At 45.1% G+C, this 144,179-nt stretch overlaps 1 protein-coding gene across 1 annotated transcript; it reads right to left on the reverse strand.

Annotated features, from left to right (window-relative positions):
- Positions 1-34,788: 34,788 nt before the first annotated feature.
- Positions 34,789-107,651, reverse strand: rfx6 (regulatory factor X, 6). Its single transcript, XM_085998213.1, has 19 exons — positions 107,417-107,651; positions 106,504-106,717; positions 106,032-106,155; positions 105,655-105,716; positions 105,167-105,244; positions 102,699-102,726; positions 97,229-97,336; positions 93,357-93,434; positions 93,127-93,240; positions 89,228-89,277; positions 83,628-83,787; positions 83,384-83,528; positions 67,962-68,071; positions 67,745-67,862; positions 64,472-64,594; positions 55,632-55,838; positions 51,252-51,758; positions 47,046-47,258; positions 34,789-37,026 (listed from the first exon to the last, which is right to left on the reverse strand). Exons 1-19 carry the CDS (start codon positions 107,649-107,651, stop codon positions 36,845-36,847), a joined length of 2,856 nt encoding a protein of 951 aa, XP_085854339.1. The 3' UTR covers positions 34,789-36,844.
- Positions 107,652-144,179: the final 36,528 nt, after the last annotated feature.

A 144,179-nucleotide genomic window follows, 5' to 3' on the forward strand; every position in this document is an offset into this window, starting at 1 on the left:
CAGTGACCACACCTGTATATAGCACTGAGTAGTAATCTGTACAGTTCAGTTCCAGAGTGAGCCACGTTGAGTAAACACCTGTTGTACCGTTCTCCTGCAGTCTTGTGTCTTACTACCGACGGACACAACATTGGCGACGAGGCAAGTTCGATCCTACCTGCAACTCTGCATCACCTCCCAGGGATTCGTTCCTGGAGACCAGTAGATTGGAGGTCAAGGCCAGAGACATGGGCGTCGACCACGGGCAACCGCCCAGTCATCCAGCAGAGACTCGAGAATTGCGGGGGAGGCTGTTCAGAGCCAGGCTTGGCTTTCCAGTCGCAGTGGTCCAGCGAAATGGGCTGGCAACAGGTAGTGCGCAGACCCTTCCCGGACAGCGGCGGGCTAGAGCCCGACCGAGAGGCACAGCAAAAGGGCCGAGCAGCGTCGACGGGAGAGAGGGCAGAGCGCACAGGGCGCAGCCGGTGTTCAGGGGCCGAGCAGCGTCGAGGAGAGGGAGAGAGACGCGCAGAAACCCGCGAGGCGCCACCATTGCCACGAGGACCGCCGAGAGCGGTGTTGGCAGCAGCGGGGGAGGAAGGAAAGCGCGGGAGACGTCATTTTAAGCTATTTTAAACCACACCCAAAATGCCGAAGAGTAGCAGTATCACCGCATTTGACAATGAAGTCGAAGATTGGACTACATATGTCGAACGAATAGAGGTATACTGCAAGGCAAATGAGGTGTCAGATGACAAGAAAGCGCCGGTATTGTTAAATTTAATGGGTGCAAAGACGTATGGCTTATTACGAAATCTAGTAACCCCAGCGAAGCCAGTGGAAAAGAGTTTTGGAGACATAGTGACGATACTACAGGAACATTTAAACCCCACACCGCTGCTGATAGCAGAAAGATTCAAGTTTCACAAACGGAACCAGCATAAGGATGAAAGCAATGCTGAATATTTAACAGAACTGCGCAAACTATCGAAACACTGCCAGTTTGGAACGGGACTGGCAGATACCTTAAGGGACAAGTTTGTGTGTGGGCTTCAAAGTGAAGGAACCCAGAAACGGCTTTTATCTGAAAAGGACCTTACGCTGGACAAGGCTTTCAGCATTGCGGTATCATATGAAGCAGCAGCACGGGGCGCTGCAGAGATACAACAGAGACCGCACGAATATGGCACAAACAAAACGTCATACAGAACAGAGAAGTGCTATCGCTGCGGCAGAACAACACACGACCACAATGATTGCTGGTTCAAAGACAAAGTGTGCAGACAGTGTGGAAAAGTAGGACACATAGCACGAGTCTGCAGGTCGGGAAAGAAAACCAGCAATAAGAAATCTCCAAAAGAAAAGTACAAGAAGGTACATAAGGTGACGGAGAATAGTTCAGACGAACAAAAGAGTGATACCGACTCCGAAAGCAGGGAGCTGAGTTGTCTGAAACTACATAATGTGATCAAAACGGAGGATCACCGAACCATTTGGGTCACTCTCAAGATAGCAGGAGTCCAGGTAAAAATGGAATTGGACACAGGATCAGCCCTAACAGTCATCAACCGACGGGACTACGAGCGGCTATTCTCACACATACACTTGAGAGACACAAAAATTATTTTGAAGATGTACACGGGGTAAAAAGTCTACCCCAAAGGAAAAATAAGGGTGACCGTTATATATAACGGTAAGGAACCACCAAAACTAGACCTGTATGTATTGCAAGATGGAGGACCACCATTACTGGGACGTGAATGGATCCGGAAAATACAGCTGGATTGGCATTCCATACAAGCACTGACTGTGGCTGCCAAAAAGGATGACGACGTCACACCTGGGCAACTGTCAAAGATCCTAACCGACGCGCAAGAAGTGTTCCAGCAAGGACTCGGAACACTAAAGGCATGACAGCAACAATTAAAATCGAAGAAAACGCAAGCCCAAAATTTTTTAAGGCCAGACCGGTACCTTATGCGATCCGCCCAGCCGTCGAAGCCGAGCTGGAGAGTTTGGAACGTTCAGGTGTACTGTCCAAGGTAGACTGGAGCGAGTGGGCTACACCCATCGTCCCTGTGATGAAAAAGTCATTGAGCAGCACGCCTGGGGAACCAAGGAAGGTTCGCATCTGTGGGGACTTTAAGGTAACAGTGAACCCAGTCCTTCACACCGTGCAATATCCACTTCCGCGGATTGAAGATATTTTCGCCTCGCTATCTGGAGGGAAACCCTTCACTAAGATTGATCAGGCCCAGGCGTATCTGCAAATGGAGGTAGAAGAAGCATCAAAAAAAACCTCACAATCAACACCCATAAAGGTCTCTACCAATACAACCGGCTGGTATTCGGGGTAGCATCAGCTCCAGCTATTTAGCAAAGGGCAATGGAACAAGTCCTGCAAAGGATCCCAGGGACCCAGTGTTATTTGGACGACATCCTGGTCACGGGCGAAAATGACAGTGATCACCTTGCCAACCTGGAGCAGGTGCTCACTAGATTGAAGGAATATGGGCTCCGAGCTAACCGCCCCAAATGCGAGTTTTTTAACAAACAGATCTCGTATTGTGGCCACGTTATCGATAAAGAGGGGTTACATAAGTCCCCTGAAAAGATTGAGGCAGTAGTCAAGGCTCCAGCACCGGAAAACGTGTCACAACTGAGGTCGTTCCTCGGGCTGGTAAACTACTACCATAAGTTCTTGCCAAATTTGTCTACAATACTACACCCACTGAACACCCTACTGCAAACTGGAGTGCCATGGAAGTGGAGTGACGAATGTAAATGAGCTTTCCAGAAGAGCAAAACACTAATCACATCGAAAGAGGTATTGGCCCATTTCAACCCAGCACTACCAATTTGGTTGGCGTGTGATGCGTCACCCTACGGCATTGGAGCGGAGCTGTCGCACAAATTCTCGGACGGCTCAAAAAGGCCAATAGCCTTTGCGTCACGATCACTAACCTCAGCCGAGCGTAACTACGCCCAGATTGACAGGGAGGCCCTCAGCCTAGTGTGGGGAGTGAAAAAGCTCAATCACTATCTGCACGGGCAGAAGTTCACCTTGCTGACTGACCACCAGCCTCTTGTCTCCATTTTTAATCTGAAGAAGGGCGTTCCGGTGATGACTGCACAACGACTACAAAGATGGTCACTCTTTCTAGGGGCGCACCATTATGAGATTGAATATAAGGGCACGAAACAGCATGGAAATGCTGATGGGCTGTCACGCCTGCCACTGCCTACTGTGGAGGAAGCACCAGCAGTGGATCCTGTCGAAATATTTCATTCGACTATAGTTGAATACCTACCGGTAACTAACGCTCGTATAGAAAAGGAGACCCGAAATGACCCGACACTGTCTCGGGTATATGATTTGACGGTGAAGGGATGGCCAGCACATGGCGACTCACTGTTGCCAGCATTCTCGACAAGGAGAGAACAGCTGTCAGTGTGCCGGGGGACCTTGATGTGTGGATCCCGAGTGGTAATTCCACCCAAGTTAAGGGATAGAGTGCTCAATGAGCTTCATGAGGGTCATCTGGGAGGGGTAAAAATGAAAAGCCTTGCCAGGGCTTATGTGTGGTGGCCGGGAATCGATAAACAAATCGAGGACCTGACCAAGAGCTGCTCAGGATGCCAGAAAGTCCAAAATGCACCACCACATGCCCCTCTACACCCATGGGAATGGCCCTCATCTCCATGGCAACGGGTGCATATTGATTTTGCTGGTCCATTCATGGACTCAATGTTTTTAATAGCCGTGGATGCGCACTCGAAATGGCCTGAGGTCATCAAAATGTCCTCCACCACCACGGAGAATACTATTGCAGTCCTACGGACCATTTTTGCCACGAACGGCTTGCCAGAACAGATTTGCTCCGATAATGGACCACAGTTTGTGTCCGAAGAGTTCCAGAGGTTTATGAAAAAGAATGGGGTAAGGCATTACACATCCGCCCCGTATCATCCAGCCACAAATGAATTGGCTGAGAGGTTTGTTCAAACCTTTAATAAGGCAATAAAGGCTATGTACAATGACAACATTCCGCTGCAGCATAAGGTGGACAATTTCCTGTTCACCTACCGGAATGCGACACATGCAGTCACCAACCAGGCCCCGGCCATGATGTTCTTTAACCGAAGGTTAAGATCTCGCCTGGATTTGCTCAGACCAAACGTACGAAGAGATGTTGAGAGTAAGCAATTCCAGCACATCCATGAGAAGCCAACAAGGAGCTTCAATGTAGGGCAACCAGTCTTGGCCCACGACTACCAAACAGAAAAATGGCAGCCAGGAACGATATGCATACGGCAGGGCCCACTAATGTACACAGTGGACGTTGGGGAGAACATCATGAGACGCCATGCTGACCAGATCCTAGAGTCACAGGAAGTCAACCCCATGCCTCGCCCATACGTACCTGGTGAGGAACCCAACGTACAGGTCGCATCTACCCCAGAAACAGTAGCACCGGAAGCTGATGACCCAACCAACGACAGGGTGCCAGAATCGCCTCCGCACCAAGAGCGAGACACTCGGGAAAGGCGCTATCCAGAAAGGATCAGGAAGCCTCCCCAAAGACTGAATATATAAATGGACTATTTTCAGCTAACGTTGTATGTTAAAAGTGTTAATTGTAATTAGTTTGATATTTAATTGTTAAATGAGTGTTATGGTACTGTTAATCTAAAAGGGGAGGAATTGTAATGTATATACCTTTAAGGGGGGAACTACTTTTTACAGCTCATGTATACTGCAGTACCGGCAGTGACCACACCTGTATATAGCACTGAGTAGTAATCTGTACAGTTCAGTTCCAGAGTGAGCCACGTTGAGTAAACACCTGTTGTACCATTCTCCTGCAGTTTTGTGTCTTACTACTGACGGACACAACAACCACCACCCTCAACTTCTTTGCCTCAGACTCCTTCCAGGGACTTTTTTTTATTCATTCATGGGATGTGGGCATCACTGGAAAGGCCAGCATTTATTGCACATCCCTAATTGCCCTTGAGAAGGTGGCGGTGAGCTGCCTTCTTGAACCGCTGCAGTCCGTGTGGTGAAGGTACCCCCAGAACAAAGCAGCCCGCTTGATTGGCATCCCATCCACCACCTTAAACATTCACTCCCTTCACCACCGGCATACCGTGGCTGCAGTGTGTACCATCTACAAGATGCACTGTAGCAACTCGCCAAGGCTTCTTCAGCAGCACCTCCCAAACCCGCGACATCTTCCACCTAGAAGGACAAGGGCAGCAGGGGCATGGGAACACCACCACCTCTAAGTTCCCCTCCAAGTCACACACCATCCTGATTTGGCAATATATCGCTGTTCCTTCATCGTCGTTGGGTCAAAATCCTGGAACTCCTTCCGTAACAGCACTGTGGGAATACCTTCACCACACGGACTGCAGAGGTTCAAGAAAGCGGCTCACCACCACCTTCTCAAGGGCAATTAGGGATGGGCAATAAATGCTGGTTTTGCCAGCAATGCCCACATTCCATGAACGAATAATAAAAAAACAGTGACTTTGTCATAGCGGTTTGGTACAACTTGCTACGGCATTTCAGAGGACAGTTAAGAGTCAACCACATTGTTGTGTGTCTGGAGTCAGATATAGGCCAGGATGGTAGATTTCCTTCCCTAAAGGCCATTAGTGAACCGGGTGGGTTTTTATGACAATCCAGTAGTATTCATGGTCACCATTACTGGTGGTCGCTTTTATATTCCAGATTTATTTAATTAACTGAATTTAAATTCCCCAGTTGCCGTGGTGGGATTATGAACTCATGTCGCCAGATCATTAGTCCAGGCCTACTGGATTACTAGTCCCGTAACATAGCCACTATGCTACCGTTCCCGGTAAGAAGACATTTGCAGGATTTCACAGTTGGCCGCCCACAAGTGCATCACTCGGGTGACTGAAGCCATGTTTCACAAATAATCCACTTATGTACATTTTGCCACTGATGAAGCCAGTTAGACTGAGCGGGCGCTCGGCTTTGCGGCTCTGGCTGGCTTCCCACAGATGCAGGGCATCATCAACTGTACACATGTGGCCATCAGGGCACCCCCAGATCACCCAGGAGTCTTGTGAACCTTAAGGGCTTCCACCCCATCAATGTGCAGCTGGTCTGCAACCACAAAAACATCATCATGCATGTGTGTGCCAGATTCCCAGTGAGCTGTCATGATTCATTCATCTTGCACCAGTCCACCCGCCCTCAGCTCTTCGCATCTCCGACCAGAATTACCGGCTGGCTGGTTGGAGACAAGGGCTATCCACTGAAAACGTGGCTAATGACACCCTTGAGGAGGCCAAGCAATGAGGCTGAAGAGCACTACAATCAAAGCGAGATGACAATGTGATGTGTACTAGAGCAAGCAATCGGGATGCTGAAGATGCACTTCAGATGCCTGGACAGACCTGGAGGAGCCCTTCAATATGCACCAGCCAGGTACTCCAGAATGACTGTCGGTTTGCTGTGCTCTGCACAACATAGCGCAGCAGTGAGGATTGGAGCTGCAGGAGGAGCAAGGTGCAGAGTGCAGAGCCTCTTCAGAGGAGGATGAGGAGGAGGAGCAGGAAGAACACGAGGAGGAGGAGGAGGAACCTGAAGCGGACGTGGCACCAGCAGCGGCGCACATTGCTGTGCCGGAGGCCCGGGATGGCCTCATAATGGCACAATGTAGGGGGTTTCTCTTGCTCGTTCTGGTCTCCTGCCAGGCTTCGTGCAATAATTACCCTTGAGTGGTTCGACCCACTCCCCCTACGGTTCTAGACCTTGGACTTAGATGCAGAGAACAGTAGTGCAGAGAAAGGACTCAATAGACCAGGTTGAATAGCACGAAATGGATGCTTTTATGTTTAAAGTTTGAAGCATTACAAAATACATGTCATAGGCACAGATTAAAGTAACTACAATCATGCACAAATTTATGAACTTGACTCTATGGAAATGGGGAACACACGGCACATCGTAAAAGGGAAAACACATTACGATTACCCTTAACTCCCTCCCCTATACCTAAACTAAGTTTCGACCTGGGGAACTTGGGATCATGCTCACCACTCTCAAAATCGCAAAAAAGGGGGTTCGCAGCCTTTTGGCACCGCTTTCCGTCGTCACGTGGATTTGGAAACTTCTGGCGCAGTTGATATTCTCTCTCTCTCTCTCGAGGCGGCGGGGTAGACACAGCCTCGATGAGCGCTCGTCAAGGTTGAAGATCCCTAAGTCTGTTGTCGATTTTGGTTCATGGAGCAGACCAACAACCAGATGGGATGTTGAGACACGGAAGTGTCAGGCCCGGAATGTCCTTTTTCTCCGGCCTGGATTGTCGCTTTTCCAGAGGGTTTCTTCTCCTTTGGCCTGGGTCGTCGATGATCTCCCGACCCCAGTACCCGGGCCACCCTCGTCGTCTTCTCGTCGTGGCCGAGCCTTGTCTGGCTGAACACCGACCACGTTGTCTTGTCACCGAAATTGTCCGTCCGAAGCGTCTTTAAAAAAAAAGACGAAGCGTCTTCATCGATTCCGAAGCTACCGAGGTAGAAGAGGCGCCGATCCTGGCACCGTCCGTCTTTCGTTCCTCCGTTTGTTCCGTCGATGTTGTTGTCCAAGAAGAAGCGAAGTAGAAGTAGAAGTCCTCCCCTAGATGGACTTTCAATCCATAGTTATACTCTTTTGGGACAGTCTTATCTCCCGCCAAATCATAGTCCTGTCTTTGTATTAATTTTGGCGGGCAGAAATCTCTGCAGGGGCGCTTTGTCTTGTAGCGGGAGCCGGTGATAACTTAACTGGCCTTCCTGGCCGATAATGTCTTTTAATGTCTTTTTCATTGTCACCGCGACTCGGTTCGCATATTGATCGGTCCGGAGATTTTCCTTGATGGCTGTTAAACGGTTTCTCCTTTGTACAATAAATGGGTATAAGTGTTTTTGCATTGTCCGCCCATATCTTGATGGGCCCCATCCTGTACTCAGAATCCATTGAATATGTATGCTGTTTCCCTGAGTTTCGGTTCCCAGATACTGGCTTTCGCGGGCTTACTGTCTTCAATCCACAAGCCTGTCTGGCTTGCAGTAACAGAAATAAAATGGTCCAGAAAACTGATCACGAGGCCCGGCGGCCATTTTGTATGCCCTTTTATCAAAGGTTTTTCTGTGCAAGCTTACTTTGGTCAATAAACAGTCTTATTTTATCCGGTTTTCTTGCGTGATTATTGCTGAAAATTTCGAATCTTACAACAATTTAGTTAATTTGCACCAGTGTACTCATATGACACCCAGATACTGAACCAACTTCCCCCCCACCACCACAAAGCAGTCCTACAATGACCAAACCATTCCTGTCAGACACACACCCATTGCTTGAGGTTAAGTAATGTCTTACCATTCACTTCAACTGACAAGGCCACTTGCCAGGCAGCAGGCAAAAATGGACAAGACGGGAAAGTGGTGCAAAGAAATAATTTTATGCGGCTCATGACTTCAACAGAAACTTAACCCTCTAACATTTTATAACACACCCATGTGCATCTATAATTGTGTTTTCTTTCTCTTTCTGCAACTCCTATGTCATGCAACCCTGTGGCTTCAGCAGAGGTAGAGGCAGGCTGCTCACTTTCCTTCTCTGACTGCTTAGACACATTTGGCGGACGTCCTCTGGAACCTATTTGGAACCTGTGAGGGCCCCACCAAAGACTGCTCCTCCTGCACCTGTGCAGAGGCAGCCTCGGCCATCGGGATACAGGCATCATGCGGGGCTCTGACTGTGGGTGGCAATGGGGGAGAAATGGGTGTGCTTTGAGCAGGGCCCCCACTTCCATGTCCTCACTCACCATCGTCCCTCTCATGGCCACCCGCACTTCCATGCTAGCAAGGAGTTGGAGAGCACTTTGCTGCACATCAGTGAGGCGATTAACGGCCAACTCTAGGTTCCTATCCATCCTAGATATGGTTGCAATCAGAGTCTGCAAGTTGTTGTTCACAGCAACCATGCATTCATTCGACTGGCGCATTTGATGCTCCATGCAGCTGGCCACCCTTTCCATAGCCGAACACATCATAGCTATGGCCTGCGACATTGTGCCGGTCATGCTGGAGATGGACTCCTCCATTCTCCCTACAATCGAGCACATCGCGGCTGGCAAAGCTTCCAGAGCCTCCCGCATTTTCTGTTGCTCCTCAAGAATCATCCGCTTTGTCGACAGCCCCTGAGGTTCAGCATCTTCGTCCAGCTGAACATTGCTTGGAGCATCCTGTGCCCTCTTATGAGGACTCGGCACTGCTGTCCCTTTCTCCACCATCTGCTCTTGCTCACATGTGCTGTGTGAGACACCAGGTGACAACATTACTTTCTCTCTTACTGGACCCACCAACGTCCAGTAAGGGAGTTGGTGCTGGGTGTGCATGGGTCGTGTGACGGTGCACCCTCAGAGACTGCGACCTCCTCTGAGGAGTCGCCTTCCTCCTCTGGCTGAACAGTGGGGGGGGGCGGGGGGGGCTTGAAGAGCTTGTGGGAGAGTAAAGACATAATTTAGAACTGTTATGATAAGAATGTAGTAAGTTACCATTATGCACATGATCATATTTCACTGGCTGTTGACATCAAGTCAACATGAGTGACTCTTGTATGCCATGATATTTAATTCTGGTAGCTGGGAGATCCCCCTCTCTCCATTTCCTAGTAGCTCCACAACACGGTTTAGTTCCAGGGCCTCCTCCTCTGCTGAAGTCAGCGGTGTGGTTACAGGTGGGCCACTACTGGTTCGCTGCCTCTCCTGGGTGTTCTATGCTCTCTTCTCCTGCAAGCAGGGAAACAAGAGACCTTTTAGTGAGAGTGATGAAAAGAGTGTAAGGGATGGATGGGCAACATCTGCCGAGAGTGACTATGAGGGAGAGGCGTAACATTGCATTAAGACGCGGATGAGTGCCAGTGGTGGACAGTCAGATGGGGATGTGAGTAAGTGCATAGACAGTGAGGGATGGGTGCACCTGCAAGGTAGGTTGGTGTGAGGAGTGATGTGCAGGAGTAGGATTGGGAAGGCAGGGTGAGGGGGTTGAGGTGACATGCACATCAGGATATAGGGCAATGTGGCATTGTACCCACCTTCCCTGACCTCATGAGGTCATTAAAACGCTTCCTGCACTGGATCCATGTCCTTTGAATAACACTCCTGCTGCTCACTTCCTCTGCTATCTCCAGCCATGCAGTTCTGGTCAGGAGGCATCACTGAACCTGGGGGCTGCTTTCTGCCTTTGACTCTGCATAATTCAGGATGTAGTATTCTCAAAGTGTTCTACTGCCAACAATTCCCCTCTGTAACAATCAGGCTTCCACCTCCAACCAGCCTTCAAGTGACATCTGTCCATTGCTCCTTTAAATAGCTGAGCTGAAGTCAAGTCATCTGTGAGGAGTCATCAGACCCATTCCAGTTAATTCATCGGGAAACCCAGGAGTCTGATTCAATTGCAGTGGCTTCAAAACGCGCCTCTCCAACTTCCGGGTTCCCGGCGCGATCCACCACCGCTGCCCCCTCCCCGCACCCACCGTGAGTCGAAGGTAAAAATTCAGCCCATCCGGCACACTCCTGGAATCCCCCCATTAAATAACACAATCCTTTTACAACTATTCTTAAGTGCATCCGTCAAAAAAAAAATCAAGATAAAGATGACAGGCCCCTGCTTTAGTCAAAAGGATACATCGACTTTCAGGTTCCTTTGGCAAACCTTTTGTCAAACATTTTTGACTATAAGTAGCAGCTGAGAAAAAGTCAAACAAACCGGAGCTCTCAGTATAACCAACATAAAGAAGACGCGTATTTCCTCTTACATTAATCATGCCTGCCATCGTTTCTACCACCACACCCAGGATTAATTTGCCCCAGAATACATTGCACATTATTTCTTCTGCACATACTGTACATCAAAACATTGTACGTGCACAAAAGAGACAACGCACAACGTATTATGGACCATTTAAACTCTCTCAATCGGTGAGCTATGGAGCCTCAGCATGAGGAAGGGCTGGAAATGCTTACTCTCTGTGCAAAATATGAAAAATTAGCAACTATGACATCAAGGTTTTAATAGTGGCTGTGAAACAAATGTTGATCTGGTTCTGATGTGTAGGTCTGTATGTCTCTTGGCACAGAGAAGGTATTTGATAGGATTGCTTATTTGTTCCAAGCCCAAGTATATTTAGTTTTAAAATTTAAGGATGCCTTTATAGGATAAATCTGGAGACCACATTCCAGCTTGAAGACAATTAGCACTGCATGCTTGCCTGTTACAAGGCAGGAGTTCCTTTTATTTACCCTATATTCTTTGCCCTCACATTGAAACTATGGAGTATCCATTGTTATTGTTAAACAGGACTACCTTCAGCATTCACCTGCCTCTGACAGAACCGGTCATGAAATCTATAAGCTGTGCGTCAACACATTGTGAGTTATCTCTTCTGTACACATGCGGTGTGATACATGCAATGAAGGGTTAACTTACGATGTTTTATGGGCGATTTTGAAGTCTTGAGAATTGCAAACATGGGGAGCACCACACAAGTAGCGTGAACAAGGGCCGAGATGCTGGTGCTCGCTCAGAAAGTGAGTAGTTAGCAACTACGACAGTAATACTTAGAAACAAGTTGCAAGGTAGCAAAATAATTTAGAACTCGGATGTAATTTCAGCAGCAAGGCTGGGTTATAGCTTCCTTCCAAGTACTGATTTTTTAATGGTCTTTATGAAATGTATACCAGTTTTGAAAGGTAAAGCAAGCAAATTGCTATGTTGTCCATTTTTCTTTGTGTAATTTTATTATTATTTGTCATTTATTTAAATTCTCAAAAGCAATTTCATTACAGGATAGAAGCTGGAAGTCATGTAAGGTTGTGTATATTATTCACAGTAGTGCAGCATATTATGGCTCTTTGTGATATAAGCATTTAGGATTGGAGCACAATTCATACATACGACCTCAATATTTTTGCAATGTTAATATCTATGGTTTTTGCTTTTAATCTGCAAGCAGATTTGTAAATATCAGGTAATTTGATTGGATAAGGAGATCTAATCTATTCAGTTAGATAATATGATTATCTGTTGTTAATTGCCAGTTTATAATTAGCTGACAAGAGGCAGGAACACTTAGGGGTCGATTTTCGTTCAGGTGCGGGGAATTGGCGGTTTCCCCGAATTCAGTGATTCTGACACGATTGTAAATGGGTCTGTGAGATTGATGCAAATTTAACACAATTGGCCAATTGATTTCCAGCGTGTGGGAAGCCTTGGCAATTGAGTATTTCCAGTCAGAAAGCCGCAGAATATGACATCATCATTGCTGCTGCTTTTAAGGTCCACAGCAAGCCTTGCTTCCTCTGCAGGCTTCCAACCTTCAACATTAAGATGGCACAGGAGCCTGCAGGAGGAATGGCCAGCGGGAGGGCCAGATCTGCGCCCAAATTTGATGAGGCTTCACTACAGGCATTATTGGATGGTGCTAGGGCCCACAGGGAGGACCTCTTCCCTTCTTCAGGGAGGAAGAGGCCTCCCAGCCAGACCAAGGCTGTGTGGCTAGAGGTGGCAGGTCAAGTCAACTCCTTGGGGCTAACACGAAGAATGTGGTTGCAGTGCAGGAAAAAATTCCATGACCTTCTTCGCACTGGAAAAGTAAGTACTGTATGATGTTTCCATCACCCTCAATCTGATCCCCATTGCCTTTCCTCACCAGCACTCAGCTTTAGCAATCTCTTCCTGCACATCCCACTAGACACTCATATCCATGCACCCTTACCCATTCCCTCTCTCTCTATGCTCACATTCACAGAACTATGCCACCATGCAGCCCTCACACTCCCTCTCACTCTGATGCTTTGAACACAACTGACAACACACAGGGAGGGCCCTTGGTATTGCAACCTCACTCCATCTTTGTCTCCTTCTAAGTATCTATGCTATGCAATCTCTGCACTCACTCCTTCATTCTCACTCAACCTCCACTTGTCTCCCTCATTGCAGGAAAAGAGAGCTCACAACAGGAGAGAGCGAGCCAGGACAGGAGGCAGGCCGCCCTCATTAGCCCACCTCACCCCCTGGGAGGAAGGCGTCCTGGAGATTTCCGGGGCTGACCGAGATGTGGACGTTGGCGAAGGACAGGCAGGAGCATCTCCGCAAGCTGGTGACAGAATAGTTTTCCATCTCTCTCACTGGCATTGCATGAGTCGCTGATAATGATTCTGAAGCTACATCATATGGATCATCTGCAAAATGCAATGTGCATGTAACCTTGCCATCACATCTCTAACTTTTTCCTTGATTCCCCCACAGGACCATCGAGAGCCCCCGTCCCCACTCTGCAGGAGGAAGAGCCTGAGCAGCCGGACTCCTCAGAGGAATCTGCAACCTCTGAGGGCGCAGCGTCATCAGAAATAAGCGCACCCAGCACCAGCGCAGACACTCACACCTCGGTGGGACCTTCGGGACATAGAGTAGAGTTGTCACCTGGTGTATCACAGCTCACAAGTGAGCATCAGCAGATTGTGGAGGCAGGGACAGCAGTGGAGAGTCCTCGTCGGAGGGCGCAGGACTCTGCCAGCTCGGCTCAGCTGCATGTCGGCCCTATGCCACTGGGTCCATCTGTAAGATCAGAGGTGATGGAACTCCAGGCACAGATGCAGAAGTCTCTGGCAGGTTTTGTCTCTAGGGTCGCTGTGAGTGTGGAGCGAATGGAGGAGTCCATTGCGAACATGAGCAGAGCCTTTGTGGAGTCATTGGCGCATGAACGCATCAACACGGAAAGGATGGCTACCTATGTGGAAATGATTGCTGCCTCCGTGGTAAGGCTGGCTATGATAGAGGAGAGGAGGGCTACGGCCATGGAGGAGGTTAGTCGCCAGGGTATGGAAAACATGGTGAGTGTTCAGAATAGAATGACATCTCTTGAGGAGCGATGGGCATCTATTGAACAGAGAAACCAAACCTTCATGGAAGTCCTTCTGAGTAGGACTGCCATTGTAGATACGGGTCCCCATGGCCCCCCTGATGTGCAGCAAGCTGCTCTCAAGCCACTTGCAGGCACTGAGGCGGACCTGACCCATGAGAGGGAGGTTGGTGGCAGCCCTCAAGGAAGTGAGGGCTCCTCTCCAAGCGCTCACACTTCCATGCCACTGCAGAGCCCTCGGTCAGAGCCCTGCCGGAGTACACACCCAACGGAGATAGAGGTCTCAACCCCTGCACAGCTGCAGGAGCAACAGACTGCTGGCGAGCCCTCACAGGCTCACCATCCCAGAGGACGCCCGCCAAAGGTGTCGAGACAGGAGCAGCAGGAAAATGAGCAAGGGGCCTCCATATCTGCTGAAGCCACAGGGGAAGCACTACGTAGGAGCACGCGTAAGAGGAAAATAAAGCACAAATAGTCACAAGCGTAGTCACTTGAGTGAAATGTTGGGTCTATTTTAAAAATGCCATCAGTTAGTTATTGTAAATAAAATTTCTGATGGCAACTTCTGCAGTTGTGGCATGTGTCATTTCGCGAATGGGGTTGGAGGTCCTCTAATGCCAAGAGGGGAAGGAAAAAAAGGACTCCCATGCTTCTGGTAGGTGCCTCAGTTGAGGAAGCGCTGAGTGAGGGTGGCGAGAGGGGTCTCGCAGGAGGTCACACTGGAGATGGGTGTCAGGCTCCAAACTTCCACAGCTGTGGTTATGCCTTCTCAAAGTTCCCCCAGACCTGAGACAACAAAGTCCTGCCACCTGCAAATGATGACTGATCAAATATCCTCTTTAATGTTGGACCTGCAGCTGATAGTCAGCAAGCCAATAGTGTTCACGCCAGGTTTCACAGGCGTCATCCCCACCAGGCGCGTTTTACATGGGAAAAGGGTTAAACAGGTAAGGGCCTGTTAAAATGGGATTATAAAGGCCAATCAGTGCTGTTTAAGGGCCCTTGATTCGGGTCAATCAGACACACCTAGGTTAAAATGGCGTGGAGGCGGGAACCAGGCCCGGGGGGGGTCGCGACCACTAGGTTTTGTGATTTTAACCCCCCGCACGCCTAAAAGTCCGCCTCACGGCCCAATGAAAATCTCGAGGCCTTAATGTATGGACACAGCTCCATATAATTATTTTCTCCCCTAAGTTGGACTGATTCATTGGCCCCGATTTTCGGCTTGTGTGGGGAATGGTCGGATTTCCCCGAATGTGGGGTTTCTGACACACGTAAAAAAGTGTCAGCCAGCTCCACGCAATTTTCCCTCAATTGGCCAATTAATTCCCAGCATGTGGGAAGCCTTGCTAATTGTCTAAATCGAGTCAGAAATCCCCACAGCATGATGTCATCATTCGTGGTGCTTTCAAGGTCCATGGCAAGCACTGCATCCTCTGAAGGCTTCCAAATGAACCATACAGGATGGCAGAGGAGCCTGCAGCAGCTGTGGACAGTGCCAGACCCCGAGCTGCCTTCAAATTCGACGAGGCTTCACTGCAGGCATTATTGGATGGGGTTAGGGCCCACAGGGAGGTCCTCTTCCCTAGGTCAGGGAGGAAGAGGCCTCCCACTGAGACCAATGCTGCATGGATGCAGGTGTCAGCAGATGCCAACTCGCTGGGAGTCACCAGAGGAACCTTGGCATTACATCTGTAACTCCTTCCTTTACTCCCCCACAGTACCATCCAGAGTCCCCGTCCTCACTGTGGAGGAGGAAGAGGCTGTGTAGCCAGACTCCTCAGAGGAAGCTCCAACCTCTGAGGGTGCAGCGTCAGCAGAAGTAAGCGCACCCAGCACCAGCGCAGACACTCACACCTCGGGGGGACCTTCGGGGCATAGAGTAGTGTTGTCACCTGGTGTTTCACAGCTGACAAGTGAGCCTCAGCAGATTCTGGAGACAGAGACAGCAGTGGAGAGTCCTCGTCGGAGGGCGCAGGGCTCTGCCAGCTCAGCTCAGCTGCGCTGCATCTCGACCCTCTGCCTCTGGGTCCATCCGCAAGAGAAGAGGTGATGGATCTCCATGCACAGATGCAGGAGTCTCTGGCAGGTTTTGTCTCCAGGGTCGCTGCGAGTGTGGAGCGAATGGAGGAGTCCATAGCGACCATGAGCAGAGCCTTTGTGGAGTCATTGGCGCAGGAACGCATCACCATGGAAAGGTTGGCAACCTCCATGGAGGAGATAACTCGCCAGGGTACGGAAAACATGGTGAGTGCTCATAAGAGAATGACATCTCTTGAGGAGCGTTGGCCATCTGTTGAACAGAGAAACCAGATCTTCATGGAAGTCCTTCTGAGTAGGACTGCCAGTGCAGAAACAGGTCCCACTGGCCCCCTAAAGTGCAGCAAGGTGCTCTCAAGCCACTTCCAAGCGCTGGCCCCTTCTGGCTTGTGCAGCTTCAGGTGAGTGAGCAGCAGCCTGGTGCTCCTGGTAATCATCCTGCTGTTCCTGGTTCTGCTGCTGCCACCTCTGCTGTTGGAGATCCTCTAATGCCAGGAAGGGAAGGTGCCAAAGGCCTCCATGCTTCTAGCAGATGCCTCGGTTGAGGAGGTCCTGAGTTAAGGTGGTGAGAGGGGCTTCCCAGGAGCTCACACTGAAGAAGTGTGTGAAGCTCCAACTTTCTGCAGCTGCTCCTAAGGCTTCAAATAGTTCCCCCAAGCCTTGATCAACAAGGTCCTGCAACCTGCAAATGCTGCCTCTTTAAATCTCTTCAGCCCTCAGCGACCTGCTGCTGCAAGCAAGCAAGCCAGCTGTTTTCATGCCAGCTCTCATCGGTGGGGTTCCCCGCAGGCGGGTTTCAGGTGGGGAAAGCCCCAAAGTCGCAACGGCATGGGAAAATCGTCCTTAACAAGGTGATCATTGGTGATTAGTGCTCTGACGAGCAGTCCCGCCAGCGGCGGGTGGGACTGAAGCGGGTCACGTGGAAACGGCGGTCCGAAAGTCGGACAGGGCGGGGAATCAGGCGGGGGGGGTCCCGACCCGCTTTTTCCGCGATTTTCGGACCATGGCCGCATGAAAAGCCGCCCGACAGCTGCCCGAAAATCGGGGCCATTAAGTTTCCGCAACTGACAACTTGACTAAAACCAGCACCACTTGCCCAATTAGACCTAAAATTGAGTATTGATTGAGGCTGCTATTATGCTCTTCTTTGTCACTTTAACTAGTGAGCAATTCATATTTATGTTTTAAAACGTTGTTGAAATATCTTATGAATCGGATCTGTTTTACATTAGTTTGCCCAGAGTATCACAATGAGGAGATGTTTTACTGAGTATACGAAGGGAACCAATATGTGGCTCTTCACCACCCAGGCAGTGCTTTGCTCAGTGCTTGACCTGCCAACTTGGAAGTTTCATCACATGACCTCCTGCGTTCACTCGCTCCTCCCAGTTATACTGCCTTTTCCCCCCATAGAACCATAGAATGGTTACAGCACGGAAGAAGGCCATTTGGCCCGTCGAACCCATGCAGGTTCTCTGCAATCATCTCCAGTATTTTTATAACTAGTAAAAAAAGTGTACAAAGAAAATGGAACAAAATGCACAATTTAATTTAATTCCCTTCTGATTTTTCATAGCAGTGTCCAAGAGATTAATCTTTAATTCTCACATCAGATTTCAGTGAATGTCAAGTCTGCTTCTACCAACAGTTGACATAAACTAAGTCATAGAAATAGTACTGATAAGTTAGTTATTCATGTGTTAGGTTTTTATGGAGGACATTTTATTCCAAAACCAAATCTAATCCAAATTCACAACTAGTTAAAATGCAATGTAACAGCTAAGGTTTCAGCCTAGTCACACTATTCTTCTGGCCACCAGATTTTCCACTCAATCATAGTCTTTGGGTAAAAGATCTAGTATATCAGCAACATTGATTGCCATTTCTACCAAGATCGAAAAAACATTCTTATGCAACATTTTACAATTTCAACAGAAAAAAACATCAGAAATCGTCCCACTAGATTGACCAAAAATTAGTTTGCACCATTAGCAGCCACACGCTTAATGCACTTGTATAACATCCCTCTGTCCATTATTTCAAAGCAGGATTTAACTCGTTTAAAATAAATAGATTAGCGTCTCCATCAATATAGCAGACAGAGGAATGTCATATTAGTGCATTACAAGACCAGGATTTTCTGCTTCTGCATTCAACAGCCCATGATTTTCCACCCATTCGAGCTGATGAGCGCAGTCGTGAAACGTAATGGCCTAAGTGCTCATCTGCCATTATTGATAACAGTAATTTCCAGGTTAATATCTCTAATACATCGCAACCAGAGGAAATCTACAGACTTTACTGTGAAGCCTCAGTTTCTTTTTCAAATTGTACAATGTCACTGTTCTTACAGCATATCATCACCGTTTTACAGGATTTTACTGCAAGGTTGCAAAACCTATCATACTTTTGAATTATCATGCAACATTATTGTTGGATGTCATTGAAAAGTGAAAATTCAGGGACTGAATTACTCTAGGACATTATTAACTTACTGTGGGAGTTACTGATTTTACTGGACTTCTGAGGCTAAATGGAAGACATTGTGGCCTTTATTGCAGGACTTAATTTACTTACTTGTGGATTTGTTATTTTACAGCTTCATTAACTTACTGTTACTATTATTGTGTTTTGCTCTTTGCACAGAATGAAATCATAGATACTTGCAATGATTTCTTTCACTTTACTATAAGACATCGCTCCCTCACTGTATTTCATTGACACTTTAGGATCTCGCTCATTTTTTTTATTTCTCTGACTTCTGCAAGGCTTTATTGAGGTACTTCAGAAAACGGTCAAGAAATCCCAGCATAGAGTCATAGGGCTCGAATTTCCAAGCCCAGTGGAGGCGGGTTTGGAGGCGGGAGTGGGGGGAAAATTGCAGAATCGGGGGGCACGAATCCTTCCCACCCCCAACCCGCCTCCATGCCTGTTTCCCAGGAGGTGGGTACCCGAACTGTGCTGGGAGCCACCTCCCCGAGGCGGGAAGGGGATTAGTGACAATTAACTGCCTGTTAACAGGCAGTTTTTGGCCTAATCCCTATTTTTAGCCCTGAAGTGTGGGCTGCCCGACGGCTCCAAACCACGCCAAGTTAGCGAGGCGGACTGTCGGGCTGAAGGGTTTGGAGGGTTCGAGCTGTCCGGTGTTCAGGTGAGTGATGGGTGCATGAGTGCAGAGGTAAGTGTGTTTGGTGTGTGTAAAGTGTTTAAATAAGTTTTACTTACCTTTACTTACTAATGCAGGCTTCCTTCCTTCAGGTCTCGGGAGTCCCTCATCTCACCGGCACAGAAAGCAGAATGGCCGTGAGCTGTCAAAAATTGCAGCATTCTGCTTTCTGTTCTGGAGAGATTTCTAACTGAGTCAGCGTAGAAGGACTCAAGTTAGAAGTCAGATTGTCAGTGTTTGACAGCTTCACAGAGCTGGTGCTTTTGAAGGTCACATCTGCCAAATACCACTCATGACCAGTGGCAATCAATTATTGGTCTTAAAATAGGGCCCCAGTTCCACAGTTCCACACATTTTAATGGTCCAGAATTTGCGGTCAGCGATGAAGCAACAGCGCTCGCCATTGACCTCGAAGAAAGCTGCCCACAAAGATCTAGCAATCTCTGTGGCGTGGATTTCAGCTCTCCCGACCTTTGTTTGAATCTGGTGCCAAATCGCCAGCGTCCAGCAACAGTGATGTCATCAAGCAGGCTAAGCAGCCAATCGCATTGAAGAATTTTCACAGACAGCAAACCAGGAACTAAAATACACAGGGGGAAAAATTCAGTTGGTTTGCGCTTCCCGTTAGCACCTTAAGAGGGCGCTAATGGGGCGCAAATCAACTAGCGCCCGAGCGCAGCGATGTTTGCACCACTCGTGAAATTAACTAGACATTTTACGGTGGCGCTAAACACTACCGCCACCGGCAGATCGTGACGTCAGTCAAGGGCACAATGCCCCGGTAGCACTCCGGACCGGATATTGAGTGGCGCCCCCTGCCTTACCGCCTGGCGCTAGCAACGACAGGTTGAGGGGGGCATTTTGCAGTCAGGAAGGGACTGGGGGAGCACTATTTAAAGGCGACCGCTTCCTGCCTTTTTTTGTTGGTGACATTTTTGCACCATGCATTCTGAGAGAGAGAGAGAGACTTCTGGAGAGATTCAACGCTGTGTGAAGGAGTTTTGGGTACTGAGCAGCACATTGCCGGTTCATTTTGATTTACCCTTCCTTGTATCGATTTAGAAGAGACTGTGGGGGCTGCACTCTGAGCTCTTTCCCTGGGTCTCTCCATTGTCTTTCCAGCAGATTTGATGTACAGGTCTATCCAGGCCGAGATTCAAGGCTGCAATGAGCAGGATGTGGATGGAGAGCAAAATCAACCTTCCCCTTTAAGATAAAAACAGAAAATGCTGGAGAAACTCAGCAGGTCAAGCAGCATCTGTGAAGAGAGAAACAGAGTTAACGTTTCAGGTCGGTGACCTTTCGTCAGAACTCACCTTTAAGAACTGGCCGGCGCCACTGTGTCTGTGTTCCATTGCTGACTGACATCACCTGCGCTGCGCCTGCGCTCTGAGGTAGCGCCTCGCTCCTTGGCCTTTGCGCCTTAAGACAGGTGTGAAGCACCTGATTTAGCACTCCAGCACCTCCAGGGGCAATAAAAGCCAAGTTTGCCGTCGGAGGCAATAATTAGCACCACAGATTATAATTTATTTTTTAAATAAATTTTACAGGGAGCGAAATAAAGATTGGAACATACACACAGGATTAAGATAGAAGCTGAAATGTCATAAACAAACTTTAAAAATATATTATTTTTAAAACCATGTAATTTTTAACCATATTAATGGTCAGAAATGGGGATGTTCACTGATGACTGCACAGTGCTCAGCGCCATTCACAACTCCTCAGATAATGAAGCAGTCCATGCCCGCATGCAACAAGACCTGGACGACATTTAGGCTTGGGCTGTTAAGTGGCAGGTAACATTCACGCCACAGAAGTGCCAGGCAATGACTATCTCCAACAAGCGAGAGTCTAACCACCTCCCCTTGACATTCAATGGCATTACCATCGCCGAATCCCCCACTATCAACATCCTGGGGGTCGTCACCATTAACCAGAAACTTAACTGGACCAGCCACATAACTACTGTGGCAACAAGAGCCGGTCAGAGGCTAGGTATTCTGCAGCGAGTGTCTCACCTCCTGACTCCCTAAAGCCTTTCCACCATCTACAAGGCACAAGTAAGGAGTGTGATGGAATACTCTCCACTTGCCTGGATGCGTGCAGCTCCAACAACACTCAAGAAGCTTGACACCATCCAGGACAAAGCAGCCCACTTGATTGGCACCCCATCCACCATTTTAATCATTCACTCCCTCCACCATGGCTGCAGTGTGTACCATCTACAAGATGCACTGCAGCAACTCATCAAGGCTTCTTCAGCAGCACCTCCCAAACCCGCGACCTCTTCCACCTAGAAGGACAAGGGCAGCAGGCACATGGGAACACCACCAGCTCCAAGTATCCCTCCAAGTCACACGCCATCCTGACTTGGAAGTATATCGCCGATCCTTCATCGTCGCTGGGTCAAAATCCTGGAATGCCCTACCTAACAGCACTGTGGGAGTACCTTCACCACACGGACTGCAGCGGTTCAAGAAGGCGGCTCACCACCACCTTGTCAAGGGCAACTAGGAATGGCCAATAAATGCTGGCCTTGCCAGCGACGCCCAGATCCCATAAACAAATAAAAGAAAAATGGAAAAATTTGACATTCCACAAATATAAAATTAATTTTTCAGGGCCAGAACGGTTGTTCAGCAATCAATATGCCATTAAAAACCCAGTTACACCTCTTTCAACAAGGCTTAATTTTTTTGGGCGGGTGGGGTGTTTAGCATAATAGGGGAAGTTTTCCTCCTTCAGTGTGATTTCAATTGATTGCTTACTCTTGGGGTGTCCACACCACAACCTGTGGCGGAGCAGGGAATGACTTATCGCAACTACTGGATTTCTGAGTTTATCTGCACATGCACTAAATCCTGAAGTGGCTGTCAGTTTCAGAGAGGTAATGACGACAAATGCTGACAGTTTCACCGTCATTACCACCGCAAAATCTGGGCCATTGGGTTTACAATCTGTGTCACTCTCAATGATGATAAATATCACTCCCAGCATTTCCCTGATAAAAGCTTCACTCTCTTTGTGGGAAATATGGGAAAACTTTCCCTCAAGACTATTTTGGAAGAAAGAAAAATAACGTTTTTTTGCAAAATAAGGTGAAGTGTCATAAGAAGCTGAACAGCAGCAGTGTATGAGAAAATAGAACCCAGCAATACAAAAGAACCATCCCATCTGATTCATATCAACTTTTGCCTTCCTGAGGTGTGCATCTTTATCAAACCAAAGTTCTATTGTTTTCATTCTACTTGCATTTTGGTGCCATATTTGCACCAACACCCCATAAACTTTGTGTGAAAGTCTGAGTAGAAAGCAGCTAAATTACACCCCCTTCCAGGTACTCCACTGGTACTTCTGATATTGTAGGCTTCACAATTCTGATAATACGAATTTCACACGTTTGAAGTACTTAACAACTAGTCCTTAATTTTCCTCAGTCTTTGCGGCAAGAGATATGCGTAACCGAGGCACAAATTGGATGTAAGTGAGTAACTTGCATAACTAAAATACGCACAAATTTCCTCGCGCTTTTACGGCCGTCTATCGAACACTCTGCCTGAACACCTCTCCGTCCATAAAACTGGCTGATTTAGTTACAGAGCCATATAAAGGAGTTTCCTGCAATCACGTTTGCTCAGAGGCACGGTTCAAATTACAAACAGATTTTAAGGCACAGCAGGAAACATTCTGCTGTTTTATTGTAATTTGAGTGTTTTTTGTTGAATTTATCCTCACTGAGAACTGCACTGCATTTTCTGTTTCTTTGACTGCATTTTTATGTCATAAGCATAAGTCAGATTTAAAATTGAAAAGCTTCCACGATTGCGGGTTCTTAAATATGCCGTGCCTGTTTATAAATGATGGTTGAAATGAGCTGAAATTTTAATTTTCATATGTCAAGAGAAATATATGGTGTGAGTTTGATGCTTTCCTTGGGCCCTGATCATTTACATTGACACACACCCATTTTAAATTCAGGCATATTCTAAAGTGATTTGCAGGAAATGTGAGCGTAACTTGACATTGTTGGAATGGTCGCAGGAATGGGCACATTTTTGGGTCTAATGTTCAGGTTGCTCCCATGGAGGAAATTCCAGGCTCCAATATCTATGGCACACTTGCTAACATTAAGCCTGCTGCAAAGAGGGCAATTCCAGTGCTGCCGTGTCTCAGCTACACACAAAAAAAACTCAAGACAAGACTCTGTCCAAAATTGTCGATGCAGTCCTGAAAAAGAGAGAGGTTTGTTTTGGTTCAGGTATTAACAGTATGAAGACCATGGCCCAGATTTAGCTGCCAAAGTAATGGTGAGTTTAATGGTGCTCGCTGTTATTAATGTGTAAATCAGCCAGCAACTTGTGGCGAGGAAGAGATACACCATGAATTACAATTCTGTGCATTTGAAGTGCTTTGGGATATTCTTGAACGACGTGATCAAGTGCTAGGCTTCTCTTTTCTTTAACTCTTGTTTTGGCATTGTTTACTACACTTTGGGTTGACAAACTGAAAGTGACAGTAGCTTACCACATTGCAGCATTCTGTTCACCATAATGCTATTCATTATATATTGTGAAAGGAACTAGTATTCATATACTTCAGGCATCAAATAAACTCAAATTACAGAATCTAAAATGCTTTTTGTGCATGTTCAAATGCAGAATTAGCTGTCTCTTTATTGGAGCGTGCATTGGTCTGGGTGTTTACACCAAATCGTATTCTGATAATGGTTATTGCAGTATTTATTACCTGTGCCCAAAGACATGGTACTTCTATAAAGTAATTTGTGCAGCTTCGATGTAGCATTTGCAAAGGGAGCTAGAGCATTCTGTGGGTTGACAACCTTGTGGTGTGGGATAGAGACCTATTTAACCTTTTTAATCTCATAGTTTAGCAAATTTGGGTAAATTCACCAGTCCAATCCTGTACACCCAGCAGGTTGTGTCAATCAAAGGAAGTGTGGATTGGAGATAGGACTTCAACACTGTAGCACATTTTTTCTGTGACTCGCTCCCCCTTTGAGTACAGCTCCCAACTGGGAGTGTAGGATCACTGACTTAAACATGCAGGTTTCAGTATGTTTTTACCGTATCAGAAGTTAAGCACCTGAGTAAATATTCATTACTACACTTAAGTGATTAAAATGGATTGGCCTTTAATATTTGAAATATAGTGGCTACAGCTTATATTTTTGTAGCTTAAAGGTTGACAAACCTTTGCTAATTCCTATTCCTTTATTTGTACACATACTAAAGTCCCAATTGACAAAAGTATAAGAATAATAAATACCACATTATATTGATTTATTGTAGGTAAATCCAAATGTAAAAAAGATAGTAGAATCATTTGAATTCAAAATTAAAATGAACAATTTGTTGTAGCTAAGGATATTCAGCAATGTGGAACCTGGGCTATTAGAACAGCTAGTTAAATTAAACAAGAGATCTTTGTTGCAAAACGATGTGAATTTGTTTAATTCTTTTCAAGCAAAGAAGATACATTGTAGTCTGGGTATTTACATCAAATCCTTTGCAAATATCTCTCCTTGTCTCAAGTATGTGAAGCAGTGTTTGCTGAACTGATTTGGGCTGCCATGTAGATTTTGGGTCAGGTGTGCAGCATGTGCCTGGAGCCAGATGAATTATAAATCTTCCTTCTTATCATGCACTGACAGTGAGAGGTAACAGCTTTATCTCTAGCTAATTCTGACAATGGTTATTACAGTATTTATTACCTGTGCCCAAACAGATGGCGCTTTTGTAAGGTAATTTGTTCAGCCCAGATGTAACATTTGCAAAGGGAGTTAGAGTGTTCAGCCTGGTTGACAGCCTTGTGGTAATGTAAAAGGAATACACCCTTTTCTACTGGAGGCCCATGAGCTCCTGCAGTGCTAGCGTATGAGTTACTTTATGGCCTAAGTCCGTGCCAGTGGTGGGGAGCCTCACCTGCAACTAGCACACGTTGGAAATTCAAAAGTGCGCTTAGAAAATGACTCCCCACTTTCTTTCACAAAGAGTTCGGTACAAGACTGTAAAACTAACATTAGTAGTAAAGCTATTGTAAAGATATCATCGGGATACTTTTAGTTTTTCATCTGACGTCCATAGGTTTCCCTGAGCACTAGAAGTGGCACACAAGTTGACTTGCAGTAAATGCCATCTTACCCTCCTTCCCTATGCCTGTCTCTGCTCAGCATCTCAAGCTTAGAACATCGATGTATTTTGGAATTGAAGTCTTCATAATTCACAGAAGGGATGTTTTAAAATAATTTTATTCACATTAAAATATATTATAACATTTAAAATGCTCCAATATTTCAGACCTAATCACTATCTGTAGTTTGAATGTATACATTCTGCTGCCAAAGTATAAAATATATACACAAGAAGCTTGGAACTGTCTTTCCTAAGTATAGGGCAATGTGAAATGTTCATCTTAAATAGATCAATGCTTAAATACAACAATTCAGGTGGCAAATCTTCAATTATCCCTGATTGTGAAGGCTTATTCATGCTTCTTGGAGCTCCAAATATTTCAAATATTGGAATCATTCTTCTTGTTCTTTTCTGAACTATCTCCAATGTTTTAATGTGCTATTAAAGCTAAGGCAACCAGAATTGAATGCAATATTCTGAATGTGCTCAATAAATAATTGTGGCCACAATTTTACTTACCTCGGCGGGACCCGACCCCGCTGCTGGCTCCATCCCGGCCTCTGAAATGAGTTTCCCCTGATTGGGCTTGTTAAGCTTGCCCAGCGCGTTTCCCGGCCAATTAGAGGAAGCGGGTCTGGTGACATCATTTGATGACCTGTCGTCAGCCAGTTTCCTTAAAGGGACCATGGCCAAATTTATTTTGACATTTGCGCTGTCAGTGTTCTACAGCATTGAGGTGCTGCAAACACTGATAATGACTGTACAGAGGTGCACGGCTGCACCCAGGCGCTCCCATAACTCCCTAAATATGCTTATTGAGGGACTCATAGCACACAGGGAGGTACTCTTCCCTTCCCATGGGCAGAAAGACCTCCCAAGGAGATCAACATAGCCTGGTTGCACATTGCAGAGGAGGGCACAAGAATGTGGTCAGGGGCACCTGGGTGCAATGCCACAAACGTTTTAATGATCTCAGTAGATCACGAAATGTTAGTACAAAGCCACACTCAACCTCATCCTGCTGTGCCTCTCATCACATCCCCATCACTCTGCCTTCCCTACCCTACTCCTGCACATCCTTACTCACACCCACTCAACTCGACCCATCCCTCTCTATCTACATTATCACATCCTCATCTCACTAGCCACCCCTCACACTCACGCTCATCCTAGTTCAATACCAACTAACAACACACATGGTTAGGCACTTGGGGTGTTTTATGCAATGTTCATATAAAGTTTCTATTAATGTGGTGTCAAACATTGAAACCTTTATTTTCAACACTTTGTGTTCTTGGACAGATTTGTGTGCACCTTTGGAAGTGGCTTAGTGAGTTGCAGTGAATGGTGAGACATAACGGTACCCCCCGCAATGGTCATGAGTGTGAAAGGAATAGCTTGGGCATTGTAGAGATGTGGGGTGGTGTCAACCTGGTGCATCATGTAGCAACCAGGGTGTACAGCGTCAAGTGAAGTAAATCTGGCTATGGTGAGGCCATCCCTGGCCTCCCAGGCAGCAATGTGGTCAGGTGCTGATGCCCTATGTCCTGTGCAGCATCAGTTGATTGCGGAGAAGGTTGGTGTTATTGTTGGTGCTGCTGGTGTGCCTGGTGATGCTGATTTTGGTGGGATTCTGAGGACCAATGTCAGAGAGTATAATGGGCAGCCATGCTGATAGAATAGATGGCAGGTGAAGTAGAGATGACAGAGGTGATCTCTCAATGGTGAGAGAGGTAATGAGGCCAAACTGGATGGAGACTTGTGTAAAGATTTGCAGCATGCTGAATCTGTAGTGGAAATGCAGTTTAGAGAAGCTAGTGGTTAAGGGAACATGTCTCAATCAGCTGGGAGCTTTGATTTGACATTTTAAGCTGTCAGCTGATTCAATGTCCACTGACCTCCCGCCTCAGCTTCACAGACGAGGTCTAGGCACAACGGGAAACCGATGGGCGACCTGTCAAATCCAAAAAGCTGGGAAAAAAACATTGATAAGTGGCTGTAAACAAGCCACTAATGATTTTAATTGCCTCCCCCGTCGCTGCCTGTCGGGTCTGCTTAGCACTGACAGACCCGACATTTGGTAAAGGTGCATGGCGGCGGGTTCACAGCGGGTTCCTGACCCGCTGGGGAACAAAAAACGTTCCCACCCGACCCACCACCGATTGTGCCCACTGTACCCCTGCAAAATCCAACCCAATGTGTTAAAAAGAGTTGTTCCAGCTTGGAATAAAAGGCAGTGATTCCACAATCTAGCACTCCCAGGGAGGAGCGAGCACATCTTGAGAAACCACAGGCACACAACCCAGGACTATATGTCATTCTGCACAGAAAATCTTGGGCTGTGCATCTATGATTAGGGACCTAGGCACAAGAGTAGGCCATTCAGCCCCTCAAGCCTGTTCAGCTATTCAATGAGATCATGACTGATCCACACTGTTTCACACTTCTATCACCCTTTGTGTGAAAAAGGGTTCCCTAAACTCTCTCCTGACTAGCCTGGCTCTGATTTGAATGTTATGCCTCCTTGACCTAGACTCTCCCACCGGCTGAAAAAAATTCTCTCTATCTACCCTATCGATTCTTTTCAAAATCCTAAAAACCTCAATTAAATCACGTGTTAACCTTTTATGTTCCAGGGAATGCAAGCCTGGTTTACGTAATTTCTCCTCATAATTTAACCCCTGAAGCTCTGGTAAGATTCTGGTGAATCTGTGCTGCACTCCTTCCAAGGCCAATATATCCTATCTAAAGTGCGGTGCCCAGTACTGTACACAGTATTCCAGATGTGTTCTAACCAAGGCTTTGTATTGCTGTAGTAAAACTTCTTCCCCTTTATATTCTAGCCTCTAGATATAAAGTTAATACGGTTGGTAACCAGAGAACACAGATTTAAGGTAATTGACAAAAGAACCAGAGCCAACATGAGGAAAACATTTTTTACACAGCGAGTTGTTATGATCTGGAATGCACTGCCTGAAAGAGCGGTGAAAGCAAATTCAATAATAAATTTCAAAAGGGAATTGGATAAATACTTGAAGTGGAGAAATTTGCAGTGCTATGGGGAAAGAGCAGGGGAGTGGGACTAATTGGATAGCTCTTTAGACGAGCTGTGTAGTCATGATGTGCTGAATGACCTCCTTCTGTGCTGTATCATCCCATGATTCTATGATTCCATTAGCCTTTTTGATTATTTTTTGTACCTGACCACTACATTTTAGTGATCTGTGTACATGGACCACTAAATCTCTTGGGACCTCCATTGTTCCTAGCATAAGAACATAAGAATTAGGAGCAGGAGTAGGACATACACCCCTTCGAGCCTATTCCACCATTCATTAAGATCATGGCTGATCTTTGACCTCAACTCCACTTTCCTGCCTGATCCCCATATCCCTTGATTCCTCTAGAGTTCAGAAATCTTCTATCTCAGACTTGAATATGCTCAATGACTCAGCATCCACAGTCCTTTGGGGCAGAGAATTCCAAAGATTTACAACCCTCTAAGTGAAGAAATTCTTCCTCATCTCAGTCTTAAATGGCCAACCTCTTATCCTGACACTATGCCCCCTAGTTCTAGCCTCTCCAGCCCGGGGAAACAACCTCTCAGCATCTACCCTGTCAAATCCCCTCAGAATCTTATGGGGGCAAAATTGGGTCGCGCCCCCTTTGGGGCGCTAACTTTGCCAGGGCGCTACTTTTAGCAACCCGAAAAAGTTAGCGCCCCTGCGCCCGAAATTCACTGGTAGCGCCCCAAGAGGGAGGCGGGATGCTACTGGAAGTGCCCCGCCTCCCTCTTGGGGCACTGCGAGTGAATATTGCGGTGCTATGTGCAGCAGCGCCATGCACTGCGGCACATCGCACCGTGGTACTGAAGGCCTTCCTCCACTTATTAAAGAAGAGGGGCCTAGCGCAGCATGACCCACGGGCAAGCTGGGCCACCAGGGTTGGAGTGTCGGCAAAAGAGCCCGGAACTCAAGAGAAGTGCCGGGCTCACGGAGCGTAGCCGACACTCCGTGGGGGGGCTGCACAGGAGGCCAGGAACAGTAACAGGGGCAGGTGCTGGCAGGCAGCCAGCCACAAAAATGGCTGCCCGGCACCTCCCCTTTAATTTACGCTGCCCTGGCCGTAGGTTGGCCCCCTTGATCCTGTCGGACATAGCGTCCGGCAGTACTTCGGGGGCGCTACCGAAGATCGCGGCCGGGGCACGAGCGGGGCACTGCGCACGGTGATGATGTCATCGCCGGAGGCGCAGCGCTGCAAGGCGCTAATAGTTACCGCCGCCACTAACCTCCCGCTGAATTTCCGGGAGGCATTAGCGGCGCCACGCCCAGGCGCTAGTTGCTTTGTGCCCCGTTCGCTAATGGGAGGCGCAAATCAACCAAATTTTTCCCCCATATATATGTTTCAATGCGATCACTTTTCATTTTTCTAAACCCCAGAGAGTATAGGCCCAATCTACTCAATCTCTCCTAAAAGGACAACCCTCTCATCCCAGGGATCAATCTAGTGAACCTTCATTGCACCGTCCCTAAGGCAAATATGTCCTTCCTCAGATAAGGAGACCAAAACTGTAAACAGTATGCCAGGTGTGGTCTCACCAAAGCCCTGTATATTTATAGTAAGACTTCCTTGCTCTTGTACTCCAACCCCCCTGCAATAAAGGCCAATTTTCACCATTTAAAAAATATTCTGATCTATCCTTTGTTGGTCCAAAATGGATGACCTCACAGTTATCTGCATTGAAATCCATCTGCCACAGTTTTGCCCACTTACTTAATCTATCTGCCAGTTTAGTGCCCAGGAGGTGAAGACCAAAATCTAGCCCTCAGACTGAGTTACTTTTTAAGCATTATGTTTCAACAGTGCGCCTTGATCTCAATGGCATACCTCCCAGTGCATCAGTCTGAACTTGATAGCCTCTCAGACTGAGATTACCAATTTTTGTCAAATTATGGTTGCCCTGTGCTGCAAGCCTACAGTTCCTAAGAACAACAACAACTTACATTTATATAGCACCTTTAATGTAGTAAATCCATCTTTCGGATGAAATATTAAACGGAGGCCTCACCTGCTCTCTCAGGTGGATATAAAAGATCCCATGGCACTATTTTGAAGAAGAGCAGGGGAGTTCTCTCCAGTATCCTGGCCAGTATTTATCCCTCAATCAACATCACTGAAACAGATTACAGTATCTGGTCATTATCACATTGCTGTTTGTGGGAGTTTGCAGTGCAGAAATTGGCTGCCACGTTCCCTACATTACAACAGTGACTACACTTCAAAAGTACGTCATTGGCTGTAAAGCACCTTGGGTTGCCTGGTGGTCGTGAAAGGCACTATATAAATGCAAGTCTTTTTTTTTCTTTTTAAAATCATCCCAAGGCGCTTCACAGGAGCGTTATCAAACAAAATTTGACACCGAGCCATATAATAAATATTAGGGCAGATGACCAAAAGCTTGCGCAGAGGTAGGTTTTAAAGAACATCTTAAAGGAGGAAAGAAAGGTAGAGAGGTGGAGAAATTTAGGGAGGGAATTCCCGCTTACGGCCTGGGAAGCTGAAGGCAAGGAAGCCAATGATGGAGCGATTAAAATCGGGGCTGTGCAAGAGGTCAGAATTGGAGGAGCACAGAGATCTTGGAGGGGTTGTAGGGTTGGAGGAGGTTATGGAGATAGGGAGGGGCGAGGCAGTGGAGGGATTTGAAAACAAGAATGAGGATTTGAAATTTGAGGAAGTGCTGGATCGGGAGCCACTGTAGGTCAGCGAGCACAGGGGTGATGGGTGAACAAGACTTGGTGCGAGTTAGGATACGGGCAGCAGTATTTTGGATGAGCTCAGGTTTATGGAGGGTGGAAGATGGGAGGCCGGCCAGGAGACCAATGGAATAGTCAAATCTAAAACTGAGTTGAGAACTGATGAAACTCATTTTGTGTGGAGCCAGCAGAGCCAGGAGACTCACCCTGGCCTGGGTGAAAGAATATTGTCCCCACCAGCATGAGTTAAAAGCACTTTAAACAGCATCACTTGTATATCTGGCATTATTCAAACTTTGGATTAAAGAAGAACACTCAGAGTTTATCAATGGAGGCGAGTAGGAGGCGGGACTTCCACTTTTGGGGTTGTAGTCCCACCTCCATCGAGTTGTGGCCAATCCACTCGATTTTCACTTGATTGACCTTGTTGAGCCCGCCCAGCAGGCTCAGCAGGCCAATTAAGGGCCACCCGGCAACAGGTGATGTCACAGATTGACATTTCATCTGTCAAGAGCTTTTGACAGATGAAATATCAGCGTTTGACAGCTCTTTGAAGCTGTAAAACACTGACAATCTGTACTCTAAGTTAATTCCTTCCTCTCAGGCTGATTTAGAGATCTCTCCAGAACAGAAAGCAGAATGCTGCAATTTTTGACAGCTCACGGCCATTCTGCTTTCTGTGCCGGTGAGATGAGGGACTCCCGAGACCTGAAGGAAGGAAGCCTGCATTAGTAAGTAAAGATAAGTAAAACTTATTTAAACACTTTACACACACCAAACACACTTACCTCTGCACTCATGCACCCATCACTCATCTGAACACCGGACATCTCGAACCCTCCAAGTCCTTCAGCCCGACGGTCCACCTCGCTAACTTGGCGTAGTTTGGAGCCGTTGGGCAGCCCACACTTCAGGAATAAAAATAGGGATTAGGCTAAAAACTGCCTGTTAACTACCTGTTAACAGGCAGTTAGTTAATTGACAGTAATCCCCTTCCCGCCTCGGGGAGGCGGCTCCCAGCACAGGTCGGGTACCCGCCTCCTGGGAAACAGGCATCGAGGCGGGTTGGGGGCGGGGTCGGTTTGTGCCCCCTGATTTCGCGATTTTAACACCCCACACGCCTCCATTCCTGCCTCCATGGCCCTGGGAAATTCTAGCCCTCCTTCTGTGAAACTTACCTGCCACACATGCATTTAACTTAGTTACATATACAACTGTAGCGGTCCAAAGGGAACTGACCCACACCAGTAGTGAAGTGAGGTCATGAAAAATGCTATATAAATGCAAATCTTTCTTTAACAGCTTTTCTACCTGTAGAGGGAGTAGCAGATGGGCTTCAGTCACTCAAATTAGACAGGTCCATGCTATTTACACTCCTGATTTTCATGTACATACTGATTGTGTCTATAGTGCTCTGATATCTGAGGCAGTACTGTACTCTTCTGTGAATCTCCAAAATTTGGAGACCAGCTGCTCAGGTAGATTGCCCCAGAAATGAAGGACAACGACGCTACAGCATTTACAATGCAAATTTGTCATGCACTTCAGTAGTTGTGTCAGGCACAGATCCACACAATAAATGGGGCATTAGAACCTGAGAAAACAGATAAATCTGGCTTAAAGGATTTGTCAGAAGTTACTGGAACAATTCCTCAGCACATGAAAATGGACAATCACTCTTTCTGCATTCATGTAACTGCAAGGTAACAACAGCTTGTCGCCAGCTTGAAGCAAAATCTAACTTGATTGAATTTTTTGATGAGATAACACAGAGGGTTGAAGAGGGCAATGCAGTTGATGTGGTGTACATGGACTTCCGAAAGGCATTTGATAAAGTGCCACATAATAGGCTTGCCAGCAAAGTTGAAGCCCATGGAATAAAAGGGACAGTGGCAGCATGGATACGAAATTAGCTGAGTGACAGGAAACAGAGAGTAGTGGTGAATGGTTATTTTCTCAGACTGGAGGAAGGTATACAGTGGTGTGCCCCAGAGGTCAGTACTAGGACCATTGTTATTCTTGATATATATTAATGACTTGTACTTGGGTGTACAGGGCACAATTTCTGGTGAAATGGGCGAACACTTGGCAGATGAAATTTAACATAGAAAAGTGCGAAGTGATACATTTTGGTAGGAAGAACGAGGAGAGGCAATATAAACTAAAGGGACCTGGGAATATATGTGCACAAATTGTTGATGGTGGCAGGGCAGGTTGAGAAAGCGGTTAAAAAATCATACGGGATCCTGGGCTTCATAAATAAAGGCATAGAGTACAAAAGCAAGGAAGTTATGATGAACCTTTATAAAACACGGGTTTGGCCACAACTGGAGTATTGTGTCCAATTCTGGGCACCACACTTTAGGAAGGATGTGAAGGCTTTAGAGAGGGTACAGAAAAGATTTATGAGAATGATTCTAGGGATGAGGGACTTCAGTTGCATGGATAGACTAGAGAAGCTGGGGTTGTTCTCCTTAGAGCAGAGAAGGTTGAGAGATTTGATAAAGATGTTCAAAATCATGAGGGGTCTAGACAGAGTAGATAGAGAGCAACTGATCCCATTGGCAAGAAGGGTTGAGAACCAGATGACACAGATTTAAGGAGATTGGCAAAAGAACCAAAGATGACATGAGGAAAAACTTTTTTACACAGCGAGTGGTTGCGATCTGGAATGCACTGCCTGAAAGGGTGGTGGAAGCAGACTCAATCGTGGCTTTCAAAAGGGAATTGGATAAGTACCTGAAGGAAAAAAATTGCAGGACTACGGGGAAAGGGCGGGGAAGTGGGACTAGCTGAAGTGCTCTTGGAGAGCTGGCACGGGTTCATCGGGCCGAATGGCCTCCTTCTGTGCTGTAACCATTTAAAATTGAGGAAGCTCTGTGCTGTAGTGCCTCTGTCAATCTATTTGGATTTATGAACATTGAGTGCACAAATATGTACGTACAGTATGTGGAAATACATTGGCCCTAAATTTCCAATTGGAGGCTTCCTGCGGGCGGATGTCTCCGATCGGAAAAAATCTATGAACTTACCTGCTAGTTCAGTAGATCCCGAAGCTTGCGATCCTGGGCCTCTCCTCTTCGAAATGGGCAGAGGCCCACGTATCCCAGGGGCGCATACGGTTTGCAAGTGCCCCTGGGATCACATGGGCCAGGTGAACCAATGAAAGAAGAGAATCCCCATTTATACTTTTGACAGTTATGTACGCACAGAACTGTCAAAAGTATGAATGGGGATCACATTTAAAAACACACTAAAACATTAAGTAAATTTTAAAAAATTACATATTTAAAATGAATTAAAATGACATTTAATTAAATATTTTAAACAAAAATGTAATTTTTTGAAAAAAAATTAAATATTTTTACGGGGCTAAAAATAAACTTACCTTTTTGAAGAGTATTTTTAATTTATAAATGAGTTATGAAGTTTTATTTTTCTATTTTTTTAAACTCTTAAGCTGGCAAAAAGGTATAAGAACTTGACAGGCTTTCAGCGGGCGGAAGAAGCGCAACTCTCCACCCGTAGAGGCACTTTTCTTGTGCATGCGGATGATGGATTGCAAGTGCCAGTTTTCAGCGCATGCGCTTCGCATGCCTGAAACTGGCACTTGCGCGGCCCCTACGGGCGCGTACGCACCCTTGGGGGTCAGAAAATATGGGCCATTAATTGCAAAGCGAATTCATAATTGGGATGAAATATTAAAATGTTAGTAATCAGAACAATTAGATTTATAGCACTATGATTTTAATAAGAGGCAAAGGAAATATTTTCTCCATTAACTTACATTGTTCTCTATTGTGGGCAAACTTTAAGCACTCAGATTGTATATAAATGACACAGGTAGAATTTTTGTGTTTAAATTCCACCCCATCTGTGTGAGAATTGCATTGTCTTGGAACCAACAGGCTGGACTGATCAAATGGCCTTTTCTCATTCCATGATTTCTTATGTTCTTACAGTGTAGTGATATTGTATAAACATCGACCCCATATCTATGTCATAGGGCCCGGGTGACGACGCAAAAGAAGTAGCTTAAGTCTGATACCATTACTTACGCCATAATTTCCTGGGATTTTTGTGCCGTTCTGCTGTTACTCTCGCCAGTATTTGTTAATTATCATAGCTCTGTTCCACACTAAAATCCATGCCGATCACAGATTTCCTGGATTAACACCAGTTTTCACGACACTACCATTTGGACTGAAAAATAATGGTGCTAGTGACCTGGCAGTGGTGTGATTTATTGCTCCAAGATCGGTTTCCCTTAAACCTGATTTCCAGTTGGCATGAGCTTAGTTCCCCGTAATTTACAAAAGAGTCTGATCTATTTCAAAGCACTCAGTCAATATTAACTGTGATAAATTATTTTATTATAATTTGCTTATTAAATCAAATGAGAGATTTATTTATAATTCCAAATGTAAACATTGTAATTGGATTAGCATCAAGGTGAAAATCTTAATGCCAACAATATATCTTGAACTTGGGCTGGCAGGGTGGAATTGGGTAAGGATGATGAAATCTGATTGAATCCGACTTTGACTGCAGGAGCTGCTCGCACCCAACATGGTTTTATTTCCATGGGTTAATGCAAGGAGCTTGGAGATTCTTTCATTATCCCTGAACTTCAGTTAAAATATGTGCAGCAAGATACTGGGGCATCAGCAGGTGACGTGTCGGCGTCAACCTGATGCCATCTTAGTCATTGGCGAAGGATCTCAGATGGAAATCAGCCAGTATCAATTTCAGTTTCGATACAGCTGGTGAAACTGCTCTGCATTCAGGGAAAGAAATGTCTTTGACAAGGAGCTCAGAGTGGGTATGTTAGCAAAGCGGACAACACAACTTGCATTTTCTGTCACTTCCAATCTGTCACAATGCTAAATATACAATGTTCAACACATAGCAGGATATTTTGTGCCAAATTTGCAGCCATGAATCCTCACATGAAGCTCTAGTATTCATGTTCCAATATTTGGTCAATTTCAGGTTAATTTCAAGTTACTAGCGAGTACTAAAAGCTGATAAACATTGTCCATTAGCTGTGCCACTTCCGATTAGCTGATATGCTTGTTGCGGCATATTCTAATTAGAAAACCAGGAAATTTTGGAGTAAGTTAGCAACAGAGAGATTGGCACGCAAAATGGCAAAATTTACAGCGTAAAATGCCGATATCGCCGTTGCAGGAAATTCTACTCCACTGAAAATAACTCAATGGCAACTTCATTTACTGAGATTCTCGTTAATGTGTCAGTGCATAAACATGCTGAAAGGAGGTAAAGTCATTGAAATTAAAGGGACAAACTTAATTGAACTTTACAGAAAATAAACAGCAGTACTCCAGACAGAATAAATACACAACAGCAAATGAACATCAGATAACAAGCAACATTGCATCATTAACTAATAATTAGACACAGAAATGATTGCAGCATATAACAGCTAATTATAAATAATTATAAACTGAATTTTACAATTTTACTATTTCAAAATTAATATCTGTATAATTTTATTTTTTTATTTTCAGAAATAAACATTACGTTATCACTCTAAACAACTTTCTTTAGTCTTGATATTGGTAATGTCCACCATGAGTATATCCCACGAGTATATTATGTCGTCATTTGTTTGGCAGTGCCAAACAAATAGAAAAGCGTGTAATGAAGACATGCCACAGTTCTTGGATTTACTGACCGGAGTCAAACTCCTGAAATATTGTTCAGATGATCCCACTAATGTGTAATTGTTTGAGATACATTGCATATTTGATAGGAGTTTAAAACTTTGAATGCTTAGTCAAGCACTTTACGTTCCTCCAGCTGTGGCCCCCATGAACACTGTGTTGATTGGGGGTAGAGATGATACCATGTTCGTCACCTCCCCAGGTTGTCTGTGAGCATCCATTGTATCCTGAGAATTATATTGACCTGAGTTGCTGTACATGCATTGGGAAGAAGGTGAAGAAATCACACTTTGCATATGTGAAGCTGTAAAAAGAAAAACATAAAAATTAGAATTTAACAGCATGCTATGGTGTGGATTCTAGAAAGTCATTCCTTCTCAAAACCAATTTTTTTTCATAGAACTGTGAAAATATACACTGAAAATGTTATCAGAACATACTTTCTTTGAAAAGTGATCTACAGTTTACTGTTAATCTGAAGTTGCTTAATTCAAATTAACTTGAATTTTTTGCACTAAATTCCCACTTAGCTGTATTATTTGTGATATTGAATAATTCAAATTTTTAGAAAAGGACTGAATTGCCAGTAACTAAATTTAATTGAAATATGACATTATTTCAACTGGAGGTTATGGGGCATTATTATATCATACAAGCACACTTATATGATATAAACTGCATCAAACAAGCTTTGTGGAATGAACTTCATTGAAGTACAGTAGACTGACTCATTTTGCAGTACACTAGCCACAAGATTAATGATTCTTCATTTTTATTGCTGCTCTTCAGGACTGTCATGAACAATAACATACAGTATTTAAAGATTCAACCCACAAAATATATTTTATTAATAAAATTCACCCAGACTAAGTAATCATTTCTGCACCCCTTTCATTTTTATTGCCGCAGGAAATCTTAGTTAAACTTGAAAATTTGCTTACAGTGGAATCCTTCACAACAGCAACTGGCAAACGTAAGAAGGTACACAAAGCAAAAAGTATAACACAGGTCAGCACAACATTGATGTTTCTAATTGCTGTTGTCCTTTTATAACAACATCCTAACCCTGTTAAATGTTTATGAGATAGGATGCTGGTTGTAATCGACAGGAAAAAAATGTATAATATGCCCACATACTGTACATGAAATAAACTCTTGCACAGAATATTGCTTAGTTTCTTGATTGCATTTTATACACTCTCTTGTTGGCAGTTGATGTAGGTAACTACAAACATAAAGTATCTAGAGTCAATGGGTAAAATCTCTTTTAGTAACATAATAACATTAGGAACAGGAGTAGGCCATTTGAAGAGAAAGAGTTTCTCGATGTGCCAGAGCAGCAGTAGAGGCACTACAATTTGACTCAGTGCATTTGGCCATGGAGCGGAAAACTAGTCAGAATTTCTGCTTCTTACTGCTATCCTTTGACCCCTGCTGGAAAACACATTTGTGTGGACATTGGGTCAAGACAGAATCTAGCTCTGCTGAGCTGCTGTTTAGATTCATGAAGAATGATCACTTGGGCAAGAAACCAGAGGGCCGTCAAGAAGTGATGTCCAGCCAGAGTCACTACCTCCGAGAGGAAAAGAGCAAATGAGAGAAACCTGCAATTAAAAGGTGTAATTTGAATATTCAAGAGTTGGTTGACAGTCCTACTTCAAATTTATTTGTAATTGGACTATCACCAAATATTTTGGAAATCAACAATCAGTTACAAAAATTATACTTACTTGAGCTTCCAGAGCAAAATAATTGCCAACAGACAGAAAATTGGATGTTGTCTGAAATGTATTTCAGTTGAGCTTCAGTGACATTCTTGACCTCTAAAGTCAGAATTTAGTGCTTTGGTGCATGTCAAAAATGTTAACAGCTCTTACGTATGCTTCATGGCATAAATTAGACTACCTATGATCATATGATAGTAGGGAAGATAATGAGATGGGAAAACAGTAGCAAACATATCAGAAGGTCAATTTATCTAAGATAACTAATTTTGGCATCAGAAGTTGGTTCATCAGTTCTACTCTGTAGCTCCTAAAGTAATACAAATAATTATTTATTGTGTCTTTCTTGTCTATTTAATAATTAAATTGTATTTTAATACATTTACTATTGACCAAAATGATAAAATCACCAGAATTAAAATATAGTGATACGGGAATATTTATTTCCTAAACTCAAAGCAACAAAACAAAACAAAAACTAGAAAAGAAAATTAAATAACAGCCTTCACTGTTTAGATAGTAGAATCACAATCTACCAGTTAACAATCAAATTTTAATTACTAAGGTCTCTTAAATGATGACATACAGGGGCCAATAATGCAATGGCAGTTGTGCATTGGGTGTCCGCTTCCCATATTATTGGACGTGAAGGCCTGAGATCATCAATTCACCTAATGGGGTCAGCATAGCCCAATCCGTTCAGTCAGTGCACGGCTCATTAGGGCTATGAAAAATGTCCAAATTACAAGGCCTGGCCATGATGCAACTGGAGTGCCTGGCCTGCACTGCACTGCAGTCACACGGTGTCTATTTGGAATAGGTGTTCAATGGAATAACCTGGTGACCATTTAAAAAAATTCTCCTGGTTGCCCTTAACCCCCTCCCCATTTTATCCAATCTTAACCCCGTTTTTTTACACCAGTCCACCTGTTTCTCTTCCCTCTCCTGCTACCCAACCACCACCCTAGAAAACTTGCCAGTAAGATTATTATGGGTGTGATGTACCAAATTAATCTAATTACAAAGATGAAGTAATCAAGTGGGCTTCCTATTTTATTGCTCTTCCACTACATATGACAGTTCTCTTTTGTTTGACATTAAACATTGATAAATGTCTTTATCTTTATATTGATTGTATTTGAATTATAAAAGAGATGTCAAATTAATTTCCTGAAGCATATTTATTGATTTATAATTAGTAATTTTTAGAATCTTTGCCTATTAAACATAACATTGGACAAACATTTGTTTTGAAAGTAAGGCTTAATAAAATTAGAAAATTAACTCATACAGGCACCATCTTTACTTGCACTTTATAAGTAAGGTGGGAATTCCACTATTTTGTGGGATGGAGTTCTGGACTATGCTTAGCAGAGGAACGGAAAGTTGGCGTAGAACCAGATTGTTGCTCCTTCAGAGATTCACCAGCAAATTGAATCCAGTTTGCAGTTTCAGGACATGTCTGGGGACACTCCCAGGATACCCCAGGAATCCCAGCAGATTAACCACTAATAAGCCCAGCAACACCTATGTCAGCAGAGAGAAGGTATACGTACCATACTGATCTGCAAGTGGGCCCCACCAGCACTAAAAGTCTCTCACTTTGCTCGCCGTCTGGCCAGGTAAAGTGCAAGAATAGAAGGTTTGGATGACTATATTCTAGCATTGCAGCCTAATTATGCAACTTGGAAAACCTTTTGTCTTTGGTCTGAGAGGCCTATGGCTCCCTGTGGCAGGAGTGGTGCAGTAGGTGGAAGTTCCACCACACCGCATGTTCAATGACTGCTAGCATTTTTACCCTTGTATCGCCTATTGCAAGTTAAGTATGACAATGCTGGAACACTGGATCTAGCTACATGAGCCAGGTTCAATTGAATGTCATTGCTCCAGAAGTAAAGTACACGGTGAGTTTCACCGGACTCATGCAAGTCACCTGAGAAAAGGAAGAACATTGTCGTGAGTTTTTCACCAAACACTCAAGTATGACTCTCGGTGGGAGTAACATTAATTGCACCTGTGGAGGTTGGTTCATGCTGCCGTCCTGAATAAGGAAGATATCATGAATGCACAGATGGTTTTCAGGGCTGGAGATAAAATGAGAAATTTGGAATTGTCTAAGAGAAATGGCATCCTATGTTTGGAACAGTTGGGAGAGAATAAATGACAAATTATTGTCTATGAAGAACAATTTAATTGTTCAGTCAATTTATTATATTCTATTCTTTTGTATTCTCCCTTCCAAATGCTATCTCTATGTTTATATGTTTCAGATGACATTGGTTACAATTTGAAATCCTGAAAAATGATGTCAGCACTTTTGGTGAAAATCAGTATTCTCTCAATGGCGAAGATTTCTTCTGTTTGTTAGCTGCAGAATAAATTATAAACCCATTTATAAAGAAATGACTTCTGATGTCATTGCATCTAGTGCTCATTCTCATATTTTCATGTCCACAGATTCTAAAATCTAGCAGACAACTGATCATCTGAGTATGCATTTTGGTGCCTCAAATGATCAAGAGGTGCACTACAGTAGACTCAGCAGAAGGTTGCCACATTTTCTGGTATACATTGTCATTCCCTGTGGGATTATAGTAGAAATTCAACCAGATAAAGTAAAATCTCTGAAGTAAATTAGTAGCTGTGCTATATTTTGAGATGCTGATAAATCCTGGTTGTTCAGATAGGATTCATCTTGTTCTGTTTACCCTGATGGTTATGCCTGAGCATCCATCCTTGGAGATCTTGCGGTGTTGTGTCAATTGCCCTTGCCAGTGTTGATGTACTGATCAGTGTCCATATCTGATTTCTGACAATGAGAATCTTTGGCTGCTTTCAGTACAGTATAGTGTTTTGGCAGTCGTTTTGACAAATTTGTGTGCCAATAATGGGAATTTGATCATTAGGTTTGACTTTGTGAATAGAGTAACCTTAGATATCCGAAATGATACCCAGTTCCTGAATAATATCACAAAAATTGCTATTATTTAGTTATTAATGACTACTAATAAGGACCAATCTAATTCAAATGCACAATTCCTAAAATTGAGATCTTGTTGGTTCCTTCTATTCACTCTGATTTCATGTAGTTACTTGTACAATTATTTTATCTTCCATATAATACATTTTGCACTAAATATTTTTGGATTAGTATATTCTCTTTGTAGGCAACTAGTCATGTAAGGGTACTTAGAAATGGATACCAACTACAGAGCAAAAATGCAAGAGCCTTTTCAAGTCACAAGCAAATTACTTTATTTATTGTCTTTACATAGTTAATTCTGAACAACTACAATTTTAGATATTTTATTTTAAATGTTTTGCAATTTTAATGGTATTGGATGAGAAAGACTGCCCAATCCCAGTCTTTATATCTCCTTCTCAGTGCCTTGCATGAGGCAGAGAATGTGAGCTGCTTGTAGAAAAAGTGAGAAAATTGATGGCAACTATTTATTGGATGACAATCCATTTATCCTTTTAGAGGGCGTGGAGTTGGATCACCAGTCTGAGCAGATGATCTCTCTGTCCCCTTCAGCCTTGCAACCCTTGAAACTAGTTTTACATCTCAGCAGATTAAGTGAGATTGATCTGAATGTTGTCTGAAGCAGCAACATGATTGTCCACTCACTTGTGACAATTCCAACCCAGTCTGGATGGAGTCCTGAAACTTCAGAAAGCCAAACTGACTTGATTATGCAAATTAATTTAGTTCTGAATGTGCAGGATTTTTTTTAGAAGCAAGGGATAAATCACCTGGACGTTAAAAGGACTTGTATGAAAGACCCAACCCAACCAAGCACATTGATAAAAAGAGTTTTGGTAGTAATGCCCTCTTCTTTCTTCTTTTCCAGATCCTCCTTTTGCAGAGGTCCTGCTTCTTGTGACTCACCCTTCATTGGCTAATGCTTTCTACCACTGAAGACATTGGAGCACTGCTTACCCTTGAGGATTCTGGTATAGTGGTGACCATCTATAATGGGAGAAAAAGGACATTACCATTCATTCTCATATTTACAATTCCTAAAAGAAGATTTTCTCATCATGTGTGTAATTTGGAATCTGAAAAGATTCTACCTTGGACATCTCTTTAATAAATCATTAGCACTAATAAATGGTTTAAAAACTAGGGGGTTGAATTTCCACAGAGGTTCTCCTGATCGTCCACTGTAACTTGGGTGGAGGATCCGCAGAAACCACAGAGAAAAGACGAAGATGCTGTTTATGCTGTTTTTCCGGGGTATCCGTGGGTTTTCTGTCAAAGTTATAGCAAATGACCTGGAGAATCCCAGTGAAAATTAGTGGCATATGATGAAAAATAGGAGTACATAGAGAATTTAGGCAAAAAAATTGTTTAACATAAAGGGTCATCAAAATATGAAATAAATCACCATAGAAGGATATTGAATAAAATAGTATAATGAGTTCAAGAAATAACAAATTATTTTTCTGGAGAAATAAAGGATTAAGGGATATAATGAGAAGGCCAATATCAACCACAAGGAGTGGGCTTGATAAGCTAAACAGCCACATTGTAACATTTCCTGCATTTCTATAAATACTGATTCTCTTACAAAACTTAGAATCTACTTTCAAATGAGGATTTATTTTGGCAACATATATCAATTGTTAATGCATCTCTCTAGTTACAGTACTGATTTACATGATCAAGCATTAAAAAGCATTCATTTACCATTCTCTTATACAGGTATAGTATATCAATCTAATTGGTCGGTGTTAAGTAATGTAGATTTAATACTAAATTTTTGTTGCTCAATTGCCTTCAGGGTCAGAAGGTTCAAAGACATAATTTCTTGGAAGTTTTAATGGTGGTCATTGATGTTTTTCTGAGTAAAGTAAACAAGATAGGGAACATTTGTAACAATGCAAATTGTACAGGGCTGGTGGTCTTGATGGCATAAATGGACTCTTCTCATTCCATACTTGTATCCTTATTAGCCATAATTTTTTAATTGCCATGTCAACTAATCTGTATTTAAAAGTACCAAACTGAAACAAATTTCAAAATATCATGTGTGTATATTTTGGTTGAATGCATTAACAGAGAGAACTTACCATCTTGTTAGTCCGAATCAGGTTACAAGTTCTCCTCCTCCTCCTCCTAAACTATAGATCATCGCTTGAAGGATCAGCTGTGAGTTTTATTCATCACCCAGATGGATCTTTCGGATGGGAGTAAATTACCTCATTGTGCCTTCAAGAACCATTTGATCATTAGTTTGTTTATGGAAATAACTTCTGGAAGTCCTCCTATGAGCTTTTGGCCTTTTCTACGTTAAAGGCACTATATGAAAGCCAGTTGTTGTTGAGACATGGAAGCAGCATTTAGCTGGGCAGCTATTTTTTCCAAGTTCTTCTTTTTCTCCGTCAGGTATAAGATACCAAAAATAAGTTTAGTTGTTATTGCTCAACAGTTTTTGTATTAGGATGTCCACTTCAGAATCCAGGAAATGTTCTGTGCACTGCATACTGATTATGCTTGCTTTCCACCATTTTAAGCACCATTCAAAAAAAAGTGGCAGAAGATTCAGTTCAAAATTTCTCTATGTTTAAATAATTTCCACAAGAGTGGATCCAGAATGGCCCAGAACAATGATTGTTAATGAATAAGAACATCAACTCCTTTTGGTCGAAGGTCCGTTGTCCCTGCAGATTATCAGTGTAAATAGATTCCTTGCCTTGGTTTTCATTGCCTATTCTGTGAAGTGCCTTGGAACATTTTTTAAGTTAAAGGCACTATATAAATAGACACTGTTGCTGTTGTTGGTATGTCAATGCTTAAACTGAGAAGATTCTATTGATTACAGTATGTGGGGATTCCTTTAAGTGCAAAAGTACTACGATAGGGTATATTTGGTGAGACAAATTTGGCACTACACTATCAAATGATTCTCCCTTCCACAAAAAGGAGAGAAACAAAGCTCAGTTGATTCTTAGTAGCCTGTTGCATTAATAAATTTCAATGTAAAAAGAAAATAAAATGATCTCAATTTTGTTCCACCTCCTGTCTTGATGCTCGTTAGGCAGAGTGCATCCGAAGTGCACTCTATCTGATCTGACATGAGCACGCGTGTATTTGCATTTTCAGGTCATTTAAATTGGCTTGAGGTAGGCCTGCCCATTGTCAGGGCCTTGTGCCCGGAAACGGAAGTGGAAATCCTGCTGCTGTTGCAGACCTTTCAGACCTGCTCAACGATTTTGCCGCCAACATTGGAACCTTCTGGCTACAGTTCCTCCTGGCTCTTTAGAAAGAACACACCTAACTTCTGGCTGGGCCATAAGTTTTCCCCAGGCCTCGCTCAGATCCTCCAATCTGAGCAGGGCTGGACACAGAGCCTAAGGCCCATTTCTCCTGAGGCGGGAGGCACAGTTAAGCCTCTCCTGCCTCATTACAAAGAAGCACCATGTTTGCCCCTGCTCCAAGCACAAGCACTCCGTCTCCTCTCCGTGCCTCCTGCCTCATTTTCCTACCTCAAAGTGTCAGATAGACACTTCAGAGGAAACCTCAAAATTCCAGGGCAATGCAAAAGGAGTGGAGAATGTCGTGAGTCCCCACCAGTTGTGCCCAGGAACTAAACAACCCCCAGGCATATAGCTGAGGAAAATCTCCCCCCATATTCAGGAGATGGGTTACAGGCAATGATTCTATTTCTTTCAGACACCCACATTAAAAATGAATCCTCATTGTAACACAATTGAAATCTTTGCATTGTGGAGCTCTAGTTAGTGGCATGAACAAGTCTAAAGTGCAGTTTCTGTATGAGGCCGCAAAGCATCACAATCAACATTTTGCAGCAGCTGAAAATAAGTTTAATAAGTTGAGCCTATTATTCTTTAACAGCTACGGAATTGTTACATGGAAGTTTTGGCCCCAAATTTCCATGGGGCCAGAGGCACACTTCTGATGTAAATCAGCCTGGAGTACAGCCTTGCCCCGGGGCAATCGGGCAGAACTTGGATATACTGGGTCGCCGCCTAGGCTGCTAACTTCTGATCGGGCTTGGTTAGGCAGAACCTCCGTCCACTACAAACATGGTCAATGACATCAAGGGGGTGTGACAGGGTCAGGGAGGGGGACCTCCCACACCAGGAATCTCCTCAACCCCAGGCTCTCTACTACCTAGTGACCTGGATGTCAAGATGAACGCAGCATACAGGTTGTTTGAGTGGCACAGGTGGCGCTCACCTGGGAATCCAGGCCTTAACCGCTCATCGGATATCAGCAAACAGAAATGTTGCCCGGTGACTCAAAAAGTAGATTTCCTGTGTTACTTTTCCTGTTACCCTGGCAGGTACCCAAGAAGTACCCAATAGTAGAACAGGTGCCTTCTGTTTCAACACAAATTAGGTGACTCTGACATCAGATATTCTAGCATGGTCAAGAAAGGAGGTGATCAGAGCCCACTCCATTGCACATCTGCAAGCAGAGTAAATGTGTGTATATATTTATATGTGTGTGGGTATTATGCGTGTATTCAATAAGGTTGGTTAAACATGACCGTCTTTATAGAAATCCACACTAATTGAGGTGTCCCAGCTTATGATTTGCAGAAGTGGGCCCTGAGCATGGAGCAAGGGGGGAAAAATTCAGTTGTTTGCGTTTCCCGTTAATGCCTTAAGAGGGCGCTAATGGGGCGCAAAGCAACAAGTGCCCGGGCTCGGCGATGTTTGCGCTGCTCGCGAAATTAACTAGACATTTTGCGGCAGCGCTAAACACAACTGCCACGATCTCCTGCGCTGGCAGATCATGACGTCAGTCAAGTGCGCAACGCCCCGGTAGCGCCCCCGACCGGATATTGAGTGGCGCCCCCTGCCTTACCGTCTGCCGCTAGCAACGACAGGTTGAGGGGAGCGTTTTGCAGTCAGAAAGGGTCTAGGGGAGCCCTATTTAAAGGTGACCGCTTCCTGCCTTTTTTTGTTAGTGACGTCTTTGCACCACGCATTCTGAGAGAGAGAGAGACTTCTGGAGAGATTCAACGCTGTGTGAAGGAGTTTTGGGTACTGAGCAGCACTATGCAGGTTCATTTTGATTTGCCCTTCCTTGCTTCGCCAGCGCTCTGACGTAGCGCCTCGCTCCTCGGCCTTTGTGCCTTAAGATAGGTGTGAAGCGCCTGATTTACCTCTAGGGGCGATAAAAGCCTAGTTTGCCTTCGGAGGCGATAATTAGCGCCAGGCGCTAAACTTTTGCGCACGGCCGATAATGGCGCCCCAAAAGGGGCGATACTGAATTTTTCCCCCAAGGAATCCAGTTTAGGTAAGCAGCTTGGCCCCCAAAAAAAGGTAATTTTAAAAATACATATTTTGATAAGTCACCTTACACCGGTGGGGGGGGGCAAAGAGGATTTGGCTTAGGACCGGGGGAGGTCTGAGCATGTCTCCTGCCCCCAGTGGTGAGCAGGCACTGGATTTTCCAATTGAGTTAGCCTTGGAGAGCATTGGTGGGCACAATCCTACTGTAAATATCGGGTTTGCAGCCCATGGTTTTTTGGTGCCAATATCTATATACAGATCTTTATGAATGCTTATTGTGAACAGAAACATAGAAATGGTTAAATGTATGATCCTTATCTCATCAACTCACCTACAGGAGTTCGGCAGGCTAATGGGGCTGAGTCTGCATAGAATGATCCTGCCTGTTTCCTTCCGTTGTCATCCAGAATGTTGAGTGGATCATGGATGTCATTGTAACCAGCTACTGAGCGAATGCTGCTAACACTACTAATAACAGATACGTGTTGGTCAATCATGGACCCCAGTCTGTGGGATTCTGGGTAGTTATTGTTGCCATAGTATCCTGCAATTTAAAAAACAGACGCAATGAAATAAACATTGGCCCCAAGAGTCCACGATATTTTGGGTACATCTAGGGCGCTGGGCGGATTTCAATGCAGGACCCGATCCGGTAATGCCAGATCTCTGCCGCCTTTCCAGCATTGAGGTTTCTGCCAGAAGTGGAGGCAGGCCTTTCTTCCACCCATCATCTCTTCAGTGCGGACATCATTAAAAGAGGCAAGACTAGCAGGATGACATCATCTGCCCAAATTGCAGCTAGTCCTGTCTCAGTTGCTCCAATGCAGTGTAAGCCTGCATGGTTACCTCCCAATAGAAGTGCGGCCAACAATCATTTTACAGGCAGTTGTCCTATGGCAGCCAATTGCAGGTACCAGCTAATAAAATGCTTTAAAATCTTCTGCTGGCACACCAGCCTCTTCCTCCCTAGTCAGTGGATGCCCCAAATTGTGCTGCAAATTGGCTTTGACCCAATTTAAGCAGTGGTTCAAGAAACAAGGTGGAGATGAGGTCCACCTGGTGGACCAGATCTGGATCATGGCCTCAATCCCCAAAGGAGAGACATATTTTTGATAGACATTGTGGCCTCTTTACAAAGGGTACCGAGGGGGAACCCAATAAATCTGCCGCACCGCGCCTTCCCCCCCCCCCCCCCAGAACTAATGTGTTGGTATTCAAAGAAGGAAACGTCGACCTGACCTCAGAAAGTCTGCTGGGGTCAGTGGCAGAGGTTTCCAGTGGGCATATCCTGGCACTTTTGGGGATTTGCAGCCCCATAAGATTAAAGATGCAATATCCCAAAAGGTATTTGGGAGTTTTAAATCATATTGTTAACCAAAAAAAACACAAACTAGATACATATTTTTAGATAAGGCTAAGATGTTGAGTGCTTCTTGTTCATTGCTCCACAATTTACCCGAACTAACCTATCATTCAGCCTGTAATCACTTAGAAAAATTAATACTGTAACATCAAAAATATAACAATTAAAAATATAATTTGAATGTTGCAGTGATGCTGAGTTTTAGAAGACTAACACTCAGCGATGCTCACTGTTGTGGAGTGGGAGGCTGCAGGTTTGTAACCTGCTGCACTCAGTTCTCACTTTGAGCTGTGCCACAGAAGGAGGGCATGGAGCAATGACCATGATACCTTCCTGCAGGTAAAGGGAAAATTGAATAGGGGTTGGAGAAATATGGCACTATTTTGCTGTCATGTTGTTCATATCAAGTGGTCAAAGTTGGCACTGGTGAAGATATGGAAGCAAGCTATGACCTGGCCTCTTGGCAGCAAAGATCTGGGACTCAGGAAGGACCTTCAAGCATCAGGAAGACAACTGAAGGTAGGTACCCTCTACTGGAGGGAAAAGCAGTAAAAATGTTGGATGGGATTTTCCATCAGAGTTACTCCAGGAAACTAGGGAGTTGGAATAAATCCAGAAGGAAATCTTGACCAACCTTGACCAATAAAGGACATGCACTTTCAGTTTTCTTCTTGGAATTACAGCCTGTAGTGACAGTTCCTGCCAATTATGGAGCAACAGGCAAGATGCAATCAGGATCTTGGTCTTATCTAGTTGCATTTCAATTTTTTTTTAAACGAACAACATGCTTTAAAACTACCAAGCTCCAGAAGACAGGGCAAGAAATCATTCAGGGATCTGCTTCACTTACTCTCTGCATACTCACCACTTCCAGGATTCCCCACAAGAAATAACAGGGGACATGGAATCCATCCTAATAATACTCTAATATCATTCAAATTAGACCCAAATGACAGGAATACATCGCACAATATATATTCCGTGATTTGCATTTTACAAACTATACAGCCTCTTGTGATCTCTTGTTTTTTGTCTTTCATTTTGCTCAACCTTTACAAGGGATGTGGAAACAGCAACTTGTAGCAGTCATTCTCATATTAAATCACAATCAAACATTGTGTTACCAAGTGCTTGCTGAGAAAAGCTGCAAACAATTTGGACTTGGTGAGTCATTTTCTGACTTCACGCTTGCAGAGAGAAGATTAATGGTTGGAAAGTTGCGCACAGAGTAAGCCAGAATTTTCAGTATGTGCTTGGTTGGGTAAGTCTCCCCATCAAGAGCACAGAGTCAGAAAATTACCCTTTTAGTCTATTCTTATTTATAAACAGACAGACCAGTTCATATATATTGTGCATGTTTGGTTCTTCTACTGGATCAGCATCTTTCTATATCATTCACCTATAAATAAATCTGACCCAGTAGCCTTAGTGCATGCAGAATGATCTGGTAGTGTGCTATTTTCCGCCTTCTGAGGTGACATAAGGATGTGATGGACATTTCTAGTGTTCTCCAGTAAATAATTTACCACAGTTAAGGTTAATTGTTAAATCTGCCCACATTAATACAAAGGTAATGGTGAATAAAGATGTAGGTTTTGGTTCTTATGGGATTCATTGCCTGTGGAAACTGCAGCCTAGCAGGAAAATGTTGCTAAAGAGTCTGAACTATTGTCTTTTCTCTTTTAGATGCAGACAGACATGATTGTATTTCTAGCATTTTCTGTTTCTATTTTACATATTCTATATTAGCCGATACCAGCTCACAATGGTGGAGACTCTAATTTTACTGCTTAGTTACTCAGTTAATGGGCTCGACTAACAAAGGGGAACAAGTTAATCAATAGATTTATCTGGATTCCTTGTATTTCCCCAGTACTTGCTATATTGGCAGGGGTTTCACTACAGGCAGACTAGACTTGCCTTAACTGCTACCGGAAAGGTGTCTCTTAAGCTGAGGAAGTCAGGATTACAAGCTGTAATACAAGCTCGAGGAAGTGGCCATCACCAAACAAACACTGCACTGGGAAGATATGTCTAAATGATTGTCTTCTCTGTCATTGAGGCATTTTTAAAAATTGGACTGTAATAAATTTAAAGCTAGTAGAACATTTTACAACCTTTCCCATACAGCAAAATGTGTTAAATGTGCTGAATATGAATCCAAATTTTAACTTCTGTTTCTCCTAATCCTTAGCCAATCCTTCAGATAAGGATTAAAAATGGTGGTTTGCCCATTAATTTCAGCCCTACAGGGCTTGATTTTCAGCTCGGAGGTTTGAGTTCAAATCCACTCTTGACTGAAAGTGGAATATCGCTTCTCTTGCACATATTTACAATCACAGGCATTCTCTGAAGGAAAGAAGCTCTCATAGCATCATAGAATCATAGAAAGTTACAGCACGGAAAGAGGCCATTTCGGCCCATCATGTCCGCACCGGCCAACATAAGAGCTATCCAGCCTAATCCCACTTCCCAGCTCTTGGCCCGTAGCCCTGCAGGTTACAGCATCCCAAGTGCACATTCAAGTACTTTTTAGGGTTTCTGCCTCTACCACCCTTTCAGGCAGTGAATTCCAGACCCCCACAACCCTCTGGGTGAAGAAATTTCCCCTCAAATCCCCTCTAAACCTTCCCCCAATTACTTTAAATCTATGCCCCCTGGTTTTTGACCCCTCTGCTAAGGGAAATAGGTCCTTTCTATCCACTTTATCTAGGCCCTCATAATTTTATACACCTCAATAAGGTTTCCCCTCAGCCTCCTCTGTTCTAAGGAAAACAAACCCAGCCTATCCAGTCTTTCCTCATAGCTAAGATTCTCTACTCCGGGCAACATCCTTGTAAATCTCCTCTGTACCCTCTCTAGTGCAATCACATCTTTCCTGTAATGTGGTGACCAGAACTGCACACAGTATTCTAGCTGAGGCCTAACTCGTGTTTTATACAGTTGAAGCATAACCCCCCTGCTCTTGTATTCTATGCCACAGCTAATAAAGGCAAGCATTCCGTATGCCTTCTTAACCACCTTATCTACCTGGCCTGCTACCTTCAGGGATCTTAGTTCCTCTACACTACTTAGTGTCCTACCATTTAATGTGTATTCCCTTTCCTTGTTAGCCCTCCCCAAATGCACTCTCTACATGAATAAATGCTATTGACTTTATCTATTGATATTTACCATTAGAGCCGGTGGAAGGAAATGATGCTCCTTGACATGCAACCGAATTCCCCAAAAAGTTAAAGGTGCCTGCGTTCAGCAACTGCATGTTGTGTGCTTCCTGTGGATTTGAGGATGACCCAAAGTTAGATGGCGGTCTGGAGTTATAGGGTGACACGGCACAGCTACTGCTGAAGTAGTCCCTTGAAACAGGTTGATCATTGAAAGAAGTGAAACGACTGGGATCCGCTCTGTGGTGGTAGACTGCGGAAGAGGCATGTGTCTGATTCCTGAACATGGTTTGATAGTTGGAGCTAGTGCCATAGTAGTTTTGATTGGGCTGGGACAATGTCTGGTAGAGGGAGTCTGGGTACGTGTGACAGTGCGTATGGACAGATAATGCTGAGCTGCCATTCTGAGACCTTACAGCCATTGGTCCTTGGTTGATTACACTTCCTCTGTTGCCCAAAGCAGGAGACAGAGGTGGGGTGATCACATGACCGTTATTGTGAGAAAGTTCCATAGGATCTGTAAACAAAGGACAAAAACAGTATTTACAGGAAATGTAGCTTTCATGACCTAGCACAGTGGACTGCGTATTCATGACCTAAACATTTGTCCTCGAGTTTTCCTTTGTCTGGCACACCTGCCAGTTCTACATAAGAACATAAGAAATAGGAGCACGAGTAGGCCATTTGGCCCCTCGAGCCTGCTCCGCCATTCAATAAGATCATGGCTGATCTGATCTTGGCCTCAACTCCACTTTCCTGCCCGCTCTCCATAACCCTTGACTCCCCTGTTTTTCAAAAATCTGTCTATCTCCACCTTGAATATATTCAATGACTCAGCCTCCACAGCTCTCTGAGGTAGAGAATTCCAAAGATTCACTACCCTCTGAGAGAAGATAGTCCTCCTCATCTCTGTTTTAAATGATGCAAACTCAGCCATACCTGCAGCAATATGTTTCCATGCTCATTTTCTTTCTTTCCCATTAGCCAGTGCACAAAAAAAATCAATGGTATGTTAACATTTGAAAGAGATGCACAAGCATTTCATCTCTTCAGTGAACATGTTATCCTCCTAGAAAGTGAATAAAGGACCATCTCATTTAGGGTTGGTCTTAATAGTCACAGCCTTCAGACCAAGTTGGACATTGATGTTTTTCACAGATATAGCCCCCCTGCATAGATGGAGCTTTAGCTTAACACCTGGGGAAATGAGCAGAAACTTCAAAACTGGGCACAAGGATGTTCTTTTACTTGACCTGAGCCTATTGTAATTTGCTTTAATATAAGCGGTATGCTTTTGCCTTTGTGGTTTGCCACACTTGCATTATTTGGAACCTGTATAGTTTCTCCAGACCTACTCTAGTTTAGTAATATATCATTGCTTAAGCACAATGGAACATACTATTATTCATCGGAATATGCATCAGCTTTCCACTATCAATGAAATTAGGAAAAATCTTTTCACTCAAAAATGTTAAGAATCACTCTTTTTATTTGTCATCGAGTTGAAACTTTAAAAAGGCTATGTTTTTCAATTATTTTTAGAGCTCATTAATTAACACAATGACAAGTACATCTGACAATGACAAGAAGCAATGAAGATTCAGTCCTAGTTATGTAAAGCTATAAGGAATCAATACAAGGAATCAATACAAAGAACAAAGGAAACATTATGTTGTTTCAATATCTTACACAAGGTTTTGTCCTGTGAAAATTCTAATTTTGACAGATAACCAAGATGGCAATTGAAGTGTTCTTAAATGGAAGTTCCCCTGCATTCTTTAATGGAAGAAATGTCTTGCGATCAGAAAGTTATTTTTGCACGTGCCATACCCAAAACCTAACTCACACGGGTATTAAATGGCTACAGTGTCAGTAAAGTGAGGCAGAGCTTAGTGTTATCATAAGAACTGATAACTGGTGATGACTGTAAAAATAATTGCTTTTGACCCCAAGGAAAGGTTTGTAAGTGGACATAGGAAATTTGTTCAAAGGTTGTAAATGTAATCCTGAATATTGCTTGCATCATGTCTGTCAAAATAAATCTGCCACTCAGTCTGTCATGTGTAAACTCTTGTGCAATTTCTACTTCAGGGTGTGGCAAGATTATGAATAAAGTACATTTTAGTCAACGTATAACAGTTTTACTACACTAATATATTTGTCAATGCTAACCACAAAGAATTGGTATAAGCCTTGTTTTTGCAAGACCCAGCCAGCAGTATGGAGACTTGCAGGTGTGAGTCTGAATATATCTCCTGTGACCAATTTGTCAGGAACCTGCTTTTCCAAATGGCGATTTGGGAGCAAATAATGAGGCTGCATTATCAGCATATGCTATCGTAGTTAGCATAGCAGTAGTCCTAATCCCATCTGCCTGCCTTGTTCCCATATCCCTTTATTCCTTTTTCCTTCAACTACCTATCTAACCTATTGCTAAATGTTGATGTGGTCTCTACTTCAATCACTAACTCTGGTAATGCATTCCACAGCCTCACAACCCCTGTATAATAAAGTTTCTGTTGCCCTTTCTCCTAAATCTGCTATATTTAATCTTATATCCACGTCCCTTTGTTCCAGGCCCCCTGTATAGCACAAGAGGGCTCATCTCAATTCAGCAGCTCATTATAATGACAAAGATTCCCGTTCGATCCTTGGCCAACACTACATTACTAGATATTGGGCCGTATTTTGCGACCCCCACGGGTGTGTACGAGGTGAGTATGCACCCGTAGGGGCCACGCAAGTTCCGGGTTTAGGCATGCGAAACACCTGCGTGAAGCCCCGGAACTTGCGATCTGTCAAGGATTCTCTTGACAGATGATCCACATCCCCAGGAAAAGAGCCTCCGCAGGTGGAGAGTTGCGATATTTGCCCAACTTCCGCTCACTGAATGCTTGTGAAACTCAGGCCTGCTTTTACCATCATAAGAGTTTAAAAAAATAGAAAAATAAAATTTTATCACTCATTTATACTTTAAAAACCCTGTCCAATAAGATAAGTTTATTTTTAGCCCCATTAAAACATATAAACACTTCTTTCAAAACATTTAATTTTTGTTAAAAATATTTAATTCAATGGCATTTTAACTAATTTTAAATATGTATTTTTTTAACATTTATTTCACATGTTTGTGTATTTAAGTGATCCCCATTCATATTTATGGGGATTCCATTTGTACAGAACTTCCATAAGTATGAATGGGGATTCCCTTCTTTTATTGGTTGAGCCGGCCCACATGATCCTAGGGGTGCTTGCTCGCGCGTACCCGGAGAGGCCCAGGAGCGCGAAGCTCCGTACCTCCCGGACCTCCAGGTAAATTTGTAGATTTTTTACAGGTCGGAGGCATCCGCCCACGGGAAGCCTTCGACTGCAAATTTTGGTTATTGTGTATACAAAACCACACTCTGGTTCATAAGGAGTGAGGTTTCCTTATAGGAATGGTCTTTGGTGCTGAGCGTAATAAAAATATCCGGTGATGCCCTAAAACATAATATAATTCCATTTAGCTAGACAGGAAAGAATATTATTAGTCTCTCCGTGAAATAAACTGAGGTAATCGTTTCTGACATTGAAGGGGAAGTTGGAAAGAGATGTTGAAGGAAAGTCCTGAATATTCCTCTTGATTAAGGAATAAAGACCAATGGGACAATTCTTTGCATGGAGTCAGATAAGGTAGTGATCCTTGTCTTAATATAAATGGAATAGAATAATGTAGTAAATGGAGGAAATGATTTGTATGTAAAGAGTTAGAAAAAAATCATTACTTTCTTCAGTGGAGCTTAAGGAGATCTAGATTTTCTTTATCAAAAATCTAGCCAACCCCATCAAACAGGTCGTCGCTCCGGTTAGCCCGGTAGCGAGTAAGATCAGTCAGAGAAACTGTCTTCATCCTGATAGAGTAGTTAATCGGTATGGCCTGCAGTTGAGTTACTTTCAGTACCTACTGATCTAGTTTGGATACAGAATTAATTTATTAATCTAAGTTTTCTAAGTGAAAAGATAAGAAAGAATTTGGGTAATAGACAGAATTATCAAGGAAAGCTACTCTTTCAGAGCCATAGAAGTGTGTTTTCAAAAGAATAAAAACAGAAATTGCTGGAAATATACAGCAGGTCCATAGGCATCTGTAAAGAAAAAACACAGGCTACTCTTTACAGATAATGATACTCTGCCATTACATTTATAGTATTTTGTGTTTTTATTTCAGATTTCTACCACTGGAAGTTTTTTCTCCTTTTTATTCCTACTCGGTTTTGAAGGGTTTATTTTATGTGGATCATTTGGAACTAACCACAGAAACTGATTTGAATGCAGATCAGTGTGTCAGTCATAAAGAAGTTTAATATAATCACCCTGCAGTGTTGATAAAATTACATGACTATGTTCTTACCTGTCATTTGAAGAGTGTCGTTTTCAGCATTTGGGAATGGAGTCACACTGGTAGCTAAGTTGTGTTGGCTTGCTGATAGAGATGTATATGGCTGCTCTGCCAGAGATTCATTTTTTACCATGGCATCATTAGAGAGCAACGTGCTTTTATTGCGGTTTGCAAGAAAACAGGAGCTGGGGGATGCTGTGAATGTTGCTTTACTAGCATCTGTAGAGGCAAGCAGAAAAACACTTAATAATGGCATGAATCAGCAGGGACCACTTAATCACACTGCAGAGCGGTTATCATGAAAACTGTTTACTTATGTCAGTTATGGAAAAGAGAAAACAGAGAAAATATCATGAATTAGCACAAAAATAAAGGAACGTGTTAGAATGTTTTAGGAAATTTCTAGATAAAATTTAGAATCTAGTTAACTATAAGATTGAGTTTTCTTATTATGTGTGACACTGCAATTATAGTACAGTATATCTCATATTTCTGTTGGATACAAGGTCATTTGAGTATAATTATATTTCATCCAATAATCTAACTGCTTTCAGGTTATTTCGTGCAAAAGCCCTGCCCACCCACCACACTGAAAGTGGGTGCCCATTCTACAGCTAATGAGGAATTTCTGAGAATTGTGAAAACAACTTCTAAAAGGTATTACCTAGAGGTCAGGTATGGGTAAATACTATCGCCGAATCCTTCACTATCAACATCCTGGGGGTCACCATTGACCAGAAACTTAGCTGGACCAGCCACATAAATACTGTGGCAACAAGAGCAGGTCAGAGGCTAGGTATTCTACGGCGAGTGTTTCACCTCCTGACTCCCCAATGCCTTTCCACCATCTAAGGCACAAGTCAGGAGTGTGATGGACCTGCGACCTCTACCACCTAAAAGGACAAGGACAGCAGGCACATGGGAACACCATACCTGCAAGTTTCCCTCCAAGTCACACACCATCCTGACTTGGAAATATATCACTAGTCCTTCATCGCCTCTGGGTCAAAATCCTGGAACTCTGTCCCTAACAGCACTGTGGGAGTACCATCACCGCACGGACTGCAGCGGTTCAAGAAGGCGGCTCACCACCACCTTCACAAGGGCAATTAGGGATGGACAACAAATGCTGGCCTTGCCAGCGACGCCCACATCCCATGAACGAAAAAAACAATATGCCGATGTAGCCAGTGCTCACTACCTTCAATGATCTGCTGAAGCTCTACACCGTAAACTGATGGAACCACAGTTCAGTGGGGTATGGTGTGTGCTTATGCTGTGGTGAAGAGGATAGTTGCAATGCACTCATGCATTTTATGCTGAGTTGTCCTGCTTACCATTCTGCTCATGAGCATTTCCTGATACCCGATGTTCACCTAGGAAGGGCTAAAACCCACACTTGTCAGTTTTGTTTTTATTCGTTCCTGGGATGTGGGCATCGCTGGCAAGGCCAGCATTTATTGCCCATCACTACTTGCTCTTGAGATGGTGGTGAGCCGCCTTCTTGAACCACTGCAGTCGTGTGGTGAAAGTACTCCCACAGTGCTGTTAAATAGGGTGTTCCAGGATTTTGATAACCAACTTATTAGTATCCTTCTAGGGATAAACCAGGTCACTCTGGAGTCAAGATAGCTTCAAAAAGATACTCCTGCAGATTGGAACTGAGTCAACCCCTCATGGCAGACTGACTAACCTGAATTCCGAGCCAGGCAGATCCACCGTAATTCAGCACAGTGCCTTTGATTTAGCAGCAAACCTGGCTCAGTAAGTTGACATAAAGGGGAAGACCTGCAAATGAAACTAGCATTCTTCTTACATGGCTCTAGCAAGCCAATGCCATAACTGGTAAGGCAATCCTGGCTGGAAAGCAGAAGGAAATTTACCAGTGCATTGTGCTGATAAGATGTGTGGTTTTAGCTGGTCAAACTCTAGTTGCATCCTTTTGCACAATTACACTGTAGGCTTGGCTCAGTGATAGCTCTCTCAGTTCTGCGCCAAAAGGTTGTAGGATCAATTTCCACTATGGGCTTGAGCAAATAATCTAGGCTGACAATCAGTTTTGGTACGGAGGAAGTGCTTAATTGACAACGGTGCAGCCTTTTGGAAGAGACATTAAACTGAGGCCCTGTATTCCTGCTCAGATAATGTAAAATATCATATGACCCTATTTAAATAAGACCAGGGAATTTTTCTGATGTCCTGGTAACATTTTTTCAACCAACACCATCAAAAATTCCTTAATTGGTCGTTCATTCATTAATTTGCTGTTTGTGGGATCTTAATGTTAGAAAATTGGTTGACACATTTGCCAAAGAAAGAATTTGCATTTACATGGCAACTTATCATATCTTCAGGATATCTCAAAACACTTTACAACAGTTAATTTTGAAGTGTTATGTAGGCAAATACAACAATTTGCAGATAGCAAGGTCCCAGATACAGAAAATAAATGAATGAACGAATGACCAAATAATTGGTGGAGGGAGGAATATTGGGAGAACTCCCTGCTCTGCTTTGAATAATTAGATCTTTTACATTCACCTGAGCAGGCAGACGGTCATTGATTTAAAGTCTCATCTGAAATCTGGCACCTCTGACAATGGAACACTCCATCAGTATGCCACTGAAGTATCAGTCCAGATTATATTTCTCACATAACAACAGTGACAGGGATGATAACAGCGATGATAGACTTTAAGTATGAGGTAAGACTAGAGAAACTGGACTCTTCATCATTAGAATAAAGAAGGTTAAGGGGAGATCCCATTGAGGTGTTCAAAATTATGAAAGGTTTTGATAAGTTAAATAGGGAAATGTTATTTCCACTGGGTAGATCTAAAGGGCCTAAATTTAAGATCATCGCCAAAATAGAGGAACAGTTTAGTGGAATTTTCATTATTAAAGCTCACCAAAGATGGATACATAGACATGGTTCATCTTTAAGAGTTTCCAAGGTCTGCTGCACTGGCAGCATAGCCCTCTGCTCCAGCTTTTTTTTGGCACACCAGGATGGCACTGAGCCAATGACACATAGTGCAATATCTGGAGAAGCCTACCCTCCCGGAATGTCCTAATTCATAATTTAACGAGCCTTGTGCCATGAGCCTGTGAAAGCCTTCTGTGTCCCCAGCACAGGCACAATGCAAAATCCAGGGCAGATGCAGGCACAGTGCAGTGCAAGGATGAAATTCCAGACTTTCTGCTCCCTGTGCATCGCACTTGTGCTGGTCTTACAATTTTAGGTGCCTGGTAACAGCCACAAACTCAGACAGAGGGAGGTGTATATATAAATTTCATAATCTCATTATCACTTATGTTTAGAAAACAAAAGTTGCAATTTTTAATTAATATTTGTTGGTAGATGTTCCAATGAGGGAAGCTTTGACTTTATTTATTTAAATTGTGTTACTGTAATCCTCCTTTTATCACTACATGGATTACCTTTTACTTTTGTTGTCAGATTGTGTTTGCTATTTCTGAACATTTATTTGCTCTCTTCTATTAAACTTGTTATAAATTTATAAAAGACAAATCAGGATTCTTCCTGTCATACTGAGCAGCAAGGGACTAGAATAAAAATTGCTGTAAATGTTTGCAGCCCCTATATCCTGGTGTCAATTTTTGCTAAAGTATCATCAGTTTCTAATTCTCGATTTGTGTTTGTGATCTGAGAAGCATAAAATTAATTATATCAAAGAAAAATGAAGCTGGGTCTGGCAACTATGTAGAAAATGCAAGAGACTCCTGCATTCCTATTCTCCTGGAAACATCAGACAAGGAAACTGTCAACAATTTATTATGGAAAAGCTGCACAGCTTCACAATCTAAGTAAGAAATGTCTAATAAAAACATATTGAACATTCCAAAACAAGACTGATTTATTTTTGTACAGTTACTTTTTTTTGCAGAACTATTTTGTATAGTTTTTCCCAAATAAACTTCCTCAGCAATGTCCCTTAATGCCACCCACAGTGATCCCAGATGAAGTCTAGAATGTGTATTCTGCAGCAACTGTAAAACGGTAGTTCTGATTCACCTGTCCTCAAGATGTTACCTTACAACTGGAGTATGAGCAGCATGGAAATAAAAACTAATCATTTTACTTTCAATAGATGTTGGTACCAGCCTTTCACTTCTGGGACTGCTTCTGAATTCAGTCCCAGAAAAAGAGGAATAAAGCTTCTATTATATATTTTGAGTCTTTTCTTCACTTCTTACTCTAAATTTGTATTTTATCAGTTTCATTCATAATAAAGTATGAGAGTGTAATAGAACATTAATCAATTGCTACTATAATTTAAATCATGATTTAATGATTCAACAACAACTTGCATTTATAGGGGAAGAAATTGGGTGAGTAGCGCCACCTGTTAGCGCCTAAAGAGGCAGTCAGTGGCTGTAGCGCCACTGGCTGTGTCTCCCGCGATATTCAGTAGGGGCGCTAATGGTGGCATTAGGCATTTGCGCTGCGCCACCACCGATGACGTCATCGGTGTGCGCAGCGCCCATTCGTGCCCCGTTCACGATATTTGGTAGCGAACGGCGCACTTGCGCCGTTCGCTACCCGCGCCCGGTTCACAGGGCCTTACTGTGCCGGCAGCGGCGCAAGTTAAGGTGGAGGTGCGGGCCGGCCGCTTTTTCGGCGGCCGCCTGCCAGTACCTCCGTCCCCGGCCTCCTAACCCCCCCCCCCCCCGCGGCATTGCCGGCTGTTTCCCGAGAGCCCGGCACTTCTCCTTGGTGCCGGGCTCATTTGCCGGCACTCGCGAGCGGGGATCGCGCTGTTGCAGGCACCTCCCCTTAACAGTGGGAGGAAGGCCTGCAGTACCGCAGCGTGCCGTGCCGCAGTGTGTGGCGCTGCGGCACGTTGCGCTGCGATAATCAGTTTCAGCGCCCTAAGAGGGACGCGGAGCGCCTCGAGCCTCGCCCCGTGTCCCTCGAGCGGCACTGAAACTGAATTTCTGGCGATCGGTATCACTCCGATCGCTGCGCTAAATCCTGCGCTCAGGCGACTTTTGCGCCACTTTGGCGCCCCAACCCAATTTCTAGGCCATGCAGTTCGCTCGCACAAGGCGTAGTTGAGGTGAACAGTAGAAATGTATTTAAGGGGAAGCTAGATAATCACATGAAGAAGTAAGGAATAGTAGGTTACACTGATAGGGTTAAATGAAGAGGCGTGGGAGGAGGCGCGTGTGGAGCATAAATACCAGCATGGACCTTTTGGGCCGAATGGCCTGTTTCTGTGCTATACATTCTATGTAATAGCACCTTTAACATAGTAAAATGTTCCAAGGCGCTTCACAGGAGCGAAAATAGACCAAAAAATGTCTACATAAGGAAACATACTGTGCGTTCAAACTAAAGACATTGCGCATGTGAGAAGGGCCCATTGCCATGGTAACAACATAGCTTGGTTAGGCAACCTCATTGATTGCCTAAGGAAGAAGTGTGCAACCGTCTCTCTGGAGACGAGAATTGGTGAAAGTTTAGGAGCATGTATAAATCAGAGTGCATGGCTCAATATTTGTGATGATAATTAATAAAAAATATTCTATCTGGTAATATCATTTTTGGAATTCACTACATTTTTAAGATGCTGCTGGCTTTGTTAAACAAACAAGCAATTGAAAAATGCTGCTCTGGAATAAAAATCTATTTCCAAGTATATTTTCATCAAGCGGTAACGTTAAATGCTTTGATTTTGTGTATTACCATTTTGAGATGGTCCAAGGTACATGGAATGTGTTTTATTCATTGATCCACTGTAACTGCAAACCTTTATTTTCATTCTTCATTGTGATTGACAATTATATAAGGTGTGCACCTTCTTACTCGGTCACCTGTATATTTACATTTGTGTTACTACTTCTTCATCCCATTTTGTGTGTGTTAAAACATTAAAATTGATGTAGGATACTATGGGCTGGATTTTCCCAGCGGAGGCGGGTTCGCGGCGGGCGAGCTAGTTGGCGGGTTCCGGTCCCGCTCCCGGCTGCAGCCGCTCTGTCAAAAGGATTTTCTGTTAATAGGGCTTATTAAGGCTGCCGTGCTGGATTCCCAGCCAATTAAAAGGAAGCGGGTCTGATGACATCATTTGATGATGCGTCATCAGCCGATTTCCTTAAAGGGACCATGTCCACATTCATTTTATGGAGGGAGTCACAGCACACAGGGAGATTCTCTTCCCTTCCCATGGGCAGAAGACACCTCCCCAGGACACCAACGCAGTATGGTTGCACATTGCACAGGAGGGCAAAGCAGGGATGTCGTCAGGAGGACCAGGCTGCAGTGGCGCAAACCTTTCAATGATCTCTGTAGATCATGAAACGTTACTGCAAAGCCACACTCAACCTTATCCTGCTGTGCCACTCATCACATCCCCATCACTCTGCCTTCCCTACCCTACTCCTGCACATCCTTACTCACACCAACTTACCTTGTACCTCCACCCATCCCTCTCTATCGACATTATCACTTCCCCATCTCACTAGCCACCCCTCACACTCACCCTCATTCTAGTCCAATCATACCAACTAACAACACACAAGGGTAGGCACTTGGATGTCTTATGCAATGTTCATGTAAATTTTCTGTTAATGTGTTGTCAAACATTGAAATCTTTACTTTCAACACTTTGCCTTATTGGACAGATCTGTGCTCAACTTTGGAAGTGTCTTCGTGAGTTGCAGTGAATGGTGAGACATAACGGTATACCCGTAATGGTGATGAGTGTGAAAGGAACGGCTTGGTCATTGTAGGAATGTGTTATGGTGATGCTGTGGGGTGGTGTTAGCCTGGCACATCATGTGGCAGCCAGGGTGTACAGCGTCAATTGAAGTAAATCTGGCCATGGTGATGCCATCACTGGCCTCCCGGGCGGCAATGTGGTCGGGCGCTGATGCCCTGTGTTCTGTGCAGCATCAGGTAACTGCGGGGAAGGTTGGTGTTGTTGGTGCTGCTGGTGTTGGAGCTGATCGTGGAGGGATTCAGAGGACCAAGGTGAGATTTTTTCAAGGGCACCGATGTTGCTGGAATAGATGGCAGCTGAAGTTGAGATGACAGAAGTGATCTGTCAATGGTGAGAGAGGTTGCTCTAAGGAGGTGACAGTGGATAGGGAGTTTACTACAACACTTCCAAACTGCATACAGCTCAAAAGTGGGTTCCAAGTCCCGAAGGCTCAAGCTTCTGACATTGGAAAGTGACCAGCTGTGAAATGGTTGCTTTCATACCACTTTTGCAGCTGTCACCTATTCACAGCCATGGGGAGACATAGAGAGCCCGACCTACTTACCGGACGTGATCTCCGAACGACGGGAACCCCATTAAAAATGTGGGAAAATAGAAAAAGGCTGGTAAAATAGTAGTAAACAAGCACTTAACAAGCAGTTAAGTATCTTAAAAGCCACCCCCGCCGCTTGGTGTCGGGTCTGTTCTGAAACCGCAGACCCGACTCTTTGGAAACTTACATGGAGGCGGGTTCGGAGCGGGTTCCCAACTCGCTGTCAATCATTTCAAATTTTAACAGCTGACCCGCCTCCGAACCCGCCCTCTAAACGCCGGCAAAATCACGGCCTATGTTATTCTTTCAAACATAAACATGGGACAATCGGGGACTGGAGATCCAATGTTATCATATTGTATATGTGGCCATGTACGGGTCCAAAGATGTGCGGGTTAGGTTGATTGGCCATGATAAAAATTGGCCCTTAGTGTTAGGGGGGATTAAAATACGTGGGGTTACGGAGTTACGGGGATAGGGCTTGGGTGGGATGGCTGTCGGTGTAGGGACCGGGTGCTAGGGTTTGGATGATCAGCCATGATCTCGTTGAATGGCGGAGCAGGCTCGAAGGGCCGAATGGCCTACTCCTGCTCCTATCTTCTATATTTCTATGTTTATATACAGCATGTGCCTCACCTGTCAAAAAGGTCACCAGCTGCCACTGACGTCTGGTGAGACCAGGTGTACCAGGCCACTAAATGACAGAACTGGACCCTACCAGGTGGTTCAGGCTAACACCGTGGCCTGAAACCCCAAAAATATATTTTTAAAAATTATTTGAATGTGGTCTCCTTTAACAGGATTTCTGGGGGTAATTCTAAGTTTATTCCAGGGGGATCTGACACCCCACCCACCCGAACCAACAAGTTGCACCAGTTTCCAGCCTCTGGCTGAAGTTAGGCATCATAGATGTGGCCCTATTGGCATGGCCACTGGCCACTGGCATTAAAATAAAGGGACCTCCTACTGACTCCACAGACTTTAGTGGGATCAGCTGTGGAGGCCTCAGGCGGTGATTTAAGTGACAGTGATACATCTGCTCATTTTTTTTTTACAGAATTTTGGTTACATAATAATGATTGGCGCAACCCAGGCAATTTCTAGGAGGATATTCAAGGGATCATTTTCTGAATTTGTGCTCCTACCAAGTACTCAAAGTTGAAACATTAACCCTTTGGTGATCTCATCATGCTGAGCTGTTTACTGACCAGTAAAGCGTACACCGGAGTCAGGTCAGGTATACAGTTCAGTTTCTGAGTGGGCAGTCTGGAAGGTTAACTGTATACTATAAGTCTTGAATTTTTAAAAACAGAATTTTTCCCCGCACTTACTTCTGAGTCTTATGATGTGGAGGCATTAGTTATTAAGGCTTTCAATTAATTTTTAAATTCAATAATTAAAAATCAGAACTCAAGCAATGATGCCACCCTGATCTGCTTCTATCCTTCCTCATTGCAATAGACTCGACAAAACAAGGCAACCCAAAGTGCTGTATTTCTTAATAAGAAAAAAGCATGGCTGGAATATTTCAGGTTTGTGATGAAGAAATTATTTGGCTGCTTTATTTAAAGTACCTGCATTTTTCATATATTTGTCCAGGAGATTCTGTAGCTCCTGCTCCTTGTCATTGTTGAACTGGGTCTCCATGGCTAATAGAATGTATTCATCTAGCAGCATTCGAATTAGATGAAAGGAACCTAGGAGGAGAGGGAATGAAGGAAAGTTATCTCTGTGACCATCTGCTCACTTTAAGATGCAAGGAAAATAAAAATCATTGTTTGACTGCAAGTGACCTCCTTCTATCTCAAACAAGGCACCGTTTTTTAAAATTCTGACCCTAATCTGTTGTAAGGTTCATCTACCTCTTACTTTGTTTACTGCCCCCACAGACTGTTTGACAACTAATTACATGAAAAGAAAACACTGATGAAAGTAGGGCAAACCTCAGCAACAAAGGAGGTACATATTTATACTTCGAGTATTTGTTTGTGTGGTACTTTCTGTTCTTAAATCTTTTATACCCTCTTTTTAAACTGACATTAGATACCTGTTCTGATGAAGGGTCTATACCTGAATTAAAAACCCTTCTACAGCTGTTGAATTACAAACTGCACTTTGTACTGATGTGCACAAGCATAATGCCTTTGTGATTTGAGTAGCTGATCTCTCCAATTTTAGCTCGCCAGACTGGGGTCAGAAATTAATTCTCTGATGAATCGCTGAGGTAAAATGCATATCTTATTCTTCAATGTTGGCTCTGCTTGATGTTCGCCAATTCTCCTGAGCAACCACTGTTCAGCAATGGAATTATAAACTACCCTGAATGGCAGAGTGTGCAGACCATCAAAGTCTCTGTTTTGACCTTCAGTCGGCACTGATTCAGCTGATCCCAGCCAGACCAGCAATTGGGCTCTACAAATGGCATCTGGATGAGGAAGGGGACAAGTCAATCAGGATTCATGCTCCTGAGCGCTATTCATTGACCCCCGCCACTTGATGGAGACCACGTATGGATGGATATCAAGTGAGAACAGGATTGGGCTTGACTATGATGGCCTCCATTGTTGAATAATCTGTACAATTCTCCTTTTTCAAACTTACGCCTTTTATTAGTTTCAAAATTCCTGAGTTATAACAAATATCATAAAAATATTATAAATAATGATAGTAAAATACACTTGTAATACTGGACAATAAAGCTGCATAATCTTACTCAGTACTGTTTAGTATATCAAACATGGGGTTTTATAGAGGTAAAGAAAAATTAAAACACTTTAAACAGCCCAATTATACTATGTATTTGGCATTGGTTCAAAATAGTTTCAGCTTTTGATTGATGCAATCTGTGTATTAAAATGTAGGAGGGAAGCTGGCCAGAACAAGCTCTAGCAACTAATGTGAGATCAACTGGAGGAGATGAAGGGTGATTCCGTGATCTAGCATTCCCAACGGGGAACAGTACTCACTGGGAACACATCATGGGAAATCATGAGTGCTCAGCCTGCAATTTCCAAAAAATGCACTGTCTACAAGCGCCGCTCCTTGCTGGGAGTGCCAATTTGTGAAGTTATCTTTTTAGTCTCAAACCAATTTGACTTTACCAAGTGCAATATAACTGCAACTAAAAGCAAAGTTTAAAAAGTTACCTGGAATGCTCAAGAGCTTTTTAACTTCAAAGAACAAATTACATAGAATTGCATAGAATGTACAGCACAGAATCAGGCCATTTGACCCAACTGGTCTATGCTGGTGTTTATGCTTTACACGAGCCTCCTCCCATCCTACTTCATCTAACCCTATCAAGATTGTCCTGTTTGCTCTTTACTAATATTAAAGGTTTAACCAGCATTTGTCTGCTGGTGAATGGAGCTGTGAGAACTTAGTCAGTAATATACTTCAATGCTGCCAGGTCCATGTTGCTCCAACAATACTATGAAAGAAGAATTAAATACACTGAAGGGACTGAAATTCCTCCTGTTGATAATGACCTGGAAATTGCAGTCGGAAGCTTGCCGCCAGCATACGCCTCCAAACCAAAAGAAAGGTACTAACTTACCTGGTGTCTCCGGAGCTTCAGACCATTCCGGTCCTGGGCCTCCAGGTGTACGCCTGCGTAAAGGCCCACAGATCCCAGGGGTGCATGCGGTTCGCAAGCGTCCCTGGGATCACGTGGGCCAGGCCAACCAATCAAAAGGGGGGATTTCTATGATGCTTACGGGGATTCTATTTACATACGGAATCCCCATAAGCATAATAGAAATCACCTAATAAATAAAATTTCACACCACTTAAATAAAAATAAATGATCACATGTTCAAAATTAATTAAACCACCCTTTAATTAAACATTTAAAATAAAAATTTAAACATTTTAAAACAGGCCAAAATTTACCTAAACTAATTTTAAATGTATGTGGATATTTAAATCATTTAAAAAATGTTATTTTAACATTTATTTTAACCCTTACACAGGTAAAGGAAACCCTTATGCCTGCTATTACCAGGTGTAAGGGTTTCGTGGGCATTCGCGGGGGAGTCAACTATGCGCCAGCGAAAGTGAATTTGTAGCGGATGCGGTGGATCTGTCCAATCGAAACTTGACAGATCGCAAGTTCCAGGTTTTCACGCAAGTGCAGCGCATGCGGAAACCCGGAATATGTGGGGCCATTTTGAAGGCTTCTGACAGCATGTGTGTACGATGTCGGAAGCACTGTAAACTCCGGGCCGTTATTATAAGAAAGTCGCCATGAGTACAAAACGGTAAATCCCATTTTGTTCTCATGTTGAATCTAGCACCAATATTATCAACAGGGGGAATTTTGCTCTCCAGGTTTTTACTTTTGTTATAATCTCCTAATAGGATTGGCTTTCAGTCTAGTAGTTTACCTTTTCACACCCAACCATAATGATTATTAAAATGTTCTGGATTTATGTTCATCGACCAGTCAATAAAGCTGGAGATTGTGTTATTCAATCATACCTGGAAGGTGTATGAAAGGCCAGGCATTAATAAGTCTGAGTGAGGAGGATGAAATGACCAAACTGTGTTAAAAGATGTTAGAGGTGGTTCCACAAACTGGCACTTCCAGCAAGCAGTGTTACTCAAAAGGAATATATTGTGGGCAATTCCAGAAACACAGCCCGTGATGTTTGATCCCTGTGCACCTGTGATTCCCGAAGATGTACTTTCCGTGAGCACGGATTCTGCCTGGGAGTGGAATCACACCCATAGCTCCTAAATAAAGCATCTGAAACTCACTATCCAAAGTTGTGCAGTCTTATCCTAATATTACATGTAAGTACCCACAGATATTGGACTGTGTAGAAACTGAAAATGTGGAAGCTTACCAAAGCTTGAAGCATTGTTGAGCGTGAGGTTATGCATAACACGGGCTCCGAAAAAGCTCCATCTCAAAAGAAAATCTTGGGCTCTCTTCTTAAGGGACCTTCCATTTTGTTTACTTGGCTTAAAAATAACAGTACATTAAATGTCACAATATTAGACAAAAAGATAAAACAATATTGCAAGAAAACATTTTTAATTTTAATTCTTATACAAGCATACCTTGATGACTCTCTGCTCTACTACTGTGTCCAACCATTCAATAAATGATTCCACAGTAGCATTTTTCTTCAACAGGTCCTTCAGTTCTTGAAACACTGTAATAGAGTCATCTAGCATGTAAAAAAGGAAAATATGAGATTGCTCTAACTTTTTGAAAACTCAAGAGCAGTCAGTTTCAAATGGTAATAGAAGATCAAAAACATAAGCGGGCTGCTGATTAAATACAAGCTGACTACTCCTTAAACATAAGAGTTCTATTTTCTGTGCCAGGTCTTGCTGGACCAGGGCATTTCACGGCATAAGCCATTACTTCGACTTTTTCCTGCACCCTTCAGCTCAAGATGTTTTTATGGCGTAACTTGCTGGAAGAGTGAGCTGATAACGGTGTGGTGAAGGCATCTGGGAGATTTAAGGATTGAAAAAGAAGCAGAGGATTGACGGAGAAGGAGGGTGAATTAGAATCATATCAGGTACAGAAAGAGAAATAAAAATAGAGGGAAAGAAAGATTGGATTCAGAAAAAGAGAGAAAAGGACAGAAAAGTTAAAAAAAATTAAATTTAAAATGTAACATTTTAAAAATCTCTAACAATTCACTACACACAGGAATGAGATTGAACAGTTTAAATTGTTCCCTTTCTGGGCCGAAAAGGTTGATTGGCATTGCATTAACAATTATCATCTCATTAGAATGGTACTTACACTGTTCAATTCTAGCCCTAACTTTCTGCGGCGAGTTTAATAGACAATTAATGTGCAAATCAGTAAATTCTTAAAAATAACGGGGATGCTAAGGGCACGATGGCGCTTATGCAAAACAAAAGGTGGAGTGGCGTAAATCGACCAGCAAGTTCTGGAGCAAAAGCAAAATACTGCGGATGCTGGAAATCTGAAATAAAAACAGAAAATGCTGGAAATACTCGGCAGGTGACCTGCTGCTCTGCTGAGTATTTCCAGCATTTTCTGTTTTTATATCAAGTTCTGGAGATTCACAACGCATAGTGTATCTCTTAATCCCGTGAACTTTCTTGTTGATTTGTACATTAATAACAGAGTGAGTTGTTAAGCTGTTATTTTTTCAGCATGATTCGGCCCAATATGTACATTAGCTCTAAGGCATAGTGATAACACCAATGTGATACCAGTTGTTCCACAGGACTACATTTTACTATCACAATCTCCATTATATTTCCAGGTTTTGCCATTCCCCTCCAGAATCAAATTTTATTTAACAATATCAATTAAACTCCAAACATACTGAGCTAGAAATTACTGTTGGTGACTTTATAGGAGCAATTTTAACTCTCCCCAATCAGCAGGAAAAGAGCTGGTGTAGCAGTTAAAATGGACCAGATCTTAACGCCACTGGTTTTGGTGGCCCCCGCCTCATAAATAAATGCAAATTGTACATGGGACCCCAAAGGAATTTTAACCTGCTCCTGAGTGGGATGACCCCTGTGGTCACACTGCCAGTTGAAGCTTTCGGGAAGCCTGCAAGGCCTTCCAAGGTAAGTTTAAAAAAACTCTCCTTAGTGGAGTGGCTTCACAAAGAAAGTCTGGGGCTCTGCTTCCCCCAGGCTCCACCTGCCTAGCCAGCCATGAGACCCTTGCAACACCCAGCATATAGGAATAGAAAAGAGGAATAAGGTGCATAAAATTGTGAGTGTGTTGGATAGTATTAGAGAAGACAGTAGTACTAGAGGCGGAAGCGGTACCATATTAGATAGAAGCAAACTAAGAAAGACTACGAAAAATTCAGAAACGGGTTTGGAATGCATGTACGTAAATGCACAAAGTGTGGTGAATAAGGTTGGTGAGCTACAAACACAATTAGCCATGTGTCAATATGCTGTTGTGGCAATAATGGAAATGTGGCTTAAAAACAGTGAGGACTGGGCACTTAATATTCAAGGGTACAAGATGTTCAGAAAAGATAAGGAAGGAAAAAAGGGAGGTGGGGTGGCAGTGCTGATTAAGGAAGACATTGTAGTGTTGGAAAGGGAGGATGTTCTTGAGGGGACAAGGACAGAATCCATTTGGTTAGAGTTGAGGAGCAAAAAGAGTATGATCACACTATTGGGGGTATTCTACAGGCCTCCAAATAGTGAGAGGGAGGTAGAGAAGCAAATCTGCAGGGAAATCGCAGAGATATGCAAGAGCAATGAGTGGTGATATTGGGGGACTTTAATTACCCAAATATCGATTGGGATAATGCTAGGGTAAAGGGAAAGGACGGGGAGGACTTTCTGAAATGTGTTCAGGACCAGTATGTTCTTGACCCAACTAGGAAGGAGGCATTGCTGGATCTGGTGCTGGGGAATGAGGTGAGCCAGGTCAACCAAGTGTCTGTGGGAGAAAACTTGGGTACAAGTGATCATCGTATCATAAGATTTAGTTTAGCAATAGAGAGGAACAAGGAACAATCTAGAGTGGAACTTCTAAACTGGAATAGGGCTAACTTCAATGGGATGCGAAAGGATCTGGCCAGGGTAAAATGGAACCAGGGTAAAATGGAACCAAAGACTGACAGGAAAAACTGTGACGGAACAATGGGTGATCTTTAAGGAGGAGGTGTTCCAAGTACAGGCTAGGTACATTCCAACAAGAGGGAAGGGTAAGGGAACGAAAGCCTGGGCTCCTTGGATGACAGGAGATAGAGAAGATGATTAATTCAAAAAAAGAGGATGTATGATGCATGTCAGGTGAATTCTTCAAAGGAGAACCAGACCAAATACAATAAGTTGAGAGGGGATGTGAAGATGAAAATAAGATTGGCAAAGAGAGAATATGAGAGTAGAATTGTAATGTATATACCTTTAAGGGGGGAACTATCTTTTACAGCTCATGTATACTGCAGTACCGGCAGTGACCACACCTGTATATAGTACTGAGTAGTAATCTGTACAGATCAGTTCCAGTGTGAGCCACGTTGAGTAAACACCTGTTGTACCGTTCTCCTGCAGTCTGTGTCTTATTATACACAGACACAACATTGGCGACAAGGCAAGTTCGAACCTACCTGCAACTCTGCATCACCTCCCGGGGATTCGTTCCTGGAGATCAGTGGATTGGAGGTCAAGGCCAGAGACTCAGGCGTCCACCACGGGCAACCGCCCAGTCATCCAGCAGAGACTCGAGAATTGCAGGGGAGGCTGTCGAGAGCCAGGCTTGGCTTTCCAGTCGAGGTGGTCCAGCGAAACGGGCTGGCAACAGGTAGTGCGCAGACCCTTCCTGGACAGCGGCGGGCTAGAGCCCGACCGAGCGGCACAGCAAAGGGCCGAGCAGCGTCGACGGGGGAGAGCAAGAGAGGGCAGAGCGCACAGGGTGCAGCCGGTGTTCAGGGGCCGAGCAGCGAAGAGAGGGAGAGAGAGACACGCAGAAACCCGCGAGGCGCCGCCATTGCCACGAGGACCGCCGAGAGCGGCGTTGGCAGCAGCGCAGGAGAAGTGCGCGAAACCTACAGGGTGCCGCCATTGCCACGAGAACCGCCGGGAGCGGCGTTGGCAGCAGCGGGGGAGGAAGGAAAGCACGGGAGACACCATTTTAAGCCATTGGGAAACGCCATTTTAAACCACACCCAAAATGCCGAAGAGTGGCAGTATCACCGCATTTGACAATGAAGTCGAAGATTGGACTACATATGTCGAACGAATAGAGGTATACTGCAAGGCAAATAAGGTGTCAGATGACAAGAAAGCATCGGTATTGTTAAATTTAATGCGTGCAAAGACTTATGGTTTATTACGAAATCTAGTAACCCCAACGAAGCCAATGGAAAAGAGTTTTGAAGACATAGTAACGATACTACAGGAACATTTAAATCCCGCACCGCTGCTGATAGCAGAAAGATTCAAGTTTCAGAAACGGAACCAGCATAAGGATGAAAGCAATGCTGATTATTTAACAGAACTGCACAAACTATCGAAACACTGCCAGTTTGGAGCGGGACTGGAAGATACCTTAAGGGATAAGTTTGTGTGTGGGCTTCAAAGTGAAGGAACCCAGAAACGGCTTTTATCTGAAAAGGACCTTACGCTGGAAAAGGCTTTCAGCATTGCGGTATCATATGAAGCAGCAGCACGGGGCGCTGCAGAGATACAACAGAGACCGCAAGAATATGGCACAAACGAAATGTCATATGGAACAGAGAAGTGCTATCGCTGCGGCAGAACAACACATGACCAGAATGATTGCTGGTTCAAAGACAAAGTGTGCAGACAGTGTGGAAAAGTAGGACACATAGCACGAGTCTGCAGGTCGGGAAAGAAAACCAGCAATAAGAAACCTACCAAAGAAAAGTACAAGAAGGTACATAAGATGACGGAGAATAGTTCAGACGAACAAAAGAGTGATAACGACTCCGAAAGCAGGGAACTGAGTTGTCTGAAACGACATAATGTGATCACAACGGAGGATTACCGAACCATTTGGGTCACTCTCAAGTTAGCAGGAGTCCAGGTAAAGATGGAATTGGACACAGGATCAGCCCTAACAGTCATAAACTGACAGGACTACGAGCGGCTATTCTCACACATACCCTTGAGAGACACAAAAATTATTTTGAAGTCGTACACAGGGCAAAAAGTCTACCCCAAAGGAAAAATAAGGGTGACCATTATATGTAACGGTAAGGAAACACCAAAATTAGGCATGTATGTATTGCAAGATGGAGGACCACCATTACTGGGACGTGAATGGATCCGGAAAATACAACTGGATTGGCATTCCATACAGGCACTGACTGTGGCTGACAAAAAGGATAACGACGTCACACCTGGGCGACTGTCAAAGATCCTAACTGACACGAAAGAAGTGTTCCAGCGAGGACTCGGAACACTAAAAGGCATGACAGCGACGATTAAAATTGAAGAAAACGCAAGACCAAAATGTTTTAAGGCCAGACCGGTACCTTATGCGATCCGCCCAGCCGTCGAAGCAGAGCTGGAGTGTCTGGAATGTTCAGGTGTACTGCCCAAGGTAGACTGGAGCGAGTGGGCTACACCCATCGTCCCTGTGATGAAAAAGTCGTTGAGCAGCACGCCTGGGGAACCAAGGAAGGTTCGCATCTGTGGGGACTTTAAGGTAACAGTGAACCCGGTCCTTCACACCGTACAATATCCACTTCCGCGGATTGAAGATATTTTCACCTCGCTATCTGGAGGGAAACGCTTCACTAAGATTGATCTGGCCCAGGCGTATCTGCAAATGGAGGTAGAAGAAGCATCAAAAAAATACCTCACAATCAACACCCATAAAGATCTCTACCAATACAACCGGCTGGTATTCGGGGTAGCATCAGCTCCGCTATTTGGCAGAGGGCAATGGAACAAGTCCTGCAAGGGATCCCAGGGACCCAGTGTTATTTGGACGATATCCTGGTCACAGGCGAAAATGACAGTGATCACCTTGCCAACCTGGAGCAGGTGCTCACTAGATTGCAGGAATATGGGCTCTAAGCTAACCGCCCCAAATGCGAGTTTTTTAGAAAACAGGTCTCGTATTGTGGCCATGTTATCGATAAAGAGGGGTTACATAAGTCCCCAGAGAAGATTGAGGCAGTAGTCAAGGCTCCAGCACCGGAAAATGTGTCACAACTGAGGCCGTTCCTCGGGCTGGTAAACTACTACCATAAGTTCTTGCCAAATTTGTCTACAATACTACACCCACTGAACACCCTACTGCAAACTGGGGTGCCATGGAAGCGGAGTGACGAATGTAGACGAGCTTTCCAGAGGAGCAAAACACTAATCACATCGAAAGAGGTATTGGCCCATTACAACCCAGCATTACCAATTCGGTTGGCATGTGATGCGTCACCCTATGGCATTGGAGCGGTGCTGTCGCACAAATTCTCAGACGGCTCAGAGAGGCCAATAGCCTTTGCGTCACGATCACTAACCTCAGCCGAGCGTAACTACGCCCAGATTGACAGGGAGGCCCTCAGCCTAGTGTGGGGAGTGAAAAAGTTGAATCACTATCTGCACGGGCAGAAATTCACCTTGCTGACTGATCACCAGCCTCTTGTCTCCATTTTTAATCCAAAGAAGAGCGTTCCGGTGATGACTGCGCAACGACTACAAAGATGGGCACTTTTTCTAGGGGTGCACCACTATCAGATTGAATATAAGGGCACGAAACAGCATGGAAATGCTAATGGGCTATCACACCTGCCTCTGCCTACTGCGGAGGAAGCACCAGCAGTGGATCCTGTCGAAATATTCCATTCGACTATTGTTGAATACCTACCGGTAACTAACGCTTGTATCGAAAAGGAAACCTGAAATGACCCGACACTGTCTCGGGTATATGATTTGACGGTGAAGGGATGGCCAGCACATGGCGACTCACTGTTGCCAGCATTCTCGACAAGGAGAGAACAGCTGTCAGTGTGCCGGGGGACCTTGATGTGTGGATCCCGAGTGGTAATTCCACCCAAGTTAAGGGATAGAGTGCTCAATGAGCTTCATGAGGGTCATCTGGGAGGGGTAAAAATGCGAAGCCTAGCCAGGGCTTATGTGTGGTGGCCGGGAATCGATAAACAAATCGAGGACCTGACCAAGAGCTGCTCAGGATGCCAGAAAGTCCAAAATGCACCACCACAGGCCCCTCTACACCCATGGGAGTGGCCCTCATCTCCATGGCAACGGGTGCATATTGATTTTGCTGGTCCATTCATGGACTCAATGTTTTTAATAGCCGTGGATGCGCACTCGAAATGGCCTGAGGTCATCAAAATGTCCTCCACCACCACGGAGAAAACTATTGCAGTCCTACGGACCATTTTTGCCAGGAATGGCTTGCCAGAACAGATTTGCTCCGACAACGGACCACAGTTTGTGTCCGAAGAGTTCCGGAGGTTCTTGAAAAAGAATGGGGTAAGGCATTACACATCCGCCCCGTATCATCCAGCCACAAATGGATTGGCTGAGAGGTTCGTACAAACCTTTAAGAAGGCAATAAAGGCTATGTACAATGACAGCATTCTGCTGCAGCACAAGGTGGACAATTTCCTGTTCGCCTACCGGAATGCGACACATGCAGTCACCAACCAGGCCCCGGCCATGATGTTCTTTAACCGAAGGTTAAGATCTCGCCTGGATTTGCTCAGACCAAACGTACGAAGAGATGTTGAGAGTAAGCAATTCCAGCACATCCATGAGAAGCCAACAAGGAGCTTCAATGTAGGGCAACCAGTCTTGGCCCGCGACTACCGAACAGAAAAATGGCAGCCAGGAACGATATGCACACGGCAGGGCCCACTAATGTACACAGTGGATGTTGGGGAGAGCATCATGAGACGCCATGCTGACCAGATCCTAGAGTCACAGGAACAAGTCAACCCCATGCCTCGCCCATACGTACCTGGTGATGAACCCGACGTACAGGTCGCATCTACCCCAGAAACAGTAGCATCGGAAGCTGATGAACCAACCGACGACAGGGGGCCAGAATCGCCTCCGCACCAAGAGCAAGACACTCGGGAAAGGCGCTATCCAGAAAGGATCAGGAAGCCTCCCCAAAGACTGAATATATAAATAGACTATTTTCAGCTAATGTTGCATGTTAAAAGTGTTAATTGTAATTAGTTTGATATTTAATTGTTAAATGAGTGTTATGGTACTGTTAATCTAAAAGGGGAGGAATTGTAATGTATATACCTTTAAGGGGGGAACTATCTTTTACAGCTCATGTATACTGCAGTACTGGCAGTGATCACACCTGCATATAGTACTGAGTAGTAATCTGTACAGATCAGTTCCAGTGTGAGCCACGTTGAGTAAACACCCGTTGTACCGTTTCTCCTGCAGTCTGTGTCTTATTATACACGGACACAACAAGAATGGTGGTTAACAAAAAAGGAAACCCAAAAATCTTCTACCGGCATGTAAACAGTAAGTTTGTAATAAAAGGCGGCGCACCAATGTCAGTGTTCTTGCTCAGGAAAAACATCCCCAGCATCGAAGCTTTGACCACGCTCGATCAGCTCCGATGGACGGGTCACATTGTCCGCATGCCCGATACGAGACTCCCAAAACAAGTTCTCTACTCAGAGCTCTGGCACGGCAAGAGAGCCCCAGGTGGGCAGAGGAAACGCTTCAAGGACACCCTCAAAGCCTCCTTGAAAAAGTGTAACATCCCCACCGACACCTGGGAAGCCCTGGCCCAAGACTGCGCAAAGTGGAGGAGAAGCATCTGGGAAGGCGCCGAACACCTTGAGTCTCGTCGCCGGGAGCAAGCGGAAGCCAAGCGCAGGCAGCGGAAGGAGCCCAAGTCAACCCAAGCACCCCACTCACCCACCCCTTCAACCACTGTCTGCTCCACCTGTGACAGAGACGGCAGGTCCCGCATTGGACCCACCAGTCACCTGCAAACTCATTTTTAATGTGGAAGCAAGTCATCCTTGATTCTGAGGGACTGCCTAAGAAGAAAAGGGGCCTATTAGGGACAAAGAAGGTGATATATGCTTAGAGGCGCAGGGCAAGGCTAGAATGCTCAATGAGTACTTTGTATCGGTGTTTACTAAGGAGGTGGATGCCTACAAAATATCGGTAGAAGTGGAAAATGTAGAAGCAATGGAAGGGGTGAAAATTGATAGACAGGGTGTACTAGAAAGGCTGGGTATGCTTAGAGTGGATATGTCACCTGGTCCAGATGGCTTGCATCCCAGGTTGCTAAGGGAACTGGGGGAGGAGATAGCGGAAGGGCTTGCCATAATTTTCCTATCTTCCCTAGAGGATTAGAAAATGGTAAATGTGACACCATTGTTCAAGAAAGGGTGTAAGGACAATCCTAGTAACTACAGGCTGGTCAGTTTAACATCAGTGGTGGGTAAAATTTTAGAAACAATAATCAAGGAACAAATTAACGGGCACTTGGAGAGGTTTATACTAATTAAGGAGAGCCAACATGGATTTGTAAAAGGCAAATCGTGTCTGGCTAATCTAATTGAATTTTTTGATGAAGTAACAGGGAGGATTGATGAAGGGAATGCAATGGATGATGTCTACATGGATTTTAGGAAGGCGTTTGACAAAGTACTACATAGAAGGCTAGTTAACAAAATTGAGGCTCATGGAATAGGTGGGTCAGTGGCAGCTTGGATAAGGAATTGGCTTAAGAACAGAAAACAGCGAGTTGTGGTAAATGGCTGTTTTTCCAGACTGGAGGATGGTAGACAGTGGTGTTCCCCAAGGTTCAGTGCTAGAGCCACTGCTTTTTTGATATATATAAATGACCTGGATATTGGAATACAAAGTAGAATTTCTAAATTTGCTGATGACACCAAACTTGGGGGTGTGGTAAACAGTGAGGATGATACCAATCGACTGCAACAGGACATAGAAAGGCTAGCAGAATGGGCAGGCAAGTGGCAGATGGAATTTAATACAGAGAAGTGTGAGGTGATGCATTTTGGCAGAAGGAACAGGGAGAGGCAATATACACTTAATGGCACAGTTTTAAAGAGTGTGCAGGGACAGAGGGACCTGGGAGTTAATGTGCATAGGTCCCTGAAGGTGGCAGGACATACTGAGAGAGTGGTTAGCAAAGCATATGGGATCTTGGGCTTCATAAATAGAGGTATTGAGTACAAAAGTAGAGAAGGTATGCTGAACCTTACAAAGCGCTAGCTAGGCCACAACTGAAGCATTGTGTCCAGTTTTGGTCACCACATCTTAGGAAGGATGTGAAGGCCCTTGAGAGGGTGCAAAGAGATTTACCAGAATGGTTCCGGGGATGTACGATCTTAGTTACAAGGACAGGTTGGAGAAGCTGGATTTGTTATTATTAGTACAAAGGAGGTTGAGGGGTGATTCAATAGAGGTGTACAAGATTATGACGGGTTTGGATAGGCTAGACACGGAAAGGCTGTTCCCACTAATTGATGGTACAAGGACTAGGGAACACAGATTTAAGATTTTGGGCAAGAGATACAGGGGGGATGCGAGGAAAAACTTTTTTATGCAGTGATTGGTGAGGACTTGGTACTCGCTGCCAACGGAGGTGGTGGAAGCGGAAACACTCAATGTTTTCAAGGGGAGACTGGATAGGCTCTTGAGAGAAATAAAGTTGCAGGGCTACAGGGATAGAGCGGGAGAATGGGAATGACTGGACTGCTCTACACAGAGCCGGCACGGACTCAATGGGCCGAATGGCCTCCTTCTGTGCCGTTATGATTTTATGACTCTATGACAAGTTGGTGCCGTTATGACTCTATGGCCTAGAAATTCAGTATCGCCACGTTTGGGGCGTTATACTCGAGCGGGCGCCCGGCGCAAATTATCGCCACCTTCAGTGAAATTGACCTGCTTCGCCCCAAGAGGTGCTTGGAGCGTTAAAGCAGGCGCTGCAAGACTGTCCTAAGGTGCTAAGCTGGAGAAGCAAGGCGCTACCACCGAGGGCAGGCGCAGCGCAGGTGCAGCCAGTTAGCGATTGCAGGCAGACACGCTGGCGCTGGTCAGCTCTTAAAGGGGGAGGGTCGATTTGGATTGCAGCCATGCCCTGCACATTGGAGCCCTGATTCTCAGCCTGGACAGACCTGCTGCCACATTCTAACGCCTAGGACCATGGAGAGGGCCAGGGAGCGAGCGCAGCGGTTCAGTGAAGGGGCCCTGCAGGTTCTGGTTGGCGCAGTGGCGCGCGGGCGATCTATCCTGTTTCCGGACAGTGGCTGGAGGCCGCTGCCCACCGACTACCGCAAAGCTTGGAGGGAGGTGGCTCACAGAGTGACCTCCAGCAGCATGGTACCTAGGACCCCTGTGCAATGCAGGAAGAAGTTCAACGACCTCACTCGGGTTGTCAGGGTGAGTACCCTTTTCAGTATCCTCTTCATCCCTGCATGTGCACCTCACTTTATGGCCAAAGGGTCCTGAAAGCCCCAATGGCCAGCCCTCATCCAACACCTATGGGGCTTTCATGAAACTCACATGCACATTCACCACTTTACACACTAAGGGCTATTCGACCATGGGAGGCAGCGCAGCCAAGATCAGGGCTTCACACTGTACTCAGAGCCCGTCCTTTCTCTTGCAGGGCAAGCTGGCCCACAATAGGAGGCAGCAGCAACGGACCGGGGGAGGCCGGCCTCACCTTAAAGACCTCAGTGATCTGGAGCAGCGAGTCCAGCGCATTATGGCAGGCCGGCTGATTGGCCCCGTCGCCACTGGAGATGCCGACCCCGTTCTGGACAGCAATGGTAAGGTCATCACCTTTTCACCTCTCTCCTTCCACTTGTGCCTCACACCAGCATCCTTTGCCACTATCGAACCAATACAGTGCATTGCAGCACTCATGCCTCCCTCGCTACCGCCCTGTCCTCACGCTAAAGCAACTCTTGTACCTCCCTGCTCTCAGATGGTGAATCACCAGGTGAGGAGGCGGGCCCTCAAGCTGCCACTGTGAGTGATTCTGAAGGCGAGGAGGAAGAGGAAGCCGGACCATCAGTGCCACCCTCAGCCGAGGCAGCCCATGGCCATAATGGGGACATGTCTTCCCTGGAGGGGAGCAGGGGGGGAAGGGTCTGAGGAGGGTGAAGCTCCGGGGCCCAGCAGGCTGCAGCAATGCAGGGGGTTAGGGAAGCTCGGCAGCCTTCTCCCCGGAGGGAGAGTCTGGCCTCCAGTCCTGCTACAGTGAGTGCAGAAGAGGTGCGGCTCCTCACTGAAATGGGCGCCCAGGCGGAGCAGAGGCACACTGAGCTCATGGCTGCAGTGGCAAGGATGCCCAACTCCATTGAGTCACTGGCAAGCAGTATCCAGGACTTCGGTGCAGCACTGGCAAGGAGTCTGCAGGACTTCGGTGCAGCACAGGCGGCTTCCACGCCAGTGCTTAGTGGTGCCATGCAGTCAGTGGCTGGTCTGATGCAGACACAGATTGAGGCCACACGAGCACTGACTGCTGCCACCCTCACTGCATCGGGCACGAATTGTCAGGGCCCTCGCCGCGCCGCAGAAGGCCAGCAGTCTGTGCTTCAGCAGATTGCTCCGCATGCTGCAGTGCTGCCCCGTGGGAGTGCCAGTATGTCATCCGACCAGGGAGTGCCTGTCCTCTGTCAGGATGGCAGCATTCCTGCTGCCAACACTGTCACTCCTCCACTGCAGCTGCCACCACCCATAGGACAGACTGCTGCCGCCTATGCAGAGTTGGAGCAGTCAGCAGCCGGGCCCTCCAGGCCCAGAGCTGGTCCAGGCCGTCCCCCAAGGGCATCTGCTGACTCAGTTTCTGACACTCAGCAGCCTTCCCCCAGCCTTGCTGCACCACTGGGGTCCCATTGCGGAGGAGCTGCAGGGTGGGAAGGGGCCAATCTTGCAAGCGAAGCAGATCACCCTCGAAGGCCAAAAAGCTATACATTTTTTTAGTGAAGGCCGAGGATCGTGGTCATTTTTTGTTAACTCTTTTGTTCATTGTCTCCAGGTTGTGAGAGCCAGTTATGTATCTGACTGCTTTTTTGGGGGTTTCTCTGTATTACTTTGTCATGCGGGAAGGGCACACAGTTTGTTAAATAAATAATTGTCTTTATTCAGATTGTGCATGATTGCTCTTTGAACTATTTGTTGCCTTGACCAGCTCCGGGTTTGTGGAACCGTTCCATTCATGTTCTTTCAATGGCACAAGCCATTCCCTCAGAGGGGGCCTAGAACCGACTTGCAATAAGCCGCTGACGGACGGCCCTTGCACTTTGTGCCTCCCTCCCGTCTTGGTGCTCCTCCTCCTCCTCCTCTGCTGGTGCTCCAATGTCTGCTGGCAGTGGCTGAGTCCTGAGGATAGCCAGGTTATGCAGCATGCAGCACACGACAATGAAATGGGAGACTCGTTCAGGCGAGTACTGAAGGGCTCCCCCGGAATGGTCAAGACAGTGGAACCATTGCTTTAGCATGCCAATTGTGTGCTCAATGATGTTCCTGGTCGCTTGATGGCTGTCATTGTATCGTTCATCAGCAGGGGTGCTGGGCGCACGGAGCGGGGTCATCAGCCAGGTGCACAGAGGATAGTCCTTGTCCCCGAGAAGCCAGCCTCCTGGGTGAGCCGGGGCTTTGAAAAGGTCTGCCACAGAAGTCTGGCGCAGGATGAAGGCGTCGTGGCTGCTGCCTGGAAAGCGGGCATTGACAGCTAGTATCAGCTGTCTGTGGTCACACACCAACTGCACGTTCAACGAATGGAACCCCGTCCAGTTGCAGTAATCCTCGGCATTCTCTTGAGGCGCCTGCAAAGCCACATGCGTGCAGTCAATAGCGCCCTGGACCATGGGGAAGCCTGCTATACTTGCAAATCCCATTGCGCGCTCTTGCTGCTTGTCCAGGGTCATGGGGAAGGAAATGTACTGACGTCTCCTTTTGAAGGGGCTATTCGTGACTTGGTGGATGCAGCAATGCACCGCAAACTGGGAGACATTGGCAATGTCCCCAGTAGCGGATTACAAGGAGCCGGTGGCATAGAAGTTGAGAGCCACTGTAACCTTCACTGCCACTGACAGAGACGTCCTGCTCCTCAGCTGAGGCTGCAGATCTGTCTGAAGCAGGTGGCAGAGCTCAGTGACCACCTCCCTGCTGAATCGAAGCCTCCGAATACACTGCTCCTCAGACATGTTGAGGTAGGAGAACTGCTGGCGGAATACCCTGGGAGGGTAAGGTCTCCTGTGCCAACGCCTGTTGGCCCTCCTCCGTCGGGCCATGATTGGCACTCTCTCTCGGCATCTCTGAGCTCTCTCAATGCAATGGAGAAACCCAACGTTTCCACCCATTGCAGCCCCCATAATATGTGGCCACTCAAGGCTATGGCACTGAAAAATCAATCCAACTGCAAAGTTCTGGGCTGAAGCCAGAAGTACCTGTGCGAGCGCTGAGTCAATGCAGAAAGCTCTCTCCCTTTGTCTCTCTGCAAATCTCTCTCTCTCACAGGAGGAGTGGTCCAAAATGGCTACCACTAAGAAGCCAGGAAGAGCCCCCTTTAAATAGCGCCCCCCCAGCCCCACAGCGACTGGGAACCGTTCCAGTCAACCAGTCGCTGGGAGCGCCAGGCGGAAAGAAGTTCCGGTTCGGGGTGCCCCAAGGGCGTTGCACCATGAAATGATGTCAGGATCTGCGCGCGCAGCTGAGCGGGCGTTGCGGTTTTGCGCCACCGCTAAATGTCCGCTCAATTTCGCGAGAGGCGCAGGTCTCGCCGCGCCCGGGCGCTAGCCGCTTCGCGCCCCACTTATCGCCCTCTTAAGGCACTAACGGCTGGCGTTACCAACTGAATTTCTCCCCCATGACTATGACCCTCACCACCGCCCCTACCCCCCCAAATGGGCTTACCTTGCTTCAGTTTTTTCTTGATGTCGGTGGATGACCTCCGCACCAGCCAGCTACTTCTTTACACCATCAGGTGCAAGAAATTGTCACCCTAAATTGGACCATTTTGCACTGGTTTTCCAGCTAATGGGTGCAAGAAGGTCCATTTTCAACCCTTTACTCTCTAGAAATCCATACCTACTCCCTTCTATCTAGCCACCTCCCTCCTTTTTCAAAAGCTTCCTGAAAAACCTTGTTTTCAGCGGTGCCTTTGATCCTCACCATAATCATCTTCATTTTAGCCCTTTCCCTTCTTTTTCAGCATCCATTGTTCCCTTTCCTCTTTAATATGAAGCATCTTGACACATCTTCATGCACATAAGGAATGCTATGGAAATTCAGTCTTTACGTAACATTAAAATTTTAATCGGCCATCCACACAAAGGTCCCGTTTTCCCAGTACAAATCGCTGCAGACCAAATTGTACAACATGACTCTTCCAACTCATGCCACTCTGAAACAAGTACCTGTATCAATCCAGTACTTCGATAGAATAGCAGTAATATTCCTCTCTTTGGGGTGTTTGCTTCACTGACAGTTTTCTCCAACTGTGAAATTGGGTTGAGGACCTGCTCAGAACTCTGTCCTTGAGCAGACTGCTGGGAGATCGATAGGAGTTATCACACAATGATGTACTCTCACTGCTGAGGCAGTGCCGCTAAGACTCAACACATGGAAAAATATAGAAATGAGCCTGAATCTCACCAGTCTCCAGTGTGTTTCACTAGCATACCTGCACATACTACCTATTTGTGAGAATGCTTATCTATGCAGAACTGGGGTCCTTTAGGGCAGTCATCTTAGGTGTGAATCAGTGATATAATCAATACCCAACAGCAGAGCCACTGGCAAATGAAAAGCAGTGATGTTGGAAACACAAACTACTGGAAATAAATCATTGTTTCTAAGCCCGCTTGAAAGGTGCATATGTACAGTTTAATTATCGGCTGACTCTTTAGGTGATGCTCTCGTGTGTTTATCTTAAATCATGGTTTCTCTGATGTGTGTACTTATCCATTTTGCTGCATTATCTGCTATAACCTGTAGCTGCTAATTAAAATGGATCATTATTGTAGCATGACCAAGTATCATGTACTTACAATCAGAATACAGTTCAAATTCCTGGTCTGTTCCACCTGATACTGTGAGAAGGGCCTGTGAACTAATACTGTTTAGATCCACCGTTTCAATGTCAGCCACCATGGAATTCACAACAGTCTGGTCAAATAATGCAGGCCTGGCAATCTGTGCAGGACAATACACAAACACATTTTACAGAGCTGCCAATGGGTACAACACAAAAAACACAAATAATTGGTGTTGAAGATGTGGCTCAACACCTGCCTGTGCGAGATGTAAAAATGAAGTTTGCCGTTTTAGAGAAGACACAAATCTTTGTGCGATGGGCAGCTTCTTTTCAGATAGGGTATCTGGGAGATTTTCCAGTGATGAAGATATCCAGTGCTCCCAATGCTTAGCAAAATTTCTAATGTCTGCCAGCAAGCTGATAAAGAAAAAAAAATTGATTGGTAAGTTGTAAGTGTTGTTCTAAACCTTTTAGAGAAAGCTTCCTTTGCATCTTACACATCAAAATATTTTTTAAAAACCAATATGAATCTATAATTCTCTTTGCTGTATCTAATTGCATATTTAAAAAGTTATTAACTGATATTATTCAAAATAACCATTTCAAAGTTTTTTCTCATGAAATCCTATTTGTTTTCTAAGGTTATTTACAAAAGCAGCAACATTCCAGGGATGCAAGCAAAGGAGCCTCTTTGCACTGATAAATGTACATCAGGGGTAATAGCCATTCTAGTCAGAAGTTATACTGAATGTCAAAAACAGTGGCGTACACAAAATATTTGATTTGCTATATATACGTCCTCGCAACCAGAAGAACTGCACCAAGCTGTGCCGAACTTGATTTTAATGCTCAAGAGATTGTGATTTGAAGTTTTAAGTATCTATTATTATGCAAATCAAGTACATACATTAAGAGGGAAAAATTCGCTAGTGACCATTTTGGGTCCCAAACATCGCCTGGGTGCTAAATTTAGCGCCCGGCAAAAAATAGCACTGCCGATTGGTAAATTCAGTTTTAGCGCCCCAAGAGGGAGGTGGAGCACTAATTCAAGCACTTCACTTCCTGCTTAGAGCACTAACCCCAAATATCGGGCTGGTGCGTTCTGCAGTGCTACGCACTGGGCCATGTAACACTGCCGCATGGAAGGGTTACTCCCCCCATTAAAGGGGAGGGCCCAAGCTCACAACTCTGTGGGGCCCTACCTGGACCACAAGAGGAGTGCCGGGCTGCCAGATCGCGGCACGGACCCTGCATTCAAAGAGGGAATGGGCCGCGACAAGTAAGTCTGCCGATTTTGTTTTTCCCTGCCCGCCACCTCCCCTTTATTTAGAACCCCACGAGCCTCCTGCCGCTCCATTATCAGTCGCTGTCATCGCCCGCCGCAGATTCAGGGGGCGCGGGTCAATTTTGCAGTCGGGGCGAAAACGGGGTGCTGCGCATGGTGGTGACATCGTCATCGCCTGCGCAGCGGAGCGGGGTGCTACTGGCTACCGCCGCCGCTAAACTCCTGCTGAATTTAGCAGGAGTCATTAGCGGCACTGTACCCGGACAAAAAGTCGTTTGCACCCCATTAACATCCCGGGGGCACTAACGAGAGGCGCAAATGCACTGGATTTCTAGTCCAAACTCTTCGTTCCTTTAAGTGTCCAAGTACCTCAGTTACAAAACTACCACTTACAAGTTCAAGTCACCTTCTGTCCATTTAGTTAGCAAAATCACATTTGACAAATTGCACTGCCTCCTGATTGTACTCAAGGGAACAGCAGCCTGTCAACTCACATGGGCTAGTTGGATCTGCCAAATGTGCAGGAGAGCTTGTCTATCTTATATTGACCATACCACATTGTCATCACCACAGCCAGCAGATGTGCCCATCTCCAAAGTGGTGCATTTTTGCAAATGATAGGATAATGAGAGCAGGAGCTGCTGTCTGAGAAATTCGACCATTTACACCAGAAGTGTACCTGACTTAAGCTTGCAGAAAAGAAAAGTACGTTACCTACCTGACGTGTCAAACCAAGAAGTGATTAAGTTCAAATTCTTTGAAAATGAAAAAACTTTGAAATATCAGCTTTGACCGATGTGATTAGGAAAATATTTTTTCAACCAAGAAAGATTTCAGCAAATTGCATTCCAGGAGTTTCAGGCACTCAACCCTACTGTTATAGAGCCCTTACCATGAGGTAAACTATGGGTATTCCCATGTATGTCCTTATGATGGAGGCAGAACAGAAGCAGGAGGAAGAGGAAACACGGTGGCATAGTGGTTAGCACTGTTGCCTCACAGCGCCAGAGACCCGGGTTCGAATCCGGCCTCGGGCGACTGTCTGTGTGGAGTTTGCACATTCTCCCCGTGTTTGCGTGGGTTTTCTCCGGGTGCTCCGGTTTCCTCCCACAGTCCAAAGATGTGCAGGTTAGGTTGATTGGCTATGATAAATTGACCCTTAGTGTTAGGGGGATTAAATACGTGGGGTTACAGGGATAGGGTGGGATATGTGTTGGTGTAGGGGTTACGGGGATCGGGTGGGATATGTGTCGGTGCAGGCTCGATGGGCCGAAATGGCCTCTATCTGCACTGTGGGGTTTCTGTGATTCTGTGAAATGAAAGGGGCACCCAGGATAAAGCTACACCAGAGAAGATAAGATCAACTCAGAGATTCTCTTTCACCAGAGTCTACAGACTACATCACACCCTCGAGTGTGGTATCAGAAGCCAGGCAATAACTCAGCAAGGAGTGAAAGGCGGAATTGTGTCCCATTGCAAATTGACTTCCAAACAGAGTCTCAAACACAAAAAGCAATCAAAAAACAGTTATACTTCTGAACACTGGGCTTAATATCACAAAGTAGTTTTACTGTGCACATATACATTTACAGAAAGTGCTTCTTATTACCATGGTGCCTCTCTGTGTGGTTCTTACACCTATTCTCGTGCTCTACCAAAGGGCCAGGGATACCAGTGATGCTTGGCTATGCTGTAATATCCTGAGTCTTTTTGGACATCTCAGGGCTTCTGAGTAGCAGGAGGGCTCTTCTGCAAGCTGTACCACCACTACAGTTATGTGAACAACTTGGTCCTGTACCATGACACTTACATGAGCAGAGCATCTGAAAGGGCAAGTTGAAAAGATAACATAAGCAGCATCAGGAGAGAGAATGGCATCATGAAGCTGGACATTCGCCACGCTACTTGTGCTGGGTCCTGCATCTGAGTGCCCACTGATCAGCAGGAAGATACATCTGATGGCATGTCAGATTTTGCAGAAACTGAAAGATGATGCCCCAAAGCTCTCAGAAGCCAGTTCCAATCATTCTCTTCAAATGGTCCCCCATTGCCTGAATACCAGCGGTCAAACCATCCATGTTGGACTGGTCTGGAGGCCTCTCCGTTAGTGGGGGCAGAAGCAGACGTTCCTAGTGCCACCACTCACTTCAGATAGCACTGCATTGTGTCAAATCATTCTCATATATTGGCACTAAGGATGGCATTGGATTCTGTTATGGCCCCTGCCATCTATCCCAGGTTACCCTCAGTACCTCCATGTGAGTGCGATACTCATCCAGCATCCTTGTTTTTAGAAACACACCATCTGGAAAATGACAAGTGCTAACCCTCCATTGGAGTTCTAGTACTTAACATCACTGTATCATCAATACTATTATGCCTTTGTGGCGACACGCCACCACTGGACATAATCCGCTCACGGCGGCACAGACAGTCTAAGCAGAAGCCCCCAGCCGGGGGCCCTTTCCTCCAACAACTTGTTTCCCGCAGGGACAGGCTGCCGGGAGCACTTCCTGTCTGGGAAGTATTTAAGTGGATGCGCGGGCTTTTCTAGTTCCTGTTTGTCATGTGGTTGGAATAAAGCAGTTGTGTTTTCAATAGCTCTGGTCTCGACTCCCACGTTTGCCACGGTATCTCAACACTGGTGACCCCGACGCTCAGGACGAATCCTAAGCTAGCATGGCAGATACAAACGCAGTCACGGTTAAATTACCAGACTTTTGGGAGAACCTCGCCGAAGCCTGGTTCGTTCAAGCTGAGTCCAGATTCCGGCTGAAAGGCATTACAGTCGACGCCATGAAGTACGACTACCTCGTCGCCTCGCTCACCTACGCTACAGTCCCCAAGGTTTGGGCTGCGCTGCAGAATCCACCAACGGAGGGCAAGTACGAACATCTGAAGGCTGCGCTACTTAAAAAATTTCAAACGTCCTCTTACCAGCGCCACTGCCAACTCCTGGACCTCCCCGGCCTTGGTGACGCTTCACCATCAGACCTGCTTTCCCACATGCTGTCCCTCTCAGACGACAAAAATCCCGGCGCCCTTTTTCGCACGCTTTTCATTCGGCAGCTCCCCGCCAGCATCCGCCCGCTCATTGTGGAGTCTGACTCCACGGACCTGAATGATATAGCCGAAAAGGCCGACCGGCTGCTCTCTGCACAGGCCGCTCGCGACGTCGCGCCCGACCTCACGGCAACGACCACGCGGTCTTCCCGGGCCGCTAGGCCCGACCGCCCTACCACTCCGGGTCACTGCTACTACCACACCCGTTTTGGCGCTAGGGCTCAACGCTGCACGCCACCGTGTACCTTCAAACCCCCCCCCGCACCGGCCCCCGCGATGGCCGCGGGGCAGAAGGAGCCCCTACTGTACGTCACTGACAACAGAACCAACCGCCGATTTCTGTGCGACACAGGGGCCCAGCACAGCATCACCCCCGCCTCCGCCCTCGAGATCCAACGCGGCACACGGGGTATCACACTAGCTGCAGCCAACGGCTCTGAAATCCGCACATATGGCACCCGCATGGTCACGCTCGACCTCGCGGGCCGCCGCTACCGCTGGGAGTTCCTCACAGCCAAGGTCCTCTGCCCACTCATCGGCGCCGACTTCCTACGTGCCCACGGCCTCCTTGTCGACATTCCGAGGCACCGCCTCGTCGACATCAACACTATGGCCCCCATCCCCGGCGCCTTTACCCCGGCCCGTTCGGCCGGCCTGACGACCTACTGCCTCGCCAGAGCCACGGACGACTACTCGGCACTCCTAGCTGAGTTTCCCGCCCTCACTAAACCGACCTTTTCGGCCAAAGCCGCCAAGCACGGTGTGGAACACTATATCCCCACCACCGGCCCCCCAGTTTCTGCCCACGCCCGCAGACTCAACCCGGCCAAGCTGGAAATCGCGGTATCTCAACACCTTGTACATTAAATAGAAAGGAGTAGCTGAGCTTAGGTAGAGCGGTGTATATTGTCCTTCAATCTGTGTCAAGTATAGAAAACAGATTGGCTCTGGCAAAATTAAAAATTGCAGTCAACTTGTGAAGAAACTGGGATACACAAAAACTCTGAAAGTTACATTTTAAATGATCTCTCATCCATTTTTCTGTAGATTAATTGTCACTGAAAGTGCTGTTGTAACTATAAACTTGAGCCTTGTTTGTTTGTACATGTACCCTGTGATGTTGTGAATAACACCTGTATTCTGACTGATATAAAGCAATGTACTCTTCACACTGCCTAATTGTAGCCAGAGTATGATAAATAATAAGACATTTCTTCAAAAAAATCCATTTAAAAGATCACTTTCCAATTTGTAAATCGAGCAAAAATAGGTCTATAAAAAGATGTTTCTTACATCACTTAACATTGTGATGAATTATATTCTGATGATAGTTGCATTGAAATTCACAAATGAGTTTTATTAATGAGCAAATGAAACATTTTATTGAATTCTCTTCAAACTATAAATTTGTGATATTATATTGTCCACATTAGCTATCACAAAATAAAGGGGATGACTTATAAAAAAAGTACTTTTATATTTATTTTCCCTTCAATCATGTATTCTTACCTTTCTGGCATTTCTTGCATTGTTGCTGGAATTAGCACATCTGTCAGGACCTTGGGGAAAATAAAGAATATAACCTTTTTATTTTACTCAATGCAGGTGAATTTAAGAGATCACCAAGAAGTGTGGAACAATATCTCCCAATTTTATGAATGCATAGCAAACAAGTGATCAGTTAAAAATTACAAACCCTTGGATCTAGATTCTAGAGGGCCCTGTATTTCTACAGTGCCGACAAATCCCATGGACCTGATGGCCTACATTTGAGAGTTCTAAAAGAGGTGGCTGCAGAGATAGTGGATGCATTGGTTGTGATCTTCCAAAATTCCCTAGATTCTAGAACGGCCCCAGCGGATTGGAAGGTAGCAAATGTAACACCGCTATTCAAGAAAGGAGGGAGCGAGAAAACAGGAAACTACAGGCCAGTTGGCCTGACATCAGTCGTCAGAAAAATGCTGGAATCCATTATTAAGGAAGTGGTAACAGGGCACATGATTAGGCAGAGTCAACATGGTTTTATAAAAGGGAAATCATGCTTAACAAATTCATTAGAGGTTTTTGAGGATGTAACTAACAGGGTAGATAAAGGGGAACCCATGGATGTAGTGTATTTGGATTTCCAAAAGGCATTCGATAAGGTGCCACATAAAAGATTGCTACAAAAGATAAGGTGCTGGAGTTGGGGTAGTGCATTAGCGTGGATAGTGGATTGGTTAACAGACAGAAAACAGAGAGTAGGGATAAACGGGTCATTTTCAGGTTGACAGGCTGCAACTAGTGGGGTGTCGCAAGGATCAGCGTTTGGGCCTCAGTTGTTTACAATCTATATTAATGACTTAGATGAAGGGACTGAGTGCTATGTATCGAGGTTTGCTGATGATACAAAGCTAGGTGGGAAAGTAAGCTGTGAGGAGGACACAAAGAGCCTTCAAATGGATATAGACAGGCTAAGTGAGTGGGCAATAAGGTGGCAGATAGAGTATAATGTGAGGAAATGTCAGGTTATTCACTTTGGTAGGAAGAATAGAAAAACAGAATATTTTTTAAATGGTGAGAAATTATTAAATGTTGGTGTTCAGAGAGATCTAGGTGTCCTCGTACAGGAAACACAGAAAGTTAGCATGCAGGTACAGCAAGCAATTAAGAAGGCGAATGGCATGTTGGCTTTTATTGGAAGGGGGTTGGAGTACAAGAGTAAGGAAGTCTTACTACAATTGTACAGGGCTTTGGTGAGACCATACCTGGAGTACTGTGCACAGTTTTGGTCTCATTATCTGAGAAAGGACAGACATGCCTTAGAAGCAATGCAACGAAGGTTCACTAGATTGATCCCTGGGATGAGAGGATTGTCCTATGAGGAGAGATTGAGTAGATTGGGCCTATGCTCTCTGGGCCTATACTCTCTGGAGTTTAGAATAATGAGGTGATCTCATTGAAACATGTAAGATTCTGAGGGGGATTGACAGGGTAGATGCTGAGAGGTTGTTTCCTCTGGCTGGAGTCTAGAACGAGGGGACATAGTCTCAGGATAAGGGGGCGGCCATTTAAGACTGAGATGAGGAGGAATTTCTTCACTCAGAGGGTTGTGAATCTTTGGAATTCGCTACCCGAAAGGGCTGTGGATGCTGAATCATTGAGTATAGTCAACAACAACTTGTATTTATATAGCGCCTTTAACATAGTAAAACGTCCCAAGGTGCTTCACAGGAGTATTATAGGACAAAAAAAATGACACTGAGCCACATAAGGAGAAATTAGGGCAGATGACCAAAAGCTTGGTCAAAGAGGTAGGTTTTAAGGAGTGTCTTAAAGGAAGAGAGGTAGAGAGGCAGAGAGGTTTAGGGAGGGAACTCCAGATCTTAGGGCCCAGGCAACAGAAGGCACAGCCACCAATGGTTGAGTGATTAGGGATGCTCAAGATGGCAGAATTAAAGGAGCGCAGATATCTCGGGGGGTTGTGGGGTTGGAGGAGATTACAGAGATAGGGAAGGGCGAGGCCATGGTGGGATTTGAAAACAAGGATGAGAAGTTTGAAATCGAGGCATTGCTTAACCAGGAGCCAATGTAGGTCAGCGAGCACAGGGATGATGGTTGAACGGGATCTGGTGTGAGTTAGGACACGGGCAGCAAAGTTTTGGATGACCTCAAGTTTACGTAGGGTAGAACGTGGGAGGCCAGCCAAGGGTGCATTGGAATAGTCAAGTTTAAAGTTAACAAAGGCATGGATGAGGGTTTCAGCAGTGGATGAGCTGAGGCAAGGGCGGAGATGGGCGATATTACGGAGGTGGAAATAGGCAGTCCTAGTTATGCCATGGATATGTGGTCAGAAGCTCATTTCATGGTCAAATATGACACCAAGGCTGAGATAGATAGATTTTGGACTCTAGGGGAAATCAAGGGATATGGGGATCGAGCAGGAAAGTGAAGTTGAGGTCGAAGATCAGCCATGATCTTATTGAATGGCGGAGCAGGCTCAAAGGTCCGTATGGCCTACTCCTGCTCCTAATTCTTATGTTCCCCATCTTATACGAGATGGGGAAAGTCTTCCTTGGCTGTATTGGGCCCATCCTCTTGCTATATGATTGTGTGATAATTTTCTGATTATTTTTATCCACCAAGGGTGCGAGATCTACTTATTTGCTCCAAATCTCACTCGGTCTTTTTGGGATATCCTTCAGAGCCCTGAAAATCATGCCCAAGACATCTCTTAGCATTAATTCCATGACTGGATGGCCTGCTGCTAACTAACCTTGACAATATCTGACTTGAAGAGGCCACTTATGATACTCCATAGTTTAGTCCTTGTATGGCCTTATCTTCTTATGCTTCCACCTTTAATGGCCTGTGTATCTACACACCAAGGTCCTTCTGCTCCTGTACTCCATTTACATTCTTACCGTTTAAGGTGTATTTCCTTTCTCTACTCTTATTTCCAAAATGTATTACTTCACATGTAAGGAATAGACTGGTCACATAAAATGTAACAACTCTTACGTAAACTAACTAATTTCAAAAGATTACGGCCTAGAGTTTCCGCTAGTTTGCGCTGGTTTTACTGGTGCAATTTGTCTAAAATCGGCTAAACCAGCGTAAAAGATCGTGAATGTTAAGCATAAGTTACGTCAAGCGTAAATCGAGTTTCGCCGATCTTTAACACTGCTTTAAAAATCATTGTGCTGGAAGCCGGCCCTGCCCACAAAACTGGCCACGGTCCCAGATTTCTAATAAAGAGCATGGCAAGTTTCCGGTGATTGCGCCCGCTTGCGACCGTTTGTGGCGGCTCTTCAAATTAAGCTCATTTTTTTTTTTTAGGCGCAATGACACTAGTAGGCATGTTTTAAAAGTTTTTAATATTAAAAAAGATTTAATTTACGAAGAAACTGACTATGGTACACCAATGAAAACTAGTAAATGGTTCAGTATGATTTTTTAAAGTAATTTTCAGTTATTTAGAATCCGATTACTCACATGTGGCAGACTAGACACACTTAATAAAGATGCTTATTTTTTGTGAAAAGCCCATTTTCAGCTGTAATAATAAAACTGTACCAGGTTACCATTCTTAAATACATCAATAAATAGTTTTTGATGCAAGGAAGAAAAAATTATGTTCTATCACGCTGCCCGATTATGCTGGTTCATGGAAGATTTTATGTTTCTGATTATGCAAATGAGTTTAGGCAGAAACTTGAACTATAACTTCACTTCAGAAAAAACAGCGCAATTTCAAGAGCAATTTGCACCCAAGTTGCCGATTGCGCCCAAAGCGGAAACTCTACCCCCAAGAATGGATAGCCAGAAATCTGTATTTCAACATCTTGTGCCACAAGGGCATTAGTTGGGTCACACTTACGGCATATCACACCTTTTATTTATTTCTGATCTATTTAATCAGTACTCACTTTGTAGAGTATGGAGTCACATACACAAAATATATCAATGATGACAGGATTCTCCAGCAATGGAAGAAGATGGTCAGGCATCCCTTGCCAAAAGTGTAATAGAAAGTTCTGAATCTGAAAACCAAGTCCAACATAATGCACTTATTGTACCTTTTGGATTCAGGTTGGTTTTAATCTTTCTTAGGCATGCATAAAGAAAGTCAGACCACAACATTTTTTTAGAATCTCACCTCTTCAAAGTTTCCATTGATTGCATTATCCAGAATGCATTGGCAATGAGTTTTGTACATCATAATTAGTGTATCTACCTGTGTTGAAAAAAAGTACCACAAAATGTACTGTATTAGGACGGCAGTCTGCAATTCTCACTGTAACAATTTATATTCATTCAATGTTTAAGTTCTGTGGTTTCAAAAATCTGACAAAGCAGAATGCACCTCAAAATGCACCAGCACTCAAGCCGTTTCCAGGATTTTCTAGCATATCATATGAACTTCCATCTGCCCCTTACAATGCAAATGTTGTCAGTGGGGCACAGCCAGAAGCAGAGACACTCTACGCCCCGGCCCATGGAAGTCTGCCTGCAGAGGTTTGATGTTAGTTAAACTTTGAATCATCATAAATCGCTGGAAAAATAATGGTGAGTTCATGGCACCCGCTATTGTGTGTAAAAAAACTAGCAATTTGTGGCAAAGAAGAGAGCGCTCCAGCTGCCCTTCTCAGGACATTGCCCAGTGCAAGTGTCGGAGCGCCAGTGCAAACGAGGCTGTAAATAAGCCAATGCCATTTTCAAACCACTAATGTTCCATTTACGCTGGGTGGAGGTACTTAAAATTGGCCCCATTAACTGGAGCAAATAATGCGTTTGTTCTCTACTCCAACTTAATAACAATTGGGTTGTTACTTATTACCAGGTGACATAACCTGAGTCTAAAAACCCATGTGAAGAGTAACGCTTCCAACTTGTAGAAGATTTAATGGGGTAGATTTTCAACCTACAGCCTCAGCATTAAACTGACATTGTGGATTGTGCATTATAGAGACTGTCCGATTTTCTTTTCTAGTGACAAGTTGAACATCTACCCCAATATTTCTTGAGGATGGGTATCTAGGGTTCATTTTCTAAGTTCTCAACCGTGGTAAGATTAATTGGCCACTGTGTATGGGAAAATCGTGGGTGCACTCTTTGCAATTTTTCACTACATGCTCACAGCAGGCCAAGTACCCCACCACATTCAGAGAATTTACCCTTTCAAGTGTGTTCAGATGAATGCAGATCTCATCCCATGGTACTAATAGAAGAGCAAGACAAGCAGCTTAGCCTCAAAGATTGCTGAGAATACTACAGTTCAATTTAGAAATAGGGCCCCTGATAAATGGACAAGAAATGAGAGGAAAGCAAACAGAAATCGCAATCAGTATTTTATTCAGTCTATTTGCCTGTGGCCTCCCACTTCTACACCAATTCAATTTTATCACACAGAGATATAAGTAAACCTAGGCATCCCATTGAGTCACGTAAACTCAATAAACACATTGAACTGAAAGGTATTCGAGCTTTTAATCATTTAGAGTTATTTCTGGGTTGGCCCTATTTACAAATAAAAAGCAAAGCCTACAAAGGCTGAAAATCTGAAGCAAAAACAGAAAATGCTGGAAACAAACAGCAGGTCAGCTTCTGCGAAGAGGAGACAGGTCAATGTTTTTAGCCTAGCCCTTCTTCAGCATTAGTAAATGAAAGATAATGAAGCATTTTAATAGAATCAGAAAAAAAGGAAGGGATAAGGAAAAACAAACAGATGCTTCAAACGCAGAAAGGAACCATCTCTTGAATAACATGCAACCTGCTCAAAGGGAAAGCAGCAGATTTTTTGATGAAGTAAAAGACCTCAGGCAATAGAAAGAAACATTAAATAAATTAGAGACATTAAAGAATCAAAACGTGAATAGCTAAGGCAGTGAGAAATCCACTCACGGAAATAGGTGAGAAAATCGGAGAAATTGTAGACACAGGAACCTCCAGATCAGGTCTAAAATTAAAACAGAAAATGCTGACAATATACAATAGGCCTGCCTGCCCCATAAAGAGAAAAACAACAGACTAAAACTAAAGGCATCAACCCCACCAGCACTATAACCTGACAAATAGTCTCCAGCCCAAACATCAACCTGCCTCCCCTCTCCACGGACACCAAGTCACCAGCACTCCCTTCAACCAGACCGCTACCTGGTCAGTTAATGGATAAATGATCTGTCCACAGACTCCTATCAAGAGTGAACTGATTGGCATTGTTTCAGGTTGATTCTCTCAATAAATCAGTCTCCTTCGTTTGGTTATGCAGGTGTGCCATTTAGTGCAAATATTCCCAATTCAGTGTAAGTTAAAGATAGGAAGCTTTTGTTTTGAAATTTCAAAATGAAGATATCAAATGAGCTACAGGGCTCACTTGGAGCCTAACAACCTTTAACTTACAAAATTCAATCTTTACAGTCAAAGATCTCGATTTAGAAATATTTTACCACATCTTAAGAGTTTAAAAACACACTTATAGAATAATGCACTAGTGAACAATTAAGATAGGCAAACAGAAAACTTGTACCGGTGGAAAATAAATGCGGGCCATGAAACTGTACCCTGTGTATTTGGAAGGATTTGAGGGCGAGACTCTTTCTATTTTTCTTCCCATTCTCTGGCCTGAACAGATGTAGAACTGGAGGCAGGTGCAGAGGCAGAATGGAACAAGGCTATGAAGGGATGTGTAATCCCCAGAAAGAATAGTGATTCCTATTATTAAATGAACAATGGCCCAGTAATTCCGGGCCCAACGCGTGAGTACGGACGGGGTACTCATGCGTGGGCCCGTTGGAAGTGCCGGTTTTCAGCATGCACAGCGCATGTGCGGAAAACCGGCATTTCCTGTCCTCTGAACCAAGGGGTTCAGAGGACGAACGCGTGCGCGCAGGAGTCTGCGCGTGCGCACTGAAATTCCTTTTTTTCCCCCACAGGTTTGCGTGTGTGTAAGGGCCTCTCCTTTTTACGAATGTAAAAAGGAGACGTAAGGACTTCATTCTTTAAGGTAAGTGGTCTATTACTTAAAATTATAACATTTTTTCCACAGCTTTATTGTTTTTAAGGACTTTACAGTAAGGTAAGTGTAGTTTTAGACCCGATTTTAAAAAAAATTATTTTTTTCAAAAATGTGATTAATTGTTTAAAATAGTTTTTTTAAGTTATTTATAGTTTATTTAATTATTGGGATGTTTTTTAAAATGTTATTTAAAGTTAAACTAGTCTTTTGGGCGCCCGTACTTTTCATGAGTTTGACAGTTCTTACTATCAAACTCATGAATGAAGTTTCCCCTCCCCTGATTGGCTGCACAGTGCTCACCTGATCCCAGCCGGCACATCGAACTAACTACGCCGCTGGATCAGGTAAGCACAGCGCGCCGACATCTGAACCGGGCCAGTGACAGGAATTCCAAGCAGGCCCAGGCTTCAGATGTCGGCGCGCCAGGTGAGTGCACATCGGGGGCTTGCACGCGCGGCAAGCCCCCGAACCTAATTTCTGGGCCAATATATGAGATTTTTAAAAAAAATGATATACAAGCAGCATCTTGCAAGTGAGATATCAGTATAGCACATACTGAAGGGAACATTAAATATTTTGGCATTCTGCTAAATACATGCAAAGCAGACAAAAGCAGTCCAGCAGCAGCACAAAGTTGTTCCAAGATAACAGAATTAACTGGTGAAACACAGAAAATAGCCCCAAAATATCCCTAGAAGTTAACCAGCAGTCTAAAAGGGGAAACAAAAACAGCAACCAACCTATATGGAAGGGGTAAGCCCTTTAAATAGTGCTGCTGCACAGTCCTTGCTGACTATTCATACCATGAGCTGCTGGGCAAGTTTACCACATGGCAAGTCAGGTGCTGGGGGCAGACACATTTTACAGCCAGCATAGGTACCTTATTTAAATATTAAAATGAGCTTTCTGAATCATTCTGGGCCATGCCCTGGACACCAACGGAGCAGCCCAATCCAATATGGTGGGCGGTTCACTTTGGGCGCGGATGTGATCAAATTTCTAGACAATGTTACCTTCTCCTTTGAAATAGGCCCTTGAAGAAGAAGATGCTGTGCATTGGGGAACTCTGGGAGCAAGGTTCCAGTTTTTGAACTGAGCGAATATTTCCGAGTAAAGCCTCCCTGTAATAAAGTAAAAATATTCAATTAGTTATGTGACAGCACCAAGATTTCTAAATACACAACCACTTTCAGAAGCATTTATTATTATCAGTTAAAATCAATATTTAATTACACAAAGTAGAGGTAATTATTTTAAAGTTATACAACAATAGTTTTACATGTATTTTAGTGTGACAGATCGTCTGTTTTGATTCACCTAGTAGTTAGATACACAAATGGACTAGTCTTGCAGTTTCAAATTGCCATCCATTATTGTGAGCACATTAATTGTACATTGTTTACTAATTTCTTATTTTAGTGTAATGCAAATATCATGGTCAGGTCCAATTGTATCAGCTTATCCAATTTTTAAAATGTTCTTGCCCTGGTTACCGTGAATAGCATATTGTGATTATGCGAGTAAATGGATTTGACGCTTTGATAAAGTGAGTTACATTGTCATTTTGTTGGTGAATAGCTAGTATTAATGCCATTTGGGTCAAGTTAATGGATGTGCTTTATGAACATTTCTGCATCACTTTTCTGATTTGTATATTTAAATATTTCTAAATCCCTTTATGTCTCAGGACACCTGTTTCTAATGACCATTTAACATTATGATAATGATTGCAATATTATCTGCTTAATTAGCCATGAAACCTTTAATAATTAACTAACTTGTCCAGAAAACAAGGTTGCTGGCATTCTAAAGTAGGTCATTTTCACCCATGGAAAGCTGAAGCTGAAAAGGCCAATAAAATTGTACAATGCCTCAAAATCCTTCTTGCTCCATTCACTTTGTGAGATCAAACATTACAGTTTTAATTTCAAAAATGAATTTCTTTTAGCTGATTCTGTGCACTTTGTAAATTGAGATACCATAATTTTCATGAGTGCTTAATTTCACTTAGTTAACAATGTATCAATGTGCTCAAATAAATCACATGAAAATTCATGAAGGTAAGAAATGAAGAGAGAATCAAAGTGAGAAGATTTTAAACTGCCTGCCTGTTTCAATGGATATGAAAGATCCCATGACACTGTTTAAAGATAGCAAGAAGTTCGGGCCAACATTCTTCCCTCAACCAACACCGCTAACAATAATTTAACTAATTATTCATCTCACTGTGGTTTCTGGAACCTTGCACTAAATGAGATTGTACTTCAAAATAATTCAGTATGTGAAGTGCTTTAGAGCATCCTGAGAAATATGATACGGCACTATAAAAATTATTTCTTAAAAAAAATTGTTTACAATTTTGGTATAAAGAATACTTTTATGGCTTTACTATAAATAACATAGGAAACCTTCCTGCTATGTTTACAATGTCACTAACACAGAGCAACCAAGGAAAATCTTAGCCCCCCTCCTCAAAGGCACACTGGATACATTCATAAATTATGAACAGAAAGATACAAGAAGGGGCAACATAAGGAGCATGGAGATGTGATGCATCTAGGGGTAAATACAACAGGGTAAGATATACAGGTAAATACACCAGGAGCAAAAAGACCAACAAGCTGGGAGCAACAATACAGATGACTGAAATGCTGGAAGCTTTATGCAAAAAAGCATCAACGGTATATATAAATGTTATCAAATGTATTGATATATAAAAAATTAAACCCATGTGCTTTTCTTGCGCATCACACTTCTTGGTCGCATATCAAGGGCTAGATCTTCCTCCTTGGCAGTAATCTCACTGGAATTTTTGTGCTTTGTACCCTGATACTGACCCTGGTGAATTTTCCTGGATCAGCTAACTTGGGTTGCCAGTGGGATTTCTGGCTGGGCTCAGGAGCCTCAGGTCGTGGGGGGGGAGGGGGGATGCAGTGATGTTGCTGCTGCAGGTCTTGGTCAGCAGCCTCCAGGGCAGGTGAAGAAGGCAGTCTTTTTTTTTATATTTTAAATTTGTCAAGCTGGCTGAGTGCAATCAATCAACCCTGACAGACCATTTAAAATTTAAACCTCCCCTCCACCCCCTTATCAATTCTCTTAGGAATGCAACAGCATTCCAACTGCCCAGCATAAATAAGGTGCCAACGAAGGAAAGTATGTCAAATGATGTATTTCCTTTATTAACATCCAATTTGAATGCAAACTGACTTCCAAACATCCTCTCAAACACAAAAAAACAGAATTGCTTCAGAACACTGGACTTCATATCACAAACTGATTTTATTTACAAATACATTGTTACAGCAAGTGCTTCTTATTGCCATTATCCCTATTTCTGGTCCTTCTCTAGGCTGTTCTTAAACCTATCCTGGCGCTGAACCAAGGGGGGCCAGGAACTCCAGTTGGCTGCGCGGTGGTATCATGAGTCTCTTAGCCCAGGTGACCCTTGTTGCAGGGTTTCTGGTCCCAGGAGGGCTCTTCAGCTGGCTGTAGTTGTGTGATCATGACATCTATCTGAGGAGGCACCTGAGGGGGCTGACTGGAAAGGTCACATGAACTGTCATCAGGTGAAAGGATGTCATCATGAAGGTAGATCCTAGCCATGCCATTTGCACTGAGTCCTGGATCTGAGTGCCACTAATTAGCAGGAGGAGTGCAGACTTGATGGTATCAATGACCCTGACAGATGTCACTCTGAAGCTCTAAGAAGCCACATTCCATTGTTCTTTCCAAACGGCCTCCCAAGGTCTAAAAGTCAGTAGTCAAAACATCTATGTGAGATGCACTGACTCATCTCGCAACCTCTTTGTTGGGGGCGGGGTGGGCAGGAATATCAAATACAAATGTTTGTGGTGCTTTCACCCACTCTAGGTTGTTTTGTCTTGTGTTGACTCTTTGTTACATGTTGACATTGAGGATGGCATTGGACTCTGCCATGATGCCTGCCGTTTATTTCTGGTCCTCTACAATGGTCCTCAGTGCCTCCATGTGAATGTGATGCTCATTCAGCATTTTTTTTTACAGCAGTATCCCGGAGATCTGACTCCTTAGGCTCGGGACCCAGGAGATGACTTCTGCACAACCTTAGCTACCCCGGTCAGATCCCACTTTCAGCTTTGACGCCTCTGGCATCATAAAGGAATTGAGTGAAGGAGTGCCATATATATAAAGAAACTCAAAGAAGGGTTGGTAGAGTAAGTAGGTTACCATGTCTACACTGGTGAGGATGTTAAACTTTTTGCACTAAAAAGGAATCCTGGGGGTCAACGAGATATCACTCAGTGTCACAGCTACCTTCCTCCACAAAGTATGCACTATGTACTTAGCGGATCTCTGGGCCCCGACAGCCAACCAGTCCATCCCTCCTACTCTATCTCCATTACGAGGACATGCACGTTCTGCTCCCAGAAGTTTGCTACTCATTTCTTCAATCTGGCCGTCATCCTTCTTGCCTAGATTACATCCTACCCCCAGTGCTTATTTGCCCCTTAAGCAGCAGCAGGTTTTATATCCTGCTGCTGTACTGGGTCTCTACTTCCATTTAAGTTTTTTCTGGCCACCATCTCTCACTCCCCTCCTTGCCCCCAAATGCCCTCACCTCCTCACTCCCTTTACTGCTTCCACCCCAGTTACCCCTCTCTCCCTATACTCCCTCTCCCCCATCCCCCTCACCCATCTATGTATTTCCTATCCTCTTTTCTTCCTGGCCTATTAGGGGCCTAAATTCTGCCTCTACACTATTTTCTGCCCACTTCCACAAGTGTATTTGAGGTACTGCAGACTCTTTTTACACAGGTTGCATGAGTCTGTCTATTTAAATTAGCTGACTGCACGATTGGTGGCAGAGTCAGCTCTACAACCTGAAGGCAGATGGAAGTCCCATTCTATCTCTGTTCCAATGGTGCGATTGCATGATCAGAATTTCGGACCATTTGTTTATTATAACTTATAATGTACCTGCTTTTACAAACCAGCACATCCTCTGATTTATTGTGAACAATGCCAAAAAAGATTTGCTAGTTTATATAAAATTGCCTAAGGTTGAATTATGTGCTATTCAGTGCCAGTAAAGAGAAAGAAAACATGTGAATTGTTAAATTGACCTGAAAGTTTTACTGATCACTATCCCACTGTAATAGTCGGCAGGGGCTGGACTTTGGGAAGGTAGAGTTGTGGCTCCTACCACCTTTAGGGAAGGGGAGGAAATTTGAGTATATGAGGCAAAGCCCAAAAGATTTTGTGAAGAGAAAACACAGACAAAAAGACAGGGGGAAAGTGCTGTTGCAGTTGCTGCCTTGTACAATTGTTACCGACTATTTAATACGCACTGTTATATACATCACATCATGTTTGGAGTTTTGTCTGTTTAGGTGGGTCTTCACGCTATGATGTCAGCATCACTAAAGATACCACTTTTACCCCACTGACAAAATTTATGTACAATACTTGTTAACATGCAATACGATTGGTAGAGCAGAATGTTTTATGGAGCGTGTCTTTATAAAACACACCTCTCGGCCAATTGCAATTTATAAAACCTGTTAAAGATGAATCAATTTTCAAATAATGGTGAATATCAGAAGTACTAAGGTATAGGACATGACCAACACATTGTCCTTGACCTTCTTGACATTCCTATTTTCAATTTCACTTCTAGTTATATATGATTTCTTTGTTTTTGTGTTATTTATAATAGGTCTGCATAACAGAATATGCAAGTCAATAATTTTATTCTCCTGCATTTCTGAAAAATCTATCCTTTCTTCATTCTTGTATTTTTCTTATATCAAGCATACATTATGCTAATAAATTTGTGATATCAAACACCCATTATTACTTACCACTAACAGTCCCTCCCTGCACAATCAACTCATCCTGATACAGTGTTTGACTTTTCTTTTCCCAAGAATGAAGATGAAAAAGCAGCCTCTTATATACATTACAAAAGTCTTATATGCATTACAACAGTGCAGCTGGTTGTGAAATATATAGACATATATGGACTCCTTTTCTGGTCTGAAGTTGGTTTATGCACCCATGGCTATGGCACTATAACATGCACATGGACGCCATATGTGCCTGTAGAGCACAATTCCCCACCCCCTCACCCAACCTCCAGCCATCTGCTGTTCTACATATAAAACATATAACAGACAGAATGTGGCAATCATTTATTTTTGATGAAAAATTGCTTATCTTTAAAGTCTTCATTGCACATTAACATTGTGAAATATTTACTTAAGCACAGCCGCACATGTTGCTTTAAATTCATTATTTGCTTTTTGGCCCTTTGTCAAGTTCATACTGCACAGTGAAATCAATAGCTTTAAATATCTGGTTGTGGACTGTGCTTCCAAAAGACAGTGTAAACTGTATGTAAAATCTTATTCTGCCAGCATTGTGTTTATTACTTTCTTTGTAATAATGTAACTATCCAAAATAAAGGGATCCATAGGCCCTTCACATGGTTTTAATTATACTTACCTCATTTTTTAGTTTGCTTCCTGAAAATCTATGAAAAATGAAAAATACAATTAATTATTTTTATCCAAGATCAATTAAATGAGTCTTACAAACCTGACACATCTTCAAGTGGCTTAAACGCAGGTGTCATGGTAAAGGTATTGCAGTGCCCTCAAGAAGTGTCATGTTTCATTAATGTTTGGTGAATTTCTCAATGGAGGTGGGGTGGGGGTGGATCTTTCTCACTGTCTCATTGTAAAATGCCACAAATGTCAAGATTCATTTTATATTGCTAACTAACCTCTCATATTGTGCTTAATTGTGTAATGTTCTACAATAGCTTTGCATTTTTCATAATGTAATATATTAAGAAATGTCAATGCGGAAATCCTCCAACAAAACATGTGAATAGCGTTATTAGCTCCTGATTATGTAGGTTAATGAGGATGTCAGTATTAAGGTTTGGTCCACATTTCTCAACAATGCACTGAAATTCAAGTATTGCCAATGTTGTACCTATAAATATTACATTTCCAATTAAGATACATTTAAAAAATCTGTAAAGCACCTTGAGGTAATTAAAAAAAAATTGTTTATGGGATGTAGGCATCGCTGGCAAGGCCAACATTTATTGCCCATCCCTAATTGCCGTTGAGAAGGTGGTGGTGAGCCATCTTCTTGAACCGCTGCAGTCCGTGTGGTGAAGGTACTCCCACAGTGCTGTTAAGTAGAGAATGCCAGGATTTTGACCCAAAGACGATGAAGGATCGGCAATATATTTCCAAGTCTGGCTGGTGTGTGACTTGGAGGGGAACTTGGAGGTGATGGTGTTCCCATGCGCCTGCTGCCCTTGGGGCATTATGCTACAGTAAATGTGAGTTGTTGTTTTTGTTGTAAACAAATATAGCAGTGTTGAGATAATGAGCTGCCTTATCTGTCAGTTGTACAGAGATTTCTCCATTGAAGCAACCAAGTCCTCACTCTGGATTGGCACAGTAAGTGCTGTATTACAGTCATTTGAAGTCATCAATTTAAGGGCACTTCAATTTTTTGACAACTGACACAAATCTGCCTCAAGGAGATAATTTTACATGGCTTGAATTTCCCAATGACTGCAGATTAATATAAATGTTTTTCCCTCACTGGTTTCGTTGGTAAAGTCGAATAGATCAGAAAGTCCTAGATTCAATTCTCAGACTATGCTGAGTTCGTTGATCTCATGCAGGTTTGTAGTAGGAAAGCTAAAATTGGTCGTAAGCCTCTGGACCAAGGAGGGGAAACCAGCCCGAGCTGCTGTAGGTCCTGGTAGAAAGCACATTTGTGAATGTCTCATGAGAACAGGGTCTGGCTCATATATGAAGACTCACATGGTAACATTCAATGTCTGAGCTCCTACAATGACCACTTGAGTGAGATCTCAGATGGCAAATGGTACTTGTGGAACCAGACCCCAACAAAGAGTGAACATCTTCTTGCGAGGAGGGGATAAAAATGGAAGCAATTGGAAAGTAAAATATACAAACTCTAAACTTCAAGAAGATTCTAACTGATCTTTTGCCTTTATTTTTTGAATATTAGTAAAGAGCTGTCTGGGCTGTCAGTTCTTCACTAGCATTCAAATGTTCAGTAGCTGAAACTGAGTACAGCGTTTAAAAACACACACATGTCCAGAGCTTCATTTTACCTGAGTAGAAAGCAGAGCTGGGCTGCAGAGAGTGGTCTCTGCTCAGTGAACTACTTGGCACTTTTAAAATGTGATCTTGCATCACCTAGAGTTAAACTCCAACTAGTGCAAGCCCAACGAGGGGGCAACTATTTACTAGAAGTGGAATCACATCTTTTGCTTCAATACACTCACCAGTTAGATTGTGAATCTGCCTCTCAAGTCATACTGCCACTTTTATGTCCATATGCCTCACAACATGAGTAGTTGAGGCAAATAGCATAGATGTATTTAAGGGGAAGCTAGATAAACACACGAGGGAGCAAGGAATAGAAGTTTATGCGGATAGGGTTAGATGAAGTAGGGTGGGAGGAGGCTCGTGTGGAGCACAAACACCATAGACCAGTTGGGCCGAATGGCCTGTTTCTGTGCTGTACATTCTATGTAATTATATGTCAAAGTGGCAGTATAATTGTCCCCTAACTGAGTGCTGTCCATTCCTACCACTAGCATAGAGGAACCATGATTCACATTTAGTAATGCAGCGGATCTCAAAAGCGGTTAAAAGCATCCTGTTAGATATGCTGTGTCATTCACGCATTAGTATTCCACCGATATTTGAGAATAGGTTCGCTACAGCCCAGAAACAGATTGCACTTTGTTTGATGTCACAGATAGTGCACTAATCCTGTTAGCTTTCACCTGGGCAAATAGAATGTAAGTTAGCACACAGCTGACTAATAAACAAGCTCTTGATTACACTAATAATCATATTCACCCGAGAAGGGAAGGGGATGTTAATATGACCTATATTATATAAAGTTACCTTGTCAAGCCTTTACCAGAGTAGACCGAATGGTAATATGCACTGCTCTCTTTGATGCCAATTCCGTAGTAGTGATACCTGTAAGACAGTGCCACCATTTCTAAGTTACTTTTGCTTTAAGCCAATAAGGAAACAAGCAGCTGCAATATCCGTCAAAATCAATTGCTCGCATCAATTCCCTTTCGCCTGCGGGGACGCGTTTCCACGATGTTGTTCGACAGACACACAAGAAACTGGGAAAGATAACAGGTTTGTGACACTGGTGTCGGGATTGAAAGGAAGTAGGTTCATTTTGACAGGAGCTGGTAATAACATCAGACAGGCAGATGTCATATCAGTTAAAACAAATTAAGAGAATTACCGCTAATAACTTTCCCGAGAGTTTCCAGATTTGATAAGTCACAAATCTAAACAATAAATGAAGTTGATCACATTGCCAACTGAAACAAGCAGGCCTCACCAAACATGATGCGATCTAACTGACTCACTTTGAGTGTCCTCTTGTTCCAAGTCTTCTGGTGGTGAGGAGGGGAAACTTCTGGCGTATTGTCTGAAAAAAAACGCAAAGGAAGATGTAAAAATATTTATTGAAGAAAAACAATCTTTATATCTTTGCGTGGCGTCTATTTGAAGACTTGGAAAAATGCTCGCTGCTTGTTCTTATATAAAGCGGGTAGTTTTAAAAGTAGTGGGTCTACTTTAACATATTACACAACTCCGCTGGTTCAGGATCAAACTGGAGAGCCGACTGGTACGAGGATGTATTTCAAGCGGAGTTGTGGTATAAGAAGTAATTGCAGTTTCCTTTTTAAAAGCCAATGCTGATTTAATTATTGGCTTCTATAAATGCCCGTGAATGTCTTACCTTTCCGAATGTGGCTGCGCAGGCTGGTTCCAATTTCTCTTTCCTGCAAAAATCTAAATAATGGGCATAGAGGATACACCTGGGTAAACAAACCCCTTCACACACGATGTAGTTTTCTTCCAACCTGAGAAAGGAGACATTAACAAAATAGGAACCCGTTAGTTCGGAGCATTAATCACACTTGGGGACAAATCTAGCCCATGCCCAAAGCGCCAAGCAAATCATGTTGTGCTGGGAGCGTGAACAGACTATCGCTTCGGATTGTTTGAGTTTAACGAATTCGTCTGAAATATAACGAATTAAAGGTGACCAGGTTCGTAGGTTGCCTAGAAAATATATCGTGATTTCGTTCACACAGGATTTAAAATATATATATATATAGTCACAGATCTGAAACAAGGGCGTATGAGAGGGTTTAACTGAGTAATGTCCTGGTGTTTACAGTCTGGTCCGTGCGATGCCGCGCCCTTACCATTGCAGTGTGAGCTGTGTCTGCTTCTTCTTGTCCTTGATGATCTGAGTTATCGTTCTTTTCTGACACTGCTGCTTATCGTTCAAGAACGCCTTTCCTTCAGAAATATTCCCATCCTCTTCTTCAGACGATGCGATTTCGTTGCAGTTTTCTGATTCTGGTGGAAACAGCGAACGATGAGACAGACCCCTTTTTGGCGCAATCCTTCGGGAGTCTACATAGTTTTGTTTCATGTATTTATTTTTAGAAAAGCAGTTACCGCGCTCACCGGTATTTCAGAGTTTGATTCTTTAGTGTTGTGAAGGACAGGAGTTTTTTTTTAAGTGTTTGCTGGAGAGGGGAGATTCTCCTCATCACCGTGGACTCTTGTTACTTTCCTTGTCTACATGTCATGAGCTTCACAAAAAAGTATAAAATAAGAATTGTGTTACTATATTGAGGGTGGTTCTAGTCAAACACAGCAAACGGGGTTCTGCACCTCTATTATGTGATATTCAAAACCTTGAACCCTGAAGTGTAATTGGCGCTTTTCTGTTGGTTTTATCAGGACTGCACACAATTACACTGGGCCGTTGATCAAAATAACCTATTCACTTAAAGGAATCAACGTATTTGGCCCAACTGATATTTTGATTCGGATTTATACCGGCTCTCTAAAAATTATCAACACAATTACATAGATGATATTTGGAGTTTTAACAATCTACCTGCTCCTGTTTGTTCTGGTGATTTTTGATAGTGATTGTGTGAGAGAAAAATCAATTAAATGGAATTGTAACTTTAGACCCCGTGCACTTGACCCAAAATGTGAATCATCTTGCCTCTAAATACCCCGTCCCCTACGAGTTTCTGACGTGTGTATAACAGCACAATTCCTTGCCGCAGGCTGTTCGTGTGACTGACAGAATCTCACCTGATTTAATGCCCAGATCAGCCCCTGTCTCCTCCTCTCCACACCCAGGCAGTGACACCGAGTTCTTCCCCAGCTCTTCACTGCCCTCACAATCTTCCGAAAACGAAGCTAAGTGTTTGCCGATCAGAGTCATGTAGGGCTCGTCCTGAATCCGTGCCGCTACCTTGTGAGGAGGCTGCAGGTGAACCACGGATGACCCCTGGGACTCAGACATCCTCTTCATGGGCATCTTCATGGCGAACGTCAGAGCGCGGATGTACTGCCCGAGTCCTTGTTCTCCCCCACCCCCGTAACTGGACGTCGCTAGAATCAAATCAAAGACTCATGATCTCTCTGAAAGGTAGGGTAATTGACAATCTCTGGATCTTCACATTATCAGATGACAAACTCCTCCATTTGAGCCTCCGCATCCTAGTCGGAAAACACTTTGGTTTTGTTTCCACTGACAGTCATCAGTTTGAAATCATTGCAGTCCATGGCTGATCAGTACTAAAGCTCCCCGGGTGTAGTAAACCATCCCGATTTTTAGATCCGAGATTAACCAGCTATAAACCCCCTGAGTGCGCAGTTACAATAGCTATTTAAACTCTTCCGAGCACGCCTATTTGTTTGCACAACGCAGATATCAAAAACGAAGTCTGTAATAACTAGCAGATGGGTGAATTTGATCTGAAGAGCTCTTACTGTGAAGGTAGGCGCCGCAACATTGTTAATTAAACCCACAGTTCCGTCCTGGTGATGAATCACGCTTACTTATCATTTAAGGGAAATGTGGAGAGCAGATCCCAAAAAATATTAATGATTAACTGGAGGGAACAATCATTTCTGATTGTGCCTTTCAGATTTGTGTTTATCATACGTTTTTATATCTGGCCGTAGATAGCTGGACCCATGGTACAAGGATAGAGAGTGGCTTAGAAAGAATCAACAAATTACTGACTTTTTGAAACTTTTACGGAAAAAGGTAAAATAATGCTGTCTTTCGTGAGAACAATGTTCTGACACAAGATTATCACAGATGGCAAATTAAAGAGCAAGCAACATACTTAGAATTCATTTCCTATCTTGCTAATCGATTTTGTATCTACTTTTCTCCTTGTCCATATTGTCCTCGTATCCATCTGGCGTTATAAAATACGACGAGTCATTGCTTTTTCTTTTACTACAACTTTGAGTTCTGAAACCTGTCTTTCTCCCATCTATTATCGGTTTTCCTCCTGTAACTTTTTATTCTCTCTAACTTCTGCCCTGCTACTTCCGTTCTACTTTTTGATCCGTGATCTGATTATTTTGTCATCTCTTGGATCTTTGAATCCATCATCATTGGTGCTAATCATGTCTCCGAGGGGCAAAATCATCAATGGAGGCCAGAGCTTCCTCATTTTTAAGGGATGGGATTGGTTTCTATTTTGTGAATGGACTTTTTTGAGAGACAGTGTAGTGCGCCACCAGTGTTTGTGAGGTCGATAGTAGCCATGATGTGGAGATGCCGGTGTTGGACTGGGGTGGACAAATGTAAGCTTTCGAAAGCTTGTGATTTCAAATAAAGCTGTTGGACTATAACCTGGTGTTGTGTTACTTCTTACATGTGTTTGTGAGTGCTTCAGTGTTATTTGATTGGTTGCATTTTAAAGAATGTGAAATTGAAGTAGACAGCATGCCTTATGCCCTGCATGCGTGCCAGATATTTCCCCACATTAGTCGAACACTCGATGTACATATCAGGCATGCATAAGAAGCAATTTAACAAAAGCACATGAACTTGGATATATATATGTAACAAAGCTACATGTGATTTATATGGAGACTAGCTGGAGTACCCGGCGTTGCCAAGGGAACTGAAGAACCCTCTGCCATGTTTATAAAACTGTTTATAAAACTGTTGGGATTGAAGAACTCTTCCTAAGCACCCAGGAGGTGGTTCTTGAACTTCGTTTTCTGTTAATGGGGATCGCCAGTAGCCATATGCTCCAGGTTTTATAGTTTTGGGTATGTCTCGCCTGGTCAACAGCTAGCCATGCCTGAGTCTGGTCAGGAGTCTCTGAGGCTCTGGCTTGGGTATGTCTCGCCTGGTCAACAGCTTGCTGTGCCCGAGTCTGGTCAGGAGTCTCTGACTCCCCCCTCCTCCCTCACCCTCTCTCCCTCTCTCCCTTCTTCTCCCTCCACCTCTCTCTCCCTCCCTCTCACTCCCTCCCCTTCACTCTCTCCCTCCCTCCCCCCTCTCTCCCCTCCCCCTCTCTCTCACTCCCTCCCCTTCACTTTCTCCCTCCCTCCCCCTCTCTCTCCCTCCCCGTGCTCCTTCCCTCCCTCCCTCTCCCGCCCCCTCACTCTTTCCCTCCCTCCCTCTCCCTCCCCCTCTCTCTCCCTCTCCCCCCTCTCCCTCTCCTCTCCCTCCCTCCCCTCTCCCCCTCTCCTCTCCCTCCCTCCCTTTCTCCCTCCCTTCCCCTCTCTCTCTCCCTCCCTCCTCTTTCCCTCTCTCTCCCTCCCTCCCCCTCTCCTCTCCCTCCCTCCCCCTCTCTCTCTCTCCCCCCTCTCTCTCTCGCTCCCCGTCTCTCCCTCCCTCCCCCTCTCTCTCTCTCCCTCCCCTTGTCTCCCCCTCTCCCCCGCCCCTTGTCTCCCCCTTTCCCTCCTCCCCTGCCTAACAATCTATCTCTTCCAATTATGCCTTCAGTGTCCTTGCCCGCTGTACTCTGTCCTTGCTGCCCATCCCTGCCCCGGTCGAGAGAAGTGCCAGATGAATGCAAGTTGCCACCGAAGTGGAGGGTAGTATTGGCATCGAGCAGGTTGACGGGCAGCTGCAGGGCAGAATGAAATAGATGGAGACCGGAACCCTTCACAGTAACTCCAAGTGTGGTTAGGAGAGAGAGAGAGAGAGAGAGAGAGAGGGAAGGGGGGAAGGAGAGAGAGGGGGAAGGAGAGAGAGAGAGAGGGGGAAGGAGAGAGAGAGGGGGGGAAGGAGAGAGAGAGAGGGGGAAGGAGAGAGAGAGAGTGAGGGGGAAGGAAAGAGAGAGAGAGAGGGGGAAGGAGAGAGAGAGAGGGGGAAAGAGAGAGAGAGAAAGGGCGAAGGAGAGAGAGAGAGGGGGAAGGAGAGAGAGAGAGGGGGAAGGAGAGAGAGAGAAAGAGAGAGAGAGAGAGGGGGGAAGGAGAGAGAGAGAGGGGGAAGGAGAGAGAGAGAAAGGGGGAAGGGAGAGAGAGAGAGAGGGGGAAGGAGAGAGAGAGAGAGGGAAGGAGAGAGAGAGAGAGGGGAAAGAGAGAGAGAGAGGGGAAGGAGAGAGAGAGAGAGGGGGAAGGAGAGAGAGAGGGGGGAATGAGAGAGAGAGAGAGAGGGGGGAAGGAGAGAGAGAGAGAGAGAGGGGGAAGGAGAGAGAGAGAGGGGGGAAGGAGAGAGAGAGAGGGGGAAGGAGAGAGAGAGAAAAAGAGAGAGAGAGAGGGGGAAGGAGAGAGAGAGAGAGAGGGGGAAGGAGAGAGAGAGAGAGAGGGGGAAGGAGAGAGAGAGAGGGGGGGGGAAGGAAAGAGAGAGAGAGAGGGAAGGAGAGAGAGAGAGGGAAGGAGAGAGAGGGGGAAGGAGAGAGAGGAGGAAGGAGAGAGAGGGGGAAGGAGAGAGAGAGAGGGGGAAGGAGAGAGAGAGAAAAAGAGAGAGAGAGAGGGGGGAAGGAGAGAGAGAGAAAGGGGGAAGGAGAGAGAGAGAGAGGGGAAGGAGAGAGAGAGAGAGAGGGGGAAGGAGAGAGAGAGAGAGGGGGGGAAGGAGAGAGAGAGAGGGGAAGGAGAGAGAGGGGGAAGGAGAGAGAGAGAGAGGGAAGGAGAGAGAGAGAGAGGGGGAAGGAGAGAGAGAGAGAGGGGAAGGAGAGAGAGAGGGGAAGGAGAGAGAGGGGGGAAGGAGAGAGAGAGAGAGGGGAAGGAGAGAGAGAGAGAGAGAGGGGGAAGGAGAGAGAGAGAGAGAGGGGGAAGGAGAGAGAGAGAGAGAGAGGGGGAAGGAGAGAGAGAGAGAGAGGGGGAAGGAGAGAGAGAGAGAGAGGGGGAAGGAGAGAGAGAGAGAGAGAGGGGGAAGGAGAGAGAGAGAGGGGGGGAAGGAGAGAGAGAGAGGGGGGGAAGGAGAGAGAGAGAGGGGGAAGGAGAGAGAGAGAGTGAGGGGGAAGGAAAGAGAGAGAGAGAGGGGGAAGGAGAGAGAGAGAGGGGGAAAGAGAGAGAGAGAAAGGGCGAAGGAGAGAGAGAGAGGGGGAAGGAGAGAGAGAGAGGGGGAAGGAGAGAGAGAGAAAGAGAGAGAGAGAGAGGGGGGAAGGAGAGAGAGAGAGGGGGAAGGAGAGAGAGAGAAAGGGGAAGGGAGAGAGAGAGAGAGGGGGAAGGAGAGAGAGAGAAAGGGGAAGGAGAGAGAGAGAGAGGGGGAAGGAGAGAGAGAGGGGGGAATGAGAGAGAGAGAGAGAGGGGGAAGGAGAGAGAGAGAGAGAGAGGGGGAAGGAGAGAGAGAGAGGGGGGAATGAGAGAGGGGGGAAGGAGAGAGAGAGAGGGGGAAGGAGAGAGAGAGAAAAAGAGAGAGAGAGAGGGGGAAGGAGAGAGAGAGAGAGAGGGGGAAGGAGAGAGAGAGAGAGAGGGGGAAGGAGAGAGAGAGAGGGGGGGAAGGAAAGAGAGAGAGAGAGGGAAGGAGAGAGAGAGAGGGAAGGAGAGAGAGGGGGAAGGAGAGAGAGGAGGAAGGAGAGAGAGGGGGAAGGAGAGAGAGAGAGGGGGAAGGAGAGAGAGAGAAAAAGAGAGAGAGAGAGGGGGGAAGGAGAGAGAGAGAAAGGGGGAAGGAGAGAGAGAGAGAGGGGAAGGAGAGAGAGAGAGAGAGGGGGAAGGAGAGAGAGAGAGAGGGGGGGAAGGAGAGAGAGAGAGGGGAAGGAGAGAGAGGGGAAGGAGAGAGAGAGAGAGGGGAAGGAGAGAGAGAGAGAGGGGAAGGAGAGAGAGAGAGAGGGGAAGGAGAGAGAGAGGGGAAGGAGAGAGAGGGGGGAAGGAGAGAGAGAGAGAGGGGAAGGAGAGAGAGAGAGAGAGAGGGGAAGGAGAGAGAGAGAGAGAGGGGAAGGAGAGAGAGAGAGAGAGGGGGAAGGAGAGAGAGAGAGAGAGAGAGAGGGGGAAGGAGAGAGAGAGAGGGGGGAAGGAAAGAGAGAGAGAGAGGGAAGGAGAGAGAGAGAGGGAAGGAGAGAGAGGGGGAAGGAGAGAGAGGAGGAAGGAGAGAGAGGGGGAAGGAGAGAGAGAGAGGGGGAAGGAGAGAGAGAGAAAAAGAGAGAGAGAGAGGGGGGAAGGAGAGAGAGAGAAAGGGGGAAGGAGAGAGAGAGAGAGGGGAAGGAGAGAGAGAGAGAGAGGGGGAAGGAGAGAGAGAGAGAGGGGGGGAAGGAGAGAGAGAGAGGGGAAGGAGAGAGAGGGGGAAGGAGAGAGAGAGAGAGGGGAAGGAGAGAGAGAGAGAGGGGGAAGGAGAGAGAGAGAGAGGGGGAAGGAGAGAGAGAGAGAGGGGAAGGAGAGAGAGAGGGGAAGGAGAGAGAGGGGGGAAGGAGAGAGAGAGAGAGGGGAAGGAGAGAGAGAGAGAGAGAGGGGGAAGGAGAGAGAGAGAGGGGGAAGGAGAGAGAGAGAGAGAGGGGGAAGGAGAGAGAGAGAGAGAGGGGGGAAGGAGAGAGAGAGAGAGGGGGAAGGAGAGAGAGAGAGGGGGGAATGAGAGAGGGAGAGAGGGGGAAGGAGAGAGAGAGAGAGAGGGGGAAGGAGAGATAGAGAGAGAGAGGGGGAAGGAGAGAGAGAGAGAGAGAGAGGGGGAAGGAGAGAGAGAGAGAGGGGGAAGGAGAGAGAGAGAGAGAGAGAGGGAAGGAGAGAGTTAGGGAAGGAGATAGAGAAGAGAGGAAGACACCCCGGGGAAGGGGTTGGACTCAGAGCCCGGCCGCGGTGACCTGGAGCCCCCGTGCGCGGCCTAGCGCCTCAGGCCCGGCCCGACTCACCTCAGCTGAGCTCCCGCTCAGTGTATCTGTTTTCCCGGTCCCGCACTCACGGCAAGAGAGAGAGGGGGAAGGAGAGAGAGAGAGAGGGGGAAGGAGAGAGAGAGGGAAGGAGAGAGAGAGGGAAGAGGAGAGAGAGAGAGAGAGGGAAGGAGAGAGTGAGGGAAGGAGATAGAGAAGAGAGGAAGACACCCCGGGGAAGGGGCTGGACTCAGAGCCCAGACTTGGTGACCCGGAGCCCCCGTGCGCGGCGCAGCGCCTCAGGCCCGGCCCGAGTCACCCCAGCTCAGCTGACGCTCCGGCCCGCCGCCGCCGCTCGCCCGCTCGCTGTCTCTCGGGCCGCGTGGTTCTCTCTGTGTAGATAAATAGGAGAGAGAGAGAGACAGGGAGGGGGGAAGGAGAGAGAGGGGGGGACGCGCGGTTGTATGTGTCTCTGTGTGTGTATGCTCGCTGTCTCTCGGGCTCTTGGGCCGCGTGGTTGTCTCTGTCGATGTCTGTGTATCTGTTTTCCCGCTCCTGCACTCGTGGCAGGATTAGGCCCCACCCACACACGCCATGAAATGTCCCCCATGACGCACCGCGCTTCTCCCGCAGGATTGGTCAACCATCACGTCACTCAACGCTAATGAGCGGATTTTGTCCGTTTTTTGAACGTTTTTTGTATACTGTCGGAACAATTTTTGTCTGACCAAAAAGTAAATATGCCTATGACACTCCCCTAATCATAAGCTTTCTTTTGATATAACATATGTGTAGGTACGCTCTATAACTTTTGAGTTTACCGCGGACATACAGACAGACAGACAGACTCATTTATTTATATATATAGATAAGTACTTATAATTTTAATCCCAACACTATAGTTCCCCTTTAGTGTTAGCCATGGCTCAGTTGGTAGCACTCTCGCCTCTAAGTCAGAAGGATGTGGATTCAAGTCCCACTCCAGGGACTTGAGCACAAAAATCTAGGCTAACACTCCCATGCAGTACTGAGGGAGTGTTGCACTGGCAGAGGTGCCGTCTTTCGGATGAAACGTTAAACCAAGGCCCTATCTGCTCTCTCAGGTGGACGTAAAGGATCCCCATGGCACTATTTCGAAGAAGAGCAGGGGAGTTATCCCCGGTGTCCTGGCGAATACTTATCCCTCAATCAACATCACTAAAAACTGATTATCTGGTCATCATCACATTGCTGTTTGTGGGACCTTGCTGTGTGCAGATTGGTTGCTGCAGTTCCTACATTACAACAGTGACTCCACTTCAAAAAGTTCTTCATTGGCTGTAAAGTGCCTTGGGATGCCCCGACGACATGAACGGTGCTATAGAATTGCAAGTCTTTCTTTCTTAAACTAAAAGTTCTAATATTTATTTGAATACTGAAATCTAACTGTCCAAAGAGGACCTGCAGTCTTTGTGACTGTGATCATGGTGAACTATCCCGCCTCATCCTTCTCAACCTTTCTGCAGCCTTTGACATGGTTGACAACACCATCCTCCTCCAACATCTCTCCGCTGTTATCCAGCTGAGTGGGACTGCCCTCACCTCGTTCAACTCTTATCTATCCAGTCTTAGCCAGAGAATTTCCTGCAATACTTTCTCTTCTCGCCCCACACCATTACCTCTGAAGTCCCTCAAGGATCAATCCTTGGCCCCGCTCCTCTTCCTCATCTACACACTGCTCCTCGGCGACATCAGCCAAAGACACAGCATCAGGTTCTACATTTATGCTGATGACACTCAGCTTTACCTCACCACCACCTCACTTAACTACTCCACTGTCTCTGTTGTCAGACTACTCATCTGACATCCAGTCCTGGATTTCCTCCAATTAAACATTAGGAAGACCAAAGCCACCATCTTCGGTCCCCACCACAAACTCAATTCCCTAGCCATTAATTCCATCCCCCTCCATGGCAACTATCAGGCTGAACCAGACTGTTCGCAACCTCAGTCTCCTAATTGACCTTGAGCTAAGCTTCCAACCCCATATCCTCGCCCTCAAAAAGATTGCTTACCACCACCTCCATAATATGGCCCGCCTTCAACGCTTCTTCAGCTCATCTGCTGGAGAAACCCTCATCCATGCCTTTGTTACCTCCACACTCTACTATCCCAATCCTCTCCTGACTAACCACTTTCTTCCACATTCCATAAACTTGAGATCATGCAAAACTCTATTGCTCATATTCTAACCTGCGTAAAATTCCACTCACCCATTATCCCTGTGCTCACTTTGACTCCCGATCCACCAAAATCTTAATTTTAAAATTCCCATCCTCATGTTGAAATCCCTGCATGGCCTCACCTCCTCCAGCCCTACAACCTGCCAAGAACTCTGCATTCCTCCAACTCTGGACTCCTGTGCAACTCCCATTTCCTTTGCGTCACCATTGGCAGCCATACCTTCAGCTGTCTGGGCCTCAAACTCTGGAATTCCCTTCATAAACCGCTCAGTCTCTATCTGTTTTCCCTCCTTAAAGCTTACCTCTTTGACCAAGGTTTTAGTCACCTGTCCTACTATCTCCTTTTGCTCTGTGTCAATTTTTTGTCTCATTGAGCTCCTGTGAAGTGCTTTGAGAGGTTTTCCTACATTAAAGTCACTTTGTATAAATGCAAGTTGTAGTTGCTTGAGGATACTTAAGTTCAAATAAGGACACTTGGGCTATGTTACAATACTGTGATGATTTCATACTTGATTCAACCACAATAATGAACTCAAGAGGAGAAAAGATGAAACTGAATAACAATAATGTTCCAAGCTTTATACTCAGGTCATTTCTCTACATGAGCCAACCTCACCTAATCCCACTCTCCTTCTTCCTCCCCATCCCCTTTAATGTCCCACTTCTTCAAGATTCTACCTAATTCCCTTTAAAAAATATGGGCCTAGAAATTCAGTTGCGTCCGCCAGCCGTTAGCGCCATAAGAGGGGTAGATTTCCAGCGCTAGGCACTTAGCGCCCGGGCGCAGGCCGATCTGCGCCTACGCCCAACTTCAGTTGACATTTAGCGCCGGCGCAAAGTGTTTGCGCCTGCTCAGCTGCGCGCGCAGCTTATGACGTCATTTCGTCGTGCAACGCTGTTTGTGCGCCCCAAACCGGAAATTCAGTGGCACCCGCCCAATGTGGGCGTGGCGCTGTTAAGAACTGTGAAGTGGAACGCAGCAGAGGCCCTGCGGGCCTCGGGGAGCGCTAATTAAAGGGCACTTAGACTGAACTATAAAGGCCAGCCATTTTGCTGCAATGACTTTAGTGCTTTGGATTTCTGGACAGAGACCAAGGAACAGACCTTCCTGATTTGGGACAACATAGGAGAGGTATTTTTGGCTTCTGGTCAGAGCTTGGAAATTTCACTCATTGTGATTTCACTGTTTGCAAGTTTATTATGGGGGCTGCATGGGGTTCCAACCCTCAGTTCCAGCATTATGTGCGAAGGGCTCGCAGACGCTGTGTGAGAGGGCCAGCCATGCCTAGACGCAGAGGGGCTATCAGGCGTCGGCAACATAGGCCTTACCCACTCAGGGAATACCGGCAGCAGGTGTCCTATCTCACCATGACTGCCGCGCATTGTGTTAAGAGGCTGCGCTTCAGAAGGGAGGTGGTTGCAGAGATCTGCCAGCTGCTTCACAGAGATCTGCGTCCACAGCTGATGTGCAGGACGTCTCTGTCGGTGGAAGTGAAGGTCACGGTGGCTCTGAACTTTTATGCAAGCGGCTCATTCCAAGCCGCTGCTGGGGACATAGCGAACATTTCCCAGTTCGCCGTGCATCGCTGCATCCGGCAAGTCACCGATGCCCTTTTCGCAAGGAGACACCAATTCATCTCCTTCCCCATGACCCTAGAGAGGCAGGAGCAGCGTGCAGTCGGATTTGCCAGGATCGCCGACTTCCCCATGGTGCAGGGCGCCATTGACTGCACGCATGTGGCTATGCGGGCACCTATCGACAATGCCGAGGATTACCGCAACCGGAAGGGCTACCATTCCCTCAATGTACAGCTGGTGTGTGACCACAGGCAGTGCATCCTAGCGGTCAATGCCCGCTTTCCAGGAAGCAGCCACGATGCATTTATCCTGCGCCAGACTACTGTGGCTGACATGTTCGAGGCACAGCCTCCACCAAGGGGATGGCTTATTGGGGACAAGGGCTACCCTTTGTGTACATGGCTCATGACCCCGCTCCGCGCGCCCAGGACCCCTGCGGAGGAGGCATACAACGAAAGCCATCAAGCCACAAGGAACATCATAGAGCAAACGATTGGCGTCCTCAAGCAACGGTTCCGCTGCCTGGATCGATCCGGCGGATCTCTACAGTATTCGCCGGATAGAGTCTCCCAGTTCGTCGTCGTTTGCTGCATGCTGCACAACCTGGCTATCCGCAGGACTCAGGCACTGCCACCTCACGTTGGACCACCACCTCAGGAGGACGAGCAGGAGGACCATGAGGAGGAGGAGGAGGAGTACCAGCCCAGGAGGGAGCCACAAGGTCCAAGGGCCGTCCGCCGGCGGCTTATTGAACGACACTTCTAGGCCCCCTGTCAGGGAATGGCTTGTGGCAATGAACGCACCTGAATGCAGCCGCTCCGCAAGCCCTCAGCCGGTTAACGCAACAACCACTTGAAACATGACACCTGGACAAGCTGAATAAATAAAAAGCTTTATTTAACAAACTCAGGGCCCTTCCCACATGAAACAGAAAAACAGACAACACCCCCAAAAAACAGTCAAAAACATATCTCACTCCCACAACCTGGGGAGGAATAACAAAACTTGTCCATCCAATTGGCCTTCATCCTCGGCCTAACCAAGACAAACCCCCCATACAGAACACAAACACCCCCATATAAAAAAACAGTTGCCTTCATCTTCGGCGTTAGCAAAATAAGCCCCCCCCCATACAGAACACAAACACCCCCATATAAAAAAACAGTTGGCAACACACTCTACTTGGTGTGCCGACAGGGCGAGTCCTTCTGCAGGCTTCTCCGGCCCCTGCCCGACCTGTTGCTCTGCCTCAACCTGGGCCCTGTGGGTGTTGCAAGGCTGGGGGAAGGCTCCTGAGGGGCACAATGCGTGACGGCAGATGCCCTTGGGGGTCGGCCTAGACGAGGTCCGGCCCTGGAGGGGCCGGCTGCTGACTGCTGCAGCTGTGGCTGGGCAGCATCAGTCTCTCCAGCAGCTCGTCGCAGCTTGGCTGGGGGTGTGGCAGTGGCGGCTGCATCAATGGGGGCAAGCTGGCTGATGCCAGGCACTCGCTGGTCGCCAGAGACACTGGCACTCGGCTGGGCTGGCACTGCAGCAAGCGCAGCAATCTGGTGAAGGCCAGACCGCTGTGCTGCAGCAGGGCGGCGGGTGCCCTGGCGATGCTTCCGTGACACAGCAAGTGTGGCAGAAGTGAGTGCCCGAACTGCCCTGGTCTGTGCCCGCATCAGATCAGCCAGTGTCTGCACGGCACCACTCATGAACTCTCGACTCGCGTCCTGTGCTGCCGCGAGTTGGTCGACACCCCTGGCCTGTGAGTCCCCGAAATCGGCCACACTATGAGCCAGGGACTCAATGGCCTGAGGCAACTGTCCCACAACCCCCATGAACTCGTTGTGGCGCCGCTCCGAGGCCGTGGACATTTCATCAAGGAGGTGCACCTCCTGGGCGAGGACCGTCTCCGGACTGGAGGCCGGACTCTCCCTCTGGGGAGAAGGCCGCCGAGCTGCCCGACCCTTCCCGCGTGCCTGGACGCCACTGGGCCCAGCAACTGCCCTCCCCTGCAACACTTCCCCCCCTCTGGGGAGAAGGCCGCCGTGCTGCCCGACCCTTCCCGCGTGCCTGGACGCCACTGGGCCCAGCAACTACATCCCCCTGCAACACTTCCCCCCTCTGGGGAGAAGGCAGCCGTGCTGCCCGACCCTTCCCGCGTGCCTGGACGCCACTGGGCCCAGCAACTACACCCCCCTGCAACACTTCCCCCCTCTGGGGAGAAGGCAGCCGTGCTGCCCGACCCTTCCCGCGTGCCTGGACGCCACTGGGCCCAGGAGCTACACCCCCCTGCAACACTTCCCCCTGGCTCTCCTCCAGGCAAGACGTGTCCCCTCCATTGCCATCCCCTGGCGCGGATGAGGGTTCCCCCGATGTGCCGCCTTCCTCTTGGTCCTCGTCGTCCTCCTCTTCCGAGGGACTGGCACTCGCAGCTTCAGGGACCTCCTCCTCACCAGCTGAAAGCAGGAAGGCACAAGAGTAGCTTTAGAGTGAGGACAGGGCATCAGCGAGGGAGGCATGATTGGTGGCATTATGTGCATTGGTCGGACAGTGGCAAAGGATGTAGACCTGAAGCGCAAGGGGAACGAGAGAGGTGCAAACGGTCATGTCCTTACCATTGGGGCCCAGCACAGGGTCGGCATCTCCAATAGCAACGGGGCCAACCACCCGGGCACGCATGAGTCGAGCCACGCACTCCTCCAGGTCACTGAGCTCCTGGAACTGGGCACGGCCTCCCCCGGTGACAGTCCGGCTCCTCAGATTCTGTGCCAGCTTGGCCTGCAAGAGAAAGGATGGCCTCTAAGTACAGTGTGGTGCCCTGTTGTTGTGCGCACTGCCTCCCATGGTCGAATAGCTTGGCCAGTGTGGTGCCCTGTTGTTGTGTGCACTGCCTCCCATGGTTGAATAGCTTGGCCAGTGTGTGAAGTGCAGAAAGTGCTATTGATGATCATGCCAGTGCCATAGCTGCGGGAGGAGGGCTGGCCATTAGGCCTTTGAGGTCCCTTTGCCCATAATGTGAGGTGCACATGCAAGGATGAGGAGGACACTGGAAAGGGTACTCACCCTGACCAACCGAGTGAGGTCGTTGTACTTCTTGCGGCATTGGTCGCCAGTCCTGGGGACATCGCTGTTGGCTGACACCCTCAGGGCGATTTCCCTCCAGGCTCTCCTGTACTGCCTCCTAGGAGCCTTCTTGCCACTGTCCGGGCACAAGATCTCTCTGTTCTTTTCCAACCCCCTAAGCAGCACCCTCAAAGCATGCTCTGAGAAGCGCTGCCCTCGTTCACGGGCCTTCTGCATGGCTTCAGGCGCTATTTGGGTCCACCAGCAGTGTTCAGGCCTAGCTGCAGGGCTCCACTATCCAGGGCGTGGCAGCAGACAAAGTCGACCCTTCCCCCTTTAAGAGCTGGCCGGCGTCAGGGTGTCTGCTGTCAATCAAAACATGACCGCACCTGCGCTGCGCCCGGCCTCGGCGTTATCAGTCCGCACCGCCGGCTTAGCGCCTAAAGATAGGAGTGTAACGCCAGTTTCAGTGCTCGCCCAAACTCCTTGGCCAAAGCTACTGAATTTCGGCGAAGTGGCCTCCACTTTCCGGCAGGCGCTAACTTTACCGCCCGCCCGACTTTACCGCCCCAAAAGTGGCTAGACTGAATTTCTAGGCCATGACTTCTTCAGTAATTTGTGGCATAGGATTCCACATTCTAACCTCTGTTTTTTCCCAATTCCCTTTAATTCTTTGGCAATTATCTTAAACTTATGTCTCTTTATTACCATCTTGTTGACCTGTGGAAATAATCTATCACTATTTATCTTCTGGAAGATCGGCATCAAGTCACCATTTAAGCTTTTCAGCTTCAGTGAAAAAATCCATAACTTCTCAAGTTTCTCTTTATAATTAGAATCTTTCATCTCTGGTAACTTCTTAGTAAATTCATGCTGCACCTCTTCCATTGTTTTTACATTTTATATGAAAGTAAAGCATTTTCTCACAGAGAGAAAGAGAAAATTATGCGTAAGTCATTCTGGGTCACTCATTTAAATCCACTTTCAGTTTGGTATTGGTAGTGGCCTCAGGAAAGTTCCACACTTAGCTTCTTGGTTACAGGGAGCCAGAAAATGGGCAAAAGAACAGAAGCTAAAAAGAACTGATAGTTTAGTGGGTAAATGCCTCGTGTGGTACTGCACTACACAGACCAGGACGGTCCCAGTTCAATTCCTGTGATGAGTTATCTAATCTCAGCCTGGGCAGCACCTGTGAAATTGTACCTCAGGATGACTCTCACATTCCAGCGAAATCAGTAAAAGTAAAAAGAGAACAGCACAGCCACACATCAAAAAAACCCACATTCCTCACATTAAGGAATGTACTCAATAAGGTCTTGAACAAGAATGTAAGATTGGAGCTACAGAAGTAGTCAACTTTGTAACAATATTACCGGGCTTTCTCACCAGTTTCACTGCAACACTGAATAAATTCCAGTTTAACCTACAGTTACAGGTGCAAGACCAGGCAGCACCAGTCACCTTTTGTTTTGAAAAGTACTGTAAAAGATATTTGAACAGTGCACTGATATTATACCGTTCTATCTCCATGTGTGTAGAATCATAGGATCTAACAGCACAGGAGGCCGCCATTCAGCCCATTTTGCCTGTGTCGGCAAAATCAGATGGCATTATGATTATGGATATATCCCAGTCTGGTATAGTAAATGTGGGAAGATAACACTTCCAATCTGTGAATTATATAGATTTGAATAAACAAAAACACAGATCCTGTGTAAAAGTACAAATTCTTCATTTATTCTTGTCAGCCTTCAGCTATATGATCGGTGCAGCTGTTAAGCCCACATAATAGCTAGTTCTGTTTTAACTTGTTAAGTGCACTGCTTTTTGTTTGGTTTCCCCTATGCTGTCAACCTGAACTAAACATTAACACTATTAAAGGGAAGAATGGGGTGTTGGTGAAAAATATCCTTAGGCAGTAACTGAAGTATGGTTAGGAAGCAGTTTATCTACTGTGCCTGAAACTATAATGAAATATATCTATGCTAAAATGGAGATAATAGAAATTTAATCTTCTTACACATACTCCCACATGCCTCTCCAGACATTTCAAAGGCAGACTGAAAAAACATTTGGTAAGATGAAGCCAGATATGAATCATTACATTGCTTTATTTCACACACAGCAAGTGAACGTACAGAATAGTTTCACTTAATTTAATCAGTACAACTTATCTTAGTGCTGCATAACAAAATAATGAGCATGCATACAATAACAACTTGCATTTATATAGCACCTTTAATGTAGTAAAACATCCCAAGGTGCTTCTCAGGAGCGTTATCAAACAAAACTTGACACCAAGGAGTTATTAGGACAGATGATCAAAAGCTCGGGCAAAGAGGTAGCTTTTAATGAGCATCTTAAAGGAGGAGAGAGAGGTAGAGAGGCGGAGAAGTTTAGGGAGGGAATTCCAGAGGTTAGGGCCCACACAGCTGAAAGCTCGGCCGCCAATGATGGAGTGATGAAAATAGGGGATGCGCAAAAGGCCAGAATTGGAGGATCTCAGATTAAGGCAACAATGCTTTGGAACCCTCATAGCCTATGAACTTCAAACATAACAAACTAGTTCAAAATATAAGCACAAATAGAAATTTATTTTCTGGCATTCAAGGGCCAGATTACCTGGGGCCAGGGTCTAATTGTAGACTCTGAGCTGTGGTTTGTGATCTCCTGATCTTAATACATCACTTGTGCTGAAGAGTATGGAGGGGCCCAATAGTCATATCTGCACAGTCTCAGATGAACAGTTGTCTGCATCCCAGTTTGCCATAAAGTGCAATTGTTGCACAGCCTCAGTAGTGGAGAACATAGGCATTGTGGGATATCTCTCATGAATGCTCACACTGCTGCTATCGAAGCCTAAGGCTTGAATTTTAAAGGTGCTTTACTGGCCAGCTTCAACTTGCTGGATGATCACACATAGACAACCTCAAGATAGGGATTCACCAAGTTCTGCTAGCAGAAAGAACTGTGCATGTGCTGAGTGTAATGTATATACCTTTAAGGGGGGGAACTACTTTTTACAGCTCATGTATACTGTAGTACCGGCAGTGACCACACCTGTATATAGCACTGAGTAGTAATCTGTACAGTCAGTTGAAGTGTGAGCCACGTTGAGTAAACACCTGTTGTACCGTTCTCCGCAGTCTGTGGCTTATTATACACGGACGTAACACTGAGGGAGTGAGCAGCAACAGAGACATGACTATAGCAGAAACAGGTTAGGTGGCTGTCTCTCAATGTAATGCCACTTCTGGTCCATTAAGCACGTGACATTAGATGTGCCAGAAAGCAGACAGAACTAGTCAGTCACAGCAGCACTGGGCATAGTTGATTCACATGCAAGGCCATCGCATTGTATAGCACAAGGAGGTCTAGGGCCACAAGAATCACAACAGCTGTCAGTTTGCACCCTGCAGCTAGTCAGCACATTTCCTTCTCACACAAAGGAGTTACTTAAAAGGAGTAAAAGTTAAGTGCCACACAACAATAGCTAACCACAAACACAATGTGGAAACACTGTGGAAAATCACGCTAACACTATTCACACATGACACAATGGGCCCAAAAATCCTTGGGTACACAGGGTGCTGGCCTAATGTTGACCACAATTTGCAGCCTGCTGCACAAGTCAGGTGGCATAAATGCGGCCCTAGTGGTGCGGGAACCCGCCTGAGACATATACATTAGGTGACCAGCCCCCTGGCCTTGCAGGGCCAGCAGTAGCGAGTGCAATCACATTGTCAAGATCACTGGCTTGCGAGTTTTCTGGGGTAATAGATAAATAATTGCGCTATTACTAATGCATAGATTTTGCACAATTGTTTTAATGCAGGGATAAAAAAAGTTCTCTCTCTTCCCCTCTATTCTTATCAACTGCATGCATTTAAAACAGTAGTACAAAATTAATAAGGGGTCATTTTCATCTGCACCACAAACCCAGCAACTACAGGCCAGTCAGTTTAACCTCGGTAGTGGGGAAGCTTTTAGAAACATTAATCAGGGACAAAATTAATAGTCACTTCAACAAGTGTGGATTAATTAAGGCAAGCCAGCACGGATTTATTAAAGGCAAATTGTGTTTAACCAACTTGATCGAGTTTTTTGATGAGGGCAATGCGGTTGATGTGGTGTACATGGATTTCCAAAAGGCGTTCGACAAAGTGCCACATAATAGGTTTGCCAGCAAAGTTGAAGCCCATGGAATAAAAGGGACAGTGACAGCATGGATACAAAATTGGCTAAGTGACAGGAAACAGAGAGTAGTGGTGAACAGTTGTTTTTCAGACCGGAGGAAGGTACACAATGGTGTTCCCCAGGGGTCAGTACTAGGACCACTACTTTTCTTGATATAGATTAATGACTTGGATGTGGGAGTACAGGGCACAATTTCAAAATTTGCAGATGATACAAAGCTTGGATGTATAGTGAATAGTGAGGAAGATAGTGATAGACTTCAAGAGGACATAGACAGGCTGGCGGAATGGGCAGACACGTGGCAGATGAAATTAAACGCAGAAAAATGTGAAGTGATACCTTTTGGTAGAAAGAATGAGGAGAGGAAATATAAACTAAAGGGTACAATCCTAAAGAGGGTGCATGAACAGAGAGACCTAGGGGTATATGTGCACAAATCGTTGCAGGAGACAGGGCAAGTTGAGAAAGCAGTTAAAAAAGCATATGGGATCCTGGGCTTCATAAATAGAGGTATAGAATACAAAAGTGTGGAAATTATGATGAACCTGTATAAAACACTGGTTCGGCCTCAACTGGAGTATTGTGTCTAATTCTGGGCACCGCACTTTAGGAAGGATGTGAAGGCCTTAGAGAAATACAGCAAAGATTTACGAGAATGATTCCAGGGATGAGGGACTTCAGTTACGTGGATAGATTGGAGAAGCTGGGGTTGTTCTCCTTAGAGCAAAGAAGATTGAGAAGAGATTTGATAGAGATCTTCAAAATTATGAGGGGTCTGGACAGAGTAGATAGAGGGAAACTATTCCCATTGGCAGAGGGGTCGAGAACCAGAGGACGCATATTTAAGGTGATTGGCAAAAGAACCAAAGGCAACATGAGAAAAAACTTTTTTACGCAGCGAGTGGTTAAGATCTGGAATGCACTGCCTGAAAGGGTGGTGGAGGTAGACTCAATCACGGCTTTCAAAAGGGAGTTGGATAAGTACCTGAAAGAAAAAAATTTGCAGGTTTATGGGGAAAGGGCGGGGGAGTGGGACTAGCTGAGGTGCTCTTGCAGAGAGCCGGCATGGACTCGACAGGCTGAATGCCCTTCTTCCATGCTGCAACCATTCTATACAACATCCGGCTATTGTAGAACCTGCCTGATTTTTCATCCCATTGAAATCAGTTGGTTAAAATTGGGTATGTTAATATTTAACAATCTGTAGTAGTAATGCTGAATAAGTAATGTCAGAAATGAAGTCACTACATTGAATATATTACTATTAAATGACTAAAACTGTTTATAAGCCTGAATAAACTAAATGGTACAATTTTAAAGGGGGTGCAGGAATAGAGTAACCTTGGGGTGTATATACTCAAATCTTTGAAGGTGGCAGAACAAGTTGAGAAGGCTGTTAGAAAAGCAAATGGCATCCTTGGCTTTACAAACAGAGGCATAGGGCTGGATTTTGATACTGGGGCGGGCTAGGGTCGTGTAATCCGCATTTCGTGTTAGCCACCCGATTCTACATCGATGTGGGAAAATGATGCCATTTTAACTTAATTGGCCAATTGAGTTCCAACGTGTGGGAACCCATGGCCAATGAGTTTTTCCAGTCTGAAAGTCACCTCCGATGACATCATCATTGCTGCTGCATTTAAGGTCTGCAACAAGCCTTGCTTCTTCTGCAGACTGCTAACCTTTTGGCCTTTGCAGTGAGAGGCACCTGCAGGAAGAATGGCCAGCCAGAGACCTAGATCCGCTTCAATGACGTTGCCCTGCAGGCTTTAGTAGAGGGAGCAGGAGCACATAAAGAGGTGCTCTTCCCTTCTTCAGGGAGGAAGAAGCCTCCCCAGCAAACCAAGGTTGTGTGGATGCAGGTGGCAGAGGAGGTCAACTCTTTGTCAGTAACCCGCAGAACCTGGCTTCAGTGCAGGAAGAGATTTCATGACCTTCTGCGCACTGGAAAAGTGAGTATGAATTTCCCATCACCCTCAACCTGATCCCCACTGCCTCTCCTCACCAGCACTTAGCTTTAGCAACCTCTTCCTCCACATCCCACTTGACACTGACATCCATGCACCCTTACCCATTCCCTCTCTCTCCATGGTCATATTCAACTAACTATTCGACTATGCAGCCCTCACACTCCCTGTCACTGTGATGCTATGAAAACAACTTACAACACACAGGGAGGGCCCTTGGTCTTGCCACTCACTCCATCTTTGTCTCCTACTAAGCATCTATGCTATGGATTCTCTACACTCACTCCTTCATTCTCACTCAACCTCCACTTGTCTCCCTCATTGCAGGAAAAGAGAGCTCACAATAAGAGAGAAAGAGTGAGGACAGGAGGAGGGCCACCCTCAGTAGCCCAGCTCACCCCCTGGGAGGATGCGGTCCTGGAAATCGTGGGAGTGGAGGATGATGCGCAAGTGGGGGACGGACAGACGGGTGTAACACAGCAAGCTGGTGACAGAATAGTTTTCCATCTCTCTCATTGACATTGCATGAGTCGCAGATAATTATTCTGAAGCTCTAACAGATGGACTTATGATCATCTGCAATATGCAATGTGCATGTAACCTTGGCATCACATCTCTGACTCCTTTACTCCCCGTCAGGACCATCACAAGCACCCATCCCCACTAGCCAGGAGGAAGAGCCTGAGCATCCAGGCTCCTCAGAGGAAGCTGCAACCTTTGAGGGCGCAGCGTCAGCAGAACTAAGCACACCCTGCACCAGCGTAGACACTCACACCTCGGTGGGACCGTCGTGACATAGAGTAGTCACCTGGTGTATCACAGCTCACAAGTGAACATCAGCAGATGGTGGAGACAGGGACAGCAGTGGAGAGTCCTAGTCAGAGGACGCAGGACTCTCCCAGCTCGGCTCAGCTGTATGTCGACCCTTTGCCTCTGGATCCATCCAGAAGATCAGCTGGAACTCCAGGAACAGATGCAGGAGTCTCTGGCAGGTTTTGTCTCCAGGGTCGCTGCGAGTGTGGAGTGAATGGAGGAGTCCATTGCAAACATGAGCAGAGCCTTTGTGGAGTCATTGGCACATGAATGTATCACCATGGAAAGGATGGCAACTTCCAAGGAGGTGATAAGTCGCCAGAGTGCAGAAATATATGGTGAGTGTTCTGAATAGAATGACATCTCTGGAGGAGCGATGGTCATCTATTGAACAGAGAAACCAGACCTTCATGGAAGTCCTTCTGAGTAGGACTGCCAATGCAGAAAAGGGTCCCCATGGCCCCCCTGATGTGCAGCAAGGTGCTCTCAAGCTACTTGCAAGCGCTGAGGGGGACCTGACCCATGTGAGGGAAGTTGGTGGCAGACATCAAGGAAGCGGGGGCTCTACTCCAAGCACTCACACTTCCATGCCACTGCAGAGCCCTCAGTCACAGCCCACCAGAGTCCACACCCAACTGAGATCGGCGTCTCAACCCCTGCACAGCCGCAGGAGCAGCAGACTGTTGGCGAGCCCTCACAGGTTCGCAACCCCAGAGGACGCCCGCCAAAGGTGTCGAGACAGAAGCAGCAAGAAACTGAGCAAGGGGCCTTCACATCTGCTGAAGCCACAGGGGAAGCACCACGTAGGAGCATGCGTAAGAGAAAGATACTGCACAAATAGCCACAAGGGTAGTCACTTGGGTGAAATTTGATGTTTTATGTTAAAAAGCCATCAGATGATTACTGTAAATACAAAATCTGATGGCTATTGCTGTAGTTGTGGCATGTGTCATTTTGCGAATGGGACTTCCATATTGAGGGCTTAGGATTACGTGCACTTGTCAGTATGGTGGTCAAATTGCTAGGAATCTGCTGGTTCTTAGCCATTGTCGATGCTCAGGTAAGAAGCTGCGAGGCAAAAGTGCTTGATTGGCTAGGCTAAGCAAATCTGGCCAAGATGAGTGCATTCCTTGCATCCCGGGCAGCAATGTTCTCGCGTACTGCTGCTGCTGGTTGATGGGCCTCTGCAAGATGTTCATTTTCGCTCTCCTCCACCTCCTCCTCATCTGAGGAGGATATGTGATGAGCCACTTGGTCCTCAGGCATCTGCAAGCCACGATGCTGTGCCATGTTGTGAAGTGCACAGCAAACCACGACGATTCTGGAGACCCTGGCTGCTGAGTACTGCAGGGCTCCACCTGGTCTATCCAGGCATCTGAAGCGCATGTTCAGCAAACCGATGGTTTGCTTGATTCTGGCTCTGGTGGACATGTGGCTGGAGTTGTAGCTCTCCTGAGCTTCGTTGCATGGGCTCCTCAAAGGCCTCATTAGCCACGTTTTCAGTGGATATCCCTCGTCTCCAAGTAGCCATCTGTTAAGTTGGTCTGGCAGACTGAATAGCAGAGGCACACTAGACTGGCGCAGTATGAAGGATTCATGGCAACTGCCAGGGTACTTGGCACAAACATGCAAAATTTCCTTCTTGTGGTCACACACCAGCTGAACGTTAAAGGAGTGTAAGCCCTTGCAGTTGTCAAAAATACCTGGATTGCGATTAATTGCCTTAAGGGCCACATGTGTGCAGTCAACGATGCCCTGCACCCTTGGAAAGCCTGCCAGATTAGCTAATCCAACCGCACGCGCCGTGACACTTGCTTGATCCTTGGTGAAATGGATGTGATTGTGCGTGATGGCAAAGAGGGCATTGGTTACCTGCATGATGCAAGTGTGTGCGGCTGCCTGGGAGATGCCACTGATGTCTGCTGCTGATCCCTGGAATGAGCCTGAGGCAAAATCTTTGACGGCCACTGGTAAGGGTTGTCCACCTGGTCCTCTGGCCTGCAGGTCTTGTTGCAGCATTGCACAGATGTCACGCACTACCTCTCGCGAAAGTCGGAGCTGCCTTTAGCACTGCTGCTCAGACATGTTGAGGTAGCTGACCCTGTGTCTGTAGACCCTGTTTGGGGGGTATCTCCTGCGCCGACGGGCTTCCATGCGCTGGCCCCTTCTGGCTTGTGCAGCTTCAGGTGGGTGAGCAGCAGCTTGGCGCTCCTGTTGGTACACCTGCTGTGGGTGCTGCTGTTGTTCCTGGTTCTGCTGGTGCCGCGGCTGGTCTTCATCTTCATCTAATGTCCAGAAGGGAAGGAAATAAATGGCTCCCATGCTTCTGGTATATGCCTCAGTTGAGGAAGCGCTCAGTCAAGGTGGCGAGAGGGGTTTCCCAGGAGGTCACACTGGAGATGGGTGTCAGGCTCCAAACTTCTACAGCTGTAGTTATGCCTTCTAAAAGTTCCCCCAGACCTGAGACAACAAAGTCCTGCCACCTTCAAATGATGGCTGATCAAATCTCTTATTTAATGGTTGAGCTGCAGCTGATAGTCAGCAATCCAATTGTGCTACCGCCAGGTTTCACCGCTGTGTTTCAGAACAGGTGTGCTTCACGTGGGAAAAGGGTTAAAATCACCAAGGCCTATCAAAATGGCACTAGAGAGGCAATTTAGTGCTTGTTAAGGGCCTTAAGGGCCTATCCCGCCTCTTGGAGGTGGGACGGAGACGGGACCAGTAGACACGATTTAATGAAAATTGCTTGGAGACGGGATGGAGGTGGGGTTGGGCCCGCCCGCCAGTTTTTGCAATTTTAACCCCCCACACGCCTCCAATCCCGCCTCAACGGCCCAATGAAATTCGAGCCCATAGAGTACAAAAGCAAGAAAGTTATGGTGAACCCTTATAAATCACTGGTTAGGCCCCAGCTGCAGTATTGTGTAAAATTCTGGGTACCACACTTTAGGAAGGATGTCAAGGCCTTAGAGAGGATGCAGAAGACATTTACTAGAATGGTACCAGGGATGAGGGACTTCAGTTATGTGGAGAGACTGGAGAAGCTGGAGTTATTCTCCTTGGAGCAGAGAAGGTTAAGGGGAGATTTAATTGAGGTGTTCAGTAAATAAGGAGAAAATGTTTCCAGTGGCAGAAGGGTCGGTAACCAGAGGACACAGATTTAAGAAAAATAACCAGAGGCGAGATAAGGAGAATTTTTCTAATGCAGTGAGTTGTTAAGATGTGGAATGTGCTGCTTTAAAGGGTGGTCGAAGCAGATTCATTAATAACTTTTAAAAGGGAATTGGATAAATGCTTGAAAAGGAAACATTTGCAGGGTTATGGGAAAAGGGCAGGGGAGTGGGACTATTTGGATAGCTCTTTCAAAGAGCTGGCACAGGCACGATGGGCCAAATGGCCTCCTTCAGTACTGTATCATTCTATGATTCTATTTTTCAAAATAACTTATAATAACACTGCTTCTGGCACTCATCCTGAATTGTTGCCCCGAGTCTTTTTCCAAGAGGCACATGCTGTGTCAAGACTTAACCTTTAAATGGTACAATCTTCAGAAAAAAGTATATTGCAGACATATTTTAGTCTGGTGGGGATAGAGATGAGCCAAAGGAACCATACATCATTTTTGTTAAAATGTCATCACAAAGAAGAGATCTAATTACGTATTTCAACTTTTATATCATCATTTGTGTTTGTTGTAAACAAATGAAAACAGACTCACCAAACACCTTTCCATGAAAATATTTTTTAAGTAGAATTGCACCCTGGAGAGAGTTTAATGAATTGTCTTGGGTAATGAAACATGTAAAGTTGTAACAAGATGATAAGTGACTAATAACCCAATGTAGTTAGTTGCAATAATGAAGAAAATGACATGCAAATAAAAATAAAACATGGTCAATGTAACTTGGTAAACAACCCTTCCATTAAAGCAGGAAGTAGGTATTGGAAAATTAATGGATGAAAAATCATGCTGGTGGGAGTGGTGGCCCAGGTTCCTGATATTCACTCTGGTAGGTGAGACTCCATGCTGGGAGTGCAACTTTATAACATTAGTGCCAGTGAGTTTATTCATTTCCATAGAAAAATCTGCATGCTTTATCATCTTAGAACACTGCCATTTCAGAATAAAACAGTGCACATTGTTTCATAAGAACATAGGAAATAGGAGCAGGAGTAGGTCATTTGGCCCCTCGAGCCTGCTCTGCCATTCAATAAGATCATGGCTGATCTGATCTTGACCTCAACTCCACTTTCCTGCCCGCTCCCCATAACCCTTGACTCCCCTATAGTTCAAAAGTCTGTCTATCTCCACCGTAAAAATATTCAATGACCTAGCCTCCACAGTTCTCTGGGGTAGAGAATTCCAAAGATTTACAACCTTCAGAGAAGAAATTCCTCCTCATCTCCATTTTAAATGGGTGACCCCTCATTCTGAAACTATGCCCCCTAGTTCTGGATTCCCCCATGAGGGGAAACATCCTCTCTGCATCTACCCTGTCAAGCCCCCTCAGAATCTTACATGTTTCAATAAGATCATCTCTCATTCTTCTAAACTCCAATGAGTATAGGCCCAACCTGCTCAATCTTTCTTCATAAGACAACCCCCTCATCTCAGGAATCAACCTCGTGAACCTTCTTTGAACTGCCTCCAATGCAAGTATATCTATCCTTAAATAAGGAGACCAAAACTGTATGCAGTACTCCAGGTGTGGTCTCACCAATGCCCTGTACAATTGTAGCAAGACTTCCCTACTTTTATACTCCATCCCCCTTGCAATAAAGGCCAACATTCCATTTGCCTTCCTAATTACTTACAGTACCTGAATGCTAACTTTTTGTGTTTCACGTACAAGGACCCCCAGATCCCTCTGTACCACAGCATTTTGTAGTCTCTCTCCAGTTAAATAATAATTTGCTTTTTTATTCTTCGTACCAAAGTGGATAACCTCACATTTTCCCACATTATACTCCATCTGCCAAATTTTTGCCCACTCACTTAACCTATCTATATCCCTTTGCAGATTCTTTGGCCTAGATTTTCAGTGTGCCGGGAGGTGGGCTTTTAGCCGTGCGGGGGGCTAAAATCCTGAATTCGGGGGTCCCGACACCATCCCACCCAAAACCCGCCTCCACGTAAATTTCAAAGGAGGCGGGTACCCGCCCCGCACTGGGACCCGCCGACCCGAGGTGGGAAGGGATTAGTGCCAAATAACTGCCTGTTAACAGGCAGTTTTTAGCCTAATCCCTATTTTGAGGGCTGTCGTGTGGGATTCCCGATGGCTCCAAACCACGCCAGGTTAGAGTCGTCGGGCCGTCGGGTTGAAGGACTTGGAGGGGTTGCGATGTCGGTGTTCAGGTGAGTGATGGATGCATGAGTGCAAAGGTAAGTGTGTTTGGTGTGTCTAAAGTGTGTAAAGAAGTTTAAATTACCTGTACTTACCTTAACAGCCTTTCTTCCTCTCGGCGTCGGGAGTCCATCACTCAGCCGGCACTGAAAGCAGAATGGCTGCGATCTGTCAAAAGTGACATCCTTCAGCTTTCAGTGCCGGTGTGAGTTCTAACTGAGTCTGCGTAGAAGGACTCATGTTAGAAGTCAGACTGTCAGTGTTTGACAGCTTCAAACAGCTGTGAAACACTGATATTTCATCTGTCAACACCTCCTGACAGATGAAATTTCAGTCTGTGATGCCACCTGCTGCCGGGTGGCCCTTAATTGACCCGCTGAGCCCACTGGGCGGGCTCAACAAGGTCAATCAAGGGAAAATCGCACGGATTGGCCGGACGTCGATGGAGGCGGGACTAAAACCCGAAAGTTGTAGTCCCACCTCCTTCCCGACTGCTGAATGAAACTCCAGCCCTTTGTGTCCACCTCACAACTTGCTTTCCCACCTATCTTTGTATCATCAGCAAATTTGGTTACATTACACTCGGCCCCTTCATCCAAGTCATTAATATAGATTGTAAATAGTTGAGGCCCCAACACCGATCCCTGTGGCACCCCACTAGTTACAGTTTGCCAACCTGAAAATGACCCGTTTATCTCTTTGTTTTCTGTTAGTTAGCCAATCCTCTATCCATGCTAATATATTACCCCCAACCCCAGGAGCTCTTATCTTGTACAGTAACCTTTTATGTGGCACCTTATTGAATGCCCTCTGGAAATCTAAATACACTACATCGACTGGTTCCCCTTTATCCACCCTGCTCATTACATCCTCAAAGAACTCTAGCAAATTTGTCAAACATGATTTCCCTTTCATAAAACCATGTTGACTCTGCTTGATTGTATTATGATTTTCTAAATGTCCTGCTACTGCTTCCTTAATAATGGACTCCAGCATTTTCCCAATGATGTTAGGCTAACTGGTCTATAGTTTCCTGCTTTCTGTCTCCCTCCATTCTTGAATAGGGGTGTTACATTTGTGGTTTTCTAATCCGCTGGGACCTCTCTAGAATCCAGGGAATTTTGGTAGATTACAACCAATGCATCCACTATCTCTGCAGCCACTTCTTTTAAGACCCTAGGATGCAGGCCATCAGGTCCAGGGGACTTGTCCACCTTTAGTCCCATTAGTTTGCCTAGTACTTTTTCTCTAGTGACAGTGATTGTTTTAAGTTCCTCCCTCCCTATAGCCCCTTGATTATCTATTATTATTGGGATGCTTTTAGTGTCTTCTACCGTGAAGACCGTTACAAAATATTTGTTCAAAGTCTCTGCCATTTCCCTGTTTCCTATTATTAATTCCCCAGTCTCATCCTGTAAGGGACCAATGTTTATTTTAGCTATTCTCTTCCTTTTTATATACCTGTAGAAGCTCTTACTGTCTGTTTTTATATTTCAGTGATCAACCATGATCTCACTGAATGGCGGAACAGGCTCAAGGGGCTCAATGGCCTACTCCTGTTCCTGTGTTCCAATGTTTCAGTGTAAGATTCTGTTCGGCAACTTCCCACAGCTGTGTGGCAGAGATTTGCAACAGTGTTGTGGGAGATTGAATTTGCTCCTCCCATTGTGTGATTGTGTGTAATCATCTTCCACTCTGTTATGTCACCATGGCAAACACCAGATTATGGTTTTTTTACAAGATACTGACTAAGAGCCTTAAAAGATCAGCCATAAAAATCTCTATGCAGCACAACTGGAATGTTGGGTAGATTAAAGCAGAAGTATATTTTAATGAGTAGCTCCATAATCCCTAAATGCAACACTGATATCCCTCGGTGTATTGTTGATACTGCATTGTACACGTTTAGAACTGTTGTTTGGAGGCAGGTTGCAAGCAGATGCTTTGTAACATTGTAAAATCTGTTCCAGTAAAAGCATGAAATGGGAAGGCTGTCCACAAGCCACTTTCCCAATTCATGTGTCTGACCGGAAGTTCATAGGATTACATAGGATATACGGCAGAAATAGGCCATTCGGCCCAACCAGTCCATGCCGGCGTTTATGCTTCACTCGAGCCTCCTCCCGTCTTTCCTCATCCAACTCTATCAGCATAACCCTCTATTCGCTCTCCATCATATGCTTGTCTAACCTCCCTTAAATGCATTTATACTTCTCGCTTCAACCACTCCCTGTGGTAGCGAGTTCCACATTCTCACCACTCTTTGGGTAAAAAAGTTTCTTCTGAATTCACTATTGGATTTCTTGGTTATTATCTTGTATTGATGGCCTCTAGTTATGCCCTTCCCCACAAGTGGAAACATTCTCTCTGTATCCACTCTATCAAAACCTTTCATAATTTTAAAGACCTCTATTAGGCCACTTCAGCCTTCTCTTTTCAAGAGAAAAGAGACCCAGCCTGTTCATCCTTTCCTGATAGGTGTACCCTCGCATTTCTGGTATCACCCTTGTAAATCTTCGCTGCACCCTCTCCAGTGCCTCTATATCCTTTTTATAATATGGTGACCAGAAATATACACAGTACACCAAGTGTTGTCTAACCACGGTTGGATACAGGTTTAGCATAACTTCCCCACTTTTCAATTCTATACCTCTAGAAATAAACCCTAGTCCTTAGTTTGCTTTTTTTATGGCCTTGCTAACCTGTGTCGCTACTTTCAGTGATTTGTGTATTTGTATGCCAAGATCCCTTTTTTCCTCTACCCCACCTAGACATGCACCCTCCAAGTAATAAGTGACCTCCCTATTCTTTCTACCAAAATGTAATACCTCACATTTATCTGTGTTGAACTTCATTTGCCAATTATATGCCCATTCTGCAAGTTTATTAATGTCCTCCTGTAATTTGTTGCAGTCCTCTTCAGTATTGACTATCCCCCCAATTTGGTGTCATCTGCAAATTTAGAAATTGTGTTTTTGATTCCAAAATCTAAATCATTAATATAAATTGTGAACAGCAGTGGTCCCAGCACTGATCCTTGTGGAACACCACTACCCACCTTCTGCCACTATGAATAGTTACCTTTCACCCCTACTCTCTGCTTTCTGTCTTGAAGCCAGATAGCTATCCATTCTGCTACTTGTCCCCTGACTCCGCATTCTCTGACCCTGTTCATCAGTCTATTATGGGGTACCTTATCGAAGGTTCAACATGGTTATAAGAGGAAACTGAGCGAAAGCAATACATTTACAGATTTCTCTTTATAAAAGTTAGAGATTATGCAGGGATAGATACTGGTCTCTGCAGCCGCGAAAGAGAGTCCCAAAGGTTGTGTTGCCTGCCCGGTCGGTGCCAGGGTTAACATAGAAGGTAGGAGCAGGAGTAGGCCATTTGGCCCCTCGAGCCTGCTGCACCATTTAATGAGATCATGGCTGATCATCTAAATTCAGTACCCTGTCCCTGCTTTCTCCCCATATCCCTTGATCCCTTTAGCCTTAAGAAATATATCTAACTCCTTCTTGAATATATTTAATGAATTGGCCTGAACTGCCTTCTGTGGTAGAGAATTCCACAGGTTCACCACTCTCTGGGTGAAAAAATTCCTCCTCATCTCAGTCCTAAATGGCTTACCCCTTATCTTTAGACTGTGACCCCTGGTTCTGGACTCTCCCGCCATTGGGAACATCCTTCCTGCATCTAGTCTGTCTAGTCCTGTTAGAATATTATAAGTTTCAATGAGATCCCCTCTCATTCTTCTAAACTCTAGCGAATATAAGCCTAATCAACCCAATCTCTCTTCATACATCATTCCTGCCATCCCAGGTATCAGTCTGGTGAATCTTCGCTGCACTCCCTGACGTTATAAAACTCACTACGCACTTGGTTTGAGTATAAAGCAAGGCTTTAATCAACTTGTTTCAAAACATGGAGGTCTAGTTATCTTTCACTAGTTCCTGTTTACACAATGTCCTGGGAAAGCTGGGCCCACGCCAGAGTATTTATACTCCTTGGACGGCGCCACCAGCTGGCCGTCCAGTGTTATTTCAGGAATCTTTCTTCATGGATCATAAGATTCATAACATTCTTCCTCCCTAAAGATTTGGAAGTCCGATGACTTCATTTTAACAGATTAGCTGGACCACAAATAGCCGCAGTCTTTTAGCTCTTCTCTTGTGGCTGGAGGGCACGTCTCCCTGGACCGTGTCTGGGTCCCTGGGTCGCTTGATCTATACTGGTAGGTCGACAGGGCCCGTGTCACCTTGATCGAACTGAGGGAGACTGGGGAGATCGTGACTCCGGGTGCGGGTCCCCACAGGCACAGAGCAGGCTTCATTTTGTTTGATAGCCAGGGATTGACTGGCATCCTGGCTTCGGGTGGCCATCCCATGGGGAGTGCTCGGCTCCCTGAGTTGATCCAGTGGAGTAGCCGGCAGATCTCTTGATGTCCCAGGTAGGGCGTCATCTTCAAAGGTGCGCAGAGTGTCGGCATCATTACCATGGGACCCGCTATCATTTGGGTCTGTGGGACCAGTTGGACAGGGAGCCAGATCTCTGAGCGAAACGGTGGACTTCCGGCAATCAGGATACCGCACGTGTGCGTAAGTGGGATTAACGTCCGTTAACTCCACCTCGTCGAAGAGGGGATCATTTTTGGCAGATCGGACGAATCTTCGGAGCAGCATGGGGCCAGGAGCTGCCAACCATGATGGTAGGGACGTCCCATGTGTGGCGCGACGCTGGAACCTGAAGAATCGCTCGTGAAGCGTGACGTTGGTGGACGTGGAAAGAAGAGACTTGATGGAATGCAACACGTCAGGGAGCACAGTTTCCCACTGCTGGTCTGGTAGGTTGCGTGACATCAGTGCAAGATGAACAGCGTTCCAAATGATAGCATTGTATCTGTCAACCTGTCCGTTACCGATGGGACGATACGGTGTCATTTTACTTGTGGCAATTCCCCGTTGGGAAAGATAACTTTTGAGTTCACTTGACATGAAGGAGAGACCCCGATCAGAGTGGATGAAATTGGCTGTACCGCAAAGGGAAAAGACTTGATCGAGGCATTTGATCACTGTGGAAGTAAGCATATTGGGACAGGGGAAAGCAAAGGGAAAGCGTGAATATTCATCCACCATAGTAAGTAAGTAGGTGTTTCGCGTTGCGGAAGGCAATGGCCCTTTAAAGTCAATGCTGAATCGCTGCATAGGCTGCATAGTGTGTATGAGCGAGCCATCCGATGGACTGAAGAATTGCGGTTTTAATTCCGCACAAATTCTACAGGAGGAGCATGTTCTTTTAACATCTTCCGTAGAAAATGGGAGATTTTTAGATCGCACAAAGTGCAGCATACGGGTAACGCCAGGATGGCATAAGTCAGTGTGAAGATCCGCAAGAGTCGAAGCTGACATAGAAGAGCAGAATGCCCGTGTGAGGGTATCTGGGACAACATTCTCTTTGCCGGGTCGATAATGTATGGTGTATCCAAAGGCGGCCAATTCCATCCTCCAGAGTTGTATTTTGTTATTCTTGATCTTAGTGCATTTCTGGTTATCCAGCATAAAGGCCACGGAGCGCTGATTGGTTATAAGTGTGAAATGGCGACGAGCGAGAAAATGACTCCATTTATGTACAGCTTCGATGATGGCCGTAGCCTCCTTCTCAACAGGAGGATAATGGAGCTCGCTACCCTGCAAAGTTCTGGACAGAAATGCAACGGGTCGACCACCTTGATTCAAGGTAGCTGAGATCGCCACCTCCGATGCATCGCACTCGACCACGAAAGGGAGATTTTCATCAATGGAGCGAAGCGTGGCTTTTTCCAGTTGTCGCTTGAGGAGGTTGAAAGCTGAAATAGGGCAGGGTAGTCATCAGTGAAGGCTTCTAGGGCAGGGTTGGCATCAGCCAGGTTGGAGTCATCATCCGTGAGGGCTTCCGCCCGAGGCCTATCAAAGGAGTCACTAAAAGTGATAGCGGCAGCCCGTGCACGTGGTGAAAGATAGGTATCTGCATTCCTCTTTGCTAAGTCCAGAGAACATGCCTGGTCATAGGCAGCCTGTAAGTTGAGGGTTTTATTCTCCAACAGATGCTGATGTATGAAGAGAGACGCAATCCCATTAATAAAGGAATCACGAATTAACTCCTCCTGGTACTGGCAGCTGTAACAGCTTTAAGATTACAATTCTTGCTGAGCCTGCGAAGTTTCTGAAGGAATTCATCAAGTGATTCCCCGGGTTGTTGTTGAGTTGTGACCAGTAGATGCCGAGCAAAAATTTTGTTTCGGGACTTGACATATAGCTGCTGTAGTATTTGCATAGCGGCGTCATAGTCTACACAGTCTTCGATATAGTCAAACACATGAGTGGATACATAATTAGCAAGCATTCGTAACTTATTAGGAACATTCTCACCACACTCCTCAAGGAAGTTGCTAAAGGTACGATACCAGTGTTTCCATACCTTAGCAGCTGTAAGTGAATTCGGGTCCAGGTCGAGATGGGCGGGTCTGAGTAGTTTCTCCATGATGGATCGATTACTTGTCTGAGTTCACTTCTATGGTTTGAGTCGTAGCTGGCTGTTACCGAAATCACCCAGAGCGTGGAGTCGATATCAAGTTGATTAAATTAACGTAATAAAACTCACTACGCACTTGCTTTGAGTATAAAGCAAGGCTTTAATCAACTTGTTTCAAAACATGGAGGTCTAGTTATCTTTCACTAGTTCCTGTTTACACAATGTCCTGGGAAAGCTGGGCCCACGCCAGAGTATTTATACTCCTTGGACGGCGCCACCAGCTGGCCATCCAGTGTTATTTCATGAGTTTTTCTTCATGGATCATAAGATTCATAACATTCCCTCCATGGCAAGAACATCCTTCCTCAGATAAGGCGACCAAAACTGCACACAATACTCAAGGTGTGGTCTCACCAAGGCCCTGTACAACTGCAGCAAGACATCCTTGTTCCTGTACTCGAATCCTCTCACTATGAAGGCCAACATACCATTTGCCTTCTTAACCGCCTGCTGCACCTGCATGCTTACCTTCAGCGACTGGTGCACAAGGACACCCAGGTCTCGTTGCACTTCCCTTTTTCCCAATCTATTGCCATTCAGATAATAATCTGCCTTCCTGTTTTTGCCACCAAAGTGGATAACCTCACATTTATCCACATTATACTGCATCTGCCATGCATCTGCCCAATCACCCAACCTGTCCAAATCATACTGGAGTTTCTCTGCATCCTCCTCACAGCATACACGCCCACCCAGCTTTGTGTCATCTGCAAACTTGGAGATATTACTTTAGTTCCCTTGTCTAGATCATTAATATATATTGTGAATAGCTGGGGTCCTAGCACCGATCCCTGCGGTACCTCACTTGTCACTGCCTGCCACTCGGAAAAAGACTCGTTTATTCCAACTCGCAGCTGGAGAAAAACTTGGAGTGGGAGGGGAGGATCCAGTTGTTGTGGTCCATGTAGGAACCAACAACATAGGTAGAACTAAGAATGAGGTTCTGCTGAGGAAGTTTGAGGAGCTAGGGTCTAAATTAATAAGCAGAACCTCAAGGGTAATAATCTCCCTATTACTACCTGAGCCACGCGCAAATTGGCATAGGGTCAAGCAGGTCAGAGAGGTAAATGCGTGGCTCAAAGAGTGGCGTGGAAAGACGGGGTTTCAATTCATGGGGCACTGGCACCAATACTGGGGAAAGAGGGAGCAGTTCCGTCGGGATGGGCTCCACTTAAACTGGGCTGGGATCAGCGTTCTGCTGAATCGAATAACTAAAAAAAGGGGGGGTGCAGGGGACAGGTGAGGGGAAATTTAGAAATCTAAAGAGAAAGGTCAAGGCATAAGAGCAGTGTAGTGATTTGGGTAAAAATAAGCAGAGTGTGACAGGAAGGGACAGAGAGTTTAATGGTAGCAGTGCAGCAGAGAATAAGGTCAAAGCAGAGAATAATGGTAAAAAAAAATAATTAAAGGCTCTTTATCTGAATGCACGATGCATTCATATCAACATAGACAAACTAATGGCACAAATAGAGATAAATGGGTTTGACCTAATAGCCATTACAGAGACGTGGTTGCAAGGTGACCAAGGTTGGGAACTAAATGTTCCAGGGTACTTGACGTTTCAAAAAGACAGGCAGAATGGAAAAGGAGGTGGGTAGCCCTGATAATAAAGGATGACATAAGGACAGTAAAGAGAAAGGATTTCAGTTCGGAAGATCAGGAAGTAGAATCAGTATGGGTGGAGATAAGGAATAACAAGGAGCAGCAAACACTTGTGGGAGTAGTACATAGGCCCCCTAACAGTAGCTATACCGTTGAACAGAATATTAATCAAGAAATAGTAGGAGCTTGTAACAAAGGTAATGCAATAATTGTGGGGGGGCATTAATCTTCATATGGACTGGACAAATCAAATTGGCAAAGGTAGTCTGGAGGATGAGTTCATGGAATGCATTCGGGACAGTTTCCCAGAACAATACGTCATGGAACCAACCAGGGAATAGGCTATTTTAGATCTGGTATTGTGTAATGAGACAGGGTTAATTAGCAGTCTCATAGTAAAGGATACTCTGGGACAGAGTGATCATAATATGATAGACATTCAAACTTAACATGAAATTCTATGTCCAAAACTAGAGTCTTAAACTTAAATAAAGCCAATTACATAGGTATGAGGGGTGAGTTGGCCAAGATAGATTGGAAAAATAGATTAAAAGGTATGGCGGTAGATCAGCAGTGGCTAGCATTTAAAGACATATTTCATAATTCTCAACAAAAATACATTCCATTGAGAAACAAAAACTCCATGGGAAAAGTGATACATCCTTGGCTAACTAAAGAAGTTAAGGACAGCATTAGATTGAAAGAAGAAGCTTATAATATTGTGAAGAATAGTGGTAAGCCTGAGGATTGGTAGTTTCAGAAACCAGCAAAGGATGACCAAAACATTGATAAAAAGGGAGAAAATAGAATGAGAAAAAACTAGCAAGAAATATAAAATCAAATTGTAAGAGCTTCTACAAGTATGTAAAAAGGAAGAGAGTAGCAAAAGTAAACGTTGGTCCCTTAGAGGCCGAGACAGGAGAAATGATTATGGGGAATAAGGAAATGGCAGAAAGGTTAAACAAATATTTTGTATCTATCTTCACAGTAGAAGACACAAAATGGTGGGAAACCAAGGGTCCAATGAGGGTGAGGAACTTAACATAATTAATATAAGTAGAGAAAAAGTACTAGAGAAACTAATGGGACTAAAAGCCAACAAATTCCCTGGACCTGACGGCCTACATCCTAGGGTTCTAAAAGAGGTGGTTGCAGAGATTGTGGATGCACTGGTTTTGATCTTCCAAAATTCCCTAGATTCTAGAATGGGCCAAGCAGATTGGAAGGTAGCAAATGTAATACCATTATTCAAGAAAGGAGGGAGAGAGAAAACAGGGAACTACAGGCCAGTTAGCCTGACATCAGTGCTGAGGAAAATGCTCAAATCCAGTGTTAAGGAAGTGGTATCAGGGCACTTAGAAAATCATAACATGATTAGGCAGAGTCAACGTGGTTTTAATGAAAGGGAAATCATGTTTGACAAATTTATTAGAGTCTTTTGAGGATGTAACCAGCAGGGTAGATAAAGGGGAACCAGTGGATGCAGTATATTTGGATTTCCAAAAGGCATTCGATAAGGTGCCACATAAAAGGTTATTACACAAGATTAGGGTTCATGGGGTTGGGGGTAATAGAGTAGCATGGATAGAGGATTGGCTAACAGACAGAAAACAGAGAGTCAGGATAAACAGATCTTTTTCAGTTTGGCAGGCTGTAATGAGTGGGGTGCCACAAGGATCAGTCCTGGGGCCTCAGCTATTTACAATCTATATTAATGGCCTAGATGAAAGGACCGAGTGTAATGTATCCAAGTTTGCTGATGATACAAAGCTAGGTGGGACAGTAATTTGTGAGGAGAACACAAGGAGTCTGCAAAGGGATATAGATAGACTAAGTGAGTGGGCAGCAAGGTGGCAAATAAAGTATAATGTAGGGAAATGTGAGGTTATTCACTTTGGTAGGAAGAGGCATAGGGGAATTAATTCAACTGGCCGGAATGTTGACCAAATGCCTCAGGTAATCCAGAGGTGAGGGGGGAGGTGATTGGTAGGTGGGTGAGTGGTGGCCAGCAGTGGCCCACAGTTTTAATGTGGAGCCGTAAAAGGCATTCCTGCTCCTCGCAGCTCCACATTCAGGTTAAGTATTTTCTTTGAAAGTACCTTTTTGTTGGCGGCCTCCAGTGGTCTCTTTAAGGACTGCTGGTTTGGCTGCATGTAGGCCTGGTAAGTCTGAACACAGAAGGCCCGACACTTGCTGCACTCAGGGTAAACCAATTTCCAGTTTGTGTCCTAAAACAGGCATTAAGCCCCTTATTAGCATATTCCAGGGCCTAATGTCTGTTTTAGACAGCTGTCAGGGACGCCGCTACAGCGCTGGAACCAATATGGAGTCAGACATATTTCCAACACTGTTTGGGCGTGGGAGGTCGGCCCCCTAAATTGGAACTCTTTGCACCCGTTTTTTGCCTGGAAAACAGGTGCAACAGTAACCAATTTCACCCACATAGATCTTATATAATTATTTTTAAGCATTATCAGTTCAATTTTGAAATGTTACTTTAAGGCAGTCTGATTTTTAATTTGTAGAGATTTTGTATGATTATCAATTTTAAAAAGCTGTTTTTCCTATAATCAATGTCAGTACATGCCAATGTCACTGCCATGTGGCATATGTGTGATAGAGCAAAATACTTTAAACAATGAATGTATCCAGGTTGTCCCAAAAGAAAGATGTGTCAATCTCTGCAAAGTGCCCTTACAGTCCACCTATGTACTGTGAAAACAGAATCTGGTATTTAGCATTTTTACAAAATCTATGCAGATTATGTAAAATCATGGTGGGGGGGGGGGTCACATGCCCACATTTGTGCTATGGAGGAACATGATCTTGTAAAATTATCCTTTTGCTTAATTGCAGGTGTAGTTCAGTGAAGTACACTTTATTGTTAAAATATATATTTTTAGATAAGTTAGCTATTATGCAATCCCTCATGGGCGATTATGAACAGTTCCAGCAATTTACCCATCACTGTTTGTACTTACCCTATAGCTTTAATCTCATTCCTAGCCATACATTTGTCCAGCTCTTTTCTGAAGGAGCTCATTAACAAGGTCTTAATGAGCAAAGAAAACTTAAATGTCAAATCTTTGCATAGGCAACAAATATTAACACGAGTTATTTCAAGAGAGAGGGAGAAGAAAAATTGAAGCACCAGCACAAACACACCAAATTACTGACCTATGATGCTTACTTGGCATGTGCACTCTTTCTAATACACAGAAAAATTTGTTCCCTGTGAGCCAGGAAGTATAAATAAAAATAGTAACAATAATATTGCACCTTTAAAACTTGTAAATAATATCACCACAAAATCAATGTAATATGGCTCATACAAATAGTAAGTAAATTATATGATACAACAACCACTGTAAAATTCAGAAAATACTGTAAACTGTATTGCTGTACACTAATGATACTCAGCTCTACATCACTGCCATTTCACACTCAACCCCTCCACTACCTCTGTGTTGTCAAACTGCTTGTCTAATATCCAGTCCTGGATGAAC

This window comes from Somniosus microcephalus, chromosome 9, assembly GCF_052327205.1.
Source record: "Somniosus microcephalus isolate GS21.2 chromosome 9, FLI_Smic_1.0, whole genome shotgun sequence".
Lineage (NCBI taxonomy): Eukaryota > Metazoa > Chordata > Chondrichthyes > Squaliformes > Somniosidae > Somniosus > Somniosus microcephalus.

Bases quoted from the DNA above. Each gene is read 5' to 3' on its own strand.
- rfx6 (XM_085998213.1), bottom strand. From the start codon at position 107,651: ATGAAGATGCCCATGAAGAGGATGTCTGAGTCCCAGGGGTCATCCGTG. The intron at 67,863-67,961 runs GTATGCTTGTAT...GTTATTTTTAAG, and splicing joins TAGAGCAGAGAGTCATCAAG to CCAAGTAAACAAAATGGAAG. The intron at 64,595-67,744 runs GTAAGCTTCCAC...CTCTCCTCCTAG, and splicing joins CAACAATGCTTCAAGCTTTG to GTTCCTTTCATCTAATTCGA.